Below are 116,366 nucleotides of genomic sequence, written 5' to 3'. Positions count from 1 at the left end.
AGTGCTGTGCAAAAGTCTTGACCCACCCTTCATTGTTTGTATTTTGATTTAAGTTTTTGTTGTATGTTGCTCAGAAAATGGTGCAGTGATTTAATAAAACATGTAAACATACAAGAGCAAAAACAATTCATCCAATTTTAACAAGCTTGAAAATCAATATTTGTGTTTTTGGCATTATTTTCATGCTAAAGAAGGAAACCGTCACCAATCAGATATTTTTAAATGGTATTACACGGGTGATCAAAATCTAATGGTGCTTGTCTGGTTCCTCTCTCCTGACCTCCCCTGTTCATACTGTACATATCTCTCCATCAGACCAGAGTTTCAATCCAGTTCTTATGTAATTTGGCATACTTCAGCCTTTTATCCCTGTTTCTCCTCCTTAAGAACAGTTGGGTTCTTTGCTAAGTTGTCTGTTATGTGTAAACATGACACTGGCTCATTTATTGAGCTAGGTGCCTTTTTTATGCCTGAATGATTCTTAGTGTTAAGGGGCTTAAACAAACAAACAAAAAGATTCCTCTGAAAATGTTCAGATACAAGGACTGGACTAAAAAGAACAGAAAAGCTTTTATTTTTAAGCCAAATGTTCTTCAAGGAGCCAGAAGAACTATACCTCAAGACTACTACAAAAAATAAATAAATAATCAAAATATTTGTACACAATACTGTCTCACTGTGTTTAATCCAGTGTAATGAGTGTGGTGCATTTGATCCTTTGATTTTGGTAAAGTTACTGAGTTTTAAATGAGCTGGATGCCGGAGGTGAAATTTTCAACAGTCCAAACACGATGAGAAGAAGGCATGTTCTGTTTGCGATGGAAAATATTTTAATGTGCAACATTTCTTAGTTGGAGACCTTGGTCATCACACCCAGGGTACAGGTGGAATTCCTTGTGATCGAGGACAGATTCTCCTTTCAAGTTTAATGAAAGGACCTCAACTTTGGAAACTGATTGGTTAAGGAAGTAATTAACATCATATAGACAAGCAATAATATTGAACGAGGGGAACGTATAGTGGTGTATCATCTGTATAACAGCGGATGATAATCTGTACTTGCAGATTATCTGATCCAAGGGAAGTAGATGGAGAATAATAACAATGTGATAGACTTTAAAAAATTAATAATTATGGTTCATACTTGTGGATGTGTCTAATGAGGTATTTTGTTTTAGGTACTTCATTGTCAAGTATAAAAATATATACTTTTGTACTTTCACTTAAGCAAATTGGAGTCTAAACTGTCTTTTTTCAGTACTTCTTAAACAGTTACTCACTATAACTGTTTTTGTAGGAAAGGTCATAGTTGGAAGGTATTTTGAGAAGATTTTCACTTTTAATAACAGATGTTCCTTTTTTACAGGTCAAAAAGAGCTTGTTGCATGTCAAGGGTGGCTCAATAAATCCCACTGGCATCACTGCTCTTTTTTTTCTGCTGGAAGGGGGAAAATCCATCCGTCGTATCCAGATCCTTAAACAATAATCTCAGTGTTTTGGGTACAATGAGATGCCTTAGACCTGTTTTCATGTGGAGGGAGGGGAGATCTTGTTGATTTTCAGTAGGAATTGGATTACCAATCAGGAGATTATATTCACTCCTGCCAGATTTTTTTCTTCCCCCAGCTGGTGAGGAAGATTATCTGATTCTTTAATTACTCTTTTAGGTCTTTTTCAGCCTTAAAACCTGCTACCTCTGTGTCCTTTGTTGACTTTCCCGATGGTTTATTGTAGAAAAAGTGCAATGTAACATTCATAAACTCTCTCGTTTCTCTTGAAGTAACTGCTTCTCCCTTTTCTTTCAGCCCTCCTCCGTGTGTGTTGATAGAAGCTGAAAAAGTTAAGAAGATTTGGCAGCTCAGCAGCAACCAGCCAGCCAGTGAGGGAGGAACAGGTTTCCGGTGGCCAGAGGCAGGCGGCTCACTTGCCTGGGATTAAGTGGGATCGGGAGGGATTACAGCCCTCCCTCCCTCTCTCTCTCTCCCGTTCAGCTCGATGAAAGCGTAGCGCTCTGTCTGCTCTCCTGGGAATATTTTCCCATCATATAAACATTTACCTGCTGCTGTGCTGGAGCTGACACCGGCAGGAGGAGGGTGACGGCGCGAGGAGTCCTCGAGGCTGCAGGTGTAGCGGTAAGCTTCACCAGGGTTGATTTGTTTGAAGAGAGGAGGGCTTGGATTGGAGGAAGGCCACAGGGATCATCCCGGATAGGTGTTTACTCCTTGAGGAGATCCTACTGGTTTATTCCTTAAAAATATCCACTTTTCCAGCAGCTATTTGCTCTGTCACGTCTGTCTACCCTCACCCTTTCACTAACTTCACCCTCACAGTGGCTATGTGAGTATTTACAGACATATTGGGGAAACAAAGGCAAAAAACTCCTCTCAGCATTATTCTTTGGTTTTATTATTCGTGTCAATATTGAGATGATTTATAAACTCTGTATTGGCAGCTGCTGTCAGGTGTGCCTTCAAGCACTGATCCTGTTCGCGCTGGCTGCTGGAGCTGTGGTTGCACCTCTGCATGCTCATAAATGTGGTCCTAAAAGTTTTAACTGCACGTTTCACAGATGTTTTGCAAATTAACTGAAAGTTTGAACAAATCAAGTCTGAACCTGATTATGTGTGTAGAAAGGTTTTAATGTCATGCATGTAGACGATGAAATCACCTAAAGACCAGCATCATCGAACGTTTTGGGGAATGAAAAGGGTGCTGCATGTATTTGTGCTTCTGTCAAATTTTGACATTATGGTTTTTGGTTGTTAGGCTGCTGTACAGTGTAGGGCATCTGCGGACCTTTTAAAAGTGACAAATTTAAAATCTTTAACCTTCTAACATCCACCAGATCACCTGTGACCCATGTCGGTTCAGGGCTGATTTAATGTCCATCTAATGTCCACCTCTAACTCTGACAGAAAAACTGTGACAAAACTAACAAAAGAACAAAAATCTTATAAACAGTTCATTGCATAATGACTGAAACCAGCCCACTGAATGAACAATGGGCTGGGAGGTCAGTTCCTTAATCATATAGGTTGGGGAAACGTTTCTCCCACTGAAAACGCTATGTCCAGATGAACAGAATCAACCTTTTGACACAGTTTATCATATTCTGATGGCTGCTTCCAGCAGGATAACACAACATGTCACAAAGCTCAAAATCATCTCAAACTGGAGGAGAGGAGGAGATTGGCATCATGGATGTGCAGCCAACAAATCAGCAGTAACTGTTTGATGCTGTCATTTCAACATGGTCCAAAAGTTTCCAGCAACTTGGACTTATTTTTTGGGCAACAAAAGAATCAATGCTGTGCCAGGAAGAGTTAAAGCAAGTCTGAAGGTAAAAGGACATCCAATTCATGCATATCTGGGTTAGGTAAGAAAGGCGTAAATCTTACTATAGCCACGTTTGATGTGGTGTGTTTCCTTCCTGATGGATGGTACTGTCTAAATATTCATGTACTTCACTTGGAGAGCTAGGGATATCGTAGACTCTATACAGGGAAGTCACAGTAAACTGAAGGCAGTTGGAGTTGTTGTAGTGTTATTAGTACATCTGTATTGTCTTTTTTTTTTAATGCAAACCTCTTTTCTGTGCCAGAGCTCAGTTTTAGCAATAAACATTTAACAAGACTTCAGATTCACTCAAATAAACTATTTGTTGTTTTCTTTTCTTTTCTTTTCTTTCTGAATATTTGACTTTTTAGCCCTAACCCTAAAATAGCTGTGGGTGATCTGGTGGATGTTAAGAAGTGAAGCTCATCTTTTAAAGCTGTACCAGCAGACCTTGTGACGTTTCTTGCTTTTTAAAATCTTTTCAAAGACCCGGCCGCTCATGACGTGACAGATGTCAGCGGTTTTCATGAGACTCGAGTGACAAGAGAATAAATCTGAGCTCGTTTAAATCGGCGCATGCTATTGTTTTGTGCAGCGGTTCTCAAACCTTGGAGTTAATGCAGGAGGACATGGATGCTCTGGATTACTGAACCCCTGATTTGTTTTTTAAACCCTGTGAAGTCTGACTGTCACCTTAGCTTTCATGTTTTTGAAAAAAGGAAAAAAAAATGCACTTTTTTTTTTGGAAAGAAACTAAATTTTGCCATCTTTTTGCAAAGAACTACTTTGTTATAGCTTAGGCTTGAGGGTTAGGAGTATTTAGACCTCCCAGGGTTAACTGCGGTGAAAAAGATTACACCAGATGTAGCTGCTAGTTGTAAAATCCCTGGATAAGATGGAGCTGATGGAGCTCTTTTATTCACTCCTGATATTTTTGCACTAAATAAAAACAGGCTTATAGAGGTTTCAACGCAACTGTTTCATTATCTGAGTAGAAACGTGAGAGTCAAAGGCTCAGATGGTGTTTTGTACAGACTAGTAAGACACAAAAACACAATGCAAAACTAGACAAACGCCACAAGCTGCAGCAACTTCAGAGCTAATGAAGCCTAAAACATCAGAGTAAGTCATCCTGTCAGCCAGATGCTGCTAATCAAATGCACTTGATTGACTGAATAATTAATAAGTGTGAGTGCTTCTATAAATCAGGGTGTTGGGGTAAAATTCACCCTAAGATCAGACCGTGCAATGCTCAAACTGGCCTTTTGTGAAATGACCACCTGTTAAACCTGCAGACCCTCTCCTTCACCCTGCTGAGTCCTCGGTAGCTCTGAGGAACAAAGTCTGCTTTTACTTCACATGTTGTATAATTATTGTAATAATTATTATCATAATAATTGTTATTATTATCAATACTAAGTGGTTTAAGGTTTCCATATATGTAAGGGATATAATATACAGAATATAAAGAGTTAAAACTCAATCAGCTCCACCTTAAAAAGCTCTAGCTCTATGAATCGTCTGATCTAATATTTCAGGATACTTTTGCACAAATCTTATAATAAACTGATTTTTCTCCAGGTTACTGCCCGTCCTGGCGAGCAGCAGCAGGTGGTCAGGGTCAAAGGTCAAGCTTTCTGTAACCATGAGGCAGGCAGTGGAGGCTCAGGTGTTAAATCCGCACTGTGAGTTGGGAGAACACGGTCAGTAGGAGTGTTTTATGGTTTAATGATAATGTGCTTACACACGTTAACCACAGATTCAGCCTTCTGCTAACGTGTCTGAGTTTGTGCTGCAGGTTTGCGTCAGATCCTGTCTGACGTCATAGAGGAGGTGAGGCAGTCTGTGAGTCAGGACATCGACGGAGCAGAGATCCTCCACAGTCTGCTTAACGCCGCCTGGCTGCAGTCACTTCTCAAGGTCTGAAAACTTGAAAAACAGAATTAAAAATCCTGGTTTCAGCGGTTAGTTTTCAGCGTTCCTCATTATACAGGGTGGGCCATTTATATGGATACACCGTAATAACATGGGAATGGTTGGTGATATTAAAGTCCTGTTTGTGGCACATTAGTATATGTGAGGGGGCAAACTCCTCAAGATGGGTGGTGACCATGGTGGCCATTTAGAAGTTGGCCATCTTGGATACAACTTTTGTTTTTTCAATAGGAAGAGGGCCATGTGACACATTAAACTTATTGGTAATGTCACAAGAAAAACAATGGTTTGCTTGGTTTCAACGTAACTTTATTCTTTCATGAGTTATTTACAAGTTTCTGACCACTTAGAAAATGTGTTCAATGTGCTGCCCATTGTGTTGGATTGTCAATGCAACCCTCTTCTCCCACTCTTCACACTGATAGCAAAACCGCAGGAGAAATGCCAGCACAGGCATCCAATATCCGTAGTTTCAGGTGCTGCACATCTCGTATCTTCACACCATAGACAATTGCCTTCAGATGACCCCAAAGATAAAAGTCTAAGGGTGTCAGATCAGGAGACCTTGGGGGCCATTCAACTGGCCCACGACGACCAATCCACTTTCCAGGAAACTGTTCATCTAGGAATGCTCGGACCGGGCACCCATAATGTGGTGGTGCACCATCTTGCTGGAAAAACTCAGGGAACGTGCCAGCTTCAGTGCATAAAGAGGGAAACACATCATCATGTAGCAATTTCAAATATCCAGTGGCCTTGAGGTTTCCATTGATGAAGAATGGACCCACTATCGTTGTACCCCATATACCACACCAAACCATCACTTTTGTTGTTCCAACAGTCTTGGAGGGATCCATCCAATGTGGGTTAGTGTCAGACCAATAGCGGTGGTTTTGTTTGTTAACGTCACCATTCACATAAAAGTTTGCCTCATCACTGAACTGAGGGTCCTGTTCCAATTTTTGTTTTGCCCATTCTGCAAATTCTGTGCGCCGATCTGGGTCATCCTCGTTGAGATGCTGCAGTAGCTGGAGTTTGTAAGGGTGCCATTTGTGAGTAGCTAATATCCGCCGAAGGGATGTTCGACTAATGCCACTCTCCAGTGACATGCGGCGAGTGCTACGCTGTGGGCTCTTGCTGAATGAAGCTAGGACAGCCACTGATGTTTCTTCATTAGTGACAGTTTTCTTGCGTCCACATTTTGGCAAATCCAACACTGAACCAGTTTCACCAAACTTAGCAAGCAGTTTGCTAACTGTAGCATGGGAGATGGGTGGTCTCGTAGGGTGTCTTGCATTGAAATCTGCTGCAATGACCCGGTTACTGCGTTCACCAGATATCAACACAATTTCGATCTGCTCCTCACATGTTAACCTCTTCGACATGTCAATAGCTGTGAACAAGGAGAAACTTGTAAATAACTCATGAAAGAATAAAGTTACGTTGAAACCAAGCACACCATTGTTTTTCTTGTAACATTACCAATAAGTTTGATGTGTCACATGGCCCGCTTCCTAGCGAAAAAACAAAAGTTGTATCCAAGATGGCCAACTTCTAAATGGCCACCATGGTCACCACCCATCTTGAGGAGTTTGCCCCCTGATGTATATTAATGTGCCACAAACAGGACTTTAATATCACCAACCATTCCCATGTTATTACGGTGTATCCATATAAATGGCCCACCCTGTACTTTGGATCATGCACCAAAATCTTACATCTTATCTTATATGAGGAAAGATGACTTACACCAGATTTATATACAAATAACATAAAATACAAAATGCAGGTAATGTAATCTAAAGTAAATGCAAAGCCTAAATGTCCTCTGCTAATTTCCTTTGTTTTAGTTAAGAGACGGTAAAATGTGTCAGTAGGCTTTGCAGGGAGATCAAGGGGTGGTTCTACAAGCTGCTGAATCATACGGGTGTACTTTGTTTATCACAGGACTGCATGCCTCCCTCAGAGTATCTAAGGTCAGATGTTTCCTCATTCACTGTAGTTTTGATATTTGTTTTTATTACTTGACTGTTTTCAGGTTTATGAGTGTTTGCAAAGATATCTAAGAGATTCTCCTGCACCAGCTCTGGATTACTCTTCGGGACTCTCGCTTGAGGTTCATCTTCCAAAACAATTTAATGTAGTTATCATGTCCAAATGTTGTTTGGTTGGGTTTTTTTTTTTTAAAGATATTGAATGTTTCTGTCTTTATAGTTGCTGATTGATATCAGGTCCTTACCAAGTTGCTCTGAAGAGGCCAAAGAGCTGTACCATCTTCTGCGACAGCCACACCTGCAGGTTAATAAACCACTATTGGTTTCACGTTGACGTACAGAAGAGGTTAAGGGCCTATAAGGCCCATTGTAGCTCAGGCATATCCGTAAATCCTATTTTTTTGTAGTTAAATTTTCATGTACTCATGTTTAGTGCATATTTTGATTAAAAAGGGGGAGTGTCATTGATGATTATGTTGGTTTAAATAAATCAACACCCCTGAGTCATACTGTCAGAATCTTCGAAGCACAGACCAAGGAGGAGGAGTAGCAAGCTTTCATTCATTAGCCTTGTAATCCCGCTGGAAAACTCAAAAACAAGTTTTATTTGTTGTTATTTATCATCATTCTGATCCTTACTTAGAGTTTCTACGGTATCTGACTTTTATCTGATTTTGTGCTCAGCTCAGATAAAATAATTATTATGGCTTATTTTAACATTTATGTAGATGCTGAAAATGACAGCCTCAATTCAGTCTATTATTAGACTCAGATGCCTTCTCTTAACATGGAAAAGAGCCCACCCACCACTTTAATCACATTCTGGATCTTACATATGGCATAGAAGCTGAGCATTTATTAGTGGCCCTGAAAACCCTCTTTGTCTGATCATCTGTAATAATAATAATTAAATAATTTAAATTTACAATAATGGATTACAAAGCAGTGGGAATTAAGATCTCATCATAGTACATCATAGTCATTGTTATTGTTCTCTGTGCTTGTCCTGCTCAGTGCAGTGTTCGATACTGTCAACAATAATATTCTCTTACAGCGATTAAGAGCACACTGTAGGTATTACAGGTACTGCACTGCAGGGGTTTGTATCATATCTCTCTAATAGACTCCAATTTGTTCATGTAAATGGAGAGTCCTCTTCACACACTAAAGTCAATTATGGAGTTCCACAGGGTTCTGTGCTAGGACCAATTCTGTTTACATTATACATGCTTCCCTTAGGCAGTATCATTAGAAGGTGTAGCATACATTTTCATTCCTATGCAGATGATGCCCATCTTTATCTGTCCATGAAGCCAGATAACATATACCAATTAGTTAAACTGCAAAAATGTGTTAAAGATATAAAGGCTTGGATAATCTCTAATGTCCTGGGCCCTATTTCAGGAAGCCGGTTTAGTGCAAAGTCTGAGTAAGTATACCCTGAGTTAACGAAAACTCTGGGTTTTCGGTTTCACAAAGCGAGTTTAGATTAATTCTGAGTGAGTCACTATGACGACACACTCCGTGAAGCTAACCTGCCCCCTAGCAGGTTTACTTCAACTAACCCTGACCTTCTCCGCCTCTTTGTCGGAAACCTGACTGTAGGAAGTGTCAGACATGGCGTGCCCCTTCCTTGAAGAGCCAGTAGATGTTGAAGCCCAAATTCTCCGCAGAGCTCTCCACCGGGAGAGAGTGATCAGAGCGCGTTTGGACATTTTATCATTTCCTGATGATTTTCTGTGTGAACGTTACCGTTTTTCAGCACAATCTATAATTTATTTGAATAACATCCTCAGGCCTAATATTGCTCATGTGACACATCGCGGACATCCTCTCAGTTCTGTACATATTATTTGTATTGCACTTCGTTTTTTTGCAAACGGGAGCTTTCTGTATAATATTGGTGACGCTGAGCACGTTTCCAAGGCTACCGTCTGTCGGGCAGTCAGGAATGTTACAGTTGCACTGAAACGTCTCCTGTACTCGTGTGTGGTGTTCCCCGGTCATAGACCCACAAGATTTATCAAAGAGGGATGCCACAAAATTGCAGGTATCAGGATGAACAAAACCTAATTCATGATGTGGTGATACTTGAACTACTACTTAAATTTTACATTTATTCCCACGGTTCCCAGGCGTGATTGGCTGTATAGATGGCACTCACATTCCAATCATTGCTCCTTCAGTAAATGAAGGAGACTATGTGAACAGGAAGTCTTTCCACAGCATTAATGCACAGGTACATAGTTCCCTGTAGCATTTCAAACTAACAAATTATTTCATTATAGTAATGGATGCTAATTTGTGTTCTCTGCACTGTGAAGATCATATGTGATGCTGCCAACATTATCACAAATGTGGAAGCCAACTGCTCAGCCTCTGTGAGTGGTGGTGGTGGAGGACCCCCACCTGTTTTTCAGGCCTCCGCTTTTTTTTTCTGTTGGCTATGACGGGTCACATTTGAGCATACAGAGTAAGCAAATATGTACTTGTAATGTGCTCAGATAATTTCAATAAGTGCTTACAGAAAGAAAATTAATGTAGCCTCTAACTGCAATTGATTTACATCGGACAAACAGACCAAGCACTATGGCTCATAATACAATTACACCTTACCTGTTTGGACTATATTTTTATATTTCATTTTTACTTGCTGCCAGGAACGTTTGGGGCCTGTTGGGTTGCACCTGCGCTCACATCACATCACAAAATAAAATGTATGAAATAAAAAATAAAATTAAATATAATAAAATAACGTGTTAAATGGGTGGAAATCCGTAGATCAACGTTTAAATTAACACTCATGCATTGACTCTGTCGGCTATGTTTTGCCATGCATGCTCCCTTTCTTTTGCAGCTGAGGCTGTGTTACTTTTTTTCCGCGGAATTTGCATGTTATCGGCATATGCTGCCATCAGAATTTCGGCCTCAAGCGCTGTAAAATACATTGACCGCGCCTTCTTTCCCTCCGTCTCCATGGTGACTCGCTTAATCTGTGCTCCACTAATCAGGGCTTTATGTATCCTCGTGCGCGCGCTTAACTTGGGGTTAAAGCAACTCCGCGTTGACTGAACTAATTGTTATCAGCCTTTCTGAAACCGAATATTCCGAGTTGGACAGTTCGGGGTTACTCAACCCTGAGTATCGTTTTTCACTCTGAGTTTTCTAAACCGGCTTCCTGAAATAGGGCCCAGCTTATACATTCAGATAAAACTGAGGTTATTCTATTAGGCTCTGAAAATCCCAGAAATGTGGTGGCTAACCAGATGCTGACTCTGGATGACATTACCTTGGCCTTCAGTAACACTGAGAGCAATCTTGGAGTCGTTTTTGACCAGGCAATGCACATTACAAACAAATACAGGGAGTGCAGAATTATTAGGCAAATGAGTATTTTGTCCACATCATCCTCTTCATGCATGTTGTCTTACTCCAAGCTGTATAGGCTCGAAAGCCTACTACCAATTAAGCATATTAGGTGATGTGCATCTCTGTAATGAGAAGGGGTGTGGTCTAATGACATCAACACCCTATATCAGGTGTGCATAATTATTAGGCAACGTCCTTTCCTTTGGCAAAATGGGTCAAAAGAAGGACTTGACAGGCTCAGAAAAGTCAAAAATAGTGAGATATCTTGCAGAGGGATGCAGCAGTCTCAAAATTGCAAAGCTTCTGAAGCGTGATCATCAAACAATCAAGCGTTTCATTCAAAATAGTCAACAGGGTCACAAGAAGCGTGTGGAAAAACTAAGGCGCAAAATAACTGCCCATGAACTGAGAAAAGTCAAGCGTGCAGCTGCCAAGATGCCACTTGCCACCAGTTTGGCCATATTTCAGAGCTGCAACATCACTGGAGTGCCCAAAAGCACAAGGTGTGCAATACTCTGAGACATGGCCAAGGTAAGAAAGGCTGAAAGACGACCACCACTGAACAAGACACACAAGCTGAAACGTCCAGACTGGGCCAAGAAATATCTCAAGACTGGTTTTTCTAAGGTTTTATGGACTGATGAAATGAGAGTGAGTCTTGATGGGCCAGATGGATGGGCCTGTGGCTGGATTGGTAAAGGGCAGAGAGCTCCAGTCTGACTCAGACGCCAGCAAGGTGGAGGTGGAGTACTGGTTTGGGCTGGTATCATCAAAGATGAGCTTGTGGGGCCTTTTCGGGTTGAGGATGGAGTCAAGCTCAACTCCCAGTCCTACTGCCAGTTTCTGGAAGACACCTTCTTCAAGCAGTGGTACAGGAAGAAGTCTGCATCCTTCAAGAAAAACATGATTTTCATGCAGGACAATGCTCCATCACACGCGTCCAAGTACTCCACAGCGTGGCTGGCAAGAAAGGGTATAAAAGAAGAAAAACTAATGACATGGCCTCCTTGTTCACCTGATCTGAACCCCATTGAGAACCTGTGGTCCATCATCAAATGTGAGATTTACAAGGAGGGAAAACAGTACACCTCTCTGAACAGTGTCTGGGAGGCTGTGGTTGCTGCTGCACGCAATGTTGATGGTGAACAGATCAAAACACTGACCGAATCCATGGATGGCAGGCTTTTGAGTGTCCTTGCAAAGAAAGGTGGCTATATTGGTCGCTGATTTGTTTTTGTTTTGTTTTTGAATGTCAGAAATGTATATTTGTGGATGTGGAGATGTTATATTGGTGTCACTGGTAAAAATAAATAATTGAAATGGGTATATATTTGTTTTTTGTTAAGTTGCCTAATAATTATGCACAGTAATAGTCACCTGCACACACAGATATCCCCCTAAAATAGCTAAAACTAAAAATAAACTAAAAACTACTTCCAAAAACATTCAGCTTTGATATTAATGAGTTTTTTGGGTTCATTGAGAACATGGTTGTTGTTCAATAATAAAATTATTCCTCAAAAATACAACTTGCCTAATAATTCTGCACTCCCTGTATGTGGTTCTGCACATTCATGCATATATTACTTCTAGGCCAGACTATTGCATTCGATTTTTATCAGGCTGTTCTAAAACTTCCCTGAAAAAGCCTTCAGTTGATCCGAAATGCTGCAAGAAGAGTACTGACAAGGACTTTAAAAAAAAAAAAGAGAGAACATTTTGTCTCAGATTAGCTTCTCTTCTTTGGCTCTTTGTTCCTCCAGAATCAAATTTAAAATCCTTCTCATCACATACAAGGTCTTGAATAATCAGGCCCCATTTTATCTTAAATACCTCATAGTGGCAGTTAACCATCCCTCACTTTTTCCTTCCCCTTGTCACCAAGTACTTGCTCAAAGGGGGTCATCTGATTGTTGAGCTTTTCTCTCTGATATTGTGGGGTGTTTACCTTACAATATCCAATAAAATACAAGTACAAAGCACTTTGAGGGAACAGTTGCTGTGATTTGGCACTATATAAATGACATTGAATCCAACTGAAAATTCCCAACATTTCTTTTCTGTATTTCATTAGTGAACTATAGTATTAGTGAAACTATGATTTAAATGTAACTAGACTTACATATGTACCTGTGTCTTTTCTATTGTTATTTGCTACTGTTAATTGTTACTGTTCTTAGTCTCAGTCTGGTTTGTCTGTTTTCCATCAAGGCCCTTCTTTCGGCTCATGATACAATAGCTCTGAAGGACTATGAGCCGGTGTTGCCCCCAATGCCAGAAGACCTGCCGGACGATGAGGAGGCCACCCGGATCGTCTGCCTGGTGAAGAATAAACAGCCACTGGTGAGATTCCTGAGCTAATACCTCCTCAACAGGCAAATGAAATCTGGTTTGTACAGATGGTTCTGAGCTGAGTAGAACATCAGTAGACCAGCTGTTTAGGAACTAAGCAAGCTTTTAATGAGGCAAAAATCTTTTGTTAGGTATGAATCTAATTTATTATTATCTCCTTAATTAACAAGCTTACTGGGACGAGGAAAATCAAAACCTTTCAGTTTTCAAATCAAAGAAGAAAGTATGTAAATTAAATATTAATTCAACGTAACTATGGCCAGTCAGTCCCCCAACCAGGGGGAAGTCTCTGGCTGTGTCTAGGAGAAACTGGTCGCAAATAGGAACATGGTGCTGCACCTAAACCCCCTTTTGATAGCTTTGGCTTTGGCTGTAGGTTGCATAGAAGACGCTAACAAACATTCACTAAATACTTGCTAATTGGCTGCAGGCTGTGAAGAGTGCAGCACAAACTTGCAACAGAGACCCTTCATCTTCAAAATACGTCACTGGATGATGGTCGGTGTCTTCCATGCAAACTATGGCCAACTCCAGCAATCTGCTAGTGTCTAAAGCAAACACAAGTAGGTTTTGAGGGCAGAGTTATTTTTGTGTACTCTTATTATGAAGGGATAGAGTCCAAAACAGTTTATTTTAAACATATTTATTTCTGATTTAATGCTGGATAACTTACATAGGAGTCTTTGGGGTTTGCTCCAGTTACCACTTTAAGCTTTGGCTTCATTTTGAAAGTGCTGCTGTGTTTGTTGTGTGCAGTGCATGACCTAAATAGAGGCATCCACATACTTTTGAACTTACAAAAAGTTCATTGTATTTTAGGTGGATGCAGAAGTGGATATAAAACCAAAATCATGTGGAGAAGCAGGAAACCTGACTCTTTAATCTGGACCATGAAGGAGTTACTTTTTTTCAGGACTGCGTATGTAGGCAGATGCTCCTGAATATTTTAATATGTTGGGTTTTTGGCCAACTCAAAATAAGTCAAACAGATGACAGAGAGCAGATGTTTGATTCATAATCTGTCATTTGTATAATTGTCTGTTGATGCTACAGATAAATTTCGAAGAGCAAAAGCCACTGGAATAGAAAGGAAACAAGACAGTTAGGAGACATCTGATGCTAATTTATCATCTTTTTCTATATGTCTTAAATGCATGCAAATGATTACTAGTTCAAACCTTGCTTTATCCGAGTGGAACATGATTCTGTTGTCTCACAGCTTTGCAACCACCACAAAGTTGGCAAGCTGTTGCCCAATGCTTGTCCTCCCTGTGCAAAAAGCCCCAGAGGGGGGATCCGCCATCACTTGAACACCTTGAGGCGTTTGACCCGACAGAAGCTTCACAGAGGGACAGGGTTCGGGGTCCAGAACCCCTCAGCTCATAGTTGGATGCTAAAAGCAAATGATTCGTCATGGTGCAGAGTCCGGAGAGGAAGCTACCCGCCAACCGAGCCAATGCATCACCTGACAGAGGCTCGACCATACCCGTTACCACAATGTAAGCCTTTGACTGGCTGCCAGGTGTGCTGCAGCACGCCGATGTGCCAGTGCAGAGTTTGTTACTCCAACATGTTGTGGGAGCAAAGGTCAAATCACTCTGCACCTTCAGTCTGCAGTTCGGTCCTGATTGGTAAGGAAAGATCTGGGCCTTGTTTTCCAATGAGTGCATCTTTGAACTGCTTTTATTTCAACCTCTAAGATGCTTTTGGAAAACAAGCTGGTTCTTCATCACTTCTAATTGCACTGTCTTCATCCATTCATCCATCCCATTCACTCATGGATTAATAATGTCTGTTTTCTCATTGGAGACGTGGACGAGCTCAACAGTGGAGACGAGTACGAAGTAGGACAGTCCACTGGTGCTCCATCACCATTTCCCCAACGTTTGACCATGACTCCACCATGTCTCAGCATGCATGATTACTTCCAGCCAGGCCTGTCTCCAAGGTTCAGAACTAAAAGCCCTTGCATCCGAACAGCCCCACCCAGCCCCATGCGGCCTCACCGCATACTGGAGGTGCCGCCCGTGGAGCTCGTCAAACAGGAGAGTCTGGACGAGCTGAGGACGACTGTACAGTTGGCCGCCAGCTCCATGGAGAGCAGCACCAAAGACATAAAGCTCCTTGGGGAGAGGATGGCAGCAGCCACAGAGCACATGTCGGTGACAGTGCAGGACAACTCGCAGGCTTTGCTCCTCCTCACGCAGGTTGTGGACCGGTTGCAGACACTCCTCACAGCCACCAGATCTGAAGTAAACACCCTTAAAGCTGCTGAGCAGGAAGGCACTTTGAAGAAAAGCCCAACTCAAAAGCCTCAAGGGCACCAGTCCCCATGTTCCTTCAGCTCCTCCTCCAGCTCCCTCAGCAGTTCCTTGGACCCTCCTTCCACCTCCCAGTTGGGCAGCTGCCAGTCTCCGTCTTGTCGTGGATCTCCCTGGGACACAGTGAAATCAAAAAACTCTCCTGTGGCACAGAAGAAGCACAGCCACACTGATCTGGAAACATCCAAACATCAGCTTACAAATGGCCTGTTTGATGAGAAGTTCAGTCCCTTGAAAGGAGGTCGCTCAAACCAGCGGAAGAAAAAGAAGAGGAAGAAGGCGACATGAGCTGTCCAGAAAGTGGCCTTCTTTGGGTCCTTTGTAGGAGCACCGTGGCTACCCTGCAAACAGTGGTAGTTCATGTTTCTTTTGTCTGTTTCATTACATTTCATCTGTGGCAAATCAGCTCCAGTTTCCCTTCGCTTGTGTCACTATTACGTTATTTAGGCCTGAATTAAACCTTCAAGTCTATTCTTGCATATCCATCAGAGCCACATCTGTCCATTTTATCTTCATTTATCTGACCTGGCAGCAACTGTTTATTCTGTTTTTTCATTTCGTCTTTCTCAGGGAGCAACTATAAAAAGAAACGAGATCACAGGAGAGATTTTTATAGCTCGGGTGATTCACGGAGGGCTTGCGGATCGCAGTGGTGAGCCCTTTTTTTTTTTTTTTACCCCCGTTTAACCCCCTATAGCTAATGTCTGTTGTTTAGATGAGTAAACCCTAACTCTAATCTTAACTCTAGACTTTTACTGGAGGATTCCTAGATTAAGCCTAGTGCCAGACTAAAAGAAAACATCAGTGACGATCTACACTGGAAAACATCTGACACGTAGAGCTTAAAGTTATGCATTAATGCAAAACTGAACTTTCTGTGCTGGTGCTGAGGACAAATTGTTTGCAAACATCTGTTTTGGGGCTTTAACTTCATCTTGCACTCTTTATTCTGCAGATGTACACAGACCATCTGATTGTGTTCGTTTTCAATGTTGGGATGATTCATGTAGGAAGACAAAAAAAAATCTTCCTGGTCAATCTGCTTCCAAATTCTAGTGCTAGTTGCAATCAAGCACTTTATATAAAACATGGATCTCATCTATTGATTTGTGGAGCTTCAGGTTGAGATTTTTTTGGTCCATAAGACAGTAACTTTACCTTTCTTTATTATGTAGTTTTCACAAGTGAAGACAAAATTAGAATCATGTTGAACTCTTTACTGAGGTCATGAATAAGGTGGTGGGTAGGGTCTGCACTCCTAGACAAAGGGATGGATCTTTGCTTCCAGAGAAGCTTCCCCCTGCTGACCATTAGGGGAAAAAAATGCAGGTTTCTCGTATTTCTGCTTTGGCATCACTTTTCAGACCCAAAGCTTATACTATATGGGCAAAAGGGCTGGGCCATCTCCACATTAAATCTACAGGAGCTGCTCAGCCATGAAGCTCATAGGTTTTGTGCTGATGTTAATGCTGGAGGAGATTTGGAGCTCTACAGTTATCATAAAGACAGGGTGCATGGCTAGGTGATTGATTTTAGACACCTGTGCCAATGGGACTCAAAATACCTGAATTCAAATAGTAAAAGGTGTGGCCCCGTACTTTTGTCCATGCAGTGTACGTCTATATTTGTTTTTGTCCCATTTTGGGAGCATTTATAAGATAATCCTAACAAAATAAAAGGTTCAGAACCAGAGACATGGACTGGTTGGGTTGGACAAAGTTTTTGTTCATGCAGACAGGACTTTCTTCTTCTGGTTACAGACACATCCTCATGTGGCTTTTACCTTTACCATGAAAAGAAATGTAACTTTAGACAATTTTAAAACATCCACACTGGTTATATAGTATACTAAAGAAGCTCTGACAGGCAGCGATTGGACCTGTAAGCTTTTAAATGACAAGTTGTGCTTAAATTTGATTGCTTTTGTTATTGATTATAACAATATATTGATCATATTTTCGTTGAGGTTTTAGTGTATTACAAACAAGATAAACTACAGTAGATTAAAGCACATAAAAGTTAACAAAACTAAAGAAAACATGAAATGAAAAACTGATATATTTTTTACAGGGAGTGCAGAATTATTAGGCAAGTTGTATTTTTGAGGAATAATTTTATTATTGAACAACAACCATGTTCTCAATGAACCCAAAAAACTCATTAATATCAAAGCTGAATGTTTTTGGAAGTAGTTTTTAGTTTATTTTTAGTTTTAGCTATTTTAGGGGGATATCTGTGTGTGCAGGTGACTATTACTGTGCATAATTATTAGGCAACTTAACAAAAAACAAATATATACCCGTTTCAATTATTTATTTTTACCAGTGAAACCAATATAACATCTCCACATCCACAAATATACATTTCTGACATTCAAAAACAAAACAAAAACAAATCAGTGACCAATATAGCCACCTTTCTTTGCAAGGACACTCAAAAGCCTGCCATCCATGGATTCTGTCAGTGTTTTGATCTGTTCACCATCAACATTGCGTGCAGCAGCAACCACAGCCTCCCAGACACTGTTCAGAGAGGTGTACTGTTTTCCCTCCTTGTAAATCTCACATTTGATGATGGACCACAGGTTCTCAATGGGGTTCAGATCAGGTGAACAAGGAGGCCATGTCATTAGTTTTTCTTCTTTTATACCCTTTCTTGCCAGCCACGCTGTGGAGTACTTGGACGCGTGTGATGGAGCATTGTCCTGCATGAAAATCATGTTTTTCTTGAAGGATGCAGACTTCTTCCTGTACCACTGCTTGAAGAAGGTGTCTTCCAGAAACTGGCAGTAGGACTGGGAGTTGAGCTTGACTCCATCCTCAACCCGAAAAGGCCCCACAAGCTCATCTTTGATGATACCAGCCCAAACCAGTACTCCACCTCCACCTTGCTGGCGTCTGAGTCGGACTGGAGCTCTCTGCCCTTTACCAATCCAGCCACGGGCCCATCCATCTGGCCCATCAAGACTCACTCTCATTTCATCGGTCCATAAAACCTTAGAAAAACCAGTCTTGAGATATTTCTTGGCCCAGTCTGGACGTTTCAGCTTGTGTGTCTTGTTCAGTGGTGGTCGTCTTTCAGCCTTTCTTACCTTGGCCATGTCTCAGAGTATTGCACACCTTGTGCTTTTGGGCACTCCAGTGATGTTGCAGCTCTGAAATATGGCCAAACTGGTGGCAAGTGGCATCTTGGCAGCTGCACGCTTGACTTTTCTCAGTTCATGGGCAGTTATTTTGCGCCTTAGTTTTTCCACACGCTTCTTGTGACCCTGTTGACTATTTTGAATGAAACGCTTGATTGTTCGATGATCACGCTTCAGAAGCTTTGCAATTTTGAGACTGCTGCATCCCTCTGCAAGATATCTCACTATTTTTGACTTGTCTGAGCCTGTCAAGTCCTTCTTTTGACCCATTTTGCCAAAGGAAAGGAAGTTGCCTAATAATTATGCACACCTGATATAGGGTGTTGATGTCATTAGACCACACCCCTTCTCATTACAGAGATGCACATCACCTAATATGCTTAATTGGTAGTAGGCTTTCGAGCCTATACAGCTTGGAGTAAGACAACATGCATGAAGAGGATGATGTGGACAAAATACTCATTTGCCTAATAATTCTGCACTCCCTGTAATGCATGTTTGTGTTTGTGTGTACATAGGTCTACTCCATGCAGGGGACCGGATCATAGAGGTGAACGGTTTTCCTGTGGATGGGATGGAGCCTGAGCAAGTTATCCAAGTTGTGGTGGGTCATTTGTTCATCAAATAAAATGTGCTCTTGCTGTTGTGTATTGTTTGCATCCAACATTGGTTCTGTTCATGCTCCATTTTGTTTTCTTACAACCAATCAGCAAGCTCGGTCGCATGGCACCATTATGTTTAAAGTCATTCCCATCACAGAAAGGCCGGTCCACAACCAGACCATGGTGAGTCTTTTACCACAGCTCCATTATTATTGTCTCTGTTCACATAAAAAATATTTACCCCTATTTTGTGTGTTTCTCTTTGCTAGCTATACGTACGGGCCATGACTGACTACAGCCCTCAGCAGGACCCGGCCATCCCTTGCGCCGATGCCGGCATGAGCTTCAGAAGAGGCGACATCCTGGAGATTGTGGACCAGACAGATGCCCTCTGGTGGCAGGCAAAGAAACTACCCAGCAGCACAGCATGTGCTGGCCTCATCCCCTCCACCAACCTCCTGAAACGGTCAGATATGGTTCTTTTAAGCATGTTCTTCCAATCTTGGACTGCATGTAATAGGCTTTCATTTTGCTGTTTGGTCATTTTTATGGGTAAGGTGTTAAAATTCCCTGATTCATTCAATTCCATCTCCTAAAAGTCATCTTTAATTCAGTTCAATTCAATTTAACAGTATTGAGATACAAATTAATTAAACTGAACTGATTAAAAGAAGAAGAAAGAAAACCTGTGAGCAAGCACTTGGCAACAGTGGGGACAAAAAACTCCCTTTAAAAAGGAAGAAACCTCCAGCAGATCCAGGCTCAGAGAGGAGCGGCCATCTGCCGCAACCAGTTGATGGGTTGCAGAATGGAGCTGAGGACAAATTTATATACAACTAACATACTATAATATCTGCTTATTTTTCTTTTCATTTTCCTTTTGGGGCTTTTCCTCTGACATATTCTGACTTTGGCCCTTAAGAGCTACTTGTTTGGTAACACTGGCCTCTTCAGCTTGTTTTTCTTGAATTGACTGCTGCACTGTCTCATTTCGGGCCTGAGGATTTTCTAATTTAGTAAAACTGACCTCTTTTTCTTGCTATTATATGTCCAGACATGATCGAAATGTTGTGATGCTTACCAGGTCTTTAAAATGAGATAAATACAAGTTCAGATAAAGCATGAAATATGACATAAATATTACACTGTATGTTTATTTGTTTAACAGAAATTCAAGCCAAAATAGAGAAGCTGTGTGTGAAAAACTAAGTACAGTCTACTGCTTCCATAATTAGGAGGGTAATTAGCACCCAGGTGCTGATAATCAAATACAATTGCTTTAACTGATCTTCCCCAAGTATGAGCACCTCTTTGAAAGCAGAAATGTTGGCAGTTTGCCGGTCTGGAGCATTCAGTTATGTGATGTGTTTTTTTGCTGGGATGTCAACTCTTGGTAAGATTGTGGTCCTGGGCACATTGCAGTGATTGACCATGACTTCCTCTGTATATCAAAGTATTCTAGAATCAAATGTGAGGGCATCTGTCTGACAGCTGAAGCTTGGCTGAAACTGATCATGCAACAAGACCAGATGACTCTCTGTTATGTCCTACAATGTATAACCTCAGAAGTGCAACAGTATGTCCTTTATCAGGTTAGGATTACATGAAAAAACAAAATTCATATTTGGCTTATTCAAGGATGGCCATGTCTGCATAAACAAGTGATAAAAGTGAGACTTTAAATAATAATGAAATGCTCTTCCACTGGGTTTAAAGCTTTAAATATCTGATTTAGATTTTGTTGTTTGACATATCCAGATGACTGGATGGATGGAGCTTATCAGCTAATGCTTAAGGCTAGCTGGGTAGCAGTAATATTTGTGATCCTAGTTTGGGTTAAAGCAAAGTATACTGAGCAGCCAACTCTTTATAGTAACCTCTAGTACAATCAAATGCTGAGCAAGGAATCTGAACTGAATCAGACTGAAAAGGGACATGTATTGAATGTATTCAGTGAGACTTAAAACGAGTAATTTAGATCATTTACTCCTCAGGAAATTGTTTCCTGGAGTCATAAATGAAGTGAAAAATCTAATATAATGTGAATATATATATATATATATATCATATATAATTTGGGAGCATCACCTAGAAATGTCTTTTTTGACATCTCATAATATTTTACAGGTGGCATAAAAGTTGTCTCATCTTACTCTGTTTCTGCTTGTTGTAACAGGAAGCAGAGGGAGTTCTGGTGGTCACAGCCTTACCAGCCACACACCTGCATTCAGACCTGTGAGTGCGCTCAGGTTTTCTTTTAATCATCATTAAAGTCACTGCTTTACAGCTTCACAGATGAGTTTTCTTTGTGTTCTGCTCCATGCTTACTGAAGTGAGCACTGTAGAGGAAGGTAAGAATAGACTACATTAAACTTAATCAAACTTGAATCGTTCTATAACTGATCTGACCTTAATTATCTCTGTTTTTCCAACCACAGAGGAAGACTTAATGGCGATTGATGACAAATGTGTGGAAGCAGGTAAACCTTTACCTTCCATTTACTGTGTAATGTGCCTTTTATTCATCTTTTACACACAAACTAACTAACCACACAAAAACGTCTTTGCTTCTCTGTCTTTAACTTGTGTCTGTTTGTGTTTCCTGTCCCGATAGACGAGGAGGCATTTGATTCTGGTAGGTAAGTCTTTGCTGATGTAATCCGTTCTGTCCCTGAATTTGTTTCGTGCCCTTCAAAGGAAATTTTTGTTGTTGTTTCTTTTCCAAACGTTCCTGCTGCCTGATGGGGAAATGTCAGAGGAGCTCAGAGAAGGTGAGAAAAGCTTAAAGAATTGTGTTCTTGTCTGCCTCACAAGAGTAAATTTATACATTTCTTTAATTTAATTTAATTAAAAGAGCAGACCTCCTGACTTGTTATGGAGATAGGTCACATGTTCTTACTTGGACTGATATTAAATCATATATTAAAACAATAAAATTCAATAGTGCAGGAGCCAGTATAGAAACACAAAATATGAGCATAACGGTCCTCTGTTTTATAATTGGTGTGTTGCATTTTAAGAAATGTAGCATTTGGTGTTTTTGTAGCTTATCGCCGGGGTTTCTCTTCTGCCGCAGACTTTTTTTTCTGTTAATCCAGCAGTGCATCATAAATCCCTGAAGTGCTGTTTAATTTGCAGAGGTAATTTAGACTTTCCAGTAATTTACATCTGGGAAATGGAGGCTGACGCAGTTGTTTTGGTTGATTTCAGGTCAAAATGATGCACTGTATTATTTTGCATGCTTTCTTTTTTTCATGTTTGACATTTTAGTGTGTAGGGCTTTTATTGGAGTCATTACATAAAAAATAATCAAGATTTTTACAAAAAGATGAGCCTAGCATTAAATGGTAGATAAAAAGGAGACCTTTTCATATGCTCCAGCTTGCTTTGAGCAGCCATCTAGCCCATATGGTGATATGACCAGCGAAAGTTTACCCAAAATGCACTTTGAAATTATGCTTCTTTCTGTTCCTCCACTCTGACCTAGGGATATGACTCTCAGCCTGGGTGCAAGAGGTTTAAGTTGAATCCCGGACTAGCCCCCAAAAATGTTAGTTCTTACATCCATGGCTCAGAGAAACATTTGAGTAGCAAGTCTAAGAATTTTTAAATAATACAAAAATAATTTCTCCCAAAGAAAGCAAATAAGAAAAACTGAAGCAAATTCACAACGCTTCATCAGTTTGATTGCTGTTGCTCCCAACTCACCAAAGCAAATTTCAAACAGCAACTAAAGCCAAAGGTTGATGCTGATAGAAGAGAGAGAAAGAGCGGCCCATAGCATAGCTGCATCTGGCTTTATATATGCAGCTGACCTTCAGATTATTAACAATGACAGAAAAAAGAAAAACATGGTAGTTAATGTGCTGGCTCAGCGAGGCACATGTAACAGTCACCGACACTAAACTGGTTTAGTTTTTGCGATTGAAAGATAGTTGAGTTTTGCGATTGAAAGTGTGGTATATCCCGTGATACTGCCTTCGCAGGTGTTTATAGGAAAAACAAATTAGGCCATAAATTGTGAGATTTATATTTCAATGTAAAACTGGTTTTAACAGAGGTACGAATTTTTCAACATAATATTTAATAGTAGCACTGGAAAAGCAAAGAAAATCAAGTGTAAGCATAAAACATTGACACAAAGCAGCTTGCAAAGTACCCCATAACTAGGGCTGGGTATCGTCACTGATTTCTAGAATCGATTCAATTCCAATTCACAAGGTCCCAAATCGATTCGATTCAATTCAATTTGATTTGAATCTGGGAAATTTTGACAGTCAGAAATATTATAATTCAGATCAGTACATTTACATATTTTTGTATCTATAAAAAGGAAGCTGAACCTCGTAAGACTTTATCAAAGGTGTGAGCATCACAGCAGATGCCTTTGTGTCAAAGTAGCTGAAGATAAAACACAGAAAAACATGAAGGTGATTTTCCTGGCCTGGGATTTTATAAAAATATTCTGCAGTACATCAAAAACAAAAGAAAACCATTAATCAACATATGAACATTACCTCTGAAGTTACAGCGGTTTTATTAGAGACACGGCTGAACATTTTGCATAATTTTAGAAAGTTTAAATTTGTTCAGTATTGAACGGCAGAAATTAGGTTTTCTTTTCGGAAGTATGTAAAACGAAAAAAACCAGCGGTCAACAGCGCTGTAAACAACGGTAGACTTGTGCGTAACAAGCAAGCGAATAATGCAGAAAACATATTTTTAGATGGGAAACTGTTCTTGAAGTACAGAGAGAGAGAGAGATGTGCATGAAGTGTGATTTTTATCGTGGTGGAAGCAAAACCGTAAGAGTGAATTCATGACGATGTTTATGTGAAGCGCAGTTTGGCTCTTCTTTTGCTGCTGGTTTGGTCAGTATTGTTTGGAGAGAGATAAAACTAACAGCTTTAGAATCAGTGCAAAAAGGGCGTAAACACAAGTGCGGACCCGCCAAAACATCAGAATCAGTGAGCTGTCAGCTTTCAGCCCCAACCGTGTCCATGCCGTCGGGTGAGAAAGGCACATCTCACTGATTCTGATCCGCGGGTCCGCGCTTTGTGTTTACACCTCTGTGCAGAATCCGTGTTCCTGCTCTCATTTACTGTCTTAGCTGTTTGGTGGTTGTTGAAATTTTGAGGTTTCACCTGAGATTCTGGCATTTCGGGCAAAATAAATTTATATTAAAACATCGATTCAGGATTTTAATGAATCGATTTCACGTTATCCAAGCCAGAATCAATTTTAATCGATAAATCGATTATAAAAACCCACCCCTACCCATAATCGTAGCACAAATCCTCTGTTATTATTTGTAACAGGTGTGTTGCATTGTGGGAAATGGGAAGGATCCAGTGTTTTTGTGGCATGAACCACACTAAAGACTAAATACTGTATGTATGCTTATCTGACTTTTTCTTTTAATCCAGCAGTGCATCATAAATCCCTCAAGTACTGTTTGAATTTGCAGAAATATTTTAGACTTTGTTTTAGGGTGGAGGCTTTATGGGACACGCGGGCTGATGTAGTTGCTTTGATTGATTTAAGGTCACAGATAAAATCCAATCCTGTGTATCTCTGTCTCGCTCCCCACCAACACACATTGGCTATCATCTGGATTACCCAGGAACAACTTACAACTAATAAATCTAATGTAAAGGGGAAAAAAAGTGTATATATAGCAAATTTACAACTTAAAGTTCCTACGTTATTACTTTAACGGTTACTACGCATCCTTGGACTCTGGTATTGCTTAGTTTTCAGTAATTTCAAGTAAAAATTATTAACAAAACCATTTGGAGGTAATTTGACCCTAAAATAAAAATAATTGAAATGCACAGAAGACTAGCTGTTGCAGAGATGTAATCTTCCCAGTGTGTCCCGGGCCTCCATTCCTTTCCTGAAACATCTCATGTAGGAGGCACCCAGGATGCATCCTGATAAGATGTCTGAACCATGAGGAGTGGCTCTGCATTATTCACTGTGTTTTGCAGAATTATTTTTAATTACACTGTGTGCAAATATCTGTATTTTTTACATCTCTTTTATTGTTGTTACCGATCTTTTTTCCACATGTCTCACCGTGTTACGTCCTGCTTTTTTTTTTTAAATCCAAACCAGAGGAGGATGACTTTAGAAGCAACATTGAAGGAATATATTTAGGTAAGCCTTCTCGAGCAGCAAATTATTTCTCTTATAATGTTGCTCAAACTTGTTGGTATATTTAGAGTTTAGTTCTGTTTCTGTGTGTGTTGTGGATCCATTTTTGAGGGTTATCTACTGACATCTGTTCTTTTTCATCAGCGGGCTTTAGGCGCAGCATGCGTCTGTGTCGGCGGCGGGCTCACAGCACCACCCAGCCGTCCTGCAACACCCGTTGCCCCAGCAGCTGCTACAGTGCCCTCAACAGTCCATATGAGGAGGTGGTTCGTTACCAGCGCCACTCAGAGGATGTACACCGCCTCATTGTCCTCTTAGGTACAGAAAACATTTCAGTCCTTTAGTTTAGCTTACCAAACATCTACACTCATAAGCCTTTTAGATACACCTTGATAGAATCGGGGTGGGTGCTCTTTTATCTTCAGAGCTGTCATAATTCAACAAGGTGCTGGAAACACTCTTCAGAGATTTTGGCCCACATTGACATGACAGCGCCACACATTTGGTGCTGTTCAAATAACCAGTATGAGATGATTGTGTGAAATGGTGTGTTATCCCGCTGGAAGGAGCCATAAGACGATGATGATGCTCAATTAGTACTACTGGCTTAAAGTGTGCCAAGAAAATGTCCTCCATACGGTTACACCACCTCCACCACGAGCTGGAACTGCTGATAAAAAGGGAGGATGGATCCACGTTTTCAGACCAGGCAACATTTTTCTAAACTCTTCATAACTTGGTTGTAACAAGTGGTTATTTGAGTTATTGTTGCCCTTCTATTAGCTTGAAGCAGTCACATAGAAAACTGCGACAAACTGGATATTATCTCTTCTTTGTGTATGCATGTGTATGCATGTGTAATGTATATATAGACGTGTGTGTGTGTGTGTGTGTGTGTGTGTGTGTGTGTGTGTGTGTGTGTGTGTGATTTACATTGCTGTGCTTGAGAACCTCCATCTACCGGAACCAAATTCCTTGTATGTGTCTGCACATATACTTGGCCAATAAACATTGGCCAATAAAAATTCTGATGCTCAGTTTGAACTTCAGCAGGTCATCTGGATCATGTCTAAATGCCTAATGCAATAACAAGCAGTTGAATGAAAGTATATACAAACAATTAACATGCGCGTGCTTTTTCAGGTCCGTCTGGTGTAGGTGTGAATGAACTTCGAAGGCGTTTGGTTGAGATGAACCCAAACATCTTCCAGGGACCAGTGCCATGTACGTAATCATCTTTTCAGTCACAGACATCATGAAAATTTTTAATTGAATTCAAAAACACTATTAAAAAGCAGAGTTGCCTGAGAAATCCTAGGCATTCTCTTCTTTCTGGGCTCTTTGTGTTTTTGTCTCAGATTCTGTAATAATCAGATTAAATGGTTGATTTTTCTTTTTTCCTTCTCCAGACACTACAAGAGCACCCAGAGGATATGAGGAATCTGGCAGAGAATATTTCTTCGTCAGCCGAGAAGTCTTTGAGAACATGGTTTATCACAACAGGTACAGCTGTCTGCACACATTAAAACATTAATGAAGTTGTGGAATGTAGATGGAACTGATGAGAGCTTAGCCACAATCGATAGATTTTAGCCCCACTGTCTCTGTCTTTTTTTTGTCCGGCAGGTTTCTGGAGTACGGCGAGCACAAAGGGAACATGTACGGCACCAGCATCGAGTCTGCAAAGGAGGTTTTAAACAGCGGCAAGATCTGCGTCATCGACATTGAGCCAAACGCAAGTCCAACTCAGACACAGTAAAGAGAGCCAATAGATAAATAAAAGTGTTTTCATGTAAATTTGTATATCCTTCTTTAGGCCCTCCAGGCAGTGAGGACACACGAACTGAGGGCCTTCGTCATCTATGTTAAGCCTCCGACTCTGGAGCGCCTCAGGGAGACAAGACAGGACTCGTACATCACCACCAACTACTACGTCAACCGGCCATTCAAAGTATGACGCTGGGCTTAGTTGTCTGGTTAAAACGTCCACTCTTAATTTGGAGAAAAAAATTTCTTTTTCCTAATAAGATAATTATTTACATTCACATGTGATTGCTCTCATCCAATAGAGCATTACAAAGATATTGGTACACACAAGGGAAGGGATTTGATTTGGGAGGTCTCAAATTTTATAGGAACTTTTAATTAGAATAGGCAAAATCTATATCGGCCTATGAGACCTCCCACTCATACAGTAGAAGTAGTCTTATCTTTGGTTTTACTTCATCAGGATGAAGACTTCCAGGAGATGGAGGAAGCAGCACGGAAGATTGAGTCAAACTACTGGCAGTTCTTTGATCATGTGATCATCAACAATGAGCTGCAGGACTCCTGCGTTGAGCTGCTGACTGCAGTGATGAGGGCGCAGGACGAGCCACAGTGGGTCCCTGCCAGCTGGATTCGACCCACGTCAGAGTCCTAGGAGCAAAGTAGAGGAGAGGACGTCGGGTCAAAGCAGTGATTTTTTTTTTCTTTTTTTTACTGTACAGTTTTTAAAAAATGAAATCGTGACATGTAAATTCAGTGATTGCTTTTGTAAATATACTCGTGTGCGTGTGTGTGTGTGTGTGTGTGTGTGTGTGTGTGTGTGTGTGTGTCACATGTGAGCTGGACTTTAAGTCTCTTCAAATCCCCAAAGATGAAATGAAGCTGGATCCAAGCTCAAAGAAATTCCTGAATTTGTGTCCGTTTGTCACAGTTTTGTTTTTTATTTTTTCAGTCAGCAGGAACATATGTAGCACCTCTTCAAATAAAAGACGCCTGCAGGACTTAAATTCAAACAAAACTGCCTCTTTTCCTGCCCTCCTCCCTATTCTTGTACACAGACTTCCAATAAAAGAAACATATATCTAAAGCATGTTTGTCCCCTTTGGCCATAAATGATTTCTTGATCCATTCCAGCCTAAAATGACACATTCTCATGTAAAATGGTGGGTAAAATGAACAATTAACGTAAATAAACAAAAAAAACTTGTATTTTTAAAGGTATGTTACTGTACACCCAAAGCACTGATGTTTGCTAATCCTTGAAAGTTAAAAAAAAAAACAAATAAAAGTTTGCAACACCCTTCTTATAGTAATTTATGCATTTGTTTTCATATCATATATCTTCAAAAAACAAAACAAAGTTGTTAAAATTGCAGAAAACGTGTAATTTCCCAGCCAACAAGAAAATAAATAAGATTAGCAGCCATGGTTACATGACATTAAAAATGGGGGAGGGGCAAAGTAGTCTTCAAAACATTATTAATACCTGGAAGCTTCAATTTTAATAATTTTTTTTCATTTTATTTTTGCTAAATGTTAAGCTACCGGAAATGCGTCACACTATTCCTAAATACATCCGGGCCACAACCCCGCCGCTCAGTGAGCGTAAACAAAGCAAAAAAGGAAAAGAAAAATCAACAAAAACAGCGATTTATTCGCTTTAAACGACTGAAGCGAATAAAACAAAGTTACCAGCTGCATAATATTAAACGGGTTATGGATACAGGAGGAGCAACGGTGAGAGATATGCACACATAATGCATGAACAGTCAACATAACGGTCATATTTAAATGGATGGCGTGATTTGCTCCTAATTGTACCTGTGGGGGCAGAAAGCTCGTTTTCTGGTTCACTTTAAAGGCTGTTTTCGTGTAATCTTTCTCTGAATTCTAATAAGAGCGAAAACGATGATAATAAAGAGCAGACGGTGTTTGTAACCTGCCTGTTTTCTGTGTAGACGCGGAGGGTGAGGGAGCTGCCGCCTCTCCCACAGGTGAGTAAATCAAACCTCATCTGAGCTAACAGCTCTGTAGCTCCTCTGTAATAACTTTTAATAAAAATCAACAAGAACCTGTTGATTTGTCACGTGGTGGCTGGTTTTTATTCATTTTATTTACTTTATGTTATTTACACATTTATTTATCCAGACGTTTTCGGTCTTAAATTATAACAAAAAAGTTATTGATAGAGAAAATATTGAATTAGTAGCTTATTAGAGAAATATTAAAGTGATCCACACTTGGTTTTACATTTCCTTTAATAATAATAAGTTTTATTTCTGTAGCACCTCGCAAAATGTACTAAAATCATTAAGACATTAGAGACATACAGTCCTGTGCAAAAGTGTTGCGCCACCCTTCATTTTTTTTCTTTTGTGCTCTTAAGCAACAACTTATTCAATGAAACAGGAGAAAGTCGAGTAAAAGCACCCAGAGATCTGATAAACTCCTCACACAGACTTGAACAATCAGACTTGGTGAATTTAAAGCCTGTTTTTAAGGGATTTGGTTTTTATTTCTGAAAAATCTTAGTGATTTCCTTCTCGGTTTACGTCAGATGAAGTACTTCCTGGATGTTTTTACTCACCGACACACTCATAAATACACACTGCCGCTCCAAGACACTGAAAAAGGGGCTTGACCTGTGCTCGGAGTAATCCTCAGTCCTGGCAGATGTACTAACACAGATTTAGCCGAGAATAAAACAGTCAGGATGTCATGTGTCACTTAACTCCTGTCTCGCTGGTTTCTTGGGGGAGAAATGGCTAGAAAGACGCCGGTAAGATGCTTGCTTCGGTTGTTTTATCCGACTCTGGGTTATAACTGAAAGTTCTTGAACTTTTTACGTTAAAATCTTAACTTTTTCATTGGTTATGCAAGTGCTGGTGGCTTAGATAATCTCTTATAATGGGCTTATCCTGTTTTGTAAGAGCAGCCATATCACTTTCAGGCAGTTTGTGTCTAAATTTCGAAATTACGTTTCTTTGGTTCTTGTGTTCTTGTTACCGAAGGAGTGATAGTTATTAGATATGTTTAAGATGCGTTTGATGGCACCAAAAAGCTTTCCAGTCAGATTTTCTCAGACTCTGGTGTGTCTAGTAGCAGTGTATACCCAAGGGTCAGTTTTAGGGTCTTGTTCTTGCAGAATTTCAAATAAAAAGGTCATAAAAAGTGTTTAGTTTTGTTTCTAGATTTACTAGAATGTGTTCATAACTTGTGTTGTTCCGTTGGTATGGACAGAAATTCAGAAAATATAACTCTAGGTCTTATTTCCCAATTATTTTTACATAGGTTTCTTTTTTGGTGTGACTGATTTGGGAATGAAAAAACTGCATTTAATGTGTTAAACTTCAACCCAAATCTATAAAAGAAGGAATAAAAATGTTCTTTAGAGGGATTTTTATGAGTGAACAAAGGGAGAAATCTGACTTCTGTGTTTCACTGTGTTTCTCCAGAGAGGCCAGCGATCTCTTCCCACAATGTCGAGGTGGGTAAACATCTTCATTTCAAGCAGCTACTGTGGTGTAATGCTAAAGGGGACCTATGAAGCTTTTTTGCCATGCAGATGCAAGAGGGGTGTGTGTGTGTGTCTCAATGATCCAGGAGCATCCCGGTGACAGTCTTTGTGTTTTCCCGCACGACATCACAAGGCAAAAGTAGCAACTAAGTAAATTGGAGATAAGTGAATAAGAGGAACAATGGACAGGAAACTTTCCAATCCGATTGAATTTATATATAGTCAGTCCTTAAACAGTGAGTGGAAAAGCACAAGATCTGAACTCTGATCAACTTTCAACACTGATGAGGCAGCAATAGATTGCCATCATATTAAAGAAGCATGTAACAAAATACAAATGAAATAATAATAATGATAATAATACCTACTGAATTAGAGGTCACAATAAGTCAGCCAGACTTCAGACTGCTCTGTATCTTCATTTTTTTCTACCTGGGTCTGTACGACATCAGAGAAAGGGGCTATCAGTCATATGGTCATCCCAGACTCAAAAGCCTCACACACCTGTCAATTCTAATATAGTTATGGTGGGGAGGAGCTAAAACGGCTGCTTTTAGACAGGGGATGAACTGAAGGGCTGCACCAAAGCCCAGGATAAGATAAATGAGGATGATTTTGGACTCTGATTCATGCAAAGTGACTCTAGTAGAGTCCAAGAATAAAAAACTGAAGCAGTAAATGAGCAAACGAAGTCCACTTTAAACAGCAAAACTAAACTTTTCTTCTCTCTTTTCTTTGTTCTTGCGACCTGTGCACATGTGAAGTCAAGACACAGGTGGGTAAAAATATTTCTAATAAACAAGTTGCATTTCGTCTCAAACTCATTTTTTATGTGACTTAGCTTTATTTATTTATCCCTTCATGTGCACAGAAGATGTTCCAGCACCAAAGCACAAGAAGAAGAGAGCGAAAAAGGAGACAAATGGGGTGGACGATACAGACGGTAAGAAACAGCTTTGTGTTCTCATATTTGATGCTTCACGAACATGAATTTAAAGGTTTGAAGGGCTTCTTTAATATAACCTTTTCATGCACCTCACTGTATCTTCACCGCTCACACCATGAGCATATTTCTCATTGTCATCCAAATTATCTTCAATTTGCCGTCATGAGCCCAAAGAAAGCTTTGAACTGTTGAGCAGTGTAAAACTCGTTATACAGTGGGGCAAAAAAGTATTTAGTCAGCCACCGATTGTGCAAGTTCCCCCACTTAAAATGATGACAGAGGTCAGTAATTTGCACCAGAGGTACACTTCAACTGTGAGAGACAGAATGTGAAAAAAAAATCCATGAATTCACATGGTAGGATTTGTAAAGAATTTATTCGTAAATCAGGGTGGAAAATAAGTATTTGGTCACCTCAAACAAGGAAAATCTCTGGCTCTCACAGACCTGTAACGTCTTCTGTAAGAAGCTTTTCTGTCCCCCACTCGTTACCTGTATGAATGGCACCTGTTTGAACTCATCATCTGTATAAAAGACACCTGTCCACAGCCTCAAACAGTCAGACTCCAAACTCCGTCATGGCCAAGACCAAAGAGCTTTCGAAGGACACCAGGAAAAGTATTGTAGACCTGCACCAGACTGGGAAGAGTGAATCTACAATAGGCAAGCAGCTTGGTGTGAAAAAATCAACTGTGGGAGCAATCATCAGAAAATGGAAGACATACAAGACCACTGATAATCTCCCTCGATCTGGGGCTCCACGCAAGATCTCATCCCGTGGGGTCAAAATGATCATGAGAACGGTGAGCAAAGATCCCAGAACCACACGGGGGGACCTGGTGAATGACCTGCAGAGAGCTGGGACCAAAGTAACAAAGGTCACCATCAGTAACACACTACAACGGCAGGGAATCAAATCCCGCAGTGCCAGACGTGTTCCGCTGCTGAAGCCAGTGCATGTCCAGGCCCGTCTGAAGTTTGCCAGAGAGCACATGGATGATACAGCAGAGGATTGGGAGAATGTCATGTGGTCAGATGAAACCAAAGTAGAACTTTTTGGTATAAACTCAACTCGTCGTGTTTGGAGGAAGAAGAATACTGAGTTACATCCCAAGAACACCATACCTACTGTGAAGCATGGGGGTGGAAACATCATGCTATGGGGCTGTTTTTCTGCCAAGGGGACAGGACGACTGATCCGTGTTAAGGACAGAATGAATGGGGCCATGTATCGTGAGATTTTGAGCCAAAACCTCCTTCCATCAGTGAGAACTTTGAAGATGAAACGAGGCTGGGTCTTCCAACATGACAATGATCCAAAACACACCGCCCGGGCAACAAAGGAGTGGCTCCGTAAGAAGCATTTGAAAGTCCTGGAGTGGCCTAGCCAGTGTCCAGACCTCAACCCCATAGAAAATCTGTGGCGGGAGTTGAAAGTCTGTGTTGCTCGGCGACAGCCCCAAAACATCACTGCTCTCGAGAAGATCTGCATGGAGGAATGGGCCAAAATACCAGCTACTGTGTGTGCAAACCTGGTAAAGACCTATAGTAAACGTTTGACCTCTGTTATTGCCAACAAAGGTTATGTTACAAAGTATTGAGTTGTATTTTTGTTATTGACCAAATACTTATTTTCCACCCTGATTTACGAATAAATTCTTTACAAATCCTACCATGTGGATTCATGGATTTTTTTTTCACATTCTGTCTCTCACAGTTGAAGTGTACCTCTGGTGCAAATTACTGACCTCTGTCATCATTTTAGGTGGGGGAACTTGCACAATCAGTGGCTGACTAAATACTTTTTTGCCCCACTGTATATGGCTTGCTCATGAAAGCCTGCACATATATAACAGCATTTATGTTCACTAAAGTCCTAAAAAACAAATTGTTACCATTAAAATTCTTCCATAACTCTGGAGAATAATTTTAAGTAAAGGATAACAACATAAAACCACAAAGAAGGAGAGTAGACTTTTCAAATTTGTCCTAAAATTTCTGTATAAAAATTTCAATTTCCTCATTTGCCTCCACCCACTGTTTAAAATAAAGCTGTAGCTTCTTGTGCCACCTTCAGATCAGGGGATGGAGATGGGAGGCATGGGCAGCCGCAGGGCTTCTGGAATCGGGGATCATCTGACCCTTGAAGCCACAGTCGAGGCCCCGCCACAGAGGAGGAGGAAGAAGAAGAAAACTGCCACTATAGGTGAATTCAAGAATTCTGTCTCTGCTAGTTGTCGCTGCTTTATATTGCAAGGTAGGGACCCTGTAATAATACAGAGAGACCTCCAACAATCAGACAACGTCCTAAGAGCAAGCGACGGTGGAAGGAAAAACCTCCTTTTAACAGGAACAAACCTCCAGCAACCGTGTGCCGCCACCAGTTGGGGGTGAGGGGAGAAAGACTCTTTAATAATAACTTCAGCTAGCTCCATATTTTTAACTATAGACTCTACTGGAGTGGCTTTGCATGATTCACAGCTCAAAGTAATCCTTATGGAGCTTATTGTGAATCTTGCATCAGCCCCCTCAGTTCATCATCTACCTGAAACAAGCTACTTTAGCTCTTCCCACTTCAAACCAGCTTTCTTATGATTGTCTGCCTCTCACAAACGGCAGGTGGGTGGAGCTTCTGCGACTCTATGACAGACTGCAGAGCCAAATTTAGAAAAAAGTGTCTGAATGTGAGCAGTTAGAGCAATCTGAGGACTGAACTTTTGGCTGAAACTGAAACTTTGCCCATGTTGTGAATCCTGGATTTCAGGTCTTGAGGACGACCATGCCGACCTGGTGAACGGAGACACCGCGGACCAGACCACAGATGGAGAAGAAGTGGTCAGGAAACCCCGAAAGAAAAAGTAAGAATTTATTATTTTAATACAGGTGCACTAATTGTAAATTTCTGGCTTGATATCCACATTTAAAGAAATCATTTGGCTGACAGTTGATTTTTATAATGTTGCTGTTCTTGTTTATTCCCCTTTATTGACTCTGAGACACACAAGTGTTCACAATAAATTAATAACTGAGCTGATGTAAACCATCATTGAAGGAGAACAAATTCAAACGTACGCTGGGCCTCGATATGGCAACAGCACCGCCTACAACTGCAAAGCTCTCCAGCGAGTAGTGCGGTGCTCTGAACGGATAATTGGAGGTGAGCTTCCCTCCCTCCAAGACATCTACAGGAAGCGGTGCCTGAGGAAAGCGGGGAGGATCATCAAGGACTCCAGTCACCCCAGCCATAAACTGTTCAGACTGCTTCCATCAGGAAGGAGGTTCTGCAGCATCCGGTCCCGTACCAGCAGACTGAGAGACAGCTTTTTCCATCAGGCCATCAGACTGCTGAACACTTCATAGACACCTCAGCTTCACTACTGGAACTTTAACATTATGCACTCCATACTGTACAGTAACGCCACTGTTTTGCACATGTCTCACTCTGTATATTTTTATATATTTTATTTATTGTTGACTCTATTTAATTTGTAAAATATGTGTACACACACACACACACACACACGTAGAAAAATATTTAGTATACACATCCAGAAATGCATACACTATTATATATTGTACATATATTTATTAGTTTCAGATGTAGCCATTCTTGTATTTTGCTTGTTTACATTATTGTATTTTGCACAACTCTGTTGCTTGTGAAGCTCGCACACAAGAATTTCACTCACATGTGCTGTACCAATGTACCTGCACATGTGATGTGACAATAAAAGTGATTTGATTTGATTTGATTTGATATTTGCAAGTTACTATCTTTAATGTTGTGACCTGAGAATAGTCTGGCTTTTTAGTTTTAAATTTTTTTTTTAACTTGCCATACACTCTTCAGGAAGTCCAAAGTTGTCGAGACGCAGCTTCCCGATGAGCTGGACATACCGGAGGATGACATCATCGCCGACACCCCTCCTCCATTGCCGCAGCATTCCCTGTTTGCCGCCCCACAGGGTCAGAGCCAGCCGGTCGGGAAGGTGTTTGTGGAGAGAAATAGTGAGTGACAGAAGAAGAAGAAGACGATATTGATGATGAGGCTGTTTGTTTAACTTTTTTTATGTGTTTGCATGCAGAGCGTTTCCAGGCTGCTGAACGCTCCGATTGGAGGAAGACCAGCGACCCGATGGACAACATGGCAGACTTCCAGCACATGCAGCCACTGTGGACCACCAGAGATGTTTCCATCAGAGTGCATGGAGGCTTCAGGTAACAGCAAAGTGTCTCCTGTATGACTATAAAAATCCCGAGTCCGTCCTCCCGTCCCAGTGTTCCTCCTCTCCTCTGTTCATGCTCCAGGGTGTTCGGTCTATACTGTCAGGGCTTCCTGGCCGGCTACGCCGTGTGGAACGTGGTGATGGTGTACATGCTAGCCGGGCAGCACCTCACCTCCCTGTCCAACCTGCTTGAGCAGTACCAAAGCGTGGCGTATCCCTCCCAGTCTCTGCTCTACATGCTGCTGGCCATCAGTACAGTGGCAGCCTTCGACAGGTAAAGCTGCACATTGGAAATCCATCATGGTTTGCCACGTTGCAAACAAAAACACATCACACCTTCTGGCAAATTAGAATCACCAAATAGCCAAACCCTACTGTGCGAGCAAAATGGACACAAAGAGAACACACGCAGGCACGGTATTTGCAAGAAAAACTTTGGTATTTGTGAGAAAAACTTGTTATACATTTATATTTACAAGAAACAAGATATGAGCTTGCAAAACAATTTTTTATTTTTGATATTTGCAAACCAAAAAATCGGTGTTTGTATATTTTCCAGAATGTTAATATTCATAAAAAAAAGTTTGATATTTGTGCACAAAAATGTTAAATTTTTTTAATATTTGCAAACGAAAAATGTGATTGGCTAGCAAAATTTTATAATTTTTATATTTGCTGACAAATGTGGTATTTTCGATCAAAATGTTGCTATTTGCAAACAAAAAAAATTGCTTTTTAAAAACATATATTTGTAAACAAAACATTTTGGATTTAACAGTTGCAAACAAAAAACAGGTTTATTGTATCTGGTTGTTCAGTGATGACGCGACGAATCCTACTTCCGGGTCTAAAGTAGTCTGCGTTTAATATGGCTTTTGTGTTGTTAACATGTTTAATGTTTTGTATTTTCTTCTATTTGATCTCAAAAAGCTCCTAAAACAGTCAGTGATCACTGTTGACCCCCCTCGGCTTTTATTACCGCTAATCATTTATTTAAGCTCAGTTTTTAAAACCTTAGGATGTAACTACAGCCCAGCCCATGCAGCAGTATATGAATGACTAACCTCGTATTGTGGATGGATTATCTCAGTTGTTCTCCTGGCTGAAGTTTGGTCCTTTTACAGCATCCTGCCATGCGATTACATTTGTTCCTGACCACCGAGAACACTCACGTTAACTTTTATCGAGTGGAAAAAAAGTTAGCTTGTTTATATTATGCTAACATAGCTGTGTCGCTAGCGGTCACGTAGCACATCATTATATACCAGCTAGCCCAACTTCAGTAACCCTACAAACGTCACTGCTGTTTAGTTTTCTGTCTTCATTTATGTTGGAAGTGATAGCAGAGCTGTACGTTTTAATTTGTTTCCAAAACCCCGCAGTCAGGACATGCTATATTGTATTTAGATAGAAGCTAGCGAGCTAACTCCCTGCTAACTTCTAACTCCGTTAAATGTCATAAATTCCGTTTTCATGGATGCCTGGATGTTAAACTCAATTGTTACACCTGGTAGAGCAGAACGCTGATCATTTTATTAAAGATGAAAGACTTTAGACAGTTTTTCAACTCTCAGTAATGCCATAGTGATCGTTTGATATATGGACCTGCAGTGGAGTTTAGACCCAGACACGGCTAGTGACGTCAGACTGAACAACCGGATTATAAATACTTTTGTATTTGCAAATAAAACGTCACTATTTTGCAGTCAAAACTTTCAGATTTTTATGTTTGCAAACAAAAATTTTGTATTTGCAAACAAAAAGTGTTATTTGTTTATTTTGCGAATAACGCTTTCTTATTTACAAACAAAACTTTTGATAGGAGCAGGTGTCTTAAGTAAATCTGCAACATCATATAAGTGGTGGTGCAGTTCAAACTGTACCCAGTTAAAAAGAACGTGTTGAAACTTTGACCTCAGGTGAGGGGCTATAGAGCTGGGGTGGGACAGGGATCTCACTTTATAAATCTTGTAATTAAAAGTGTGAAGTGAATGAATACTGCATCCATTTACACTATGAATTAGATGTTTGTGTTTTCTACAAATGAAACTCTCCTCAGGGTGAATCTGGCCAAAGGCCCCGTGGCTCTGCGGGAGTTCATCACGCTGGATCCGGTGGCTCTCGCCTCGTTCTGTGAGTCCTCCTTCCTTCTCTGTCTGTGCTTCAGAAACACATCATCGTGGGCTCTGTTTGGGATTCAGTTGACACGCTTTGCTTTTTGCACACAGTGTATTTCTCAGCGCTCGTCCTCTCTCTGAGCCAGCAAATGACCAGCGATCGGATCAACCTCTATTCCAACAACACGGCACTACTGTGAGCTTGCTGGAATAATCTGATATTCCGATATCATTAAAAAGTCTGGTTTTGATACAGAGACTGACCTGATTCTGCTTTAGGCCTACAGGGTTGGAGCACCAAATTCTCCACCCATGGGTGACTGTCAACCTGGTGGTGGCCCTGCTGGTGGGCCTGGCCTGGATTTTAATCGCCATCAGACCTGAGACCGACTACACGGAGGGTGAGAGAGAGCAGTGTGGGTTGAGCATTTCTGCTTAAAAAAGGAAAAGCCAACTTAAAACATTTATTTTTGTTTTCTTATCCTTCCTCCTCAGGTTACCTAATGGCCATGGAGATTGAGCCTCCAAAGCTAGAGGACAAATCAGAAATGACCGCCTGAGAGAATTAAGAAATTACTGTACAGCTTTTTTTGTCATTTTGCACATATTTTTGCATTTTGTCGTGAATGTTGTTTAAGTTATTTTTGTACGTTTGAAATATGTTTATTTCTTTTTAAATACAGAGATTTAAAGAATAGTTTTTTCTCTCTTTTGTTTACAGTTGTTTCTCTACATGAAACCCATGAAAGAAAGCATTCACTGCATTCACTACACTGTTTTTCTGCTTGCCCAGGCTACTGAAGCACACTGAATGAGCTATGAAGAAATTTTAATTGAATTGAATTGATTTACATGGTCTACAGCAGCGGTCTCCAACCTTTTTTGCGCCACGGACCAGTTTATGCCCGACAATATTTTCACGGACCGGCCTTTAAGGTGTCGCGGATAAATACAACAAAATAAAACCAGTACCGGTACCAAATAAAACAAGATTTATTCATAACACACGTGAAAAGACCCAGGAAAACCGAGTTAACGATAAAAACGATAACAAAATAACACTGAAAACCAATAAAAACCCTGAAAACCATACATTTCACACCTGAGCCTCAACTCTCGCGGCCCGGTACCAAACGACTCACCGGGGGTTGGGGACCGCTGGTCTAACTGCAAAAGAATTGTAACATATCAAAAGTAAAAGTACTTATCATGCCAAGGAGTAGTTAATGGTGTTACTGCGCTGCACTGAAAGCTAATGAAATTAACCTGGAAGTGGAAATTCAGGCCAGTTGAAGTGCATTAACCAAAGGATGGCATAGCTGAGGTATAAACACAGAGATGAGTCAAAGAAAAAAAAAAATCATCTGAGATCCTAAAAGGCTTCTAGAAAAAGCTGAAGAGCAGCTGTGATGGAACTGAACTGAAAGGCAGCTAAATGTAATGCTGACCGCGGATTTTACACTGACATCTGAGCTGAAGTGTCAATGTATCAGTTTTAATTTGAGCAGAATACAAAGCGTTTTCTAAAAAAATAATAATAATTCTGAGTGATTTTGTGTCCTATTTTAGGTTATTAGTTTATGTTTGTGGACATGTGGTGTCTGGTCTTTTTTCCTGTGTGTCTTTGGTGTCATGTTGAGTCTTTTTATTGTAAACTTTGGTCTTTTTTGTGTCCCTCTGTAGTCATTTTGTGTCTTCGGTGTGACTGTAGTCCATGTTTAGTTGCTTTATATCACCTTTCTGTCATTTGTATCACTTTGGTCAAGTTTTGTCTCTGTTTTCTTGTAATTTTGTGTCTTATTTCATGTCTCTGTGGACATTTTGTGGCTGTTTAGTGTGTTGTTTTTATGTCTTTGTGCATGTTTCGCATCTCTTTATTGTCACTTTGGTGTTTTTGTGCCCTTTTAGTCATTTTTTCATCTCATAATGTTTTTCTCTCTCTTTATGTCATTTAATGTCTTTTTAATGTCCCTTTGTCATCATTTTGCGTCATTTTGTTTCACTTTTCTTTTTGTTTTTCTTTTTAGCGATCCCTTTTGTAGTTGTTTTTTGTCCCTTTGGTGTCATTTGTGTCTTATCTTATGTCTTTCTGGTTATTTAGTGTCTCTGGTCTTGTTCATTCTTCTTTTTATAGTTGTTTTATGTCCTTGCTCCTGTTTATGTGCTTATTTCTCATTTTTGTGTTTTTGAGTATATTTTTACTCATGTTGTATCTCTTTGTGTGATTTTATTTTTATTCTTTGTAGTTTCTTATGCCTTTGCTCAGTGTGATTTTTTGTGTGTGTCTTTTTACATCATTATAAAATGACTTTATGGTCATTTTGTGTCCCTTTGAGTTGTTTTATGTCATTTTATGTATTTGTGATCATTTTGTGTCTCACTTGTCAACATTTCTGTTTCTTTGATCTTGTTTTGTGTCCCGACGACAAAGGGACAAAGACAGACAAAACGCGTTTTGTCTATCTTTGCCCGTGTTTTGTGTCTCCTTGGTGTCATGCTTTTTCCTAAGATCCATTGGTTTGCTCTGCCTGCGATCCAGGCTGTATAATCGAACACAGATAACCGAGCAGTTGATGTTGACGTGGTAGTGATATATCTTGAGGTTTTTGGTGGAAACATTCAAATACACGTGAATAAAAGTTAGCAGAAACTGTTTGATAACAGCGAGCAATCATGCTGGACTTTGCCATCTTTGCTGTTACCTTTGTCATCATCCTGGTGGGCGCTGTCCTTTATTTGTACCCGGTAAGTTCCTGCAAGTTTGGCGTTAGCTTGCTACATTAGCGGGCTGTTGCCCTCATCCCAGTGTCCCAACCAAAAAGCGCTTTTAAATGTTTTAGTTCTTGTTCACGAGTTGGAGCACATTATTCTGAACTATTTAAGAGATTAATTGAGTAAGGAGTGTATTTTTCACATTTCGGCTCCCATTTAATATAATATTCATTGACCTAGTCCAGAGAAATCCAACTTCAAGAAGACGGAATGAGCGAAAACGAGATTTTTTTTTTTTCATTTTTATCAGTTTCCTTTATGTGTTTGTGTTACAAGCCGATTTATTTCTAAACTCCAACTAATTTACTTCACATCCCTAAACGATATCATGTTCCATATGCGCATGCCATTCAATAAGAAATTGTTAAATTTTGTATTTTTCAAAGAGGTTCTGAATGGGACCCGCTTTCCGACAGGCAGAGCCATTATTTTAAATTATGTAAAGACTTAGTAGACATGTGGACACCACTGTGAGAAAAACTACTCATGTTTAATGACTTGTATTTGTGTTAAACAACAAAATCTCATTTCTAATCATATTTTCAGTCATCCAGAAGGGCCTCTGGTATCCCAGGTCTCAACCCCACAGATGAGAAGTAAGTTTTCATCTTTACCTTTATTTTTTCTGCTTCTGTTAACTCTTATTCAGTAACAGCATTTTGTAAAATATAGTACATTGTGCATAATAATTAGCTTCTTAAGGGTCCTGTCATCCTAATAGCTTTTGTCAGTAAATATAAGCATATGTGCGTTAATGTTCTATTTTCTGTTCTCCAGGGATGGAAACCTGCAGGATATCATCGACAGAGGCAGTCTGCATGAGTTCCTCGTCGGCCTGCATGATGAGTACGGCTCCGTGGCCTCGTTCTGGTTTGGTGGTCGCCCTGTGGTCAGCTTGGGCTCCGTAAGCGAGCTTCAGCAACACATCAACCCCAACCACGCTAGTAAGCAAACCAGTTTGGATCAGCAGCTTTTCTTACACTCAGGAATTTGTTGGGAAAAATATCTAATTGAAAAGAAGAACATCCTTATGCATAAATCTGCTGTTTCCTGCTTCCTTTTTAGCCGACTCCTTTGAAACGATGCTGAAGTCGCTGCTCGGCTACAAGTCCGGGATGGGAGGCGGGGCCAGCGAGTCCATCATGAGAAAAAAAGTGTACGAAAGTGCCATCAACAGCACGCTGAAAAACAACTTTCCGCTTGTGCTCAAGGTTTCCAAAGCCAAGAAATTATTTTTCTAAAATAAATAAGAAAACCAAAAACTTCCTCACACTTCCTGCTAACTGATATCTTGTTTCTTAGCTGGTGGATGAGCTGGTGAAAAAGTGGAAGTCATTCCCAGAGGGTCAGCACACGCCTCTGTGTGCCCACCTGCTGGGCCTGGCCATGAAGACGGTCACCCAACTGGCTCTGGGCGAGCGGTTCGGGGACGACACTGAGGTCCTTGCCTTCCGCAAGAACCACGATGCGGTGAGAAATTTTAGCACAAACCTCTGTGCAGTAAGCTTGGGGGACACAAAACTTTACTTTATTGGGATGCTAATCAAAAATGCACCATGCTAAAGTTCTGCAGGGAGTTTAAGGCTCTGTAACTGATCATTGATTTTTATTAATTTATTTATTTTTGCTCTTCTGATTCACGCTTCCAGATCTGGTCAGAAATTGGAAAGGGCTACCTGGACGGCTCCCTGGAGAAGAGCTCCAGCAGGAAAGCGCACTATGAGAAGGGTGAGCGAAGGAGGCGTGTCAACGTGTGGGAGCGGTGTCTGGCTTTGTGTGGTGAAGCCAAATGGAAAGTCTGCAGAGGCTCCGATGTTATCTCTGTGTTAAGCCTCTTGACAGACAGACCGAGCACATTCACGGTTACCACCTTAATCAGCAGACAGGCTTTGTTTGGATAGGATCGATAGGGATTTACCTGCCAAGGACAGATGCTATTTTGGGTGCTGTCTGAAAGGGCTGCAAAGACTGCATTTAATGTGTAACCCCACAGAGAGTGTCTGGCACTTGTTCATGTCACTTCATGTAACTCTGACACCCAGTTCTCAAAAAGTGGCTCCCCAGGTGTGAGAATAATTTACCCTTTACCCTATTAGTGCAGACAGGGGAACCTCACATTCAAGGTTTTGATGATTCAGATGTTTTTAAAGGGCCTGTCCAGCAGCTGTGGGACAAAATCTGTGAGCCGTGCCGGGCTAGGATGTCAGATTAGATTAGATAGAACTTTATTAATCCCTCGGGTGGGTTCCTCTGGTTTTGAGCCCTTGAATGTGGTCGGAGTCGCCACGGCTCTCATCTTGTTTTTTCCTCCTCGGTGGTCAGCTCTGTCAGAGATGGAGTCTTTGCTGTTGTCTGTGGCGAAGGACAGGAAAGCCCAGAGGAAGCAGGCGGTGTTTGTGGACGCTCTGCTGCAGTCCAACTTCACAGAGCGACAGGTGAATGCTGATGAGCTTCTGCTTTACATCCTCAGCGCTTTCACAGAGGTAAGAAAAAAAAAAACGCTGAAATCTTGATTGTTTGTTTCAGATCATGGAGGACTGCATGGTGTTCACTTTGGCTGGATGTGTCATCGCTGCGAACTGTAAGTGGCCTGAATCAGAGGATGTGAAGCCTGCCAGATACAGTTTTTATAAGCACAGTTTCCCAGAGTTGTCTGATAGGCACTTAACAATAATGTAATGAACTTTTAGCTCTAAAAGCAAACAAAAGCTAACTTTTATTTATCTTTTATTAGCAAAATGTTGTTTTATTCTGATTCTAAGATTACACACTGTGGTGTTTTGGCAGTGTGTATCTGGGCTCTTTACTTCCTGTCCAATTCAGAGGAAGTGCAGGACAAGTTGCACCAGGAGCTGGAGGACGTATTGGGTTCTGATCCGGTTTCCCTCGACAAGATTCCTCAGCTCAGGTAAGCCTTTTGGACTTTTACGTATTTAGGCGTTCTTGAGTCGTCCTTCACACGCGGTGCAGCCAATAACGTTGATGCGATCGCATTTCCGTCCTCGCGTAGATACTGCCAACAGGTCCTGAACGAGACGGTGAGGACTGCCAAGCTCACCCCCGTCGCGGCTCGGCTTCAGGAAGTGGAGGGCAAAGTCGATCAGCACGTCATCCCCAAAGAGGTATCCGGTTTCCCGGAGTCTGCGGCTCTCAGCCAGATTATTTCAGCTGCACAAACACAGTGTTTGCTGTGTTAATGGTAAACAAGAACAGATAGAAACATTAAATAGCGTAAGAAACATAAACCGAGGATTTTATTTTATTTTATTTTTTTAGATGCAACTTTTGAATGTTTATTTAAAGTCAAGCAAGTGATATTCCTGTTTTGTTTTATTTTTCTTCCTTCCCTATTAAAGTGCGTTGTTCCCTCAGTTTTCCCAGCTGAGGTTAAAATACAGCAGTTTTGTTACACGTAAACACTGTTGTTGTTGTTGTTGTTGTTACTTTCAGACGTTGGTGATTTACGCCTTAGGAGTGGTTCTACAAGATGAGGAAACCTGGAGCAGCCCTTACAGGTTTGACATTTTGGTTTTGACATGTTCTTCAGCCAGTTTAAAAATGGCTGCCAGTTCAAATCCCACTCATTCAAAATTTGCAATACAAAGAAAACTGTACTGGGTCACTAAATTATCACTCTATAAAACAGGATCTGTAACGCTCATTCCCAGTACTTTATTTATATTCTGGGACTAGTATGGTATCCCTTACTAGACTAAGAGGTACCATGCTGTGCACAAGCCCCTCATTTCTGTGTGTGTGTGTGTGTGTGTTAAGCAACCTTAACCAATGAATTGTTAAAACCTTACAAAGGCACCTAACTCAACTATGAACCAGTGTCGTGTCTACACATAACAGAGAACTTGGAAAAGATTTTAAATCTGATCTTTGTCTTTAACAGACATAAAATAGCATTTTTCCAGAGCTATTAGCTGAAAGGTTGACACATCTCGATGTGTTGTGCAGCATGTCCTTAAAAATGTTGAGGGAACTGAACAAGTTCAGGACAAAAAGATGCATGCTAAGAGATGCATCTTAAACTTCAGCTTATCTGTCACTGTTCATGGAAGTCTCAGTGGATGGATTGCTGTGAAGAAGCCATTCTTACTGAAGGGAATCAGGGAGAAAGGTTGAGGTATGAAAATTACACAAGAACTGGACTGAAAATCAGTGACAACATATCTGATCTTGTTAAAAGTAACGATTATAAACAAAGAAAAGTGCAGTCAGATTTTGATCCACCATCCAATACCATCTGGAAAGCATCTGATTGGCAGCGGTTTCATCCCAGAGGCTCAAATATCGATTTGGTGAGCTTGAAACTTTTGTTGTAGCTCCACCAGGGGTCAACATTTAGTTAATGGATTAGGGAAAATTTTACAGGAAGAGCTCAAATAATTTAGTTGATCATCAACACATCTATTTAATTTTTCCTCTATTTCATAAGTAACTTCAAAACTAATGGCATTTTGTCATCAGCCTTAGCTGTTATTTGTGGGGGGGTTGCTTTGAAGTTAATTCTAACCGGTGGGTGGAAATAAAACCTGCTAGCATTACCATGTAGAGCTCGCTGGATTATCAGGTGTTTCCTGTTAAGTCTACAGGTGCATGTCACAGTTATCACCGGGCATTCATCTGCCTTCACCAGGTAACATAAATCTGCAGCCATCAAATAAACTGCAGTTAAAATAATGTGACAGCTTCACAGTGAGGGGCTTTTTTTCTTTCAAGTTAAAGTTGTAATATGTCTGTTTACTGGTTTGGTGAATACTTCAATCCTCCCTCAGGTTTGACCCAGATCGATTCGAGGAAGAATCGGCCAGGAAGAGCTTCTGTCTGCTCGGATTCTCAGGGAATCAGACGTGTCCAGAGCTCAGGTAAGAGGAAATTATCCACACTCTGTCACTCAGACTGCTAATTGTGAAAGCAGACTTCATTAGACCAACTTTGGGAAGTTTTGATAACTATTTGAAGCTCTTCTACACCTGGATGTCCTGCATCAATCACTATTTGGTCTCCGTTAGGTTTGCCTACACTGTGGCTACAGTCGTCCTCAGCACGTTGGTGCGGCAGCTGAAGCTCCACCGACTGAAGGGGCAAGTGGCCGAGATCCGATCCGAGCTGGTATCCGCACCGAAGGACGAAACCTGGATCACCGTCAGCAGAAGAAGCAGCTAAAACAAAGATTTAGAGAAAACGATGAAGAGCAAAAAGCAACACATTTAACATCACTGAATGAAATTACCAGCAGAGTATTCCCTGTTAGACGTCATCGTAGTTCCCCATCATGATGCCAGTAGTTTGGACTGACACTCTTAATTTGTAGGATTTTAAAGGCTGTTTCACCCACCTTGTACCACCACTGAGGCCTTAAGCATGACATTAGCTTTTTCCACTCACAGGTTTAGTTTGTCGAACGCTTCCTGTCTCTTCAGGGAGGGAGGCTCGACGAGTAAAGCTGGAGTTGCTAGGTTCTGGTGGTCTCTGGTGAAAGCCAGTCGAACTGCAAAGCACTGGGCTTTGAACACAGATCCTTTTAAAAGGATGTTGGGCCCTCGGGCCACCCTCATGGAGTCTGTTTCTGTTTCTCTAGTTTGGGAAGAAACATGCGCATGAGCATCTTCTGGGTTGATGAGCCTTTCTACCATCCTGGTATCTTCTCCACATCCTCAAGACTGTGTTGGGCAGACATCGCCTCATGCTACCAGGAAAAATCTGAACTCGAGAAAAAAAAAGTCTGTGGCCACAACCTACTAAACCTTTTATGGGGGTTGTCTTCTTGTTGCCTCTCCAGTTCATCTGCTGTTGGAAACACTGATATCCCTGAAGATCCACCAACTTGTGATGATCAAGTGCTAAGCAGTGTGTATTTCCAGCCCACATGTGCAAGACATTTTAAATTAAATTGGGCCTGAACATGTATAATAAATCAATAATAGCTGTTATTTTGTTTATTGGATCAACAGGTTGGTGTATAAGAGACCAGAAAATAGTAAAAGCATCTCAGCTTTCTACAGGGGGAAGGAGGCGCTTTTAGCTCCAGAAAGTTATTCAGTGATTAGTTATTGAGTGATTGTTGCAGCTTTAAATTAAATGTTATGAGAGCTTTACAGAAGGGGAAGCAAAATCCTATTTTCTTCTCCTACTCCAGACTGGCTTCACAGTAACTAAAGCCTTAAAGAGTAATAAAAAATGAGTCCAGGAAATGTATTACAGGTTTTTATTGCGTACAGTAGTTAATATATAGTTATGAAATGTTTTATTCGCTGAGTTAAATATTTCTGAATTGAAAACTAATTAAAGAAAGAAAGAAAGAAAGAAAGAAAGAAAGAAAGAAAGAAAGAAAGAAAAAATAAATAACCTCTGAAGCACTCAGCAGTGGGAGTGTGCTGTGATGCCGCTTTGTTATTAATTTTGGGAAGCCCGGCTGTGGGGAGAGCCCTGCGGTACCGCGGGCGGCCACGGGGGCGCCAGAGAGCGCACCTCTCCGCTAAAGATGTGAAAATGGCGGAGCTACAAATGCTTCTGGAAGAGGAGATTCCAGCGGGACGAAGCGCGCTGCTGGACAGCTTCACTAATTTGGAAAGAGTCGCGGAGTACTGCGAGAGCAACTATGTCCAGGTAGGCTGACACAACCGTGGAGGGGAAGAAGGTGTAGTTTGTTTGTTTCTTTTTTTTCTCAATGGAGCGAAGTGGTGCTAGGCTAACTGATGCTAGCGCTGCCGATGCGGTGCAGCCGTGCTGTCAGCTAGCCTCGGCTAGCGCAGCAACAACCTGCTGCCGATGCGGGTTTTTTTTGTTTGTTTTTTAAAATTAGATAACAAACTCATAATGTGGCAATTCCCCACCCGATTCACACCGCTATTTGTTTTCCTCTGTGTAACGATGTGTGTGAGCTGTGCATCCCACCGTGGTGGGTTAGCCGGGTAGCTCGTTAGCTTGCTGCTCGTCATCACCCCTCAAACCACCGAGCAGGCACCGTGAAAATCGATTTCTGTGCTCCGTGCGGGGATCAATCACTGCCAGCCAGCTGATCAGGCTCCGGCCTCAGATGTGGGACGCGATATCAAGGCAGATTAACCTCTGATAGGCTGTGACAGGAGACAACCCGCCGTGACAGCGTTACAAACAACTGATTTATGATGCTGTTGATGTAGCAGCCACACTTAAAACCCTTTTAAAATGCTCAGCCTGAAGCCATTCATGTGCACCTCCATGCAGGAGAGGGGAGGGGGGTGATGTGGATACATTTCTGCCTGTGTGTGAGTGCAGCCATTCAGATGCTTTGAAATTCTGCAGGTGTGATCTCATCTCATTTCGGCATCTCCACTCATCACACACTCGCAGGCCAGCTTTCAGTAGGTGAGAAATCAGGGAATAAGCTAGGACACAAGGTGTGATGCTGAAATCTGACATCCCTGATGAGCTGGGCTGATCAGGTCTGACAAGTTGCCCTGGAAAGAAGAAGAAGAAGAAGGAGGAGAGAGGTGGTGGATGTTGGCAGCTTGCTGTCTGGCAGGTTGCCCTGTGAGGTTTTCCCAGCTGCTGTCAGATGGATGTTATCACTTATAGATCAGCTGGACAGAAGCAGGAAGCATCAGGAGAATGTTTAGTGTGATGCTTCACCTCTTACGTTTTCATATTTTCTGTCCTTTTCTGTTTTACTTTAAAGCAGACTTCTTACAGCATTAGTCATTGAGGAATTTAAACCTGCTAACTAATATTTCGGGTTGTCATTCACATGATGCCACAGGTGTGTTTGCTCGAACTCCACGCCCAGGACTTGTTTGCAGTCAAGGGATGTTTCACTAACAAAACCAATCCCTAGTGTGTGAGATGTTTGTATTCACAGACTTCAAAGTAGGGCTGCTCGATTATGGCAAAAATGATAATCACGATTATTTTCACTGAAATTGAGATCGCGATTATTTGACGATATTTATTTAACCCTTTAAGACCTACTATAGAACCAAGTCCGCCAGAGCTTATATTATTTTTTTACATGTTGTAGTGCCATTTGTGGGAGCATTTCAAGTTGCTAAATAACTGTTATAGCCCATATTTTAATAATATGTATGCATTAAGTCCATAGTAACTACATTAATTGCAAAAAAGTGCAATAAACTACAAAAAAATTGAAAATCGCTTTTGTTTTGTTTTTTTTACATATATTTCTACTTGGAGAAATTTAAGAGGTTTATCCCTCAAAACTTTAAATACAAAAAAGTTGCAAAAAATAGTTTACAACAACAGGAAATTTATTTTGAGTGTCTTCATAGTTTTATTTTGGAGATACAGCAATTTTTATATACACTGCAGGAAAAACAAAAAAAACAATCCTATGATGCAAATTTGCAAAGAAAACAGCAGGTGCATCAAAATAAACTCTTTCCAGCAGTGCAATTCGAGTTCTAAGCATCCCAGAAACTATTCAGAAAAGTCAAACACTCAATTAGTGGATAATTGAGTGTTTCCTCTATTTATCAGTTACTTTCTCTCAGACTCTTTCGACTTTTTAATTCGTGGAGTGATCGTTTATCACAAAAGTCACTTTTTTTTCTTCTTTTTTTTCCATGCACTGTTGGCAAACACTGTGCCATCAAAAGTGCATGAATTCTGTTTGGTTTACCAGCCGGCAAAAAAAGAACCACGTCCGTGCTGGTCCTACGCCTGCTTGCCTACCTGCCTGTCTGACCCGAGTCATTTCTAGCCTAACTACATTCTTACAAAACCCACAAACAAAAGGGGCAACAACTGAAATAATGAGCAAAATATTTTCACAATTTTCTTTGGTGGGGAGCAAAAGCGGTCCTGCAAATATTTTCAGCATCACTACGCCTGTCTTATCTTTGACATCTGATTCAGACTTTTGGATTGTGGAGCCTATAACACAACCTACCCAAGTTGCTGAGGTCATTGCTGTTATTTGTGGTCATGTCCCGGTGCTTTACATGTGGTGACAACCATGATAGAAACCAATAAAATCCTCTTTGTTCCGGCCATGTTTATCCCTCACGTCTGTTCTGATGGTTTGAGGAATCTCTTACATTGACATGTAATTCTTAATCCTTATACTGAGGTGATGATTGTTACTTTTCTGGTGTGTGTGGACTCGGTTGTTAGTTTTAAGCCATTTTGGATATGTTGTGATGCTTATTTTTGTTAATTGTGGTTCCCATTAGAGTCAAAAAGATGAGGATAGAGTGCTACTTTGTGGTCGACAACTTTCTTACTGTATGAGCCGGTCATTGGTTTCTCAGCCGAATCAGCCACTCATCATTTCAAAAAACCACAATGTTCAGCTCAAGAAGGTAAAATGGGACTTCTTACACCAAACATACAGTCTGTGGTTTGATGTTGTCAAGACAACGTGATGAAACATTGTTCAAAGGAATTATTAAGCTTTGGGACACTTTTGGGTGTTTGAAGCAGAGATCCAGTTAGATATTGACAGGAAGCTGTTCGGTCACTGTATTCGCTCTGAAATGACTATGCAGAGTTGTGGTATATTTGTAATGTGCTACCTTTACTTGGTGCCAGAGCTCATTATGATATATTGTTTTCAAGAGGCCCAAAATGTGCTTTCTAACAGCTGTTGTAGTATTTGGCTGAATGTTTGTCATACTGTTTGTACAAAGGCTCGTTTTACTGGTCCAACTCGTGTAGAGAGCAGTGCTGCTGCTGCTTTTTTTTTTTTTTTTTTTTTTTTGCGTGGTGGCTTGAAAGCAGCCTTGTCCAAACGTTACTGCTACCCTTGAGCTTTAGTAGTGAATGACAGCCTACCAGGTGCCAGTACAAATGAGGGGACATGTTTTTTAGGGCAAATAATTGTTTTAATTAGCGTTTTTCTGACTTAAAATGGGTTGAAGATGCATGTAAGCCCAATCAGTAAGGGTGCAGCAAAGGCTCTGAATCTGTTATAACTTATTTAAGTGAAATTTACCTTTTTTTTATTTTTTTTATTTTTTTAAATTGTCTCTGCCCATTTTGACTTAAATTGTTAATTATGGTTTAGTAATGGAGTGATATCCATCCTCTCTTACCGTATACGTATCACTGGATTAAATCCGTCTCTCCTGTGCCAGCAGGTGCTCTCGTGACTTTTACCACATAACCTGCTTGTCCTCATTCTATAGCAGCGCTGCGTCCTCTGCTCTCCTGTAAATGATGTCATTTGTTTGCATGCCGTGCCAGATGCTTAAACTAGTTGGATTAGGGGTGTGTGTGTGTGTGTGTGAGAGAGATTGTTTAAAATTTAAAAAGTGCGCTGCATGTTTCACATGAAAGGGAATAGACTGATTACCACAGAGGGTGCTGCTCATTGAAGTCGTCATTGAAATCCCCGGATTGTTGCTTGATGCTGCCTCTCATTTTTTTGTGTTTTGTTTTTTCCTCACAGTCTTATGTCAGTTTAGCCCAGATATCCTTTCATTCTGATTCGATGTGTTTGTACAAAGGTTTCCTGTTAAAACTAACAAATAAATAAATAATAAAGAAGAGAAGGAAAGACGTGGGCTTTCCTATTATCCTGGCATCGCAGCCCTGGATTTTGGGGAGTTAACAGCATTGCTTAAATTTGAATTTTAAAGTAAAATCAATAAGTCGATATCCAATCACAGCCTAAAGGCTGCTGCAAACAATGCAGGTAATCTGCTGCTGTCTCTCGCACACAGGAAACTCTGAGCGGTTTTGTCGCCACTAATTTTTGTTGGTTACACTGCAGATTATGTGGAAATGGCGAGCTACAGCAATCAGACTTTTGCAGACCCTCAGATGACGTTTTATCCCAGCTTAAATCTACAGCCTTACGATGGTCTTTTTTAGAAGCAAGAACAATGAAGTTTGTTCTGCGTCTTTAAGAAAACACCTTGAAAATAACTCATCTTTATTAAAGTAGCTGCTTATGATTGAGAGGGAAAAAACCAGAAATGAGTAATCTGAATATTTTATGACTCTAAAATGCTCAGAATTTTTTTTTAAAAAGCCCTTAATCATTGCTAAAAGACTAACATTACTTGTTTAAATCTAAACAAAGGCAGTGCTTGATCACATAGACCAAATTAAAGCTGCAAATTGCCACATTTGAGAAGCAAAAATGTTTTTGTTTTTTTTTGGTGTCTGCCTTTGCTTTCATTCACACCATTATGTGCTGGCTTTGTGCTGCAGCTCGACCCCGCATGCTGCGCTCGGTGCAGTGTCACGGAGGATTAAGGAACACAGTTTCCCAGCAGAAACATTAGCCGATCCATCTGCCCTTTGATGTTCCTGTCGACGTGCCCACGCCGTGCCCACGGCCAATCGGCTGCCTCTGAACACTGCTTTCACGCCGGCTGCAGCTGTTTTACCTGCTACTCACTTCACTGCCGCTAAGCTCTTTTCTCTTGCTTCACTACAAATTTGCTTCTTGGTGCTGAAACCTTTTGCTCTCCATCCTGCTGACACTGACTGCATTCAGGCTCCACTTTTTGTGCACTGCTTTTTGTGTTGGGATGATATTTTCTTTAGCATTGAAGTAGCTCTAACTTCTTTAATGCCTTTTTGAAGTGCTCATGTGGGTATTTATCATTAGTGGGTCAGCACTGAGTTAAATGGTAACTATGTGCCGGGTTCAACATAACCTGTAGCCCCATTAAATCGTCCTTCATAAGGTGTGTTTGGATAATTACATGGAAAGGGGTCTTTTTAGCTGATCCATCCACTGGGGCTTGTTTTTTATAAACCCGTAGCTCAGCTAATTTGGAATCAAGTTCAAATGAAAGCCGTCTGTCTCTGTTCACCATCCTCTCCTTGCACAGAGGGCTGTGTAGCCTCAAAGCTGAGGTGCAGGTTCTTCCTGAGGCTGTGAGGTTCGTGTTTGTAATCTCTTGTATGACAGTAAATGAATACTGAATAAGAAGTCCTAGATTAACTCATTCACTGCCAGCCATTGGCAGTGAATGAGTTAAACCCATTGACTCATTCACTGCCATTGACGGCTATAGACGTCAATGGCAGTGAATGTGTTAATTTCCAGCCTGGGAACTTTCTTTTGAAGTGTGTGTGTTCTTTCTGTGCTTGTATCGTTCTCTTCTGATAGTCCGTCTTCCCCACAGGGGCTAAATTATACATGTGAGGTTAAATGATGATTTCAGCCACCAGTGGCTGTAGGCTAAAATGTGTGTATAGTAGGGCTGGGCCATATCATACCGTTCACGGTAATACCGGTATAATGTTTGGCAACGATAAGAAAATGAAATATCACGATAGAATATGGGTAAAATGCGCATGCACAGTGCCTCTGTTTCCATATGCACATGGCGGAAAAAGCTGGCGGCGACAGAGAATGAGAAGGGTGAAAGCGGATCGTTGAATGAAACAGATGAACTAGAATCGGTTTGTAAAATTGCTGCAACTTGAGTGGTGTGGAGCTGGTTTAGCTTTCGTCCGTCAGATACACAACAAAGCACTATTTTAGGTAGCGCATGCTAGCGGGCCGTCGTTATTACCGTGCTTTTTGGAAAATACGGCACACTTAAAATCAATCCTTTGATTTTTCTGAAAATCAACAGTGCCCCTTATAATCCCGTGTGCCTTATGTATGAATTTTGGTTGTGTTTACTGACCTCGAAACGATTTTATGTCGTACACGGTGCTCAAAAATCTGTCAGATGTTTTAGTACGACTTTGCTAAGCTACGAACCCGCACCACTTGATGGATTGTCAGAGCATTACGGTTATCGTAGGCAGGCGCCTCGCGGAGTGATACGTACTGTGCTTCAACATAATATTACCGTATTGTGTGTGTGTATAACCTCTTTTTAAGTTTTGTGGATGTTATACATGGTTATGCTGAGGATATGTCGGCCAATTTCCACTGGAAATGCCTTTTGGTTAAACTGTCAGCAAGGAATTTGCATTTGCACTGTTACATTTTTATATAACTTTAATCAACATAAAAAAAAACATCTGCTTGTTTAAGTGAAAATACATTGATGTTTTGTTTTTTGTTTGCACTAATAAAGTTGTGGAGTTGTAAAGTATTTTGTCTAGTGTCAATTATATCGTCAGTTATATCGTTATCGCAAATTTTCAAATGTATATCGTGATAAATATTTTTGGTCATATCGCCCTGCTCTAGTGTATAGATGTGCAAACAGTTGCTTGGTTTGCATGCTGACATTTCGGCAAACACTTTCTGACTGGCGGCAGGGTCTTTGAAAGGACTACGTTTTTAATTACTTTGTTAGTGTTATTCCTAAACATTGTTGTGTACTTTTTATGGACCAATTTTACAGAATTAACAGCCTAATAACATCTTTTTTTTTTTTCTTTGAAGAGATGCTGGCATTATAATAGACATTTTATTTGAGTGGATATCACCTTTAGCCTATAATAATATGCATCTTGCTGTTCCTGCTGCTACAGTAATCATCAGGGCACTGATGATAGTACTTTATGTTTTGTTAGGAAAACGGGAACTAGGTGTAGTATGTTACTGAAATGCAAAAACACAAAGAAAATGTAAAGAAATGAGGACTTTTGCACAATATTGTAGTACTCATTACAGAAAGTGTTTTGACACAAAAGCAGAACATCTCTGTCTTTTTATGTTTCTGCACTTGTAGAGAATAAATGTGCAGATGTTGACTGCTGTTCTTCCTGTAGAAGCCAAGCCGACTGGAACAATCCATTTATATTCTGCTTGTTTTTGTCAGGGATCAAATGCAAACACAGTCGTTTCAGAGATGCCAGAACCCTGTGGGGGAACCAGTCGTCTGCTGCAACCTCTAATCTTTGTAGCTGCCCACCCTCATACAGCAGGCTAGAAGTAGCCCTGGAAGTGTGTAAATGCCCCCTGTGGGATTTCCTCTGTGTTTTGACATGGCCCTTGTCTAAACTGTTAGACTCATCTGAGTACAACAAGCACTACAAAATATGCAGGAATCTTGTAGTGTAAAGGTGGCCCACTTAAAGTCCGCATTTTTTCAGAATGTCCTCAGGTAACACAGGCTGTGTTTTCCCCTCTGCTCCCTCAGTTTTCATCACTTTGTAAAACCTGCATCGTTTGCTTTCCATGAAATGCAAATCGTGTCTTTTGAAAGTCAAATATCCATTTCTCTTCTTCAGTCTCCAGACAAGCAGAGGGCGCTGGAGGAGACCAAGAACTACACCACCCAGTCTCTGGCCAGCGTAGCCTACCTGATCAACACGCTGGCCAACAATGTCCTGCAGATGTTGGACATCCAGGCCTCGCAGCTCCGCCGCATGGAGTCCTCCATCAACCACATCTCACAGGTGAGGGAAGTTAAACAAATCAGGCTTTTGACTCACCTGCCAAGAAGGAACCCCCTCCATCAGTTCTCAAAGCACAATTAACAGTTAAATATGGCCTTTTAATTCTCTTTGTCCTTTTTCTATTGGGTATTAAGCACTGTGTAAGCCTGATTAATGAGGTTTTAATAAAGTTTTACTATCCAAATGGACCAGACGCTGATGTGACTGTGTGGATAATGAATGTATAATTCAGTGTATCTGCATTGCAGGTAAATATGTGTGCTGGAGCTGCACGCTGGATCGAAAGATAAAAGGGTTTCAACATGCAACAGATACTTCAAAGCAATCAAAACCCTAAATTATGAAACACTCTGAAACACCTCTTCCTCCTAATAAAGTCTTGGCAGGCTTTCAGGACTAAGTGTTTTAATTTTAAGAAATGAAAACATGCCTCTCATCCTTAGACGGTGGACATCCACAAAGAGAAGGTAGCACGGCGGGAGATCGGCATCCTCACCACCAACAAGAACACGTCCCGTACGCACAAGATCATCGCCCCGGCCAACCCTGAGAGGCCTGTGCGATACATCCGCAAGCCCATCGACTACAGCCTGCTAGATGACATGGGCCACGGAGTTAAGGTGCTGTTTCTGGGCTTTTTTCCCTTAAATTTGGCCAAAAGTAGTCTTAAAAAGTCACCAACCACATGCCAGTTTATAAGAGTGATGTGATTATTTTTATAATATAAAAATAATCACATCACTTACTTAAATAGTTAAATACAATACTTAAATATTGATTTAAGGGATAGAATTTAGTTTATATTGGTATTTTTTTGCATGCAGTACTGTCAAATACTTAACTTTAGGGGTCAAAAGAAGACCATGGAAATGTGTTTGAATGTCGGAATTAATCCAGGCTGCTCACTGATGAAAGTCTAAAGATAAGCAAAGGACTTGTAGAGGTCATGTTCTTTATTATTAGGTTTCAGTGGTTTTCAAAGTCAAGAAATCTAAGAAAAAAATCAATGACTCAGGCTTTTCACATGGACGGGGAGCCAGTGACGGCCAGGACATTAAGCCTGTCACCTGCAGCTGGAAACAGGCTTTTCTCATGATTTTATGTTTAATAAAATCATGGGAGAGGCTGATTCTTAAAGCTTTGTTCCTGCTGACTTTCTGAACAATGACGAGCTTGTTTATACAGAAAACCGAAGCGCTGGCTTTCAACCTTATGAAGGTCGAATTCCTCAGATTTTAAACACTAAGCTATTGTTGGCCGGATCTCTCCAGCTCGGCTTTGTGAAGCACAAGCTTGAACAACTGTTGTTTTCCTCTCCTCCTTCACACACTAATCACCTGATTTCTTCTCTCTCTCTTTATGCTTGCCTAACTTTATCTTTGTTACCAACTGTAGTGGTTGCAAAGGTTTAAGGTAAGATTTCCAAAGTAAGAGCCCCAAACAAGGAAGGGCTTTTTGTGATTTGTGGATGTTTTGTATTGTTGTGTCTGTGGTTTCTTTTACATTTTTGGTTTGTTTGCAGTTAAAGATGTGTTTGCTTACAGATATTCAGATTATATTTCAGAAAAATGCTTTAACCTCCTAGGACCTGGCGTCCACATACATGGACATCACATTTTGGGTTATTTAGAGTAAAATACTAAATTTTGCTCTACAAGGGCCTGATATCCACTTACAAGGACATTATACTGCTACTGTTCTATCAAAATTTTAAACGAATATCCTCATATGTGGCTCTTATTTTTCTTAAAATCAAAAATAAGGTTGAAAAAAAATCTGGTAATTCTTTATTTTTACATTCATCGGGCCCCAATATGCCCAAATATCAAAGAGAAATTAAAAATGCATGTCGTGGAAGAGTTCGGGTCTTAGGAGGTTAAAAATGAACTTGTGAAAAATCCTTTTCCTGTCACATTTTTAATGCACAAAAAAGTAGAAATATCAGTATTCGCTTCATGTTGTCGTTTTTGGAAATAAAACCTGGAAAAACCTTGAAAGATGCAAAATTTACAGCTGGTATGAGAGGAAATGCAAATGCATTACACCATAATTTGGAGCATATTTGCATCCATGTGTCGCGTAAACTGCAATTTATATTTGATTACTACAACCACAATTGAATCACAACAACCAGCTTTGTATCATCAACACCAACTGTTATGATTTTATATTTTAGATGATGATGATGATGATGATGATAATAATATTGTGTTACATAGGAGAGCCTAATTTGACTCTGACACTTCTGTTATGCCTTTCAACAGACTGTCTGACTTAGATAAGCCTACTGAAGGCCGTCTCCCTGTACTTTGTCGTGCTATGACTAAAAAACCCCCCAAACTTTTATGTGCTTTGACCTAATTTAACATTTTAGCAACTTTTAATTTGAATTTGTGGCAATTTGTGAATCTGTGACAGAACGTAAAGAAAAGCAGAAAGTTTCAAGACCTTTATTATCATTATCCAACAGAAAGCTGGTTGTAATGACCAAGTGTGCAAAGGCAAAATCTATCCATCAGCACTTCTAAAACCAGCCAATTAGCATGTAATATATTTTCTTTCTTTTTAAACTGCTTCAAGTCTTAGTCACCCACATTTATTCAGCATTCATATATTATCTATACCTAAGCACTTTATCTAACATTCACACAATCACACTCATACTCGCTGGATGCACCTCCTCCCAATGCCTCCATGCAGCCGATGCAAATTCACCAACCTTCCGATCAGTAGATGACCTGCTCTTACCAACTGAGCCTTAGTGTGGACGATGGAGATGAATTCTTGTTACTTGGGCAGATGTTGTTACCTCCTCATGCTAACCTAAGCTGCCTCCTATAGGAGTGCTGTTGATCTTATCTTCTAACTCTCATCACAAAATAAAGGATAATTTGAAGGTTGACAGCTGTGTAAGAAGTCTAATGGTTAACCAGCAGATTTCTAAACCAATGTCCACCTACCTGCCACAGGCCAGCGCTCAGAACATGAAGGCTGGAGGAGGCGGACTCCCTCGCACCAACCCCCCCACACAGAAGCCCCCGAGCCCACCCATGACGGGGAAAGGGACGCTTGGGTATGTAAGCTGTGCAACCACCTTGATGTGTGTTGAGACGTACGTACGGCGTGCAGAGTCGGTTTTGGGAGGGTAACGACAAGGCCTGTCATATGGACGTGGTTACTCCCAGTTTCATCATCGCTCCTTTACCTCCTGGTTTAATTAGTCTCTTCAGGGTGGTTTCAAATCTGTTTTAGGGCCAGTTCACATTTCTGTGCTGCTGAGACAACCTCATTTCTTTTATACAAGAAATATTTTTACATCAAGCTGCATGCTGAATTTTGGATTTGTTAGGGTTTCTCGCTCTCAGCCATGCACCATGCATCTTTTAAATAGGTTTCCCTAAATTCTAAAGAGTTGGTTTTTTTTTTTTGTTTGTTTGTTTTTTTTTGTGTGCAAGTGTGTTAAAGTTTGCTCTTTTTGGGATGCTTAAAGTTGTCTTTTGATAATCTACTTGATATGAATATAAGCAGCAGTGTTTGCAAAATACGAGCTGATGTCTGTTCACAATTTTCTTTTTTTTCTTCTTCTTCTTCTTCTTCTTCTTGTTTTTTTTTTTTTTTTTTTTTTTTTTGTTTTGTTTGTTTGTTTTTTGTGTTTTGTTTGTACCCAATTTAATACCTGGCTTTTTTCTTTTTTCTGGCATTCAAGACCAGAACAAGGATTTTTAAATCCCTTATTTTAGGAAAAGAAACTTTATATTTTGGGGTTTGTAGAAGAAGAGATTGGTTTTGTATTGGTTGTCATCTAAAGAAGAAAAAAAAAAGCTCTTTTATTCTATTTTTAGTTCAAACTTGTTAAACTCCTCCTGACTGAAATTAGATCAGACATCAAAATGAAAAAGCATCAAATGGGAAAAACAAACAATATTGTTAATTTTAATTTCTATCAGCTTCACTTTAAGAAGACAATTAGCTGCGTTAAACCCATCAAATCCTGCCTGCCTAGCAGTACAGATACATGGTTGATATTAGCCTATTTTACCCTGTCACTATTTATATCCCAGCACTGGTGTATGCATGCTGGCTGATGAGTAAAAAGAAACTGATGTACTTACATGCTTAACTAATATTTTCCCAACTGAAAATAAAAAATTAGAATAAAATACAGAAGATTCAGTTGAACAAAATGGAAAATGTACAAACGCCGACCTTCTGTCCAAATTCAGCTTCTATATATAAGACCTGTGGTACTTTCGGTGATCGTCAAGTTGAGTACAAACAACGTACATTTAAAATGACACAAACAAAAAATGGCATTCGCAAGGGGGTTGCTGAATACCAAAATCAACTGGGATTTATAACAAATCTTTTATAAAGTTTGTTAACAATCACTTCATGTGTGACGATCTTCGTGCAACTTTTCATTCAGATTGGCCGACCCATTAATTAGGAAGTAAGGTACATATTATATATATTGCACTGCATTATACAAAAGTAATGATCATTATGATCACAAGGTATTTAAAGCTAAAAAAAAAAAAAAAATCTAAGTGTAAATCATACCAGCTGTGATCCCATTATTTCTTAAAGGCATCTTAAAAAGGAAAAAAAAGTTTTTTGTTTTTTGTTTGTTTTTTTTTATAAATCCCGGATCAGCCCCCATTCTTATTGCATTTTGTTTATTAAAATTGAAGATTTTTTTTTCCTTTCTAGTTTGCTCTGATAATGTCATTTTCAACTGATTGAGTCTTTTTCCAAAAATGTCTTTTTGAGTCATCATCATTATTTAACTATAAAATGTATCTTTCAGCTCATATCTTGTTCATGCTGCTAAGTAATTACAGTGAATGTATTTTATCTTAACCATTAAATTGAGCACTATCAGCCAGATTTAGCCATACGGGCAGGCTGTGACAGGTTAATGGCTTTAATAGACTTTAATTTTAACTGTATAATGTAGGTGTAGTTTTGGAGCAACTTTAATTAGAGTGTCACTTTTCACTGAAGTTTTGTGGTCCTTTCTTAGTTTTGGAGTATTCTAATGTTATGTTCTGTGTCGGAGCTCATGGAAGCTGCAGAGGTGTTTGGTGTTGTCTGTCTTGTGCCTGACTGTTGGAGGTGTGTTTTATCCCACAGGAACTCTGCTAGTGCACCTCATAATGCTGTGTGTGTGTATGTCTTAGCCTTGGGACAGTCCTATGTATGATGTGCTGTTTGTGTTTCTGTGGAAAAAGTGTGTGTGTGTGTGTGTGTGTGTGTGTCTCCTTCTGTCCCTTCAAGACGCATGCCGATCAACCACAGCTGCAACCCTCCATGACGCACCTTCAGCCGCAGCCTGTGGCTACAGGCGGACATCCTCTGTGTGATTTTTAATTTGTCGCCTTCTCCTCTGTTACTCAACTACCTCAGTTTTCATTTTGAGTTGTGTGTTTGTGACCCAGCTCGCCCACTCCTGGCTGCCCCATATTCCTCATAGCAGCGTTTTGCCATGGCAACAGTGCTCAGAGATGGGTCACCCCACTGTGTCAGCTGGGAAATTTACATCCAGCACATCTTATTGCAGGCCCAGATCAATAAAACCTCAGGGTTATGTTTTTTTTTTTTTCTATCCCTCCCATGTTAAAAACTGATCATCGTAGAGCTGCTGCTGGCTGAAAAAACACATTTCCAGGTTTTTATTCAAGGAGTTTATAGTTCAGAAGATGTGGGTGGGAACAATTGGGAACGCTTTAGGGATTTAAACCTGTTGCTCTGATTTTATTATTTTAGTTCCCTTGAACAATTTCATAAATTCAGGATTGCTTTTGCTAATTTACACTGAGAGTCTAAGTGTTGAAGTTACTACATAACTCAGGAATTGTTGCTAAGTGACTAAAATTGAGTGGCATCATAATATTTCATACAGGAATACTTTTTTGTTTTGTTTTTATCATTTCATGAAAAAAAGAGTATATAAACACAAACTGTACTAGCAGTAATACAGATTTTTTAAATTAAAATTTTCTTTGTTCCAATCATTCTTGAAAAAGGTTTAAATGCTAGCATCAATTTAACATCATGAACCAGCTGAGCTTGTGACTCCATAACACTGTGATCAATGAAAAATACAGTCCCTTTTAAATATCTTTGAAGTTAGTGCCAGCAAGATGGAAGGAAAAAAAAAACAAGCTTCATCTCTCATTGATCTTCATCAGGGGTGTCAGACTCAGTTTTTGTAATGAGCCACATAAAGCACAGTTTGGTCTCAAGGGAGCCAGGCCAGTAAAGCAACTGCACCATAAACTGCCTTTGTTGTTATGTAAACCACAAGTAAACTTTGTCTTTGAGTGAACTAGGGGCTCTATAAAAGCACAGTACAGTTACTGTAGAGTTTTTAGAGCCAAACGGATAACGTGGGTTTACTCTTTATGATAAGAATTGGAAATGCTTGTCACATTTTCACCCTAGCGTAATGCTAGTGTAACCTAACCGTGAAGGGCAATGCACTTTGTTCAAAAGCTAAACATATATAAAAACTAGATTGCAGTTTGCCTCGTCATGCTTATTATATTTAACTGACACGAACCTGAAACTAGCTCGTACAACGTTTGAAACTTGCAGTCAGTCTACTATCAGTTTTGCAATGGAATGAGGTTGAGCAACAAGGTCTGCATGACAACAGTTTAACTGCAAAATGACATAAGAACTCAGTAACTTTGGTTTTATATAGGATACAACAGTTGGAAACCAGTCCAGTTGGTTCCCCTGTTGTAAAGAAACTAATTGTAGACAGGTTGGAGACTGACTCGAGTTGATTGCGAACTTTCACCAACCTGTCTGGGAGTGATTGCAAACAGTTTGAGTCGGACTGTGATTGTTTGCAGACAGGTTGCAATTGTTTTGTGATTTAATGTGGTTTTCAAATGCAAAAAGAATGTAATTGCAATCAATGGGCAACCACAACCACGTCCTGTTTTTATCCTAGTGTGACTGTGCCATGAACCACAATTGTCCAGCTGTAAAATAGATACAGTTTTACGTAAACAATAAATGTCTTATAAATCAACAAATCAAACATGTCAGTAAAACTAGTTTTAATTGTAGTAGTTGCTTGATTTCATTAAGTGCAAACAAACTCATGGTGTATCTCCTTGGGAGTGTGTTTTTCAGCTGACAGCAGCCACGTCATTTCTGACTCTGCCCCCCTCACCTGTGGACCCCAGCCAGCCCCAGTGTTTCACCACCTGTCATCACCCATTTTTTTTTGGTTTTTTTTAAGTTTGCACTTGTTTGTTTCTTGCTCTCCTCCTCCCTCTCCCCCCTCCCCTCCCCCTACACTTCTCTATGGATGCCCTCCTTTCTCCCCCCCTCCCCTTCCTCTCGACTCCTGTCCTCCTGACCCTCTCGCAGGCGCCACTCCCCCTATAGGACGCTTGAGCCGGTGCGTCCACCCGTTGTCCCTAACGACTACGTCTCAAGCCCGACGCGCAACATGGCGCACCCCCAGCAGAGCCCTGCACGCACTGCATCTGTTAATCAGAGGAACCGCACGTACAGGTACCCCCACCCCACTTCCCAGCATGCCTCTCTACACTTTTTAAACAAGCCCCCCACCCCCCTTTTGCCCCACTCTACTTGCCTTTTCTTCTTCTCCCCTCCTACACTTAAAAATGCGATCCAGCTTCTGAGCACTTTCTCTGATATGGTACCTCGTTGAAATTATAACCACTCTTACTTCCTAAAACTCACATCCAGGCCCACATCAGCAGCTCCAGCTCCCAGGAGAAGCCCAGACTGACACATTATTTAGAAACCTCCTCACCTGTTTGCTCCCCTCGCTGCTCAGATAACAACAAAGAAACAAGCATGAGGTAGAGATGCAGAGCTTTATTTAGCTTGGCTAGACACAGGTTCCTATGGTAATAGTCATTAAATAGGCAGCGTCGCCCCCACAGTCCTGTCAATCCACTGTCAGTTCATCTCCCAAGATGAAGCTTTTTCATGCCCAACACGGAGTGATATTCTTAGATCCACCCTGCCTGCCGTCTCAGAAGTAAAAGCAAGAGGGGTTTTGGGAGGGGGAAAACAACATGGAAAGTTTCGTCACGGTGTCCCATCTGTTGGCCAAACGTTTCAAGTATTTCTAGAAATAGGAAAACTTCCCCGACTCTCCTCTCAGCACGAGTGTGTATCTGCTCCACTCATCCATAGCTCATCTTCTTCATCTCTCAGCCATGCGCTCTCCCGCCTGTCAACAGAAAGTCTGCCCCATGTTTCATGATCTTTCCTGCTGCTTTTACGGCGTCTCATATCTGTCTTTGTCCCGTGTTGCCACTGCGTCAGCTGTGTCATGTGTTCCTGTGAAGGCTTCCAGCTGCCCCCACTTTTTCTTTTAATATTGTCACTGTCACATAGTCATTTCAAAGGCATACAGCTCACGCTAACACATCAATGCTCTTGAGGGTGCTACATTAATGAAGTGAGTTATTAAGAACAGAAAAGACAGCTGAACTGTGTGTTGCTTGAGGCTGGTTGCAGATTGAATATAAAACTGTATTAGAGAGGTGAATTATTTATAGATCTAAATTTCACTTGGAAATAAATGATGTGAACCTGGGAACAATGTCAGGAACTTTCAGGAAATGTCTGTTGTTTTCCCCAAAGGATCAAAGGATTAAAAATCAGCCAGGTTCAGTGTAAACAGTTACTCCAGCATCTTTTCAAGATTGGGATTGGGGATCTGAGTTCAACAAAACTTTACAAGACCAACACTGGTGTGTGTGTGTGTGTGTGTGTGTGTGTGTGTGTGTGTGTGTGTGTGTGTGTGTGTGTGTGTGTGTGTGTGTGTGTGTGTCAATATTTTATGTATTTTTTTTAGAAAAGAAAGAAGTGGAGGTTAGAAAACAAAGCACCATGTGATATCCTGAGTTGTTGGCGTTCCTATATCGCCATGCTAATATTGGTCACTGATTAACATGCAACTGACCAATGATGCTGTTGTAGCATTCATTTAGCATTAGCCCAGAATTTAGCTAATGCTATTAAAAGCTGTCACTAGCAAAACAACAATAGTAACCTTAATTTGGCCACAAACCTAATTTTATAATGTATTTGGTATAAAAGGTTGATCGGGGGAATTTTTTTTTTATTTTTTATTTTTTTACTACAGTAAACACTTTATTCGGTTCTTGGTCTCAGTTGTTTTTAGGTCTTAATGATTGTAAAATTAATCTTTTAAATAAAATAAAAATATAAAAATAATAAGAAATTAGCATATACTCGAGAGTGTGGTTACCCTGTGATTGACAAGTTCTTTTGTTATGAGACGGCAGATTCATCTCTCTGTTGAACAGCACTTGGCTGCACTTAAAAAAACAAGTTTAAGTCTTGTGTTCCTTCATTTGTTTTTGCAATTACTATGCAGATTGTTGTCATAGTCAACAACTGACTCATCCTGCTAACAGTGCTAGCCAGGTAGCAAGTGGTAGGTGATCAGCTGGACCCTTTTTGTTGGATATTCACATCTGATTTGAAATAAAACAAAAGAAAAATTTCAAATTCTTTGATTCAGTTTATGATGCACTATCTGGTGCCCCTGGACACATCATCAGTGATGTAACCTGGGGTCATTGGGGGTTTTGGGTCTTTCAACAATCTCTCTTCTGACAGAACAGACAACCTGGTGTCTCCACCTTTCCCCCATGTGAAGAGAACTGTATCAAAACTGTATTTCAAAGGCAAGTAGATTACTTAACAGAGGCTAGAGCCATCTTTTTATACAGTCTATTTGCAAGTGCAAAATTGTTAATTTAAAATCATAACTGAGACCATTCACGCGTCTTGTTCACAGCACGGTTTTTGCCCCTTCTTGAGTAGTTTTGTACTCACACTCAAGTTTACTTTTGAGTCCTTATACCAAAATATCCTGCTGTCAGTATAAAGCACAGACTGTCACTTTTCCACGCGTCAGTAGTTCTCAAAGTTCCTGACTTTTGTTCCTGTGGCTCTGTAGTTGGGTTAAAAAAAGCTCCATACTGGTTTCAGGGCAGACTGCAACCATGTTACATGTAGGCTGTATTATTTCCTGTGATTGTTAACAAATGGTGCAGTTGTTTTTTTTTGGTTTTTTTTTCCTCTTCCAATTTCTGCTGGTGTGTTTGTTTGTGGACTGACACATTTTTGCCGACCCATCGACAGCAGTGGGAGCAGCGGAGGCAGCCACCCCAGCAGCAGTCGCAGCAGCAGCCGAGAGAACAGCGGCAGTGGCAGCGTGGGCGTGCCCATCGCCGTTCCAACCCCAGCCCCACCCAACGTTTTCCCAGGTAACCCCCTTTTTTTGTCCCCCTTCCTCTCTTCTCTGAGCTGCAGGACCTTATTGTGACTGAAACGTACTAACTACACTAATCTTTGTTGAGTAATCTGGGAGTACTGCTCACTCTGGCTTTCATTAGTCGAATCGGTGTGCACAAACTCTGGATTGAATTTCTCTCCCCTTCTCACCCTTCTCTTAACCTCCCTTCACTTATCTTTCCTCCCCCTTTGTATCCTTGCACGATTCCCCCTTCAGGTTCAGCCCCTGCCCAGTCCAACGCAACCAAACCTCCCCCAAACACTGCCACAGCCCCTGGGCCCCCTTCCTCTGCCCTAGACGGACCCCCACAAGCCCCCAATCCCCCTGTAGAGATCCCGCCTGTACCCCCACCCCCTCCCCAACTCCCTGCCTCCACGGTACCTACTGGCACAGGCCCTGCTACTTATGGCAACCCTGCACAAGGTGAGTGCGACTCCCTCCTCACCCCCTGCACGCCCTCCATCCCGCCTTCCGTGACGTGCTTGTGTGATCCCAGTGTGCTCATTCATCACCCTAATTTATTTACTCATTTATTTTTCATCTGGAAGTCTGAATTAGTTCTTGAAAGATTTTCAGATCTAAAATTTGTTTCAGTTTAAATTTAGAAATTCAACCTGTTGAATGTTTTTAATGGCAGGAAAAAAGGATTTATTGTACCTGCGACTACACCAGTCATTTTGAAACTACAGGTAGCTGTGCAGAAGACACAAAAAATGAAGTTATACCGTGGACCTGAATACATTTCAGCATAAAAGCTGGCTTAAGCAAATAATGATTACAATAAGTAGCAGAAAATAACAAGCAAAACATAAACAATGATAGTTTATTTTTTACTCCATAAACTCTATTGTTTCCCCCGTGGTCCACCGAGTACCTGTGACATCTATATCTGAGAGTGATGAGTTTCTGAATTTCTTTGTGGATAAAGTTGATCATGTCCGTATGAGCATTGGTTCTTCAATACCATCTGTTTGTGTCTCTGGGCCACCTCCCCCTCATTTACTGTCAGTGTTTAACCCAATGACCATATGTGACCTTTCACTCCTGCTGGATAAAATGAAAATTACCACTTGTGCAAATGACATTCTACCTGCTGGGCTGTTTAAAAATGGTCTCTCTGTCATTGGCCCCTCTATTGTAGAGATATGCAATGCCTCTCTTTTAACATGTGTGGTCCCTACGTTCTGTAAGCATGCTGTTGTTGAGCCGATATTAAAAAAAGAGCAGTTTGGATCCAACTCAGCTTAAGAATTATAGGCCTATCTCTAAGCTTCCATTATTATCGAAAATTCTGGAAAAAGTAGTTGCAGATCAACTTACCACTTTTTTTTTTTTTTTTTTTAGAAAAACATGAAATTTATGACCAATTTCAGTCAGGTTTCCGTAAAAGTCACTCAACAGAAACCGCATTACTTAAAGTCTCTAGTGACATTATGATGTCAGCTGACTCCGGAGCATCCTCAGTCATGGTTTTGTTGGACTTGACATCTGCCTTTGACACCATTGACCATACCATCCTGATTAACAGGCTCCGGGACGTAGTTGGTGTGTCCGGTCTGGCTTTGAAGTGGTTTCAGTCATACCTCTCCAACAGATCTTTTAGTGTTTTTGCGAATCGGTTTATGTCACATTCTAAAGATCTGACATGTGGGGTACCGCAGGGTTCAGTTCTGGGTCCTATTCTTTTTCTTTTGTACATGTTACCTCTAGGACTTATAATTAGGCAGTTCCCTGAGGTGTCTTATCACTGCTATGCTGATGATATTCAGCTCTATTGCTCTTTTAAGCCGATGGAAGTCCATAAACTGTCCTCTTTAATTAAATGTTTAGCTTCCATTGAACAGTGGCTTGGTGACAACTACTTACAGTTGAACTCTGAGAAGTCAGAAACATTAATTATTGCCCCGACAACCAGATATCTCTAATCAAACAGCATCTTGGTTCTCTTGGCTCATCTGTTCACCTGAGCCTCAGGTACCTTGGTGTGATGTTTGATTCTGCCATGTCCCTAGAACAACACTCTGGCCAGTTAATTAGGAACTGCCTTTTTCACCTAAGAAACATCTCCAAACTGCAAACTTTGCTGTCTGAGTTAGAAATGGTTATTCATGCTTATATTTCTTCTCGCTTAGATTATTGTAACAGCCTTTTTCTTTGTTTGAGGAAAAGGAATCTTGATCGTCTCCAGTTAGTCCAGAATGCTGCTGCAAGGCTTTTAACTAAGACACGAAAAAGAGAGCACATTACACCAGTGTTACGCTCATTACACTGGCTTCCAGTACATTTCAGAATTCATTTTAAAATCTTGGTACTGACTTTTAAAGCTTTGAATTGTGATGCCCCTGCTTACATTTCTGGGCCCGTATCCCTAAAGATTCTGAGAATCCTCTCAGAGAGCTCCTAACTTAACCTAAAAATTCCTTGCCAGGAGTTTTAGCTTAGAGGTGATTCCAGAACATTTTCAGTGAACTCTGAGCAAGGAATGGATGGAAAATCCTATCTTAGTGAGGAGGTGTGGTTGACCCCGTTGCTAGGTATGAGTCATCATTTCAAAAGCCGTGATTGGTTGATCCTACAAGTTTGATGGAAATGAGCTTTTGGTGATAATGAGCAAAGGATGTACCCTCAAATCAGTAAACATAATTATACACTCTAATCTTATGCTGACTGTAATTGTAAATAATATTTCACATTCAAGAAAATATCTGGAAAATGAATAGTAAGCTGTAGGGGTTATAGCCTAACATTAGAATCCAAAATATGTGAAAACTTAAACTCATTACACCCTGTTCAAATAATAATTCGTGTCTTATTTGCTCATATAAATATCCTAGCTGGCATATTTTGTACTTTCACTCCCATATGGACCCCGTTGAAAACAAGATGGCCTATCTCAAGGGGCTGTCCTTAATGAAGTATAAATCACAACGTTACAAGTCCAGTGTGGTCTTAACGAGGGTAACACGGCTCAGCTTTTAGCAATGTCTGTGATTGCAGACCCAAGTCATCACTGCTGCATTGTTGCATTTTCCCGGTTGCCAAATACCTCAGGGTTGTGATTACTTTCGTCTCCGGTGTAATAGCGTTGTGGCGTCGAGTTGGTGAAGTAATTGTATCTCTAAGGAGATCCACCACAAACATGATTCCTGCACGATCCAATCTGTAGCATCTCAATAATTCCCTGTCATCCAGTGTTTGCAGGACATCTCTCCTGCCTCTTCTGTTGGCCATTTTGTGCAGCTGCTTAGGGGAACTCCTAAGCCACTAAAAGTCCTCTTCCCTGCTCTTAGCAGATCTCGCCTTAGGAGCCCTTTTAAGCGCTAGGAATCTTGAGGAATAGCTTTTATATTAACTGGGATTGTCGTGTCACTTTTAGGGGAAATTCTAAGAAAACGTCATGACTCTGAGAATTTTCTTAGAATTTGGCCGCTAGGAGCCACTTTTTGCACAAAGATTCTTTAGGGATACGGGCCCTGATCTTTTAGAACCCCCCGCTCCCTCTCACAGCCTGAGATCTTCTAATCAAAGGCTGTTGGTAGTCCCTCGAACATATTTTAAAACCAGAGGTGATAGATCTTTTAGAGCGGTGGCCCCCAGGTTGTGGAATGCTCTCCCTCCATCATTACGTTGCCTTGATTGTATTTATTCTTTTAAAAAGCAACTTAAGACTCATTTATTTAGATTGGCTTTTAATTAGATTTGTGCTGTGTTTTATTATTAATGTATTTTATGTGTTTCTGTTTTATATTACTGTGAAGCACTTGAAGTGGTTTTTATCCTGTGAAAAGTGCTATATAAATAAATTGATTTGATTTGATAACAATTTATAAACAGTTGAAACACAAAATTATACAGGACAGGATTCAGATGAATACATTAACTAGGATACGACCACAACTATTACTCTCCCTCAATGAATACAGTAACTACTGCTGCGTTCCCTCAATGATGACAAGTAGTCAAGTACAACTAGGTTCCCTTGACGATGACTACTACGACGATGTTCCCTTGACAAGTACTTCAACGACCACGACATTCCCTTGACGACTACGACGATGAATCAATTCCCTTACAGCTATGACAACTACATTACTTAGACTACAAAGACAACTATTACATTCCCTGAATGAATACAATAACTACTGTTGCGATCCCTAGATGACTCTGCTACGGTAGTCTACATTCACTTGATAACTACAAAAACCCATTAGTCTTCATATTGTTCAATTCAGGGTGAAGTAAAGAGGTTTCTGCTGTAAACGGCTTTGACACTTCTGTAAGCCAATTTATAAACCGCAGTCACTTAGTCTCAAGTACTTTTAGTGTGAAAGAAATGGACAGGAAGAAGTCCTTTACACAAGCGGAAAACAAACTAATACTAAGTTGAAATGAGCAGTTTAAACTGAACACAATGAAAATGTCAGAAATTTTAAGAAAAGGGGAGGTAAGGCTTTAATGTTTAAGATGGTACCTGATCATTTAAGTTTCTTTAAAAATGCTAGAAACAGTGAAGTGGTTATATGTGTCGAATGAATTCTCATGAAAGCTGTAAATTCCCAAAGATTTTGTATTTAAATTCAAAACTTGAGTGAAGTTTAAGATGATTATCTTTCAATATAACTGCAGTTTGTCTGGACTGTTCTCTGCAAAAACAAATTTGAATGTTTTATTTTAGACCTGGCAGTGATGCCACTGAAGTACTCAGAAAACCGAAAGTGCTCTGATAGGTGGAGCTGCATTATTTTAATTTGATGGTCTTCTATTCAGGATGTAGACTGGATTTAAAGCTCTGATGAGCACTGCGGTCGGTATTAAAAAGAAACTCTCACCTCATAAGGGCTGCACACATGAATTAAATATTGACTGCAAGAAATGACTTTAAAGAAGACGAGTCTCTTACCTGGGTGATTTTACTCAGTGTTAGAAAATACTTGTAAAACAGGTCTTTGACTGTACGTCTTTGCTGTAGTCTGTGGAACAGACAAAACAAACAAACTTCCACAAGTCCTGTTTGTGTGCAGCTCTTCTGCCATCTGCCTCCAACTTTCCATCATCCCGCTGCTGCTGCTAGATGCTCCACTCGTCCTCCCTCTCGGCCTCTCATAGGCCTCCAGCATCTCTGTCATGATGATGTTCTGATATTTAATGCATGAGCTGTGTGGTGATATGCTTTCTTGCTGTGTTTATTTATTTGTTCTTTTCTTAATGGTGTCCAGGTGATTTGTTCTTTTGTTTTTCTGTGGCTGGATGTTGTAATTATCTGGAAGGTGGAACTGCTGTTACCCAAATGTTAATATTTGAATTGGCTCAGAGAGAGATTTGGGACAAGTTAAGGGACGTGTTACTCAGTTCTTTTTTTTTTTTCTTTTTTTTTTTTTTTTTTTCTCCCCCCTGACACTTTTCATTTAAAGGTGAGATGCAAAAAAAAAAAAGTATAAAATGCTAAATTTTCTAGTCAAAGGAGCTTGCAAAGAAAAGCGTCTGGACTTCTTTAAGTTGCTTGAAGACGTTTCACCTCTCATCCGAGAAGCTTCTTCAGTTCTAAGGTCAAATGGTGGAGAGTCCCAGATATAAACCTAGTGGGAGTTTCCCCCCACAGATGGACAAAAGGACCCCCTGATGATCCTCTAATCGCCTGAGCCAAGGTGTGAAACTGGGTGTGGGTCACAATCAGCAAGAGTTTCGGGTGAGTTCATTGTGAAACCTGGCCCCACCTTATCATGCGAATTCCTGAGATCAGATGGCCAGGATGTGAGTGGGCGTTGAGGCGTCTGGAGAGGGAACTCAAAACTGGATTATAGATGGCAGACAGTTTGTGTCGTAAGCCACCGCCTCTGTTCAAAGATGGTCGCTCACAGTGGATATAGATGCTTCTTTCACTCCTCTTTCAAACCATCTGTCCTCTCTGTCCAAAATGTGAACATTGGCATCCTCGAAAGAGTGTCCTTTATCCTTAAGATGCAGATGGACTGCTGAGTCTCATCCTGTGGAGGTGGCTCTTCTGTGTTGTGCCATGCGCTTGTGAAGTGGCTGTTTGGTCTCTCCAATGCAGAGGTCTGGGCATTCCTTTTTACACCAAGTTTTACACCAAGTTACAAATTAATTCCAAACTTGGAGTAATTAGGACCCTACACCACCGGGCAGAACATGTTCCCTCTAAGCCTGAAGGAAAAAAGAAGGAACACACACATGTAAAGGAAACACTCAAAACGTGCGGCTATCCTAAATGGGCGTTCTGATTGGGACCCACACCCAGTTTCACACCTTGGCTCAGGTGATTAGAGGATCATCAGGGGGTCCTTTTGTCCCTCTGCGGGGGGTTACTCCCACTAGGTTTATATCTGGGACTCTCCACCATTTGACCTTAGAACTGAAGAAGCTTCTCGGATGAGAGGTGAAACGTCTTCAAGTAACTTAAAGAAGTCCAGACGCTTTTCTTTGCAAGCTCCTTTGACTACGATGACCTGGATGACTGAGAACCTTCACAGGCTAAATTTTCTAGTTTCACCTGCTGTTTTTCTGTAGAAATTTCTTCAGGAAAAAAACCAGAAAATTTTAAACAATTTAGCATTGAACCAAACCATTTAAGTATGTTTGGCTCAAAACGAAGAAATGTTAAACTTTGCAAATGGAAAAGGTATGTTTTCTTTCTTTTTTTATTTTTTTGTAAAACTGCAAAGTTTTGATACAAAATCCAATGAATTGCTCCTATGTGGCTGTTTAAAAATAGAACTTGAATAGATTGTTGTTGTTCAGAGCTGTATTCTTCTAATAAACTTGGTGTTGTAAGACAGCAGCATGATACTGCTGCCTGCACTCCCAGACTTACGTGGCTCTCTGCTGCCCCCTGCTGCCGTCTTCTCTCAGGTGCTCCTCAGTTCTACAGCATGAACCGCCCCGCGCAGCAGCCTCCGAACCCTCCGGTGGGAGGCTCCCTGCCATACCGCCGACCCTCGTCCGTCACTGGTCAGCCCAACGTGACCCACAACCAGAACCAGCTTAACGGGGGGCCACACTTTGCCCAGAATCAAGGTACTGTGTGTGTGTGTGTGTTACTGTTTCATTTTTGGATTCCTATAGATAAGATTTTCATTCCCTATGAAGTCTGAACATAAAAAAAGTGTTAACATTATTCTCTGTCCTATAAATAAAGGTTTGGGCCAATGGTGATGCAGCTAATGGTTCTGTAATCAGTTAAATTGCAGACAACCTTCTAGTTAGTCGTTTTATTTATTGCTATATAAAATAGTGACTTAGGTTAAACACAATAAAACTAAAATATATTTGGTAGTTTAAGGCAAATAATCACAGTTTTTCTTTTAAGAATTGATCATTTTCCATATATTGATGGATCTTTGCAGCTCTACACGCGCGCGCAAACACACACACACACACACACACACACACACACACACACACACACACACACACACACACACCCACACACACCATGCTAAAAATGAGGAAGTGAATTTGTCTTTAACTTAAATAGACCAACCAATATTACACTCTGGCCACTTTATTAGGTACACCTTTTCACCTGCTCATTTACAAAAATATCTAATCAGCCAGTCACGTGGGAGCAAATCAGTGCATTTAGCCACGTAGGCAGGGGTTAGGTGTCCGGGTGAAGCTCAAGCCAAGCATCAGAATGTGGAATAAAGGTTTAAGTGACTTGAACATGGCATGGTTGTTGGTCTGAGTATTTTATAAACTGTTGATCTGCTGGGATTTTGCAGCACAACCATGTCTAAGCTTTACAGATGATTGTCTGAAAAAGAGAAAATATCCAGAGGGGAGCAGATGTCTGGGTCAAGATGCTTTATTGGGGTTAGAGGAGCATGGTCCAACTGCTTCAAGCTTCAAACTTGTACTTGAAGGACTTGGGCTCTTCTTTTAGAATACAGGCGGCGGGGATTAGCTACTGGTAAACTAGAGAGATGGTTTAAAAAAAAAAAATGGTAAAATGAAATCTTATCTGTGCTCTGCTCGTGAGCACCAGTGTGTGAGCAGTGCATGATAAAGCTGCATTATTATCTCTGTTTCACTCAAGTCTTATCTGCTGATTTAAACTTCATTGAACCTTTAGGTTTTGTTTTTTTTGTGGGGTTGTGTCTGCATTTTCTATTAAACCCTCGCCTGTCTGGTTTTGTAGTCTGCCATTTCCCATCTGCCTCAGCGTCCTCAGCGGACTTCACCTCCTCACCAGCTCTCTGTCTGAAGAGCTGCTAAGTCTTTGTGTCTGCTGCTGCTGCTGTCAGTCCTGCGATCTTCACCCATCAATTATTCCTTTGATTAGACTCAGACGCTTGTCTGACAGCCAGATGAAGAATGAGGACTTTAGGGCTCACATCATCTTCCTGATTGAAGAAATATTTGGATCATAAAATGTCTGTGAAGCTCTCCAAAACGGTTCCATCTTTTAACATGTGACAATTGCTTTCTTTCTTGCCAATTCTTTGTGAAAATTTTAAGAGAATCCAATTTTCTTTTCTTTTTTTTTCTCTTTTTGGTTAATATTTTTTGGCATTTCATTAATAAATGTATAATTAAAGTAGCTGCAGGCCTCTGATGAGAACTCTGTTCTTTACTAAGTGTTCTTTAACTCTCTGCTGTGGTCTCTAACCTCTTCCTATTCACATCTGCCGCCTTCCTCTCTCTGGCCCGTCCCCTCCTCCTCCTCTGTGTATTGATTTCTGATTGGTGATAGCAGGCCCGCTCGTGCCCCCTCCCCCCTCCATGCAGATCACCCCTCAGCTGCCTCTGATGGGCTTTGTGGCCCGTGTTCAGGAGACTAGTAAGTGGCCTTTAGCTCTTTGCCCCCTCTGCATGACCTCCACTCAATCCCCTGTAGTGTGCGTTTTTGGGTTCTTGTTATGTGTGAATATTTTCTCAAGTAAACAACCACCAACATCAGCTGCTGCCCTCACATTCAGGCTTCGTTCTGAGCAGTTTTCTTTAAACTGTCTGATACGTTTGGATATTATGCCAGAAGTATGATTATAAGCTCCAGAAGACTCGAAGCGCGATAATTGATTCAAATCAATGAGATATTTCGGGCCTAAACACTCCAAGCATAGTATGACACTATTTTGCATGACAACATTATATTGATACAGGTTCACGAAATACAAAGGTTTTTGTTCAGAAGGAGAACGAAGATCACCTGCTGGACTGCGATTTCAGTCCAGCAGGTGGTGCTGTTGACTTTTTTCCTAGTGAGGTTGGCACCATCAGGAAGAAATTGGCAAAATGGGGGGACTTCTTTCTTCATCTGAGGCAAAGAATAAATCAGAGAAGCACTTTCTGCATTTAACTCGAAGACATGGACACGAATGTCGTGTGAATGTAAAATACTGCAAACACGAGGGCACTGTCAAACGACACCTGACAGATTTACCTTGACAAAAGGAAAAAAAACACAATCTATCACCAACTTTATGTGCAAACACCAGCGTTCATGCAGCTCAAGATATTACAATCCAGCTGTCTGACACTGTCACAGAGGAAATCAAGCAGAAATTGTTGGGTTATTTGGAGCATGTGGAAATTATGTTTGTTTTTTTCCTTTCTTTGGACAACACCAACACAAAGTTTGCATTACAGTGCAACAGCTACACCTGGAGCCAGACTTCACACTAGCATAACAGAAGTAACTATTCTGCCATTGGCAGCTGTTGGATCTACAGCTGCCTTAATTTGCATTTGGATTTTTTAAAATGTGTCGAGGCATGTTCAGACGTGCTTTAGGGTTTGTGGTAACCATGCTATAGTACTGTAGACCGCACATGACTGTTAAATGATCTAAATGAGCACTTTTTCAATAGCATGGAGACAAATGTTATAATAGGATAGATTTTAAACTAACGTTTAGTTTAACAAAACTTGCGATCTCTTTCTTGTGTGGAGCAAACTTAAAAAAAACACCAGTACAAATAGAATTATCCAAAGGAACTAGAGGGAAAGCTGTAACCCTGTCAAAGTGCGTCATATGTCAGGAGAAGGTGACTAATGCTAATGTGGTGCTAACAAAAGAGGAACTTGGAAACAAAATGATTCCTCCTTAAACAAACAAACCAGATGGTGCAGGCCAGCTCGGTGCTAATGAAGTTTAGTGCAAATCCAATTTTGTGTGCGAAGGCAGGTAATCACAAATTTCTGATGTGTGAGTGGATAAGTGAACAGTGTGGTGGCAGAAAAGCTCTTTATAAAGGTTTTATAAAGGAAATCTGGGCCCAGGGGTCTCAGTTAACCTGATGTCTGCTTCACCCACCATCAGCATGCAGGTTGGGTGCCTTCATGTGAAAACGCCTTGTACCAGTATGCACAACACGCTGGGAACATAATGACTTTTGAGTGTTCGTTGAAGATTTTAGTTCCCCTTTCATGGGTTTTGCTCCAGAAACGTTTGAAACAACTTCTCTTACTGAGTAAAAGTAATGCAGAGCATGTGAGACTATGGACAGCACATCAGCTCCAGATGTCATGCTTTTAAAAACCAAAGGCTCATTTTTAGTGTAAAGGTGCAAAAGCAAGAAATGGAGAAGTGAAACTGGTCAGAGGAAAAGTATTTTAGGTTTTTCCCATTGGTTAAAATCTGAGAGGGATTTCAAAGCCTGAAGGTGGTGGATTGGCAGCAGATGGTGGTGGTTGACTGCTCGGTATCATGCGTGTAAGCAAAGAGTGTGAAGCATGATGAGAATAATGAGGCGTTTGTGTCGTCTTTCTGTAAATGCACGTTGAGCTGCTGCGTGCACTTTTTGTTTTCAGCATGTTTGTCCTCAGGTTCTCTGTAAAACTGACAAACACCCAGCATGGGCTGTTTCTGCATGACTGTAAGAGCTCCGCCTCTGAGCTTCTTCTCGTCTCTAACTGGTTGTCTCCCCCCCCATTACTGCCCAACCTGGAAACTACTCCTAGTCTCAGACGTGCCACCTCCACCAGCCGACGAGCCGGTGTTTGAGGAGCCCACGCCTCCTCCGCCGCCACCTGAAGACTACGAGGACGATGAGGATGAAGAGGAGTCGGCGGTGGTGGAGTACAGCGACCCCTACGCTGAGGAGGACCCGCCCTGGGCCCCACGCAACTACCTGGAGAAAGGTCTGCCTTTGCTGGTCAAGGAAATGTGTGTGATAAAATAAAATGTTGAAAGTGTAATGTGGAAGATTAGCGGGTCCAAGAGGGGAAAAATGGATTCAGGGAAGAATTTAAATTAAACAAACTTGAATATTTTCTGATAAAATAAGCAGAAAGAAATGTGTAAATGAGGACGATTTGGCAAGAAAAATGACCAGAAAATGTGACTGTTTCATTTAATTAATTAAACAAAAATGGAAAAGGATTTCTTGCCATAAATGTACAACTTGTCAGAAATAAAAAATATTTTTTTCTGAATATTAGTCCAGAATATTAATCCACTCCATCTTTATTTCCATATTTTATTCCGTCATCCCGCAGTGGTGGCCATCTACGACTACTCCCGCGACAAAGAGGACGAGCTTTCGTTCCAGGAGGGCGCCATCATCTACGTGATCAAGAAGAACGATGACGGCTGGTTCGAGGGCGTCATGAACGGGACCACGGGCCTCTTCCCCGGCAACTACGTCGAGTCCATCATGCACTACGCTGACTGAGCGGCGCCTCCCTGAGCAGGAGAGGAAACGGGAGGAGCGCTTGTTGGGGATGGGAGCGGGGGGAGGGAAGGGTTAAAGGTCAAAGACTTTGATCGAACAGAGCATGATCACCTCCGGGCGAAGAGAGCAAAGAGCAGGGAGGCAAAGAGGAGGCAGGTTTTTGTTTTTTGTTTTTTTGAAGAAATTGGACATGACAGACTCGGTCATTCTCGTGACTTAGTCGCCGCTATAAAACGACCACTACTCTAGATATAAGCTTCCCTGTAACGTTTCTTTCTTTGTGACTTTGTTTGATTAACGAGGAGGACTGGGCGGTGATGGGTTTGTTACTTTTTGAGAGTTTGTTTCACACTACGAGGCCACTAAATTGATTTCTGCTTCTTTTATGTTTTTTATTCCTTGTGTTTTTAGCAGTTTTCCCAATATTTATTTGTAGTGGGAGGTGGGGGGGATGAGCGGGTAGATGAGGCTTCGGAAAAAAAGGGCTGGAGGAAAATGCCTTCAGGTTTCGTTATTCTCAGACACTCCAGATGCAACAGCGATATCCTCAGTGAGACGCATGGATGGGCGGGTGAGGGCACGGAGCGTGCCAAAGCTGATGAAGATAAGCACATCAGATGTCTTAATGTGATCCACGAAGCTAGATAAAAGGGGGAAATCCTCCTTAAGAGTGCTTTAAATGATGAACTTTGCTCGTTTTTGTTCCGTTTGCGTGGTTAAAGCGGACAAGTTTAGTCACTACATGCTTTACTTTGCAGTTTTCAGGTGAAGGAATCGTCATCCAGCCCTCAAATCAGAGAAAGGCGTGGATTTAAAGTCTGCAGCTCCCGTAATAAAGTTGAATGAACAGTCGAGGCGAGCCGTTTACTTTTATGTCTTTATTCTATTTCTTTTGCCGTTCACCAAGAGTTGGCGGTCGAGTTTTGCTTACAGAGCGGCAGACTGCATGTTTGAACTCATGGAAGGAGAGGGGGGGCTAAAAGCTTCTTTTTTGCTCTACTGATGATTAATGTCTTAATATTTTTAGATATGGTGTGGTTTTGGTTTTTGATATTCACCCACGACAAACCACGACGACGATGCATTTAGGTCATTTCTAAGATGCTTGTGCCATATTGAAGTGTGTGTGTGTTGCTGTTTCAGAGGTTATCACTTCATTTTGCAATAAAAATCGGCCGGAGGGAAGCGGGACTGTCGTCGAATTACAGATCTTTAGTTTTTCCCGAGCTGTTTGAAATCAGAAGCACATACATTTGTAGTGAAAAGTTCAAAAAACAAAAAGGTGTAGAAGAAATATTATAAATGTGAAGATGTATTATGCCCTCAGACACAGGAATTATTGAATATGAAAAGAAGCCAGCTGTTGTGTTTTGAAACGGTTTTAAGTAACACATTAGGACCCCGATACCTTTGTTGTTGTTTTTTTGTTTTTTTTGTTTTTAAAGAGACAGTGAGTTTAGGCACCATTCGTCCTCCGTATGGTTTTTGATGCGCTTGGCTGTTTGCGAGGGCTCTGTGCTTGTACTTCTGTCAGGATCTTTTTATTTTCTACTCCCGAAAAAAAAGAAAAAAAAGAAAAACAACAACAGCAAGTGGGTCTGTATGTGAGTCTTGCATGCCATTGTTATTATCTGTACTGGTGTCCCTGAAACCTACGTGGCAAGATCACCCATTTCTAAAAAGGCAAGCAGCCCTGCAGCTCTGACCAGGTACCGCCAGCCTCATCCAAAGAGACTGTACAACTTTATTTCGAGCCCACGTCCAAGGAGCCGCTCGCTGACCTGTGGGGGAGGAGGGACAGAGGGAGGGGAGGCACTCGGCTTCCTCCTCCCCCCTGACAGTAGCCGTCATCAGTGGTGAAAAATCTTTTTTTGTGTGTGTGTGCATAAGCTGCTAGTGAATCCTGCGGACAGACTGCAGGCGGGAGATGAATGAGAACATTGACTCTTGTTGCATAACACTCATAAACTGACACTAAAATATATATATATATATGTATCTGAGTGAGGCCCTCTGGTCTGCAGGATTCACAGCTTCCTGGAGTCACAGACGTCCCCTCGGGATGTCGAGTTTAACAGTCCATAATGCCATTGTGTTGCACAGTTAAAGTTGAATTGCAGAAGTATCATATTTGTAAAATCATGAGAACAAAGACAATAAAATTATTGAGATTTATCGGTGGAGTCTCATCTTGCTTCATTAATGTTTCTTTGCTGTGCAGAAATGCATGTGAGAGAATAATGTCCAGTTTAAAAGTACACTGGGGGGTAAAGACTAAAAATCAAGCAGAGTCTACTGGGAATTCCCATGTCTCAGTCTGTGCAGATCAGTTTATGATAAAACTGGATTAAATGAAGCACCAAATCACAATAGGTGCCTCAAGACGCTTTACGTTGTAAGGTAAAGAAACCCCAACAATCAGAGGACTGCTAAGAGTAAGCGGTTTGGTGACAGTGGGAAGAAAAAACTCCCTTTTAATAGAAAGAAACCTAGAGCAGAACCAGGGAGGGGCGCCCATCTGCTAGGACTGATTTGAGGTGAGGTGAGGAAGACGGGACAGAAGGAAAACAGAAGAGAGGCAGACATAATAACTAATGATTAAATGAAGAAAGGTGGGTGGAAAAAGGTGAGTGAAGAAGAAACAGTGCATCATGGCAAGTCCCCAGCAGCTAAGGCCTACTGCAGCATAACTAAGGGAAGATTCAGAGTCACCTGATCCAACTATAACTATATGCTTTATCAAAAAAAACCCTGTTAAGCCCGTCTGTCTCCCGAATCCAAGCTGGGAGCTGGTTCCAACCTCCCATTCTACTTTTAAATATCCTAGGAACCACAAGTAAGCTTGCAGTCCTGGAAGTCTGCAAAGTGCTCCATTGGGGTGATATAGTACTGTAAGGTAGTTAAGATAAGATGGGGCCTGATTATTCAAGAGTTTATATGAGAAGAATTTTAAACTTGATTCTGGATTTAGCAGAGGGGCCAATGAAGAGAAGCCCATATACGCTCTCTTTCAGTGTTTTTCAGTACTAGCTGCAGCATTGGTGGATCAACTAGTTGTTTTAACAAGCTGAAAAAAACAAAACTATAACGGCTACATGTAAGCAATCTGTTAGACAGTTTATGCAGCTGTGGTTAAATAAGAGCGTACATTTACAGTATTTCTCTGTTCACAGGGGCCTTGTAGCAGGTTTAACTGGTCCTGGTGTTCAGAAAGGGAAGACAGCTTTCCTTAATATTAAGATATTGACAATTTAACTATTTGCCTTATTTTATACACTGAGGTGAGAACTTTAACATTACCTTTATATTTGTGCATCAGCCAAATGTGAAACTAAGTAAACCTGAGGCAGGTTGCTTGAGTTATTGAGTGCTTCATTTTTCAAAGCTTAAATAAGTCAACCAAAATAATAAATGAATATACTTAATAAAAATGTCTTATTTTTTTTTCAAGGAAATGTAGATTTAGCCTAACTGAAGAAGATGGGTATAACCTTTTATGCAGCCCTGTGTTGTGATACAGACAAATGACAGGAGGCCTGGCTGTACAAGAGTATAAAGGCAATTTTGTGTTCAGCAATTCTTTTTTTTTTTTAGAAAGTGTTGCTACAATATTTAGAGGCTTTAAAAGTCATTAAAGCAGCATTTCTTTATTTTGTAGCAAAAATTGAGACGTACTGTTGTCTTGTGATTAATGCATGTCGAAAAAAACGGCACAATATTTTAGCAGATTTAAGATCTACAAAAGTCTGAGAAACCACAGCGTGAAAGTGAATCATTTAGAGCACGGAGCACAATGTTTACACTGAAAACAACTGGAGTAGAAACAGAGAGCAGCACCACAAATACACACGTAAACTGTGTGTAAAATAAAAATGTGCTGCACTTGCCACAACCTGCTCTGGAAGTTGTTCAACCAGTTCTTCACAAAGTAGAATTTGTTTCCTCCTGTTTTTTTTTTTAAATTTGACTTTCATTTTAATGTCAGATCTTCTTTCTCTAGATTAGCAGCACCTGCGACCTGTTTTATTCCCTTTATTCCAACAACTTCCACATCCTAGAATTATCTGTGGGATTTGCACCAGAATGGTGGATTATTTCCCAGCTCTTTTTATTAATTCAGGAAGATGTTACCATCGTGCTCTTTGGGTTTTATGATTCTGGTGGTGGCTTGGAAGACGCTGGGTGGTAACTCAGGTGAGTTTTGGATACTCTGTGTGGAAGTTTGATAGATAATTAGAAAAAACAGGACTGGGACAGGTTAGTGTACTTTTCACTCTAAAGTGAAACAGTCCCACTGGTACAAAGTAAAAGTTTCAGGTGAGCAAACAAAAATATAACATGTTTATATATAATGTTTGTATTCATGATTAAAGTCATACTCTGCACTTTTGGCAACCGAACACAACCACGGAACTGTCTGCCATACATACAAAAAATGCTACAGGTACAACAAATGAAGTGACAAATGACATATTTATTGAATATAAACCAGAACCAGAGAGCAAAGCATGTTCAACACAGTTTGTGCCTAACTTCACCAAAGAACCATTTTTATTGATGTGGTGTGTTTGTGTATAAGTGTGTTTTACTCCTCCTCGTCATCAGTCTCATAGTATATGTTTACTATCCAGAATAATGTTAACGTCCTGTAAGCTGTACTGTGCATTCTTTTGTTTCGAGTCTGCCCGGCTGCCCGAGGCTTCACTTGTGCTGCTTTAAGTTTTAAGAATACACAATGACAGTAACGCTGCCATATAAACAAATGTTCATAAATAAAATTAATTATTTTAATGTGCTGTTAAGCTACAAAACTGATTAAAAATGATAATAATAATAATAATAATAACAAAGTATTTGTGATGTAACCTACCACTTTTAATTGTATTAGTATATTTAAAATTATTGATAACATCGTGAAACACTGAAAGGTTTGAAGCATCCATCCATCCATCTCCATCCGCTTTATCCGAGGCCGGGTCGCGGGGCAGCAGCCTAAGCAGAGAGGCCCAGACCTCCCTCTCCCCAGCCACCTCCTCCAGCTTATCCGGGGGAACATCAAGGCGTTCCCAGGCCAGCCGAGAGATATAATCTCTCCAGCGTGTCCTGGGTCTGCCCCGGGGCCTCCTCCCAGTGGAACATGCCCGGAACACCTCACCCAGGAGGCGCCCAGGAGGCATCCTTGTCAGATGCCCGAACCACCTCAGCTGGCTCCTTTCGATGTGGAGCAGCAGCGGCTCTACTCTGAGCCCCTCCCGGATGGCCGAATTTCCCACCCTATCTCTAAGGGAGAGGCCAGCCACCCTTCGGAGGAAGCTCATTTCCGCCGCTTGTATCCGCGATCTCGTTCTTTCGGTCACTACCCACAGCTCGTGGCCATAGGTGAGGGTAGGGACGTAGATCGACCGGTAAATTGAGAGCTTCGCTTTTACACTCAGCTCCCTCTTCACCACGACGGACCAGTGCAGCGTCCACATTACTGCAGCTGCAGCCCCAATCCGTCTGTCGATCTCCGGCTCCCTTCTCCCATCACTCATGAACAAGACCCCGAGATACTTGAACTCCTCCACTTGGGGCAGGAACTCATCCCCGACCCGGAGTGGGCACTCCACCCTTTTCCGGGTGAGAACCATGGCCTCAGATTTGGAGGTGCTGATCCTCATTCACGCTGCTTCACACTCGGCTGCGAACCGTTCCAGTGCAAGCTGGAGGCCCTCACCCGATGAAGCCAACAGAACCACATCATCCGCAAAAAGCAGAGATGAGATTCTGAGGCCACCAAAGCGAAAGCCCTCCGCCACTTGGCTGCGCCTAAAAATCCTGCCCATAAAAATTATGAACAGAACCGGTGACAAAGGGCAGCCCTGGCGGAGCCCATCACCCACCGGGAACGAGTCCGACTTATTGCCGGCAATGCGAACCAAGCTCTTGCAACAGTTGTATAGGGATCGAATGGCCCGTAGCAATGGGCCAGACACCCCACACTCCCGCAACACCTCCCACAGGACACCCCAAGGGACACGGTCAAATGCCTTCTCCAAGTCCACAAAACACATGTAGACTGGTTGGGCAAACTCCCATGCACCCTCAAGTATCCATGGAGAGGATAAAGAGCTGGTCCAGTGTTCCGCGACCAGGACGAAAACCGCATTGTTCCTCCTGTATCCGAGGTTCGACTAGCGGACTAACTCTCCTTTCCAGCACCCTGGCATAGACTTTCCCAGGGAGGCTGAGGAGTGTGATCCCCCTGTAGTTGGAACACACCCTCTGGTCTCCCTTCTTAAAAGTTGGGGACCACCACCCTGGTCTGCCAGTCCAGGGGTACTGCCCCTGATCTCCACGCAACATTGTAGAGGCGTGTCAACCAGGACAGCCCTACAACGTCCAGAGCCTTCAGGAACTCGGGGCGGACCTCATCAACACCAGGGGCTCTGCCACCAAGGAGTTGTTTAACTGCCTCAGTGACCTCGCCCCTGGAAATTGGCGGGTCATTCCCCTCATCCCCAGACTCTGCTTCCTCCTCGGAAGACGTGTCAGTGGGATTAAGGAGGTCCTTGAAGTATTCCTTTCACCGCCTGACAATTTTCCCAGTCGACGTCAGCAGCGCTCCGCCAGCACTATACACAGTGCAGGTAGAGCACCGCTTTCCCCTCCTGAGACACCTGACGGTTTGCCAGAATCTCTTCGAGGCAGTCCGAAAGTCTTTTTCCATGGCCTCTCCGAACTCCTCCCACACCCGAGCTTTTGCTTCAGCCACTGCCCGAGCGGCATTCTGCTTGGCCTGTCGATACCTGTCGGCTGCCTCCGGAGTCCCACAGGCTAACCAAGCCCAATAGGACTCCTTCAGCCTGGTGGCTCCCTTCACCTCTGGTGTCCACCATTTGGTTCAGGGATTACCACCACGGCAGGCACCAACCACCTTGTGGCCGCAGCTCAATGCAGCAGCTTCGGCAATGGAGACGCTGAACATGGTCCATTCGGACTCAATGTCCCCAGTCTCCCTCGGAATGCTGTTGAAGCTCTGCCGGATGTGTGCGTTGAAGATCTCGCGGACTGGGGCCTCTGCTAGACTTTCCCAGCACACCCTCACTACATGTTTAGATGCACCGGGTCTGTCCAGCGTCCTCCCCCGCCACCTGATCCAACTCACCACCAGGTGGTGATCAGTTGACAGCTCAGCCCCTCTCTTTACCCGAGTGTCCAGAACATATTGTTGCAGGTCTGGTGATACGATTAGAAAATCGATCATCGACCTACGGCCTAGAGCGTCCTGGTGCCACATGCACTTATGGACACTCTTATGTTCGAACAAGGTGTTCGTTATGGCCAAACTGTGATTAGCACAGAAGTCCAATAACAAAACACCGCTCGGGTTCAGATCAGAGAGGCCGTTCCTCCCAATCACGCCCCTCCAGGTCTCGCTGTCGTTACCCACGTGAGCATTGAAGTCTCCCAGCAGGACAACAGAGTCTCCAGGTGGAGCACCTTCCAGCACCCCCCCCCCCAGGGACTCTAAGAAGGCTGGGTACTCTGAACTGCCACTCGGCGCATAAGCTCAGATGACAGTCAGGACCCGTTCCCCGACCCTAAGGTGCAGGGAACAAACCCTCTCATCCACCAGGAAAAACCCCAACGTACCAGCCCGCCGCCTCTCACCAGGGGCAACTCCAGACTGAGACAGAGTCCAGCCCCTCTCCAGGAGACTGGTTCCAGAGCCCAAGTTATGCATAGGGGTGAGCCCGACTATATCTAGCCGGTACCTCTCAACCTCACGCACTAACTCAGGCTCCTTCCCCACCAGAGAGGTGACATTCCATGTCCCTATTGTCAGTCTTGGCAGCCGGGGATCACTCCGCCAGGGCCTCCGCTCCTGGCTGCCACCCGGCACACAATGCACCCGACCCCTATGGCGCCTCCTGCGGGTGGTGGGCCTGCGGGAGGATGGGCCCATGTCTCCTCTTCGGGCTGTGCCCAGCCAGGCCCCATAGACTAAGGCCTGGCCACCAGATGCTCGCCCTCGGGCACCCTCCCCGGGCCTGGCTCCAGGGCGGGGCCCCGGTAACCCTATCCCGGGCAGGGTAAACTGTTCCCTCGATGTTCTCTTCATAAGGGTCTTCTGAAGGTTTAAAGCGTTTGACCCCTAATGGACACTTTTGCTACCATCACATCTTGGTAACGTAATACTGTGAAACAACGAGACAAACCAGTGCTGCACAACTGTAAACAAGGCTCCTTATTACAGTAAAGCAACCTATCAGTAATTAAGACTGACACATGTTTTGGAGAAATCCATGTGTACAGACAAGGAAAGAAAAAAACTCTGAGACTGTTAAAGACAGAAACCTGTGATTGTGGTGAATGGTTCACTTCACTAAGGAAATCGTTGCTGTACTTCGATGGTAATCAGTGTTATGCTGTAAAAGAGGATATTTTTCACAAGTATGTTCATTTAGATTTCAGTGCAAAGTATTGTACATTTCACTTCATTTACTAGTGATGTAATAAATAGATTCATCACATAAAAGTACAATGTTGTAAAAGGCAGATGTATCATTTTTTAGCATCAAGATGAATGTGTCACAGCTGGGGGCAATCGTGTGGTGTATTGAAAAAAAGGATCCAAAATGCAGGTACTGGCTGGGGTGTGAGTGAGTGTTTATTTACAGCGGTGAGAAGGTGACAAAACAGGAAGAGCAGAGCGGGGAGTAAACAAACCTAAACTGGGAAAACTAAAGAACAAAACTTAAACCAGACACTCACAGGAGGAGGAGCAAAATGCACAAAGAGAGATGGCAGAGAGACGCAGAATGAATACAGGGTAACAGAATAATGCAGACTGACATGGAACTAAACAGACGACACGACAGAGAGCACAGGAAAACACAGGGCTTAAATACACGGGGAGTAATCAGGGAATGGGCCACAGGAGGGAGACACAGCTGGGAGCAATTAGGCTAACGAGACAGGGGAGAGGTAAAACTGAACACACTGACATGAGACATGAACTTTCAGAATAAAACAGGAAACTAACAGACACAGAAAACCAGACAGGACACTGAACTTGACAGGCAGACTCATGAGCAGACACAATAACACCATGGACAGACAGAGGGAACACAGAGAAGTGGGAGCAGGCAGGCAAAGAACAGAAACCTAACAAATGGCAAAATCACAACAGAATACACACTCGGAATGAACAAAAGCATAAGGAAACACAAAACACTGAGTCCTAAGACTCAGGACCATGACAGAATGTTTGTACATTTTTGTTTTGCACATGGAATTCATGTCCATAAATTCATAAATAGTTACAGTGGATCTGCTGCTTAAGCTATTTAGCGTGATCAATAAGTACTGTAAGTAGTATAAATTTGCCTTTTCTTATAGAGTAAATAAGAAGCTGGGGACACTGAGTCAGAATGGTTCATGCAGTGGTCGGTGTCTACCATGGCACAGCTACAGATTAAAAATGCCCAAAGCGAAGCGGTCAAAGTCTGGCTGTACTTCACAGCAAAAGATGCAAACTCAGCAGCCTGCAACAAGTGCTTTAAGGTGATACTGTGCAAAAGAGGTAACTCCTCGAATCTGATGAAACACCTGCCTATAGCATTTTGTTAAAAGCCGAGAAATGCACCGTATTTGATAGCTTGCTGCGAGACCTCACACCGTGCGCATCTACTGTGGGTGGGTTGCCTGTTATCTGACCCGGAGTTAGCAACATCCCCCAAAAACCCAAAGAGGAGAGTCCTGGCCCCTAGCCCTGCCAGTGTAGCAGAAATGATGACAGTGACGAATGATGATGATGATGGCAGCAGCAGCAGCCGTTCTTCTCTGCGTGAGTAGCTTAATGTTGTTCGTGTGTAATTTACGCTGAGTAGGCCACATTATTACATTAATGCACGTAAGGTGAACTAGCAAACACCGTCGTAGTTACATGCAGCTGTCTTCTTGTTCGATGGCAGATACTCCCTTCACCCTGGCCAAAAAGGCTAAAATGACCAAAGAAAAAGTGGAAAACAGCTAAACATGAGAGGTTTTTGGACAAAGTTTGTTTTTTCCATTGTTTAAGCACTGCTTCCAGCCAAGAGTGATGCCATAAATCCCCTATAGCTGCAGAAAAGGCTAACATTGTTATCTTTTTACAAAAAAACAGCTAAACATGAGAGGTTTTTGGACCAATTTTGTGTTCTCCATTCTTTAAGCACTGGTTTGAGCACCGTTTAAGCACCGGCATGTTTCAAAAGTACCGGTTTGGTACTGGTATTGGATAAAACCTAAACGATACCCATCCCTATCCGGGAGTGGCTTTTTGTTACAGGCTTTTTGATCCCTGTGTGAAGTAGCATAACATAAGCAGCATGAAAGGTAATAGGAAGACAGCATCTGCAGACTGTTCAAGTTTCTTTTAAGTGTTCTTTATTTTCTGGCGTCGCCTTTCAACAATTGTTTCACAAAACATAAGAACCTGTGAGTCAAAATCTCACCTGCTTTATATAGAATTCCACTCACACCTGGATCTCATTAACCTCTATCATTGGGAAAACAGGGTAGACTAAATAACACAGTCTAGACAAAGAAACAGGAATAAAATCATTTTTCCACTTAACAAACTCATTCACCCAACTAAACAGTTTGAAAAGTCAATCTCTTCACCTAATCTGACTCATGAGGTTATTTTAAAATGAAATAAAAATTTTACACAAAATAAGCACCCCTTCATATGGTTACACCCAATTGACATGATCAGTGACATCATATTCTATAAAATCAGGAAGTACTGGGGCGGCCCTTCACACATACCTGTTTTACAAATAGGACCTGCTCAAAGGAACACACAATGGTAAGTATAACCAAACTACATAAACAAATGAAAGATGCAAATCAATTAATGATGAAGTGACATTTAGCTTTAAGTACATTTGCACAGATGAAATAAATATAACCAATGCTACCACAAACAGACCCGGGATAGTATGCAGAGCCAAGGTTACATGTGCTGTGTTTACATTAAAGCATTATGGATAGATTATAGGATAACAGAACACAAAATAACAATATATGCAAGTGACAAATGGCAAATGAATTCTGTCCTAGCCACTTTGTCACACCGTGATCAACAGTTAGAGCTTGGCTCACAATGGTGGGTGTTGGACTCCACCCCCTTTGTCATTAATTCTGGAAGTAATTTTTAGGCACAGCCGAGGGATGGAGCAGATCATGTTTGGTGGTCTCAGAATCTCATCTCTGCTGTTTGCAGATGATGTGATTCTATTCTCTTCATTATCTCCTGCTTTCACTGGGGCGAAGAGTTGTTGCTGATGGCTGGTCGAGCCATGCTTTCACCTATGACCATGAGCTGTGGGTAGTTACCAAAAGAATATAACCACAGATACAAACAGGAGAAGATCTCAGAGTAGACATCCTTCCAAGCCCTCTCAGTTTGCTTGGAAATGCCTCGGTGTATTTTCAAAAGACTTGGAGGAGGTGGATGAGAAGAGGGAGGTCTGAGCATCTACACTTATACTGCTGCCCCCACAGCCTGAATGTCTACATTGCACAAGACCAAACTGTAAATTAAAGCAATTGTGCATTTAAAGAATTGAATGTGAAACTCTTAATATGTTGATTTTGCAGAGAAAGAAGGCGTCTACAAGAAAGTGGGTGACAAAGTCGTCCTCACACCAGGCTCTGTGTCTGCTTCCATCACCAGGATCAAGTGGACACATGATCAGGATGTTGCTCTGGAGTGGACCAGACAACAACGTTTCACCTCCTGGCACTTCCGAGGTACATTCACTCAAGACTGAAATCCATATACATACACAGATTACATATTTTTAATGTTTGTAGCGTATTTAGAAAAAAGTCATGACTCTCATTGTAAAACTACAAAGCCTAAAAGTATCCTTAAATCTTTCCTTTAATTTAACCCCTGAACATACACCAAACATGAAGGTTTTGGTACTGACGACCTTTAAATAAACGTAAACCTTTGCTCAAATAATATTTTTAAGGGACATATTTACGCCGACCTAGAGACTAGTTGTTGACTGCCTGACAACCATCGGTTGCCACATAAAAATGTGTTTTCTCTGACTGATTGGGTGGCAGAAAAGTACCTGCATTTTTTCAACTTTGACTTCCACTGCGTGGGTAGTTGGCAAGTTATTTACATTTTAAGTCACACAGACAATTCACCACCTTTATGCAAACTATTGGTTTCCACGTCAATCTGATGTTGACTAAAGCAATCACAAGCAGTCTTGAAAATCCCAGTAAGTTGATTCTGTCCATCTGAACATAACATATTCAGTGAGTAGAAGTCTCTCGTCCCAAGTGACTTCTTCGCTCTTTTTCAGTGACTTCACTGAAAAAGACCTGAAGAAGTCACTTGGATGAGAGAGTGAATGTTTCTGCCACTGTACTTGCTACACCAAGATGGACAGAATTAATTTTCTGGCACCAGGAGGTTTGTGGTGAAGCACCCTCTTTGTGAGTATTCAACCAGGGACATCCAGGGACCTTCAGCAAACACTCAACTGGCCAAAGACAAAATATCTTTCAATAGCAACCAGAGGTTGCAAGGAGTGTGTAACTTAAGCCTTCATTAACAGGCTAAGTAGATTCTTTGGGGTAGGTTTTTTGTTTAAACTGTTATGAGGTATTCAAAGAAGCTTGCAAAGAAAAGCGTCTGGACTTCTTTAAGTTGCTTGAAGACGTTTCACGTCTCATCCAAGAAGCTTCTTCAGTTCTAAGGTCAAATGGTGGGGAGTCCCAGATTTAAACCTAGTGGGAGTATCCCCCCGCAGAGGGACAAAAGGACCCCCTGATGATCCTCTAATCGCCTGAGCCAAGGTGTGAAACTGGGTGTGGGTCCAAATCAGCCAGGGTTTCGAGTGAGCTCATTGTGAAACCTGGCCCCACCTTATCATGCGAATTCCTGAGATCAGATGGCCAGGATGTGAGTGGGCTTTAAGGCGTCTGGGGAGGGAACTCAAAACTGGATTATAGATGGCAGACAGTTGGTGTCGTAAATCACCGCCTCTGTTCAAAGATGGTCGCTCACAGTGGACATAGATGGCTTCTTTCACTCCTCTTTCAAACCAGTTTACCGGAAGCCCACACACACGGACCAGTACCTCCTCTTTGACTCACATCACCCTCTGGAACACAAACTTGGAGTAATTAGGACCCTACACCACCGGGCAGAACATGTTCCCTCTAAGCCTGAAGGAAAAAAGAAGGAACACACACATGTAAAGGAAGCACTCAAAACGTGCAGCTATCCTAAATGGGCGTTCTTAAAGTCAGCAAAGAGGCACAGAAAAGAAGATCAGACACCAGCGAGGAAGGATAAGAAGGACAGACGCAACAACATTGTCATCCCATATGTAGCCGGTGTATCAGAAAAACTCAGGAGAGTTTTCTCCAAGCATGACATCCCAGTGTATTTCAGACCCAGCAACACGCTCAGACAAAAACTGGTTCACCCGAAAGACAAAACTCCAAAACACAGACTTAACAATGTGGTGTATGCTGTACAGTGCAGCGAGGAATGCCCAGACCTCTACATTAGAGAGACAAACAGCCACTTCACAAGTGCACAACACAGAAGAGCCACCTCCACAGGACAAGACTGCAGTCCATCTGCATCTTAAGGATAAAGGTCACTCTTTCGAGGATGCCAATATTCACATTTTGGACAGAGAGGACAGATGGTTTGAAAGAGGAGTGAAAGAAGCCATCTATGTCCACTGTGAGCGACCATCTTTGAACAGAGGCGGTGATTTACGACACCAACTGTCTGCCATCTATAATCCAGTTTTGAGTTCCCTCCCCAGACGCCTTAAAGCCCACTCACATCCTGGCCATCTGACCTCAGGAATTCGCATGATAAGGTGGGGCCAGGTTTCACAATGAACTCACCTGAAACCCTGTTTGATTGTGACCCACACCCAGTTTCACACCTTGGCTCAGGTGATTAGAGGATTACCAGGGGGTCCTATTGTCCCTCTGTGGGGGGTTACTCCCACTAGGTTTATATCTGGGACTCCCCACCATTTGACCTTAGAACTGAAGAAGCTTCTTGGATGAGACGTGAAACGTCTTCAAGCAACTTAAAGAAGTCCAGACATTTTTCTTTGCAAGCTCCTTAAACTACGATGACCTGGATGACTGAGAACCTTCACAGACAACGTTATGAGGTATAAATAAATCTCGGATTCCAGTGATGTAAATTTCTACTGGTTAGCACCTTAAACTATGAAGTTTAAGGTAATTTCTGTGCTAATATATTGAAATGATCCACGATGATACCTTCACTTCATACTTTTAGATGGCTGTGAGGTGGATACCTCCACTGGGGTCCTGACGATCTCAAACCTGGCTCTAAACGACAGCGGCAGCTACACGGCGGAGATTAATGATGAAGTCATGAGCACAACGGAAATCATTGTTATCAGTAAGTGGGAGGAGGAATTCATACTCTAGCTAGCACGGACTAGTTCACCTGATTTTAAGTCTAATTCTTGTTGGTTTTCTCTCTTTTCTACCAGCCACTGTCCCTAATCCTACTGTGTCCACATGGTGCCACCCTGAGATGACCTACTGTACTCTCACTTGTGAACCCAACGTGACAGATGATGCCAAACCGATCACCTATTACTGGATGATAGGTGACATGGTGAAACAGTCTCCAACCAGTCAGTTCAACATCACACAGGTATAAACAGGATCTGATTATTGAATCACATGACAGCTCTGTTGGTTATTTTTGTCATTTTATCCAAACCTAATGAATCCAAAACTTTTTTTAATCGAAATACTTTCAAGACATTTTATCGCAGCTTTATGTGCATTTGGCCTTTACACAATGTATGAAGAACCCGTTTGCTTTTCCTTCATTATTTAAAGACCAATAGTGACCATCAAGTAAAATCTTCAGTTTATTACATATATAATATATTGTATATGGAAACACTTATAGACCAAAGAAGATAACAGCTTAAATGCTGAATTATGTATACTGACAGAAGAGTTATCCAGATTTTCAGACCACCAGTGTGCAGCCTTCATTTGAGAAACAAACAGCAGCGATTAAAAAAAGAGAGAAAGTTGATGACCTGTTATCTCTGGTTGGGGTTTTACATTTTGTAACTAGCTAAAGCAAAAGAAAGCCTGTCTGTGTTGAACTTTCTTTGCAGTACAGCGGTCCATCGTTTATCTCGGGAGTTACGTTCTAAAAAATAACCTGCCATATAGGTGTAATCCGCGAAGTAGCCAACTTTGTTTTCTCACTACACACTTTAGACACTTTTCTCAGACAGTCATGAACATTTTCACACTTTTCTCTATTGTTTAAACACTCTCAAAATTCAAACCTTCGTAGAAAAATAGGTCCAGTATTATAGAATGAAACCAAACCGTCAACATTGTTATGTTTGTTGGGGAGAAAACTTACAAACATACAGTACAGCACTTCAGAGTCACACTGCTAGAGATCGAAGATTTATGTTAATTTGACAAGCTGAACGCATTCTGCACTGGACGGGAGACACAGCATGAGATTGATTGACAATGGTCTACAGCCAATCAGGACGCAGAACTCAATGCGCTGTAAGGGAAAAATGCATGCAAAATTGCACCAAAAACACCAAATAAAAACAAACGCGAAACAGCGAGGCCACGAAAGGTGAACCACGTTATAGCAAGGGACCACTGTACACCTAACTGATCAGCTGTTTTTATCCCCTATGTGTATACAACCTGATGAACTCCTCATGAATTTTGTATTTCCTGAAGAATAAACCACATTAAATGTGCGTTTTCAGGTAATATTTGCCTATTTTTTTTTTTTTTTTTGAGTCTGCATTTGGGTCTTACACCGATCTTGGCACGTCCAAATCCACAGACACACAGACACACATACCAACAAACCAACCAACCAACCAACCAACCAAGGTGCATGTTTCAAACAAAGAATCAGAAAACGAATACATTCAGACCATCAAATGATTATCTTTAGCTCCATGGAAATTAAGTCAGTAAGTTGGAGGGAAAGTTCTGACAGATTTGAGCGCCACAAACAAATTCAGTGACTGGCAAATGGTAAAATTCAGTATGTGGTAAACAAAACAAGGACATTTGTTTTCTAATTAAAATGCAGTGTGTGTTTATGAGCTCCTTTTTTCTCTTCATTTGCAGGCAAACAGAGAGCGTTTGATAAGCTGTCAGCTGGAAAACCCAGTCAGCTATGGATACAGTGAAAAAATCCTGAATCCACTCTTAATCAGTGAGTTATCAGCTCAACAAATTATATATGATTAAATATTACATTGTATATATGAAAAACAACAGCGACTGTGGCAGTGCATCTTTTTTTTTTTTTTTTTTTTTTTTACACGTATTTAAAGACTGGAAAACATAATTCTTGTAAAATTAATTTATTCCTTTTCTAAAACTTTTCTTAGGGAATCGGGCTTTACTGAGCTTACCATTTGTATGGATTCTGGTGTTCCCGTTTGGCCTTATTTGTTGTAAATGCTGGTAAGAATCCACAAAAGATTACTCTGTACAAGTTTATCAGCATTATTTTATTGTACTGTGTTGTTCTCACTTAATAATTTTTATTTAGATCTAATTTGATGGACTTTTTCCATTTTATTTTATTTTAGTTCTTCTTTCAGCTTTGCGTTGTGAGGTACCCCTGCTCTAACTGGTTGTCTTTTTCTTCTTGTCCACCTAAAAAGTTGTTGTACCCGCAGGACCCGAAGACAGCGCTCCTCCACTGCTACCAACACTGTGAGATAGAGCAGTGCTGGATCAAACTGTGATGATGAGGATGAAGAAGAGTTGGTGTTGCATAAACCACTGGAGAAAAGTCTGCTTTAACTAGTCCTGGAAATACAGGAAGAGAATAATACGGAGGCTTCGGAGGACAAACAAACCCAAAACAAAACAAATATATGTGTATATATTATGTGTAAGAAATAGTAGTAATAAATAAAAGAATATATAGCCAGAGATATTTCTATTAGGAAAAAAAGAAAATCCCTTTGGGCAAAATTACAATGTTTTTTATGTCAGATTATGAATGTCCATAATGTGTTGTACAGATAAAGTTCCAGAAGCATCTTACTTGTAAAATCTTACTGGGGTGAATGCCAAACTTGAGAGGTTCATTCTTCATGTGTGAGGACAAACAGACAGGATTTAAATACTTTGTCAACTTTATAATCAGCTTAAATAGCCCTCTAAGTCTATGTGATATACTGTGTGGTATACCATTGATGTATTAAAGTAGAGTTGGTATAAACTGTGGCTATTTGCAAACATATTTCATGTTAACACATCACATTTTGCAAAGTATTTGCCCTCAAATATAGTTTGGTAGATATAGGCCTATAAACATTTGCATTATTGGAAATGTGCTTCAGAAAATGACCTTGGTCAGTGGACCAGTTTGATTTCCTGTTTTGTTTTGTTTGTTTGTTTGTTTGTTTGTTTGTTTGTTTGTTTGTTTGTTTGTTTGTTTGTTTGTTTGTTTGTTTTTGGGGGGGGGGGGGCGACACATCTGGACACACCCTTCAGGTTTTGTTTTACATTTTTTAAGTCTCACTTTCGGTTTGTCAGTGACGCAGTTTAGCTTCCCACTCTTCCGCTTCTCTGATATATTCGCAGTTTAAATATTCTCTAGTTGTCTCTGATATTATTAGCCGACTCTCTCTTGTTCTTCGTCTCGTTTATGCCGTGATTTAAGAGGATGTTACGATCCGTGGGGTTAAGAATTCTTCTCTTAAGCGTGGGGTTGGTCCTTTCAGGTAAGATGGACACTGAGTTTTCAGTGGGGTGAACAATGGCGCATAGCTTCATACTAACCGTGTATCTTTTATTCCTAGTGTTATTTACGTTTCGCCAGCGTGTTAATGGTAATGTAAAGGAGTGGTGAGAGTGTTCATGGTGAAACGAATGTATCGCTATTCTGGAGCCAAACACAAACCCGGAAATAAACGAACTTTTTATCAGTAGTTTATTAATAGTGTAAGCTGAGGTATACTTTAACTGGTGGAAGAATAACATACGAGTTCGAGTCAAGTATGATTTATCATATGATAAACATTAACTCCCAGGTGCTGCTAACACATAATAGGTGTGAAATGGAAGTTTTTAATGTTATGTCGCAACAACCCGCTTCAGGACGACGCCCGGTAAATAGCTGGTGAAACAAAATAGCACAGAAATAGTTGAAATATTCTTCATATTTATTTCTGAGGTGTCTGTAAAGCAGACACATCTGTTTCACCAGCCAGTCCAGCACCGATTAATCTGCAGCACCGGATCAAATTAGAATAAAACCGGTCTTTTGGGTAGGATGGAACACCCGGCAGCGGCCATTTTGAGGTCATTCATTCCAAAAGTCACGATCCCGTCATTTGTAGGTTTCATTCGCTCGCCCAGAAAGTCAAATAAAATAGTTGAATGTGTTCATGAGAGTTTTAGGGAACAGTAACATTGATTTTATGATGTTATATATGTTTTATAATGTCTGACGAACCGATAATGGGATTGTTCCTTTGTGTGAACTTACCAGTACACCCCCGAAAAAGAATAGAACTCAAAAGTAAACTACATTAAGGAGTATTTTACTCTAAGATCAACAAAACAGGAGCACAAGATGGAAGATTTGTTGTCAATCTCCTTCAGAGGTGAACATTTTGTAACAAATCTGCAGTAATTCAATTCTGTATGCTGTACTCCAGTATTCCCTGTTATGCTCCAGTTATTGTTTTGATGTTATCAAAATGCTGTTTTTGTGTATATTTGGGGAAGTTTATCCTATTTATTTGTAGATTTTACAACCAATTAAATCCAATCCCCGGGATTTCTTAGCATCAGAAAACCATCAATAATATTCAAACGTACCTTATATTTGTTATATTGAAATCAGTTGAATTCATTTAAATGTTTTTAAATGTAATAAAATGTAAGTATGTTTTGCTGATGATGCTTAAAAGCAAATAAAAAAGACAAAATCTGATAAATATAATTATTTACAGTGCTCTCCCATATAAACTGGGATCATCATTAACATCTTTTACAGCATTTTGCAGATGCCACACATGCAGCTAAACTGTGTTTGTTTAGTTCTGCAAATTAGTTTTGTAAACAAAATGTTTGGTTACAGAACTAAATATGAAAAATCATGTTGATTTTGGTTTTATTTTGCCATAGACAAAGATAGTTTCAAGAAAGTGGGAGACAAAGTAGTCCTATCTCCAGGCTCTGTGTCTGATCCCATCACCAGCATCACGTGGAAACATGGCCCGGACATCGCTGTGGAGTGGTACGGAGGTGATATAGTTCCGTACCGGGACTTCAGAGGTACGTATGCTCAGGATTTAACATCAAATGCATGCAAGATAGTGGCTGCAGATTTGAAAGATCCTGGATAAATGGGAAGGCTGTCCAGAAAGGCATCATGTGTGGAATCTGTGCGAAATCAAGAATATGGATCAATCAAGCTTGTGCATCCAAGGTTTCTTTTGAAGATATATTTCTAATTTAAAAAAAAGATCTTGATCCCCAAAATGAAGTGGGATCAAAAATAGCTAAATGGACTTATCTCAAAGAATTGAAAATTCCTTTTAAAAATTTTTTTCTGTCATTGTGCTGTAACGAATTAACCTCTTTCATGGATTTGATGCATTTTAAAATGCTAACTTTATGCTGCACGGATAATTGAATTACCTTGGTTCATTATATATATATATATATATATATATATATATATATATATATATGTATATATATATATATATATATATATATATATATATATATATATATATATATATATATATATATATATGTATGTATATATATATGTATGTATATATATATATATGTATATATATATACTAAAAATCCATTAAAAATAATTATCTAATTGGTTAATTATGTAACTGTGATGTTTTTAGGTCGGTGTGAGGTGAGTACTTCCACTGGAACGCTGACCCTCTCAAACGTGACTGTAAAGGACAGCGGCATCTACACAGCAGAGATCAACAACAGAGTCATGAGTCCGACTAAAATCACTGTTATCTGTAAGTGGACGAATTCGGACTGAAGTTTGCTTTGAATCATTTTTTCACCATATTTAAAATAAAAAGCTTGTTTGTTTGCTGTCTTTAATTATCAGCTGCTGTCCCCAAACCCACTGTCTCCAAATCATGCAACCCTGAGATGACCATCTGTACTCTCACCTGTGAAGCCAGCATCACAGATGACACCAAACCAGTCACCTATTCCTGGATGACAGGTGACAAGCAGACAGCTCAGCCTTCAAGCAATCAGCTCACATTAGCAAAGGTACAAACAGGATCTGACTGTTCACATAACAAGTCAGCTGCTCATTTTTTTTCCAGACAATTTCTCACATAAACCACAGTATTGAAGCAATGACTAACACATTATAGAAAAGTTAAGACATCAGAAAAAGAAATGAATCTAAATATTTTCAACAATTAAAATTTTTTTTTTTTTAGGTTTATGTACATTTGTTATTTTAGGTATTAAAAGGAAATTTATTTGTTTTTGTTTCACTCATTTTTGATAATTGAGATTTTTGATTATTATTTAAAGTTTTAGGAAAATGACAATAACAAAACATAACCAATGAGAGTAAATAAATGACCACAAAAAATGAACACAAAACACTAGAAAAGTAAATAAAACACATTTTTCTACTTTTCACACACTAGCTGAAACAGCCACTCTTAAAAACTAAAAGAAATCAAAAATGAAAACAAAGCCAACACAAACAACGATAATTACATTTACACATTTCTACGTACCAGCATATTTTAAAACACAGTGAACAACATAATCTCTGTTTTATACTACTCAAATAGTTTACCTAGATTATACATACAGTATACATGCAGTGTTGGGAAGGTTACTTTTAAAATGTATTCCACTACAGATTACAGATTACATGCCCCAAAATGTATTTTGTAACGTATTCCGTTACGTTACTCAATGAGAGTAACGTATTGTGAATACTTTGGATTACTTAATATATTATCATGCTTTTTACAACAGGAATGTACTATTCCTGTGTGATTTATTACTGTTACTGAAGGTACGCGGCTCCGAACCGTAGTAAAGGTGCTCAGGGCGACCGTGGCTCAGGGCGTTGGGAAGCGCATCTGTAACCGGAAAGTCGCCGGTTCGTTCCCTGGGCTCTCTGTGTCCTGGTCACTACCGCCTACTGGTGTTGGCCAGAGGGGCCGATGGCACGCTTCTGTCAGTCTGCCCCAGGGCAGCTGTGGCTACAACTGTAGCTTGCCTCCACCAGTGTGTGAATGTGAGAGCGCTATATAAATGCAATCCATTATTATTATTATTATTATTATTAAAGGGACCTCTGGCTAATACGCCGGGTTCCGTGTCGGGCTCTTAGCCGAAAAATAGCTTTACTTTGTTGTCTGGGTCAACTTTGCTAGCGAGAGACAGAGAGAGGCGTTGAAAGGCTGCTCCAACGGAACTTATTGTTTTCGGAGGAAAACACCAACACAGTGTACAGTCGAGTCTTAATAGCTTACTTACAACTGGGCTCGTCAGGCACTCTTCTTGGCTGAAGTGGTTATTATTATATTTACATGCTTCCAGCTCCCGTTTTTGCTCGATGACTGCTCATACTTTTCCACTCTCCTTTTTCTCCCTCCCTCGTGCTCACAGACCCATAACGTGTACGGCAGTCCATTCTCCCTGCAACACGGACTACACTGCCCATGATGCTACATTCTTTAGGGCTATGCCTGTAGCATTCTGCTTATTAGTTTAGCACAACAACAAAAAGGCGCTCTCTCACCCAGGAAACACACAGTGAGAGAGAGCATGCCACCCTGTAACCATGGCAACTGTAACGCTACAGAACGTAGCTGTCAAAAAACCCAAACAGTCCTGACCCGCCACAATATGAAACAGGAAAATACCGCAGTGTAATCCATTTATTTCCGCAAAGTAACTGTATTCTGAATACCACCTTTTTAAATGGTAACTGTAACGGAATACAGTTACTCATATTTTGTATTTTAAATACGTATCGGCGGTACATGTTACTCCCCAACTCTGTAAACATGCTTTTTTAATATTTGTCCAGACCCTCAGGCGTTTTTGGTGCATGTAGTTTAATAAACAATCAGTTCATACCTAGGATATGAAGTCAGGGTCACTTTATTGGGTACACTTTGCCAGTATTGTTTTGGATCCTTTTTTGTCTTCAGAGCCTTCCCGGCATAGCTTCCACAAGGTGCTGGAATCGTTCTTCAGACATTTTAGTCCATATTGACATGATTTGTCCCCACAAAGGTGCTCTATTGGACTGAGATTTGTTGACTATGGAGGCCATTTGAGTACAGTGAACTCATTGTTATGCTCAAGAAATGGCCTGCATTTGTATAGCGCTTTTTACTCAGTCCCTAAGGACCCCAAAGCGCTTTACACTACATTCAGTCATTCACCCATTCACACACACATTCACACACTGGCGATGGCAAGCTACGTTGTAGCCACAGCTGCCCTGGGGCGCACTGACAGAGGCGAGGCTGCCGGACACTGGCGCCAACGGGCCCTCTGACCACCACCAGTAGGCAAACATGGGGTTAATATCTTGCCCAAGGATATTTGGTATGCAGCCAGGGGGCAGCCTGGGATCGAACCACCGACCTTCTGATTAGTGGCAAACCAGTTTGAGATGATTTAGGGGAACATACAGGAGTGGTGAATACCAGATATATAAAAGCAGCAATCGAGACGAGGATATCTGATATCTTGAGGCAAAACTGGTATTATGAAATGCTTAATATTAATCTTTTTATAAAGTGCAGAATATTTAAGCGAGAGTTCCAACTGCAAAATTATGTGTGTAGTTTAAATCATTCCACTTTTTAAGGTTTAGATGCTGATTTTTTGATATCCTAGTAGCTACATGCAGATTTTATGACTATTTTAAACGTTTATGTTAACTTCGGAGCTTGGGTAACATGGACATGAATGTAGTCATTTTAAGTTAAGACAAAAATATCTGTCTGTGTTTCGGGCTGAGACTAAATGCGAATAAAATATAGACAGTGTGTAACTCTAAGGATATCATTGACAATTGCAAATATTTCTAAAGAAATTGTGTCTTTATTTGGACATGGGTGATTTGTTGACAGATGTATTTAAAATACCTTTATTAGTCCCACGAATGGGAAATTTCATAAGGCTGCCAGTGCAATGGCGGCGCCATCTTACCCTTCCGACCATACATACATTACGCAAAAACATCACATGGGGAAGACAGGTCAGAGGGGTATAACAATGGAAAACATGAGGAAATAACTCCCCCCAGACTGAGCTCCAACAGGGAGAACAGTTTGAGAACAGAAAAAAAAACACCTCTGCACATAGCACATAAAAAAACTCTTAATACGTCATAGAAACACATGACAAGCAACAGGGATGGGTAGAAGGTGTGAGACAGCCAGTGTAGACAGTGCATCCGGGCCTGCAGCATATGCGCTGGTCTCCTTGATCCACCGTCTGCATCGGAAAGGAATAAGCGTCGAAGGCGTTTGGAGGGGAATTAGTCCCATTCGTGGAACTAATAAAGGTATCTTATCTTATTTATTTATTTCTCCTTTCTTGATATTGGCGATAAACTAAAATAAAAGTGAATGGAAATGGTTAGTCTCGCACTTTTATTTTGTATTTTCTGGAAATATAGTTACATTTATCAGGGTGTATGCAGCCATCTTTGAGCCTGTCCCTGTGCTATTGATCTGTTGATTGTCCACCCATAGACAAGTGTCCCATAATCTGTTTAAAATCTAATGAATGTGTTTGGTTTATGTGCTTCTCTCTTTTCTCGTTAATTCTAGAATGATACAGGATCTGTTGAAAAATCAATCAGCTGTCAGCTGGAAAACCCAGTTAGCAGTGAAAGGAGTGACAATATAATCATTTCATTTGCAAGTGGTGAGTTATCACACCAATATGTATCTGTGGCAGAAAGTGTTTCTTTTTGACTAATGATGGATTTTACAGACATTTAAAGATTGGGATAAATTGTTTTGGTAATCATTTGCAGTTTTATTAATTTATTCTTTGTTCTTTTATTTTTGTAGGTGATTCACTGTATTGGATCATACCATTAGTGATTGTGTTGCTTGGGTTGATAGTGGCTGTAATTGTCTTTTTTCTTTGCAAAATATACAGAAAGCGAGGTAAGAACCCACAAAACAATTATGAATCTTACTTTCTTTTTAATATCTTGATTTATTAATCATTATGCAAATGTGCATGATGAATGTTAGGTGAGGTTAAGACTCTCCATTATAAAAGCACAGCGTACTTACAATAAGATGGGAAAATATTGTTTTGCCAGAAAATTACCAAAAAATTACACAGTACTTTAAATTACTTAGAGAACAATGTGTCTCCTTCCTGTAAAACACCTGAAGTCGTGCACTTTGTAAAATGACTTGAAATTACTTGCACACTATGCTAACAGTATAATTTTTTTTCTAATTAGTTCTTTGTTTATTGTAAATGTTACTTATTCTAGTGTGCCTAGTTTTAAGTATGTTTAGGTAAAAATAATTACTTTGTAATTTAAAATAAGTCCACATAATTACAGAGGAATTATAGGGCCATATTAGAAAGTGTTAATAAAATATCTCGACATGTTAAAGAAACAACCCAGACAAGCCTGTACTACAGATAGTGTGATAAACCTAGGACTCGTGTATTTTACTTACAGATTTAGTCTCAGGATATAACAGAATTGGTGAAAATCGCTGTATTTGTGTGTTTTCTTCTGTATCAAAGTCATCCAGTCACACTTGTATGTAGGTTCATTATAAGCACAATTTCTAGGCTAATTTTAATAGTGCTGAATGCAAACATCTCTATCTACAACTTCCCAGGCTCAAAAATCCTCCAAATTATTAGACTTCGTCTTTATGTATTCAACAGAAACACATTTCAAAGATGTGACTGATGGATGAAAACAAACCAGGGTAAATTTCCTCTTAACTTCATGTAGATGAAAAGCTGAACATTAAAACAGTAACAGCATCCTTTGCTCATAATATGTGTTTGAGCTCAATAACCCCAAAGAAATAAGCTAAAATCGCAAAACAAGCAATGATTGATATTTCTGTCAATCAATAAATGTCAATAAATGGGGTGGCTGTAGCTCAGGTGGCGGAGCAGGTCAGCCACTAATCAGAAGGTCGGTGGTTCGATCCCAGGCTGCCTCCTGGCTGCATACCAAATATCCTTGGGCAAGATACTAACCCCGTGTTTGCCTGCTTGTGGTGGTCAGAGGGCCCGGTGGCGCCAGTGTCCGGCAGCCTCGCCTCTGTCAGTGCACCCCAGGGCAGCTGTGGCTACAATGTAGCTTGCCATCGCCAGTGTGTGAATGTGTGTGTGAATGGGTGAATGACTGAATGTAGTGTGAAGCGCTTTGGGGTCCTTAGGGACTAGAAAAGAGCTATACAAATGCAGGCCATTTACCATTTGTCTTCAATTCCCCAGAAATCAAAACACAAGACGAAGCAAATAGACCAGAAGGTAAGATAATACAGTATAAAGCCTCTCTCTAACTTATATTAGGTGGTGGTGTTAAAACTGGGATTTATTAAGACATACAGTGGGGCAAAAAAGTATTTAGTCAGCCACCGATTGTGCAAGTTCCCCCACTTAAAATGATGACAGAGGTCAGTAATTTGCACCAGAGGTACACTTCAACTGTGAGAGACAGAATGTGAAAAAAAAAATCCATGAATTCACATGGTAGGATTTGTAAAGAATTTATTCGTAAATTAGGGTGGAAAATAAGTATTTGGTCACCTCAAACAAGGAAAATCTCTGGCTCTCACAGACCTGTAACGTCTTCTGTAAGAAGCTTTTCTGTCCCCCACTCGTTACCTGTATGAATGGCACCTGTTTGAACTCATCATCTGTATAAAAGACACCTGTCCACAGCCTCAAACAGTCAGACTCCAAACTCCGCCATGGCCAAGACCAAAGAGCTTTCGAAGGACACCAGGAAAAGTATTGTAGACCTGCACCAGACTGGGAAGAGTGAATCTACAATAGGCAAGCAGCTTGGTGTGAAAAAATCAACTGTGGGAGCAATCATCAGAAAATGGAAGACATACAAGACCACTGATAATCTCCCTCGATCTGGGGCTCCACGCAAGATCTCATCCCGTGGGGTCAAAATGATCATGAGAACGGTGAGCAAAGATCCCAGAACCACACGGGGGGACCTGGTGAATGACCTGCAGAGAGCTGGGACTAAAGTAACAAAGGTCACCATCAGTAACACACTACAACGGCAGGGAATCAAATCCCGCAGTGCCAGACGTGTTCCGCTGCTGAAGCCAGTGCATGTCTAGGCCCGTCTGAAGTTTGCCAGAGAGCACATGGATGATACAGCAGAGGATTGGGAGAATGTCATGTGGTCAGATGAAACCAAAGTAGAACTTTTTGGTATAAACTCAACTCGTCGTGTTTGGAGGAAGAAGAATACTGAGTTGCATCCCAAGAACACCATACCTACTGTGAAGCATGGGGGTGGAAACATCATGCTATGGGGCTGTTTTTCTGCCAAGGGGACAGGACGACTGATCCGTGTTAAGGACAGAATGAATGGGGCCATGTATCGTGAGATTTTGAGCCAAAACCTCCTTCCATCAGTGAGAACTTTGAAGATGAAACGAGGCTGGGTCTTCCAACATGACAATGATCCAAAACACACCGCCCGGGCAACAAAGGAGTGGCTCCGTAAGAAGCATTTGAAAGTCCTGGAGTGGCCTAGCCAGTCTCCAGACCTCAACCCCATAGAAAATCTGTGGCGGGAGTTGAAAGTCCGTGTTGCTCGGCGACAGCCCCAAAACATCACTGCTCTCGAGAAGATCTGCATGGAGGAATGGGCCGAAATACCAGCTACTGTGTGTGCAAACCTGGTGAAGACCTATAGTAAACGTTTGACCTCTGTTATTGCCAACAAAGGTTATGTTACAAAGTATTGAGTTGTATTTTTGTTATTGACCAAATACTTATTTTCCACCCTGATTTACGAATAAATTCTTTACAAATCCTACCATGTGGATTCATGGATTTTTTTTTTCACATTCTGTCTCTCACAGTTGAAGTGTACCTCTGGTGCAAATTACTGACCTCTGTCATCATTTTAGGTGGGGGAACTTGCACAATCGGTAGCTGACTAAATACTTTTTTGCCCCACTGTATGGGACAGGGTCCACTGGTCTGGGAACAGTAAAAGAAGTTTGCTAGGCCAGTTGACTGACCAACTGCTGACATGTTGGGCCCAGCAGCCTAAAACAGGCCAAGCATATTTGCTGAAACAGACCCTCAATAATGATTAGTTTGCTTTTACAGACAGCATGTCTTTCATATGAGTAAAGCATTGTTTTTGCTGCTTGCTTCCACCACTGGCCTGTTTTAGACTATGTCAGAAGAAACTAAACTCACTATAAATGATTCTATAATCTCATAGATTAAGCTGGCAGTATATTAGTTAACAGTAAAACTGTAAAAGTGTTGCGGGCTGAACATTGTTTTAGGGTCATTTGTCTGTTGTGTTACGTCTGTGTCCTTACAGAACTACAGTGACACTGAAGTTAAAACAAAATACAACATCACCAGCAGCAGTATAGTAGACTTTACACCAGTTTATCAGTTAATGTGCTGTTCATGACATACATTTCATTTATTATCTGACAGAGATGGTACAATTGGTTGGGATACAGAGTAATGGAGCAGGTGAGTAAAATCTTATTTAATGGGGGTAAAAACAATAATAAAGTAAATGTGACAGCAGGTGATGGATGCTTAAGGTCCTGATATTTCTTCCAACACCAGATTTGTCAGTCCAAGGAACATCATCTTCCTCCGTGGTCCCAGGATTAAATTCACCCAACAATGGTGAGCAAAATGTTTTCATAATATATAACACATTTGCAACATGCAATCACTTCATCTTGTATAACTTGTTTGTTTTTTTAAAAGTAGCATCAAAGCTGTGACCGGAGCATCGACCTGTATGAGCCTTAGAATTTGCAGGTTTAGCTGGACGGATCTGTGACCTGCAGGCCGAGCAAAAATGCCTCCTGTGTTCATTAGAAGTGAACAGAACGTTTGCTGTGTCTCATATGTACTGTGATTCTGTTTTCAGTAGTGACAGCTCCTCAGATACACAATGAAAACGAGTTGATGTCCGCAGATGATGAAAATGAAGCAGGTGAATAAAATCAGGGGAAAAAACTAACTAATTATGTGATCAAACACACATAATTGTTTGATCACATTATTACAACGTTATTACAATACACATAATCATCGCGTTCGTACAATATAATATTTATATTGTACGAACGTGAAAGTTTTGCATATTGTAATAACATGATAGAATATTGTACAAACATGAAAAGTATATTGTTAGAACAATAAACTTTTCACGTTATAACCGTGATATAGCTCTATTTTTCTTTTGCCTGGGCGGCAGCTCTACACTTCCGTATCGCCCTGTTAATTCAATTCAATTCAATTTTATTTATATAGCGCCAAATCACAACATAAGTCGCCTCAAGGCGCTTCATTAGGGTTGTGATATTTTATTTATCATTTTACCATAATCACTTCACAGAGATGTCAAAAACTACGTCAGAGGTCAAGGATGAACCTAGTCAGGACCAAACACCTGCAGCATCCACAGATTCCAGCAGTAAACCTGGTGAGTAAACTGAAAGTGAGATGAATTCGAGTTTCAAACACACGTGCAAAAACAGACATACACACACTTATTCAAAACTCTGCCTGGAATACTGACAGATCTGCTGACACTTTTCTGTCCAGTGTTTAAGTTGATCATTTCTAAATGACAAATCTAACTTAGATCCTGATGTTTGAGATCACATTAGTTTCTGAGACTCAGCAAGCTGCTCTGAAACAAGCCAGGAATGTAATATTGTCTAAGATGAAGATCTGCAGGCATTTTTTTTTTTTTTTTTGCCTGTCCCGTTTGGTTCTTTTGCCATCAGAGTTATTGTCTAAAGGCGAAGAAAGATGCCCAACGGATTTACTTTACCAAATTGACCATCCCAGCTTTGCCGTAATGGTCTATTTGATTCACCTTTTATTGTTTATTTTATTTATTTTTTTATTATCACTTGCTAGATACGGGACAGACTTGAATGAGGAAAAGAAAAGGGAGAAAGAAAGAGGGGGGAAAAACAGCGGAGAAACAAAAACCAACTAAATAAGCAGGAAAAAAAAATACATATATCAATCACCTGGATCACCTGTTGAGAAAGAAAAAAGAAAACAAGCAGAAGAAAACGAGAGCAATAGAATAAACAACATCACGATGATATATGGGAATATAACAGTAAATACTAAATATTAAACATTATTGTGCAGTACGTAATATCGACAGCGCACAGTGTGCTTTGAGGTAGGAGCCAAAAAGGATGTAGTTTGTGTGTGTGAGCATGGACGTCCTTGTTTTTAAAAGGTTCCTTCATGTAATGATCTGTTAGAGGGTGTGGGGGAGCCACTGCCCCGTCCTCCAGGGCATGAAGCAGGTATGGAGGAGATCAAAACTCCAGACATCCAGAGGCCCCCAGAACACAAGAGACCAAGGAAGACCAACAGAGGGGCAGCCGCGCCACTGTCCCAGAAAGAGCTGAGGAGAGTCCCAGATGAGGGGTCACTCAGCAGCTGCGGAGCAGAAGCCGGGGGGAGTTATAGTGACGCGCCCGTGAGCTCCGCCGGCAGCCAACTGTGCCAGAGTGACTGAGCCCCAGGCCGAGAGGCCGAGGGCACCCCACCCGCGAAGTGGCCCGAGCGAGCCCCAGGCTCCAGGCTCCGACAAGCAGCCACCAAGGAGTGAGCCAGTGTGTACCTGGACGCCCACCCCGGACACAAAGAACCACCAACGCACCGATGTCTGAGGGAGTCCGCCACTGGCAGGGGAAGTGGTGGTAGGGGGAGAGAGGCCTCCAAACCTTGGAGGGCCTAAGATGTCCCCAGAGAGGTGGCGTCTGATACCCAACCTGACATATAGACACAGACATACAGGCACACACAGATACAAACATCCATTCCCACCCTCATGCTCTCATATGCACTTACTCCACACTCAACCAACGTGGAGACAGACATAAAGAGACGCTGTACACACGATCACACTCCCCAAGCGTACTCTACAAACCGGGTCTAGGTACCCTTGCCCCTGGAGGGGGGAACTGCACCCAGACCCAGGTGGTGTTACCCTTTTCCCTGCGGTGGGGAGAAGCAGACCGCCCCGACTCCGCAGCAGCAGGGAGGCCCCACACTCCAGACCCCAGTCGGACGGCCAACTCCTCCTCCTGGCCCCCCGCTCCAGCAGGTCGCAGAGAAAGGGGGTGTGAGAAGACTCCAAACCTCCCTCCGCCCGCTCATTGTAGTGTTGATGCATGTGTGTTCTAAGGTGCATTTAAAACCCAGGAGGGCATACCTGCCAGAGAGCAGCAGGTAAGCGCATAGCCCCTCCTGATAGCCCTCAATGTCTACGTGTATTTAAAATTGAGAGATGGGCAACGACGCCAGTGGTGAGGTTGTACACCCTGATGGTCTTTTGGAGTCCGTGTATCGTGCCCACCCCCAAGATCCTATATGTATGTGTAATGAGAGTGTGAGTAATGTGAATGTTGTAAGATAAAATTGAGGCACAAGAAGCCAGAAGGGGACAGAGGGGGGGATGCCTCCCCTGCACCCTGGTGACACACCTTTACCCCAAGGGCCTGCATGTGTGGGTGATTGTGGTGGAGCGGGAAGAGGCAGGTCGTGTTCATTTGCTGTGAAAATCACTTCACTACCACCCAAGATGGCAGCTTGTAATAACCTTAGTTAAGTCTCTAATTGGCTTCATTTATGGACCTTGAAAGGGAGATGTCCATATATGTGGGTAATGGAGATGTGAAACAATGATAGGAGAAAAAAAACATTAGCGATGCAGCTGGGTGAGGTGAGGTGACTTTGACAGTAGCAGCTGGGATGACTAGCAGTGCTACTGAGTGACAGATGAAGGGCTTTGAAATCAGAGCAGGGGTGTCAAAGTGGTGTTAGCTCACAGGCCAAATACAATTCTACCTGATCTCTGGTAGGCTGGACCAGTAAAAGTATTGCATAATAATGATTTTAGCTCTGAAAGTGCAAAGATTCACCAGGGACAGTGCCGAGATCATCAGATGAGAAGTTCCTTTTAAATTATTATGGTCATTTAATGAGTGCTCTGTCACAAAAAAAAAAAAAAAAAAAAACAGACAATAAGCTGCCTGAGAAATCTTAAGATAAAATAGGTGCAATTTTAACAACATATAATTTTTTTTCCACTTTGAATTGAGAGCACTGTCATTAAATGCACTGTATTTTATAGTCGAAAGACAGAGCACCTTCACATGTAAATCTTTTGTAAGTAAACAATTTTACCTTTTATGATTCAAAAAGCTCTCTTAGACTTAAAATACTTTACTTTTTTCAGACACCTCTTCTGTACATTAGATCAATACTGGCATGACCACACCAGGAATAACATTAATTTAGGGAAAAACAGGAGGAATTCATGACAATTTGCAAAGCCTTCCAGTGTACTGATTCCTTTTCAGGCCTGTTGTGGCGTGTTTGAAACTCCCTGCGCTTTAAGTGTCCTTTCATTTCTATGATAAGCAGCATCTTTGCAGTTTGCAAAAATTGCATGATGATATTGAAACAGAAGAAGGGAAACTAAGGGAGGATTTATATATATATATATATATATATATATATATATATATATATATATATATATATATATATATATATATATAGAAGGCTCAGAGACTCAGTCTGACATTTATTTTAAAAAAAGATTTTCCTTTTATTCTGCTGCTCTGACTGACTTTGTGTGTATAAAAATCAGGTTTATAATTGAATACGTTATCCCATTTTGAACCTTTATAACACTCCTTAGTGTCACGTAGAAGCAGCACTGATTGAAGTATTTTCTTTAAACTGGTGGAGTAAGTTTTAACACCTGGTGTGACATTGAAGGTTACTGTTAGTGGTGCTTAGTGCTCCATCAAAAATGCACTCATGGAGACCTGGAATGCATTTGAGATCACTTTTATAGATTTTTCACTTCACCAGTCTCCATGCTCAGTCACATATTACATATTCCAGAGGTACAGAAGAAGGGAGGTGTTTGTAAGATGTGTGTTGTTAGGTTTGTAGCATAAACCTATTCGCTGGAACGTTAAGGACAACTTGCTACACAGTAAAAAGCAAGACACAAGGCACCAAAGTTCTTCGTGTTACTCATGCATGAGGGAGACCTGCCTGGAGCCAAGTGTCGTTCCACCACTTGACCTCCGTCAGACTCTCAACCAGGTTCCCCATAGCACTCCTTTTATTGTGGTGGGGTGCTATGTGGGGGGGGGGGGGGGTCAGAGTGTGGCCCCATAAATGACTTCCCTTAACCTGCTGGTCTGGAAAATCCAACAGTTCATCTATATGTAAAAAATCCCTTAGACTAAAACTGACATAGCTACGTTAATCCTACCGTAAAACAATAAACAGATGTGAATTTAGCCAGTTGTGTTTTAGCTGAGGGTGAAAATATATTTAAAACCACAAAGTCAGCATTGAGCAAATGTATTCAAATGTGTTCATTACAAAAAACCTGTCGCACCAAAAAGACAAAAAAAATCAAATAATATGAAAGTGTTCTTAAACCTTTTATTTCTGTTTTATTTAAAAAACGTTGAGTTAATACAACCTTTAAAGTGCTCTGGGTCAATCTGACTGTAAGTAAACTGAAGGGGTTTCAGTGACATGTTTATATTAATGCATAGGTTCCAAATGTACGCTCATTTCCAATAAATTTGTCAATGAATTTGAATTTGTATCATTTTAACGAGAATTAAAAATATCATTTTAAGAGTCAGCCGTGTGACAAACTGGCAGCCTGTTTATGTAAATGTGATTTAATCCTGAGGGATAAACCTACAGTATGAGATGCACTTTAATAGGCTGAAAATCTGTTTTGTGAAACTCAAACTGGAACTCAGTGACAGATCTGCTGTTGTTCTGATGCTTTTTTGTTTTTTAATCACTTCACAGAGACGTCAAAAACTACCTCAGAGGTCAAGGATGAACCTAGTCAGGACCAAACACCTGCAGCATCCACAGATTCCAGCAGTAAACCTGGTGAGTAAACTGAAAGTGAGATGAGTACGAGTTTAAAACACATATAATCAGACAAACACACACTTACTCAAAACTCTGCCTGGAATACTGACAGATCTGCTGACACTTTTCTGTCCAGTGTTTAAGTTGATCATTTCTAAATGACAAATCTAACTTAGATCCTGATGTTTGAGATCACATTAGTTTCTGAGACTCAGCAAGCTGCTCTGAAACAAGCCAGGAATGTAATATTGTCTAAGATGAAGATCTGCAGGCATATTTTCTGAACTTAACATCTGGTTGTTTTTGTTTAGTTTGTTTAGTTTGTCGTTGATTCTTTAAATGTGTGATGGTTTGACAGACATGCCAGCGCTGGACTCAAAGAGCAACGAGACGTCAGATTCTGAGCCGAAACCTGAAACTGGTGAGAAAAAAAGTCGTCACAGCAGAGAAAAAAAAAGTATTCCTTAACCTTTCTGTTTTATTTTTAAAACCTCAAATTTGTGCTCAATAACTCACCTGTAGATGACCTGTAATGTGTATGACAGACAAACAACAACTTATCTAAGCTAATTTCACTGTCCACTTTGCAAAAAAGGGTGAATGTGTCTGTCTGATGAACCATTGTGCTGAAAGATTTTTCCATATTAAACAGACAATCTACAGGAACCACAGCAGGGCCCACAGCCATTTATTTTCATGAGAATTTACAATGCAATTTTAGAAGTCAAATTTTTTTAAATGTGATTTCATCCTGAGGGATCGATCTGTTAGTGTTGTGATATTTTATTTATCATTTAATCACTTCACAGAGACGTCAAAAACTACCTCAGAGGTCAAGGATGAACCTAGTCAGGACCAAACACCTGCAGCATCCACAGATTACAGCAGTAAACCTGGTGAGTAAACTGAAAGTGAGATGAATATGAGTTTAAAACACACGTGCACAATCAGGACAACTTCATGTTCTTTTTTGTGTGAGTTTAAAAAAAATGTGGCTAATGCTGTTTGATCTGTTTTAGCCCATTTTATTTTCTGAGACTCTGCAAGCCACTTTGCAACCCACCTGCACCTGCATATTAGTGCTTATGACAGAAACAAGAATCAAATTAACAAGCAAGAGTTTGATCAATACATTTTGACAGAGTGAATCCGTACATTAAAGTGGGATGGGTCTTTGTATCACCCAACCAGAGATAGAGTCCGTAATAATTCTTTGACACAGGGACCTGAAACATTTTTAGCTCGCTAAAGGCATTTTGTTAGCATTTAAGCTCTCAGCTGAATGTTTTGTCCTCCAGTGGTTTTTCAAATGGGACACATTGCACTCTGTCTCCACTGGATATTATAACCAGGATTTTAAACAATCTTCTGACATTTTACAGTCAAATAAAAAGGTCAAGAAACAGGTGAAACATCATACAGCAACTCATAAAATACACAATGGATTTGATGTGACGGTGCAAAATGTTCAAACTAATGAGATCAATGGAGGATTGGCTACTTGGTGCATTTCCTACTGACATGAGGGCTTTGTTTTTTGTCCTGGTGTGAATTTGATCAGAAATATTTTAAATCTGAAACGAGCAGAAGCCCCTGTCAGACTCACCACAGCGTCTCCAAAGAGTGCTGTTTGTGGGAACTTGACTTTTTCAGTGAACGTGTGAATGTAAGAGGCTTTCATACTTACAGTCCCTCTGGCTAATTGTTATTTGCGTGTCTTCTCTGTATGCTAGCATGTGTTTTAGTGTACTGTGGGGTGTACACATTCACCTAATAAGTAAAAAATCTCTGGTTCAAGCCCAGGAGGAGACACATTGAGGGTCGTGTCAGGAAAGGTCACACAGCATCTCTTATGACTAAGGGACGCGACACTTTCAGTGTGTATATACGTTACACAAGAAGTTCGGGCCTGAAAAATTTGAATTTGGGCTCATTTTGTCGCAACGTACTCGGTGTGTAAAAGCCTTTAAAGTGAGGAGAGTGTTTCACAAAACTAATTTTCAGCCTATTAAAGTGCATCTTATACCGTAGGTTTATCCCACAGGATTAGGCCACATTTACAAAGATTTGACTTTTACAATTATAATTACTGAGAGTTCTCAACATGTCACGTGAGTAACATGTTAAGACCAGTGAGATGAGTGGCACACTGTCCTTGTGGGACATTTCCTGGGGGCCAAAGGATCATTTCTGCCAGATGTGAATTTAGCCAGTTGTGTTTTAGCTGAGGGTGAAAATATATTTAAAACCACAAAGTCAGCATTGAGCAAATAATGTATGAAGTATATTCCAGGTTAATTAATCACTGGAAACAAATTAAGCTCAGTGGTTAATATGTATTTACATGTAAATGTGTTCATTACAAAAAACCTGTCGCACCAAAAAGACAAAAAAAATCAAATAATATGAAAGTGTTCTTAAACCTTTTATTTCTGTTTTATTTAAAAAACGTTGAGTTAATACAACCTTTAAAGTGCTCTGGGTCAATCTGACTGTAAGTAAACTGAAGGGGTTTCAGTGACATGTTTATATTAATGCATAGGTTCCAAATGTACGCTCATTTCCAATAAATTTGTCAATGAATTTGAATTTGTATCATTTTAACGAGAATTAAAAATATCATTTTAAGAGTCAGCCGTGTGACAAACTGGCAGCCTGTTTATGTAAATGTGATTTAATCCTGAGGGATAAACCTACAGTATGAGATGCACTTTAATAGGCTGAAAATCTGTTTTGTGAAACTCAAACTGGAACTCAGTGACAGATCTGCTGTTGTTCTGATGCTTTTTTGTTTTTTAATCACTTCACAGAGACGTCAAAAACTACCTCAGAGGTCAAGGATGAACCTAGTCAGGACCAAACACCTGCAGCATCCACAGATTCCAGCAGTAAACCTGGTGAGTAAACTGAAAGTGAGATGAGTACGAGTTTAAAACACATATAATCAGACAAACACACACTTACTCAAAACTCTGCCTGGAATACTGACAGATCTGCTGACACTTTTCTGTCCAGTGTTTAAGTTGATCATTTCTAAATGACAAATCTAACTTAGATCCTGATGTTTGAGATCACATTAGTTTCTGAGACTCAGCAAGCTGCTCTGAAACAAGCCAGGAATGTAATATTGTCTAAGATGAAGATCTGCAGGCATATTTTCTGAACTTAACATCTGGTTGTTTTTGTTTAGTTTGTTTTGTTTGTCGTTGATTCTTTAAATGTGTGATGGTTTGACAGACATGCCAGCGCTGGACTCAAAGAGCAACGAGACGTCAGATTCTGAGCCGAAACCTGAAACTGGTGAGAAAAAAAGTCGTCACAGCAGAGAAAAAAAAAGTATTCCTTAACCTTTCTGTTTTATTTTTAAAACCTCAAATTTGTGCTCAATAACTCACCTGTAGATGACCTGTAATGTGTATGACAGACAAACAACAACTTATCTAAGCTAATTTCACTGTCCACTTTGCAAAAAAGGGTGAATGTGTCTGTCTGATGAACCATTGTGCTGAAAGATTTTTCCATATTAAACAGACAATCTACAGGAACCACAGCAGGGCCCACAGCCATTTATTTTCATGAGAATTTACAATGCAATTTTAGAAGTCAAATTTTTTTAAATGTGATTTCATCCTGAGGGATCGATCTGTTAGTGTTGTGATATTTTATTTATCATTTAATCACTTCACAGAGACGTCAAAAACTACCTCAGAGGTCAAGGATGAACCTAGTCAGGACCAAACACCTGCAGCATCCACAGATTCCAGCAGTAAACCTGGTGAGTAAACTGAAAGTGAGATGAATATGAGTTTAAAACACACGTGCACAATCAGGACAACTTCATGTTCTTTTTTGTGTGAGTTTAAAAAAAATGTGGCTAATGCTGTTTGATCTGTTTTAGCCCATTTTATTTTCTGAGACTCTGCAAGCCACTTTGCAACCCACCTGCACCTGCATATTAGTGCTTATGACAGAAACAAGAATCAAATTAACAAGCAAGAGTTTGATCAATACATTTTGACAGAGTGAATCCGTACATTAAAGTGGGATGGGTCTTTGTATCACCCAACCAGAGATAGAGTCCGTAATAATTCTTTGACACAGGGACCTGAAACATTTTTAGCTCGCTAAAGGCATTTTGTTAGCATTTAAGCTCTCAGCTGAATGTTTTGTCCTCCAGTGGTTTTTCAAATGTGGCACAAGGCACTCTGTCTCCACTGGATACTATAAATTTTCTGTTTTACTTTTAAAACCTCAGATTTTTGCTAAATATCTCACCTGTAGGTGATCTTTAATGTCTATGACATACAAACAACTTATCTAAATTAATTTCACCGCCCACCTTGCAGAAAAGAGTGATTGTGTCTGTCAGATGAAACATTGTGCTGAAATATTTTTCCATTTTTAACAGACAATGTACAAGAACCACAGCAGGGGCCAGAGAGGACAACATAGGACCAGAGACTTCTTCACCGAGTGTAGAAAGAGCCAAATCTTTATCCTCAGTCACTTAAGGACTGTTTGTATTACATAAGCGCACAAGGTGGACGATGGGAGAGGTTACATGTTTGATATTTAATGCTGTATGTGTCAGAAAGGCTGTAGTATCATTATTGCTTTTTCTTCCTGCCCTTTCATCAGCATGATTTTTTGACACATTTAATTATGCATTTAAGCGTTAGCAAACATCACTGATGTTCAGCTAACAAAACAAACTGGGCTAAAAGCATGTGTGCATTTCTGAACATGTTTTTCTGTAAGATTGGTGGTCGTGTTCATTTGCTGTGAAAATCACTTCACTACCACCCAAGATGGCAGCTTGTAATAACCTTAGTTAAGTCTCTAATTGGCTTCATTTATGGACCTTGAAAGGGAGATGTCCATATATGTGGGTAATGGAGATGTGAAACAATGATAGGAGAAAAAAAACATTAGCGATGCAGCTGGGTGAGGTGAGGTGACTTTGACAGTAGCAGCTGGGATGACTAGCAGTGCTACTGAGTGACAGATGAAGGGCTTTGAAATCAGAGCAGGGGTGTCAAAGTGGTGTTAGCTCACAGGCCAAATACAATTCTACCTGATCTCTGGTAGGCTGGACCAGTAAAAGTATTGCATAATAATGATTTTAGCTCTGAAAGTGCAAAGATTCACCAGGGACAGTGCCGAGATCATCAGATGAGAAGTTCCTTTTAAATTATTATGGTCATTTAATGAGTGCTCTGTCAAAAAAAAAAAAAAAAACAGACAATAAGCTGCCTGAGAAATCTTAAGATAAAATAGGTGCAATTTTAACAACATATAATTTTTTTTCCACTTTGAATTGAGAGCACTGTCATTAAATGCACTGTATTTTATAGTCGAAAGACAGAGCACCTTCACATGTAAATCTTTTGTAAGTAAACAATTTTACCTTTTATGATTCAAAAAGCTCTCTTAGACTTAAAATACTTTACTTTTTTCAGACACCTCTTCTGTACATTAGATCAATACTGGCATGACCACACCAGGAATAACATTAATTTAGGGAAAAACAGGAGGAATTCATGACAATTTGCAAAGCCTTCCAGTGTACTGATTCCTTTTCAGGCCTGTTGTGGCGTGTTTGAAACTCCCTGCGCTTTAAGTGTCCTTTCATTTCTATGATAAGCAGCATCTTTGCAGTTTGCAAAAATTGCATGATGATATTGAAACAGAAGAAGGGAAACTAAGGGAGGATTATATATATATATATATATATATATATATATATATATATATATATATATATATATATATATATATATATATATATATATATATATATATATATAGAAGGCTCAGAGACTCAGTCTGACATTTATTTTAAAAAAAGATTTTCCTTTTATTCTGCTGCTCTGACTGACTTTGTGTGTATAAAAATCAGGTTTATAATTGAATACGTTATCCCATTTTGAACCTTTATAACACTCCTTAGTGTCACGTAGAAGCAGCACTGATTGAAGTATTTTCTTTAAACTGGTGGAGTAAGTTTTAACACCTGGTGTGACATTGAAGGTTACTGTTAGTGGTGCTTAGTGCTCCATCAAAAATGCACTCATGGAGACCTGGAATGCATTTGAGATCACTTTTATAGATTTTTCACTTCACCAGTCTCCATGCTCAGTCACATATTACATATTCCAGAGGTACAGAAGAAGGGAGATGTTTGTAAGATGTGTGTTGTTAGGTTTGTAGCATAAACCTATTCGCTGGAACGTTAAGGACAACTTGCTACACAGTAAAAAGCAAGACACAAGGCACCAAAGTTCTTCGTGTTACTCATGCAT

The 116,366-nt window shown here is 40.8% G+C and overlaps 6 protein-coding genes across 23 annotated transcripts; all 6 read left to right on the top strand.

Annotated features, from left to right (window-relative positions):
* Positions 1–1,859: 1,859 nt before the first annotated feature.
* mpp4b (MAGUK p55 scaffold protein 4b) lies at positions 1,860–28,446 on the top strand. Of its 4 annotated transcripts, XM_086281827.1 has the most exons (22): positions 1,895–2,132; positions 4,918–5,039; positions 5,135–5,256; positions 7,310–7,387; positions 7,486–7,569; positions 12,846–12,977; positions 15,878–15,959; positions 18,968–19,053; positions 19,160–19,234; positions 19,321–19,517; positions 21,228–21,286; positions 21,385–21,402; positions 21,490–21,531; positions 21,666–21,686; positions 21,808–21,822; positions 25,169–25,210; positions 25,352–25,525; positions 26,351–26,431; positions 26,617–26,710; positions 26,834–26,942; positions 27,024–27,158; positions 27,438–28,445. In XM_086281827.1, exons 2-22 carry the CDS (start codon positions 4,982–4,984, stop codon positions 27,627–27,629), a joined length of 1,896 nt encoding a protein of 631 aa, XP_086137953.1. In that variant the 5' UTR covers positions 1,895–2,132; positions 4,918–4,981; the 3' UTR covers positions 27,630–28,445. The 4 variants fall into 4 exon arrangements, 2 of the variants coding, with proteins under 2 accessions (XP_086137953.1, XP_086137954.1); XM_086281828.1 differs by lacking the exon at positions 1,895–2,132 and having other exon boundaries at positions 4,923–5,039; positions 27,438–28,446; XR_015127084.1 differs by lacking the exons at positions 18,968–19,053; positions 19,160–19,234; positions 19,321–19,517; ... (10 more) ...; positions 27,024–27,158; positions 27,438–28,445 and adding exons at positions 14,206–14,617; positions 14,796–15,660 and having other exon boundaries at positions 1,860–2,132; positions 15,878–15,957.
* A 46-nt stretch (positions 28,447–28,492) lies between these two features.
* Positions 28,493–38,476, top strand: LOC147302047 (transmembrane protein 237A-like). The gene is made up of 14 exons (XM_086281841.1): positions 28,493–28,711; positions 28,933–28,968; positions 30,430–30,461; positions 31,256–31,266; positions 31,363–31,434; positions 33,514–33,642; positions 34,201–34,294; positions 35,287–35,444; positions 35,522–35,654; positions 35,745–35,936; positions 37,722–37,795; positions 37,891–37,975; positions 38,059–38,180; positions 38,275–38,476. The coding sequence occupies exons 1-14, from the start codon at positions 28,508–28,510 to the stop codon at positions 38,337–38,339; spliced, it is 1,407 nt and encodes a 468-aa protein (XP_086137967.1). The 5' UTR covers positions 28,493–28,507; the 3' UTR covers positions 38,340–38,476.
* Positions 38,477–38,621: 145 nt separating this feature from the next.
* On the top strand, positions 38,622–46,490 carry cyp20a1 (cytochrome P450, family 20, subfamily A, polypeptide 1). The gene is made up of 13 exons (XM_086281840.1): positions 38,622–40,524; positions 41,098–41,147; positions 41,329–41,495; positions 41,617–41,762; positions 41,854–42,021; positions 42,201–42,279; positions 42,874–42,986; positions 43,078–43,132; positions 43,339–43,459; positions 43,562–43,673; positions 44,002–44,066; positions 45,336–45,425; positions 45,573–46,490. The coding sequence occupies exons 1-13, from the start codon at positions 40,453–40,455 to the stop codon at positions 45,724–45,726; spliced, it is 1,392 nt and encodes a 463-aa protein (XP_086137966.1). The 5' UTR covers positions 38,622–40,452; the 3' UTR covers positions 45,727–46,490.
* Positions 46,491–46,641: 151 nt separating this feature from the next.
* Positions 46,642–78,362, top strand: LOC147302045 (abl interactor 2-like). Of its 11 annotated transcripts, none has more exons than XM_086281830.1 (12): positions 46,642–47,169; positions 54,655–54,822; positions 55,266–55,442; positions 56,218–56,235; positions 57,792–57,895; positions 62,209–62,355; positions 64,996–65,120; positions 65,366–65,572; positions 72,017–72,181; positions 73,863–73,946; positions 76,070–76,249; positions 76,607–78,362. In XM_086281830.1, the coding sequence occupies exons 1-12, from the start codon at positions 47,053–47,055 to the stop codon at positions 76,780–76,782; spliced, it is 1,668 nt and encodes a 555-aa protein (XP_086137956.1). In that variant the 5' UTR covers positions 46,642–47,052; the 3' UTR covers positions 76,783–78,362. The 11 variants fall into 11 exon arrangements, with proteins under 11 accessions (XP_086137956.1, XP_086137955.1, XP_086137957.1 ...); XM_086281829.1 differs by having other exon boundaries at positions 73,860–73,946; XM_086281831.1 differs by lacking the exon at positions 56,218–56,235.
* Positions 78,363–80,750: 2,388 nt separating this feature from the next.
* Positions 80,751–94,241, top strand: LOC147302044 (uncharacterized). The gene is made up of 7 exons (XM_086281770.1): positions 80,751–80,976; positions 88,414–88,566; positions 91,115–91,240; positions 91,335–91,501; positions 92,983–93,070; positions 93,249–93,324; positions 93,528–94,241. The coding sequence occupies exons 1-7, from the start codon at positions 80,907–80,909 to the stop codon at positions 93,586–93,588; spliced, it is 741 nt and encodes a 246-aa protein (XP_086137896.1). The 5' UTR covers positions 80,751–80,906; the 3' UTR covers positions 93,589–94,241.
* A 125-nt stretch (positions 94,242–94,366) lies between these two features.
* Positions 94,367–115,488, top strand: LOC147302043 (uncharacterized). Of its 5 annotated transcripts, none has more exons than XM_086281765.1 (18): positions 94,371–94,598; positions 96,010–96,159; positions 96,756–96,881; positions 96,977–97,146; positions 100,704–100,800; positions 100,950–101,048; positions 102,364–102,399; positions 104,581–104,619; positions 104,719–104,781; positions 105,032–105,097; positions 105,503–105,589; positions 109,996–110,082; positions 110,423–110,485; positions 110,874–110,960; positions 112,875–112,961; positions 113,302–113,364; positions 113,753–113,839; positions 114,473–115,488. In XM_086281765.1, the coding sequence occupies exons 1-18, from the start codon at positions 94,541–94,543 to the stop codon at positions 114,514–114,516; spliced, it is 1,509 nt and encodes a 502-aa protein (XP_086137891.1). In that variant the 5' UTR covers positions 94,371–94,540; the 3' UTR covers positions 114,517–115,488. The 5 variants fall into 5 exon arrangements, with proteins under 5 accessions (XP_086137894.1, XP_086137895.1, XP_086137893.1 ...); XM_086281766.1 differs by lacking the exon at positions 94,371–94,598 and adding an exon at positions 94,615–95,483; XM_086281768.1 differs by lacking the exon at positions 113,302–113,364 and having other exon boundaries at positions 94,367–94,598.
* Positions 115,489–116,366: the final 878 nt, after the last annotated feature.

Source organism: Aulonocara sp. 'chitande type north' Nkhata Bay, linkage group LG23 (genome assembly GCF_057382095.1).
Source record: "Aulonocara sp. 'chitande type north' Nkhata Bay isolate Kocher_YH1m ecotype deep benthic linkage group LG23, A_spYH_male_GT1.1, whole genome shotgun sequence".
Taxonomy (NCBI): Eukaryota; Metazoa; Chordata; class Actinopteri; order Cichliformes; family Cichlidae; genus Aulonocara; species Aulonocara sp. 'chitande type north' Nkhata Bay.
This window is presented reverse-complemented; position numbering and strand designations above follow the sequence as displayed.

What these genes read in the sequence shown, in the direction of transcription:
- cyp20a1 (XM_086281840.1), top strand. Translation starts at nt 40,453, where the DNA reads ATGCTGGACTTTGCCATCTTTGCTGTTACCTTTGTCATCATCCTGGTG. An exon ending in ACTTTCCGCTTGTGCTCAAG is followed by an intron (nt 41,763 to 41,853) that starts GTTTCCAAAGCC and finishes CTTGTTTCTTAG; the next exon opens with CTGGTGGATGAGCTGGTGAA. An exon ending in ACCTGGAGCAGCCCTTACAG is followed by an intron (nt 44,067 to 45,335) that starts GTTTGACATTTT and finishes ATCCTCCCTCAG; the next exon opens with GTTTGACCCAGATCGATTCG.
- LOC147302045 (XM_086281829.1), top strand. Translation starts at nt 47,053, where the DNA reads ATGGCGGAGCTACAAATGCTTCTGGAAGAGGAGATTCCAGCGGGACGA. An exon ending in GCGAGAGCAACTATGTCCAG is followed by an intron (nt 47,170 to 54,654) that starts GTAGGCTGACAC and finishes TCTCTTCTTCAG; the next exon opens with TCTCCAGACAAGCAGAGGGC. An exon ending in GGCCCGTGTTCAGGAGACTA is followed by an intron (nt 73,947 to 76,069) that starts GTAAGTGGCCTT and finishes AACTACTCCTAG; the next exon opens with TCTCAGACGTGCCACCTCCA.
- LOC147302044 (XM_086281770.1), top strand. Translation starts at nt 80,907, where the DNA reads ATGTTACCATCGTGCTCTTTGGGTTTTATGATTCTGGTGGTGGCTTGG. An exon ending in GACGCTGGGTGGTAACTCAG is followed by an intron (nt 80,977 to 88,413) that starts GTGAGTTTTGGA and finishes TTGATTTTGCAG; the next exon opens with AGAAAGAAGGCGTCTACAAG. An exon ending in GTCAGTTCAACATCACACAG is followed by an intron (nt 91,502 to 92,982) that starts GTATAAACAGGA and finishes CTTCATTTGCAG; the next exon opens with GCAAACAGAGAGCGTTTGAT.
- LOC147302047 (XM_086281841.1), top strand. Translation starts at nt 28,508, where the DNA reads ATGTTAAGCTACCGGAAATGCGTCACACTATTCCTAAATACATCCGGG. An exon ending in AGGAAACCCCGAAAGAAAAA is followed by an intron (nt 34,295 to 35,286) that starts GTAAGAATTTAT and finishes TACACTCTTCAG; the next exon opens with GAAGTCCAAAGTTGTCGAGA. An exon ending in AGAGTGCATGGAGGCTTCAG is followed by an intron (nt 35,655 to 35,744) that starts GTAACAGCAAAG and finishes TTCATGCTCCAG; the next exon opens with GGTGTTCGGTCTATACTGTC.
- LOC147302043 (XM_086281765.1), top strand. Translation starts at nt 94,541, where the DNA reads ATGTTACGATCCGTGGGGTTAAGAATTCTTCTCTTAAGCGTGGGGTTG. An exon ending in CGTGGGGTTGGTCCTTTCAG is followed by an intron (nt 94,599 to 96,009) that starts GTAAGATGGACA and finishes ATTTTGCCATAG; the next exon opens with ACAAAGATAGTTTCAAGAAA. An exon ending in TGAGCCGAAACCTGAAACTG is followed by an intron (nt 110,486 to 110,873) that starts GTGAGAAAAAAA and finishes ATCACTTCACAG; the next exon opens with AGACGTCAAAAACTACCTCA.
- mpp4b (XM_086281828.1), top strand. Translation starts at nt 4,982, where the DNA reads ATGAGGCAGGCAGTGGAGGCTCAGGTGTTAAATCCGCACTGTGAGTTG. An exon ending in AGCAAGTTATCCAAGTTGTG is followed by an intron (nt 19,054 to 19,159) that starts GTGGGTCATTTG and finishes ACAACCAATCAG; the next exon opens with CAAGCTCGGTCGCATGGCAC. An exon ending in TGACAAATGTGTGGAAGCAG is followed by an intron (nt 21,532 to 21,665) that starts GTAAACCTTTAC and finishes CTGTCCCGATAG; the next exon opens with ACGAGGAGGCATTTGATTCT.